Source organism: Biomphalaria glabrata, chromosome 12 (assembly GCF_947242115.1).
Source record: "Biomphalaria glabrata chromosome 12, xgBioGlab47.1, whole genome shotgun sequence".
NCBI classification, from domain to species: domain Eukaryota; kingdom Metazoa; phylum Mollusca; class Gastropoda; family Planorbidae; genus Biomphalaria; species Biomphalaria glabrata.
Window position 1 is genome coordinate 33,440,479 of NC_074722.1, and position 123,193 is coordinate 33,563,671.

General features: G+C 38.5%; 1 protein-coding gene across 2 annotated transcripts; it reads left to right on the top strand.

Annotated features, from left to right (window-relative positions):
- Positions 1-3,929: 3,929 nt before the first annotated feature.
- LOC106068474 (TWiK family of potassium channels protein 18-like) lies at positions 3,930-118,300 on the top strand. 2 transcript variants are annotated; one of them, XM_013227852.2, is made up of 4 exons: positions 3,930-4,142; positions 53,999-55,308; positions 55,973-56,177; positions 114,251-118,300. In XM_013227852.2, exons 2-4 carry the CDS (start codon positions 54,682-54,684, stop codon positions 115,054-115,056), a joined length of 1,638 nt encoding a protein of 545 aa, XP_013083306.2. In that variant the 5' UTR covers positions 3,930-4,142; positions 53,999-54,681; the 3' UTR covers positions 115,057-118,300. The 2 variants fall into 2 exon arrangements, with proteins under 2 accessions (XP_013083306.2, XP_013083299.2); XM_013227845.2 differs by lacking the exon at positions 3,930-4,142 and adding an exon at positions 13,918-14,062.
- The last annotated feature ends 4,893 nt before the right edge of the window (positions 118,301-123,193 follow it).

Sequence of the window (123,193 nt, forward strand, 5' to 3'; positions counted from 1 at the left end):
AAAGTTTACCTCATAATATTTTGCTGTCCCTTTCTCTGAAAAAACACGGAATCACAAAAGCAGATAAACACAAAAACACTTGCCCGGCGAGTTAGGTCGTAAGCTGGCCTTGGGGAGAACTGTCTCAGGCCGAGATCTTAATACATTTCAATTTCACTTTGTCCGTATCTCGGCCCTTCTCCCAAACAAGCAACACATACACATAAAATCGCATCATCTTTCTCTCTCTCTCATTTCCTCTCTCTCTCTCTCTTTCTCTGAGTCTCTCATTTCTTCTTCAATACATGTTCTCAGGGCGCTCTTAACAAATGAAATGTCCCCTGGCTCTGTTACTGAGGCTTTTTCTGTAACAAGAACTATCTCCCGCCAGTTGCAGTAAGTTATTGTTAACTAGAAGAATTCGAATGTTTCTAAGTATCTCATCTGGTCAAGCTACTTAAGCACCAACAGGAAATTAAAAAGAGAGATATGGTATACTATTTTTGAATCTTGTCAAGCTACCTCCCAGTAAGTTTCCTGCTACTTGCTTTTCTCTCTCTGTCTATCATTCTCTCTCTCTCTCCATCTCTCTCTGTATCTCTCTCTCTCTTCATCTCTCTCTGTATCTCTCACTCTCTCTCCCCATCTCTCTCTGTATCTCTCTCTCCATCTCTCTCGGTATCTCTAACTTTCTCCATCTCTCTCTGTATCTCTCTCTCTCCATCTCTCTCTGTATCTCTCACTCTCTCCATCTCTCTCTGTATCTCTCACTCTCTCTCCATCTCTCTCTGTATCTCTCTCTCACTCTCAATCTATCTCTATCTCTCTCTCCATATCTCTCTGTATCTCTTTCTCTCCATCTCTCTCTGTATCTCTCACTCTCTCCATCTCTCTCTGTATCTCTCTCTCTCAATCTCTCTCTCTCCACCTCTCTCTGTATCTCTCTCTCACTCTCAATCTCTCTCTCTCTCTCTCCATCTTTCTCAGTATCTCTCTCTCACTCTCCATCTCTCTCGCTCTCTCTCCATCTCTCTCAGTATCTCTCTCTCACTCTCCATCTCTCTCTCTCTCCATCTCTCTCTCCATCTCTCTCTCTCCATCTCTCTCTCTCACTCTCCATCTCTCTCTCTCTCCATCTCTCTCTCCATCTCTCACTCTCTCCAGCCATCTCTCCCTCCATCTCTCTATGTATCTCTCTCTCTCTCTCTCTTTCACACACTCTCTCTCTGTCTATATCTTTTGAACTCATTCTTACTTCTGAATTCTTTTTCCCCACTCGAGATGACACTCTCTTCTCTTTCTTCTTTCCTTCTTTCTTTTTGCTCTCTCTCTCTCTCTTCCTTTATCATGTTCCTCTTTTCTTCTCTCTATATTTTATGTTTTTCTATCTCTCTCTCCTTTTCTCTCTAATGTTTTTGCTTTTCTCTCTATTTCTCTATTTTTTGTGTGTACTATCATTTGTACTATCAGCAGTGTGTACTATCAAAAGTTAGTATTATCAGTTGTGTGTACTATCAAAAGTTTGTACAATCAGCAGTGTGAACTATCAAAAGTTTGTACAATCAGCAGTGTGAACTATCAAAAGTTTGTACAATCAGCAGTGTGAACATTCAGCAATATGTGCTAACAGCGGGTTTAACTTATTTAGATCTACTTGGATCACTTGTAGCCATTTTTTTAACGCTAAAATCAAACACACACACACACAAACAAACACACAAACACACACTACTTTGTTGTATGAGGCAAAACGGATATTAGAGAGTTCCAATTCGTTTAGTCATGCGTCAATGAATATGAAGTCACTCAATCGTAAACACGCTAAATATCAAATGAAAAGTTCAAATATTTGTCTCGACTGGCTGATATACAGAACGTTGCAAAGGACAATAGACTCCTCAAATATAAGACGCAAAAAGGAGGGACTGTTAAGTATTGACTTGGTTAAGAATGTAGTTACACACAGTTGCTCTTTTTTTGTATAATTTCGGATCTATCCAAATCTTGAACCAGTTTGCCGTATAGCAGTAGCGTAACGTAGGGATAGGGTGGCTACGGGGTGCGGACTAACTCTTTTCTTGTTTTTTGATAAAGAAGCAATACTTTCGAAGAATAAGGAAACAAAATAATCAGAAAAAAATTGAAAACAAATCTTCTGTTATATGGTTTGAATTTATTGTTAAAAGAAAAACAAAACAAAAACATATATGATAATGAAAGATGAGCTAAAAAATGAATCACTCTATATGATTGGTAATTTTATTTTTTTAAATAATCAACGATACTCCGAGAAATTGTGATATGACTAGATAATAATAACAGCATTGCCTCGACATTGTTTTATATGGAAAATGTTTTTGACAATAAACACAGATCTAGCATAATAAACACAGATCTAGCATTGATATGCAGGAGGCGGGAAACCAGAACTTAAATGATAACCACGTCCCCTTCCCCAAGCTGCAGTTTGGAATCACTAGATGTTGCCAGACAAGTTGAGCCCGGGCAGAGGAGGTGGGGGGGGGGGGCACTGACGTATGTCATTGATCACATGACAACATTTCAAACCTGCTGATCAAACAGCATAAGACAGTAGCGAATAGCACTTTAAAATGAGCGGGAAATTATTATCTCCCCCTTCCCCACTCTTTTGCAAAGCAGACGTGATTGTCTATGCTCGTGTAGGCCACGAGGAAATATATGCAAATGAGCTGTCATGGTAGACAATGCCAGGTCATAGAGCCGAGAAATTGGCATTTCATGTGCTTATTCGCAGACGGGGAGTGACTGCATATTATAGCACCCTGGTGTTGGTTCATAGTGGCAGCGCCTGTGGGGATCCCACAGGGCGGAGACGAAACAACATGAGAAGCAAATTTAAATCTAACGAGATGACAAATATGAATCATTTTAATGTGGGAAAAATATGTATTGGTGGCGCTTTTAAGGGAGGGATATTTATGATACATAGTAGTGTTGTGTGGCCTGCCATTTACATAGTTTACTCAAATTATTAATGTTATACTAATAATGTTGAAAGAGAGGTGGACTATTTTTGAATAAATTAAGAAATATTAGGGTGTAAAACGAATGCGTGTTTACTTGTTTACATTGTCAGATGTTTTATAGGCTTGTTGTTTATAAAGCTCTAAAAGTCACATTTGACGGTTGTAATTGTAAAGTAAATTAGTCAAATAATGAATGAATCAGCTGGATTTTTATTAACTATGTAGTGTTGAGACGTCATCATGGCAAAATGATAATATTTGTAGTCTTTCTATCTATCTATCTATCTATCTATCTATCTATCTATCTATCTATCTATCTATCTATCTACCTACCTACGTACCTACGTACCTATCTATCTATCTATCTATCTATCTATCTATCTATCTATCTATCTATCTATCTATCTACCTACCTACCTACGTACCTACGTACCTATCTATCTATCTATCTATCTATCTATCTATCTATCTATCTGTCTGCCTTGCCTTTTTTTGTCTTGCCTTGTCTTGTCTCTCTTGGCTGGGCTTAGTCTTTCTTTCTCTCTTTTCTCTCTCTCTCTACCTTTCTCTCCTCTCTCTCTCATCTTCGTATAGAGTTACGTTAAAGTCCTGGATTATAACCCGATAAGGAAGATAGAGTGTACACAGATCTTTATACAACAGAAAGTCTATAACTATTACGACTGCTAACTACCCAGCTTCCTCTGATATGTGTATTTGCAATATCTGAACGAAGTGCAACGAAATGATTTGAGACGTTTATATTGCTGATCTGATCTAGAGTCTATACATTATGCAAAATTAGCCCCCCCCCCCCTTTTTTTTTTTCATCTCTGTCCCCCCCCCCCATCCTTACCCCACCGCCCCCGTTTCTCTTTTCAACTAACCACTTTTCTTTTTAGATGTTCAAATATTTCTCACTCCACTCAGCGGACCGTATCAATGTCAACAGTTTAACGGAATATGGTCGAGTTGTCGCCCTCTCTTGTTTCTTTTCATCGAGTTGTCTCCCTCTCGGTGTCTCTCCAGCTCATGTGTTGAGTCACTAACTGTGTACACGGAATATACTGTCCATTGTTGTTTAATATCTCTTTAGATATATACCAGTAATTCAGTAGACTGTCGGGATGTTTCATTGTGAGCTAATGTCGCTTGGTAAGCTCTCATTTTAATTTCATATTCAATTTAAAGATATGCAAGATCGTTAAGTTTGTAGTATTGAAAGCGAAATATGTGCCTGTGCTTGTGACAAGGGCGGATCCAAAACTTTTTGTGTTTTTTTTTTTAGCATTTGGGGGGGGGGGGCGATTTTTTTTTCTACATTTAAGTGTAGTGAACCCAACCCTATATATTTGTTTGTTTGTAAAATGTTTTACATGTTTCGGATGTTCCTTCAGAGTTGAAGATAGTTTACTTCCTAGTCCAAACCTCCCGCAGGACGACGGGAGATGGGAGCGGGCAGGGTTGGAACCCTCGACCGTCGATAAATCCGAACGACAGTCCAGCGCGCAAACTGCACGACTTGAGATAGCTCAAGTAAGAAAAGTAAGTAACGATCCCCTTTCAGACCTATGCGATTTATAGGTCAGATAATGTAAAGGTTTTGTTTCTGTGAACATATGGAATAGCTAAAAACTTTCTTTAACTAATTACAATCAATTGATATCAAAATAGTGTGGGAGGGGGGGGGGCGAGTGGGTACGCTAAATCAGGTACAAGTAAACATTGACAAAGTGTACATATTTTTTAAAATTACTAATTAGTTCCAAAAATTGTGTACCTGCTGGACAAGGACACTTCCGCCCTGTCCTTGAGCCTACATCATGTTTGGTAACAGCGCTCTATAAATTAAATTATTATTATTATTATGTTAGAAATGAACGAGTAGTCATTCTCTGGCGCTGCCAGGGTCGAGTTTCGCTAAAGAGAAACAAAATTCATCGTAGTCCCTTTAACAGTTTCCACTGAGGAATTTTCTGGTGATGTGGCAGGTCTGCAGCAGTACCGCCCTCTGACAGGCAACGAAGATTTTCCTAGGAATGTTAAGGGCCTTGAAGGTGTCTGTGAGGTCAGTTGTTATTATCCCCTCGGTTGATATAACAATGGGGTATATTGTTATTTTGGACAATTTCCATAGACGCTTAATCTCCAAGCCTAGGTTCCCATATTTTCTTTGTTTTTCTATCTCAGTTTTTCTTAAATTATGAGACAGTGGTACGGCGATATCGATAATGGTAGCGGTTTTTTCTTTTTTATCGATGAACAGCAGATCCGGGCGATTGAAATCTACCGTTTTGTTTATTATTATTATTATTATCATTGTTATTATCATTGCTATTATCGGAAGAAAGGTCGATCACCACTACCATCCTTCACGGTCCCTTGATCGCTATTAGCAGTGTGTGTGTGTGGGTGTTGAGACAAATATTTTGAGACCAACATTTTGAGACCAACATTTTGAGACAAACATTTTGAGATCAACATTTTGAGACCAACATTTTGAGACCAACATTTTGAGACAAACATACAAACATTTTGAGACCAACATTTTGAGACAAACATTTTGAGACCAACATTTTGAGACAAACATTTTGAGACAAACATACAAACATTTTGAGACAAACATTTTGAGACAAACATTTTGAGACCAACATTTTGAGACAAACATTTTGAGACAAACATACAAACATTTTGAGACAAACATTTTGAGACATACATTTTGAGACCAACATTTTGAGACAAACATTTCTAAACATTGTCTTTCGTATAATAACTATTCCAAAATTTTCTCAGATGTTAGAAAGAGTGTTGTGGTTTTAGTTAGCTACTCCAAGCTAAATTCCTAATCTTTTAGCAACATGAAATCCAACGATGGAGTAACCTTTGGGCCGATTACCCCGTAACTTGCCGTGTGGTGCGGTATGCACGCTGGACTGTCTTTCGGTCCCGGGTTCAAACCCTGCCCGCTCCCATCCCCCGTCGTCTTGCAGGAGGTTTGAACTAGAATGAAAATTATCTTCAACTCTGTAGGGGCATTCGAAATGTCCCTTAACTTTTAAAAGACATCGTAACATTTCTTCACAACAAAATAATTCAAGAAAAATATGGTATCGTTCCCGTGACTTCTGGTGATAATGACCGTTTTAGTTTAAGCTATGGGTCTACACTACAAAAACTAAACCTTTGAACACGACATTGAAATAATTTACTGTACTATGGAACGGTGTGGTCAACACAACTTACCATTAAACCTTGAATCCTTCATAGCAGACTGACCGTGTTATACGATTGTTACGGATTGTCCGAAATTCAAACCAAGACCATCCTGAGGAGTGTTTGGGCAAAGACGTAAATATCTTTCTTAACCCTTAAAGGGCTGAGCTTTTTTAAAACGAGTTCATACGAAATGGAAATACAATTCTACTGTTTAGAGGCTAAACCACCACACGCGTCTAAAGGGTTAAGGAAAATTTCTTTCTTCTGAAAAAAAATAGAAAAAAAATTAAAATAAGGCTTTAATGTAATTTAACACCTTAGCTTTAAGCAATAAAGATTGAACAGATATGAAATCTAATCCTGATTTATGCATAAAGGTGAAGGCTCGATGAAAAAAAAAAAAGCAAAGCCATCCCCTTGTTTTGACGAACCAAAGATCAACTCACTCTGTCTGGTACACAGTTTGTACACGTTTTGTCTACCCACTCCCCATTCTCGGGTCAAACTAAAATGTTGCACAATTATTCATTGTCAAAGACAAGGCATGAATCAATAAAAAAAAATTTAGCCAATTAGTTTATCCGTTAATGTTAATTTATTAATTTTTGTTTTATTTCGAAAAAAGGGAGTTAAGCCTTCCAGTATTGAGAGTTGTGACAGTGATTTTGTGATTCATCCTCTTACTTAAGCTTTGTTTTCAAAAAAGTATTTTTTAAATTTTGATTCTCTATTGCGTACAAAGTTATCAACACCTACAAAAGTACCTACTATCCATTACTATTAATCCTATTGATCTTGGTGTATATTTGTTTCGTTTGACAAGTTAAAGTTTTGAACACTGCTGCGCATTTAAGGGGAACCCTAAGTTACGTTACGAGGGATTCCCAGAACTAGTTCGCGTTTTGTTCTATCTTGCTAGAGTACACTCATAAAATATCCGCTTATAGAAGGGATATATAATTGGTTATTACAGGCGAGCACTTGAAAGACTTGTCTCCCTTAAACATGTACAGAAAGTGCTCCTGACAGACAAACTGACGGTCATAATATTTATTATTTGTTGTTACGTAAGCTGACATTATCTTAATTTCTTGCTGAAATTAATTTCCTGAAAGAGAACGGTTCGGATCTCTCTTTAACTAAAGTGTAATTGCAAGTGCACATAATTGTCATCCACTCCAGTAGAAGGGTTCCGTTCTTGATAGGTTATTTATTTTCAGCTTACGTTGACTTACACAAAAATACTATTAGCTGATTACTTACTAACAGTCCATCACCCCGCCCCGTTGTAGAATTTGGGCCTCCAACAATAGAGCGCCATAGCCCCCTGTCCTGGGCCATCCTTTCCCATCTTCTCCCAGGTGTAACCAAACTTTTAGGGCCCTTTGAAGTTTAATTGTCTGCCCACAGCCTGCCTCTGGTGTGATCACAAGGAAAGAAGGGCAGACGTAGTTCTGATGAAACCACAAAATGGTGTGTCGTAATTCGAATTAATAAAAAAAAAAAAAACTTAACAAAAAAAAAGACAGCAGCATTGACCTTGTCAATCCAATACATTTATAAAATAGCTTAATTTAACATGTCTTTGACTCTGACAATGTATAAATCAAATGAACATTCAGCTATTCATATAGCCCTTTTTTATTTATACTTTAGTCTCAATATACACTTTAACATATACCTGATATAATACACAAATAATAATAATAATAATAATAATTATCTTTATTATCCGTATGAGAATATACTCTACAATTTGTTCATTACACCAAACAAAAAACATAACTATAAGAAACCAAAGTGTACATTCACACCAGACTCAATCATAATTTACATGTGACAAAGCTTATACCAGATTGTTCTTATTTAATGATTTGATTGCATGCATGTCTCTACTTTAAGATTTCAATACTGTTGTATTCAAACTACTAGGTAAACGAGGTGCTTTGACTTTGCTGAACTCTAGTGTTAAACTGAATCCTAAAAACAAACATTCTTAATGATCTCGACCGCTCAGTCTGACATTGCACTTGGTCCGCTTGGAAACAGCGTTTGTTATTTTGACAAGACATGGACACATATCGTTCTCTCTACTCACGGAGATAGAGCTGATCATAAATTTCGTGATGTCTTAAGTTGACTGTCATGGCTTGAACATAAAAATCAAAATTTACTATATTGTTGTTACAAGTTAAGCTACAGGAAAGACATGGGATTGGCGCTCTTTTAATGTGATAAGCTTGCACTGTAGCTTCTAGTCAAAATAACAACGATGTTTGTTTGGCAATCTGAAGAGAAAACATGAGACTAATCAATATGTGCTGTGATATTTCTATAACTGTTGGGCTGCCTGGTCGTGTGGTATGCGCTTTGGACTGCAAAAAAAAAATAAAAAATTTTTAAATTTTGCCACAAAGCATAAATTTTACAAAGGCAGTCAAAATTGCAAATAATAACAATGTTTACATAACGAAGGTGGTCTCGATGGTCCTGGGCTCGAACCTTGCCCCCATCTTCCGCCGACCTGCGAGTGGTTTGGGATAGAATGAAATAATCTTCAAATCTCAAGAAACATCTGAAGCTTTTAAAACAATACAAATACAAAATTCTATGTATTGTTATGATTATATCATCATTATCATCTTTCCTTTGAGTTCTTCGTGGAACATAGGGCCTCAATACAAACAGGCCACGCTTCATGGTCTCTTTCTAGTTTTTTAATGGCTTCCCAGCTGTTTCCTGTCCTCTTGGCTTCACTGCAATGTCACGTTCATTTTGGTCTTCCTCTCTCGTGCTCTGGGTAGTTCTACACTAAGGACTGTCTAGCTTTGTTATTGGTATCTTTTCTAAGGGTGTGACCACTCCATCTCCACTTCCTCTCTTGTGCCCTGGGGGGTTCTACACTAAGGCCTGTCTAGCTTTGTTATTGGTATCTTGTCTAAGGGTGTGACCACTCCATCTCCACTTCCTCTCTTGTGCCCTGGGTAGTTCTACACTAAGGCCTGTCTAGCTTTGTTATTGGTATCTTGTCTAAGGGTGTGACCACTCCATCTCCACTTCCTCTCTCGTGCTCTGGGTAGTTCTACACTAAGGCCTGTCTAGCTTTGTTATTGGTATCTTGTCTAAGGGTGTGACCACTCCATCTCCACTTCCTCTCTTGTGCCCTGGGGGGTTCTACACTAAGGCCTGTCTAGCTTTGTTATTGGTATCTTTTCTAAGGGTGTGACCAATCCATCTCCACTTCCTCTCTTGTGCCCTGGGGGGTTCTACACTAAGGCCTGTCTAGCTTTGTTATTGGTATCTTGTCTAAGGGTGTGACCACTCCATCTCCACTTCCTCTCTCGTGCCCTGGGGGTTCTACACTAAGGCCTGTCTAGCTTTGTTATTGGTATCTTTTCTAAGGGTGTGACCACTCCATCTCCACTTCCTCTCTCGTGCCCTGGGGGTTCTACACTAAGGACTGTCTAGCTTTGTTATTGGTATCTTGTCTAAGGGTGTGACCACTCCATCTCCACTTCCTCTCTCGTGCCCTGGGGGTTCTACACTAAGGCCTGTCTAGCTTTGTTATTGGTATCTTGTCTAAGGGTGTGACCACTCCATCTCCACTTCCTCTCTCGTGCCCTGGGGGTTCTACACTAAGGACTGTCTAGCTTTGTTATTGGTATCTTGTCTAAGGGTGTGACCACTCCATCTCCACTTCCTCTCTTGTGCCCTGGGGGGTTCTACACTAAGGCCTGTCTAGCTTTGTTATTGGTATCTTTTCTAAGGGTGTGACCACTCCATCTCCACTTCCTCTCTTGTGCCCTGGGGGGTTCTACACTAAGGCCTGTCTAGCTTTGTTATTGGTATCTTTTCTAAGGGTGTGACCACTCCATCTCCACTTCCTCTCTAAGATCTGCACCTCTATATTTCTCTGTCCACCTATCTCCCACTTACGACTGTATGCTTTATTGTGTTTTGTGAGGGTCAAAAGAAGTGATACCTTTTACGGGAGGCATAAGGTTGTGCTACCAGGCCCAAGACGTTGTGCTACCAGGCCCATGACGTTGTGCTATCAGGCCCAAGGCGTTGTGATATCAGGCCCAAGGCATTGTGATATCAGGCCCAAGAGGTTGTGCTATCAGGCCCTTTGACGTTGTGCTATCAGGCCCAAGGCGTTGTGATATCAGGCCCAAGGCATTGTGATATCAGGCCCAAGAGATTGTGCTATCGGGCCCATGACGTTGTGCTATCAGGCCCAAGGCGTTGCGATATCAGGCCCAAGGCATTGTGATATCAGGCCCAAGAGGTTGTGCTATCGGGCCCATGACGTTGTGCTATCAGGCACAAGGCGTTGCGATATCAGGCCCAAGGCATTGTGATATCAGGCCCAAGGCGTTGCGATATCAGGCCCAAGGCATTGTGATATCAGGCCCAAGAGGTTGTGCTATCAGGCCCAAGGCGTTGCGATATCAGGCCCAAGGCATTGTGATATCAGGCCCAAGGCGTTGCGATATCAGGCCCAAGGCATTGTGATATCAGGCCCAAGAGGTTGTGCTATCAGGCCCAAGGCGTTGCGATATCAGGCCCAAGGCATTGTGATATCAGGCCCAAGAGGTTGTGCTATCGGGCCCATGACGTTGTGCTATCAGGCCCAAGGCGTTGCGATATCAGGCCCAAGGCATTGTGATATCAGGCCCAAGAGGTTGTGCTATCGGGCCCATGACGTTGTGCTATCAGGCCCAAGGCGTTGCGATATCAGGCCCAAGGCATTGTGATATCAGGCCCAAGAGGTTGTGCTATCGTGCCCATGACATTGTGCTATCAGGCTCATGACGTAATGCGGCCAGTGGCCCTTGTTTTAAAAAAATTATATTGCTCCAAGTTAAAACATAATTGGCTACCATAATATATAGGCCGATGGTCACATATTGGATTTTCATATGAACGCTACCGACAAACAAACGCGCGAATCCAGCAAGAACAGAACTTAAAGCCTTCCTTCCTGGCTGACTATGAATGTATCTTTTTTTATTTGGCAAAATATGTAGGTCAAGGTTTGATCTGTGCAACCATTTAAACTACTGCACTCTTCCTAAATCTTCAAGATTGAAGACACGCTTTGTTATGTATTACAGTGCGTCTGAAATAGACCTCATGTTTATGTTCAGTTGATGGCACAATATAGGCGGGAGATTTACAAACAACCATTACCTTCATCAAACTCAAACCAACAGATATGTGAACTAGTAATCAGTCACAGAAAGGAGTATTACTGACGTATGCCGGTAGGCTGTGTTTTTTACATTGGCAACTATTTTACAATGAAATTGGGGCCTGTAACACAAGGGGACATAATTGACTCGACAAGGCCAAGGCGCTGTCATATCAGCATGGATTATCTTCATGTAATGGCGATTTTCATAAAGGGACGCAAATCCTCATATAGCAATCTATCTGGTGTATCCGGTGTAAGGATTACGTAGGCATTGAGAAACCTTACATGTCTAATTGGACCTGTCACTCTAAACAAAGGAGCGTAGGCTGTTGTTACGGAAGAGACGCTCAACTAGGCGTATTTTAATAAACTTTCTATTAAATAATAATAAGGCGAATGATTTCTGGTGTGAAGTTGAAGGGAGAAGCGAAGCACCAGTGTTTCGCATGCCTACGCAGGCCCAGCTGTGACCTACATATTTTCATATTGTCAAACTCTTCCTATTACATTTGTCTCATGTCCTTGTAAAAGACTTACATAGTAGAGTGCATGTGGAGCATTTATAGAGTTGATTAAAGTATTTGGCTTATCGGTAATTCTGTATGTCCCACATATGGTTATCTATAGATTGTCTTCTGTGTAAAGTAATCTGCAATTAAAATGTGCTTAAGCCCTTTTTTGATTAAAAGGTTGTATGGCACTTTTTTTTTCTTGAAATACAAATTCATTTATTTTTTAAATATACATCTTTGAGAACCATGTCAAGACTCGACATTGTTGCAAACGCCAATTCAAGTATCGATAGGTGGTCTCTGTTATTATATAGGGTATGCGCTAGACAAATTCTTAAACAATGTTTGCTAAATACCCCTATATCACGTTGAATGTTTTGGTTACGGTGTTATTGCATAACTTGTTAGACGAGACTAATACAAGAAGTACTAAGGGAGTTAAACTTGCTATTCACTTGCAAAATATTTCCTAATCAGTTTAACACTTTGATGACAAGATTGTGTTTATTTTAGAATCACGCCTAAGCCAACTTAAATCAGTTTGACAGTGTAAATTCTCATCAAATAAAATATTCAAATTACTAACTAGTGATACATTCGATTCAGTTCAATCAGACTACATCCAAACGCGTTCGCTTTGGCCCTAATAACCGGCTTGTCCGATTAACCGAATCTATGTAATAGGATTCATTTCGGTACTTTAAGATTCGTTCGAATAGGCATCAGGTCTGATTAACCGGATTCGACTGTAGTTGTTCCTCCAGTAAAAAAAAGAGTATCACGTCTTTGCACAATCCCCCCTTGCAGGACAACAGGCAGGGATCGAACTGGCGGCTGTCGTGTCGACAATCCGATGCGCATACTTCAGGACCAGACGTACACAAAGATGGTGGAGATTTCGATATCTGGCGGGAAAAACTATTTATAGCTAGATTTATGGTGTATCCGATGTACAGAGTAAGGAAGTGCTGATAATGTGTGTGCAATTCAAACATCACGGGTCTATACGACGAGGCGACGAGCGATTGGTCTAAACTGCCCACATGTTGTGACGTTACAGGTCAGTGTTAAGGCCTTCTATAACCAATGGTTTCGGTTTTGTTCTCTCTGCACACTATGGATATAAAGATATGTAAGTTGCGCCCTGTGCACTATTGATATAAAGATATGCTAGGTGCGCCCTGTGCACTATTTCATTCTAGACGTGTAAGGTGCACTCATTGCATTATTGAATTCCAAACGTGTAAGATGCTCTCTGTGCACTATTGATTTCCAGACAAGGTTACAGGGTGCTAAGAAATTGGTCTAAACTGCCCACATGTTGTTACGTTACAGGTCAGTGTTAAAGCCTTCTATAACAAATGATTTCGGTTATGTGCTCTCTCGACACTATTGATATAAAGATATGTAAGTTGCGCCCTGTGCACTATTGATATAAAGATATGCTAGGTGCGCTCTGTGCACTATCTAATTCTAGACGTGTAAGGTGCACTCATTGCATTATTGAATTCCAAACGTGTAAGATGCTCTCTGTGCACTATTGATTTCTTGACAAGGTTACAGGGTACTAAGAAATTGGTCTAAACTGCCCACATGTTGTGACGTTACAGGTCAGTGTTAAAGCCTTCTGTAACCAATGATTTCGGTTATGTTCTCTCTGCACACTATGGATATAAAGATATGTAAGTTGCGCCCTGTGCACTATTGATATAAAGATATGCTAGGTGCGCTCTGTGCACTATTTCATTCTAGACTTGTAAAGGTGCACTCATTGCATTATTGAATTCCAAACGTGTAAGATGCTCTCTGTGCACTATTGATTTCCTGACAAGGTTACAGGGTGCTAAGAAATTGGACGTAGGTAACAGCGGAAGTTGAACCGGTGTTAGAAGACGCCCCCAACCCACGCAAAGTGGCTGTAGACACGGCTAGGGAGAAGGTCCGCCGCGAGACAGCACGAGCGTTGCGCCGACAACTCTACCGAAGAAAACTGTTGACAGTAGTTTCCCCCTTTTCACTTAGCGAATTTATTTTAAACAATGGGTTTCGTCCCGCGCTGAAGTTGCCAACTTAGGGGATTTTTAGTTTTCGTTTATTTCTGTGCTTTTTTGATTAACTTTGTTTGATTCTTGTGGATTTTTAGTTTCTTTGTAAGTATCAAACTGTTGCAAAAAAAAAAAAAAGTCAAAGTATTTGTATAATAATATAAAGATTTTTTTTTATAGCATTAAAAAAAACTGTTGTTAATGAAGTGTAGTTTCATTTTAGAGCTGGTATGATCCAAGTCTAGTATAGAACGTATGATATAGTAAGCATTGTCCTCGAGCCTAGGGATTAAAGAGTGACTGTGTAGAGTTCAGTTATTAGCTATATATTTTATCACAAATAGCGCAAACAAAAGCCGATGACAGCGAAGTCGATATGTATTATACATAGACATCTAGACCTGATTTACGAAAGGTTTTAAAAACATAAACAACTTGAAATTGCAAATTAAATATCAGCGGGTGCTGCGTGGGTATGGGTGTGTTGTGTATGTGTGTATGAAAGAGAGAGAGACAGACTAGAAAATTAAACACTATGTGCAAACAATAATATCTGTTATTTATATAGTAGCACCTTGTATTATGTTGCTTCCGTTCTTATTTAAGATCTAAAATTTTTCACTTAGTGTAGGTGAACAATAGATTGTTTAAATTTAAGGAATCTTTAGTAAATATTAAATGAGAAGTCTGGACGTCGCGAACGATAACTGTTTTAGTGTTTCAAACTTCACTTTCCCGTCTTGGACTAAAAAATATTGTTAGGAAATTTCTCAGGCTAAGAAAATATTTTTTTAAAAATTTATATGCGAAATTTAGACTTTAGTAAGACTTTCATTTTTACTATTCCTCTTTTCTGCTTGTAAATTCTTCACAAGGTCGGGAAAAAAAAAGCAGAAAATTTTGCGCATCGTCTTCTATGTCTGTTTTTAAAGTCCTATCTCAAAACTAAAATTGTACATACTCTGACTAGATTTACACATGGATTTGGGGAAGGGGGTGGGGGTATGAATTTTCATATTTTTTAAAAATCTTCCATTCATTACTTATATAAAGTAAAACATTCGCTCTTACAACAGCTTATCAGCTTCTTAAAGGGAAAAAAAACAACGTTTTTTTTTTTGTTACTTGTTGAGTTTTACGTTCAAATTGAAATCCGAGTGAAGAAATAAGAACCTAAGATCTTTGTGTAGGGGCTTGGATCGCTGGCAACTGCAAGTCTTTTGGGCAACAGGAAGACAGGAATGTCTAGGAGCTACTATGTACACACACTCTCTCCTTCTCTCTCTCTCTCCTTCTCTCTCTCCTTCTCTCTCTCTCTCTCCTTCTCTCTCTCCTTTTCTCTCCTTTTCTCTCCTTCTCTCTCCTTCTTTCTCCTTCACTCTCTCCTCTCTCTCTCTCTCTCTCTTTCTCTCTTTTCTCTCTCTCTCTCCTTCTCTCTCTCTCTCATTCTCTCTCCTCTCCCTCTCTTTTCTCTCTCTCTCCTCTCTCTCTCCATCCCTCTCTCTCTTTTCTCTCTCTCTCCATCTCTCTCTCTCTCCTTCTCTCTCTCTTTTCTCTCTCTCCTTTTCTCTCTCTCTCTCTCTCCTTTTCTCTCTCTCCTTCTCGCTCTCTCTATCTCTCTCTCCTTCTCTCTCTTTCTCCTTCTCTCTCTCCTTCTCCCTCTCTCTCTTTTTTCTCTCTCCTTCTCCCTCTCTCTCTTTTTTCTCTCTCCTTCTCCGACCTTCTCTCTCTCTCTCTCCTTCTCTCTCTCCTTCTCTCTCTTTCTTTCACTCTCCTTCCCTTTTCTCCCCTCTCCTTCTCTCTCTCTCCCTCCCTCTCTCTCCTTCTCTCTCCTTCTCTCTCTCCTTCTCTCTCCTTCTCTCTCTCCTTCTCTCTCCTTCTCTCTCTCCTTCTCTCTCCTCTCTCCTTCTCTCTCTCTGGTTCTCTCTCTCTCTTTCTCTCTCCTCGTAAAGAACGAAATAAACTCGTATATAAAGGTAATACAATTGTATTCTGTTCTACTCCAACGTATGTACATCAGTAGTAAGAAAACAGACACACACACACACAAACGTGTCTCCCAGAGTAAATTACAATCTCCACCTCTCTCAGTATCTGCACTGCCACACCTGGGCCTCTTACGTACTCTAATACCTGTCACCAACTCCAACAAGCTAAATACAAAAGACTACTTTAAAAAATAAAAAACTTATACTAAGTGTAGTTGTATCAATTAGTTTGGATCAGTCATGTGATTAAATGTATTATAGATCTAGACAAGTGTTTCCCAAACTGTTTCCTTAACGGAACACTTCCGGCACATTCTGAGTATTTAGCGGAACACTTTGCTTATTTTTTTTAGATTGGATTTTTTTTTTATTTGATCGATACTAAACAAAATAATTAATTATCAATAGTTAATAAACTAATTGGTTAATTTGTTTTTGTATTCTTGTGTTGTGCAAAATTTCTGTTTGATCCGAGATTGGGTGTGTGAGAAATAGCGTGTACAAACCTTTAACCTGACACACAGAGTGAATTGATATGAGCTTTGTAAAAAAACAAAAACAACAACTAGTCACACTACAAACTCTTAACTCCCTTAAAGTCTGCACTCCAACTCCTGTCACCAACTGCAAAGGTTCTCAATTCTCTGGTCACATCATCATCTCATCTCTGGCTGTGGTGTGGTCCCGTCTGGACTCTCGGTTCTAGGCAAGTCTCTCCAATTGTCTCATCTTGCCCATTTGTTTGGCATCCAAATCTGGTGCCATTTATTCATGGGCCGTCATGGGCCGTCCCCTCTTTCCTTGGGGGTTCCAGGTTAGGGCATTCCTTGTTATGTTGGATGTTGGATCCAGGGTTGCGAAGAATATGACCAGGGCCGGCCTTAGGCCACTACAACCTAGCGGCCGCAGTAGGCCCGCACTTTCATTAGGCCCCGCGCTAATTCTAGGTGTAAATTATTAAATTAACCATCATAACTTATAACAGGGATCCCGCAGCCTCATGATTTGCCATGAAAATATCCAGAAAAATAGACAAAATTGTCATTTTAGGTGTCCGAAACGCCAATTCTACGCGCGATATAAAAAGGCATTATCAGCTTTCATTTAATAAAAATGTAAGAATAGGTCAAATTTTAAGCCATTAGTTTTTTTTACTATAAGAGTCACTGGCATATAAGTAATAGATCTAAACCTATCTCGATCTCTTTAAAAAAAATCAAAATCGATATTTTATTTGATCGTGATTTTGTACGTAGTAAAGAATGAATAAAATGCAAAGACGAATCTATTTTGAAATACAAAATCTTAATTTTCACTTATTATCCTTATCCCTACACAGATTGTGCCCAGCGCAATCCGATTCGCATAGAGTTTTTATTAATTGTTAGGGCCGGCCCCGGGTGTGACCTATCCATCTCCAGCGTTTCTGAAGGATATTTGCTGCATTGTTTTTTTTCTACAGTTCCTCATTCGATATATTGTCGAATTTTCTTCAGACAGGTACTTAACATCTAACATACAACGTTTGATTGTCAAAAGAGCTGAGCCGAAGGCTCTTCGAGCTCTAGGCATGTAAGCCTGCTTGAACAACCGTTCTGTCTGGAAGAGATCGAAGTCAATGACTATGTAAAGCATTGCTATTTCCGATATCTCTGGCACTCCGGGCGCACGGGCTAGAATGCATGGTCGAAGGACGAGCACACCGGGAACCTCCACCATTTTCCTCCTATGTTGTACCAAGCTAACCGTGCAGGACTCGCCATTAGTGCAACGGTCCCTTGAGGAACGGCGCATGGATTATCGACAGGGACGTGGAAGCTCTCTTGGGAAAGCTCTCGCATTCCCTTGGACACTCCCACAGGAGTTTTTTTTTTCTATTCATTTAACCTCATTACTTCCTCTAGTGATCGTTTCCACCCGGGTGCCACGTTGAGGCAGAATAGCGTACCCGGGAAATAGGGTTTAGCCAGCTTTCCTTCCGAGCTAAGCTCTGTTGCCAGAGGTACGAGGCTGGGGTACATGTGTGTGTGTGTGGGGGGGGGGGGGTAGGGGATGTGTGCCTTTGCCCATTAACGCCAGTTGACCGCCCGAAGGCAGTATTGTCGTGGACTTTGACTGTGCCAGTCGCGCTAACAACGACTTGAATGTTGGACCACCGTTGTCCTCGAGCTTCCGGCTTGGAGACTTTTTTCATCCCGACCTCGCATCCGTGGCAGTTTCCCGCATTCGGGGTGCCCCCCCCCCCGGGATATCGGTGACGTCCTTCTACAGTTGCTGGGCACCTCCCCACCGTGGACTGGGTGTTCTGGGGGGGGGGGGGCTACCCGCTCGCGGCACCAGACCGATCGGTCTGGCTGGACGGTACCGCCTCGCTGGGCTCGGCCCCGGCCGACGTGGTCAGTTTGCCGAGTGGACATTCCGCCCATGCCAGCCAGGGCTACAGCCCGCGCCCTGCTCATTGGTTCCTCTCAGTCCGTCCGCTAAAGCCAAGGGATTTCCCAGGACTCTCAGCCAGCTACACTCAGGCTGGAGTTCAGCAAGACCATTACGACAGGACCTTGGGGCATCGGTCTCGTCTAACATTCGCGTAACAGGCTGACCATGAGCTCACCTTTCGCGATGGCCATGTTTGAGATCTCAATAGCAGAGGTTAGAACATTCACACGGTTTAGATACCCCGTTGTACTATTAATGTGTGAATTAGAGGCAATGTAAGAGTAGACGAATTTGTATGTTAAACAAGTAAACACGTTTAAGATTAGAAAACTTATACTAAGTTATATTGTGTAAAATTGCAACAATTATTTTAAATCAATCATGTAATTAATTTTCAGTAGATCAAGAATAACGTAAATAAATTTGTGCTAATGGAAATATTTTTAGTAATAGTTTTTTTTTTTTTTTAGTAATAGTTTTGGACGCTACTTTAATGCTAATAGCATGCTCGGTGCGTTATGATTCAATCATTTTCGTGGATAAGTGGCCTTTAGTATGGTATGTACAATTTGAGATCTGCGTACGATGGATAGTTTTCGTGCTGCTTTTTCAATAATGAATTATAGAAACAAAATAGGTGCTCGAATCTGAATTTCAAACTCGAGGTTTTATACTTATGGTCTATTGTTTGCCTAAAACAATTAGCGAGCGACCCAATTCTTTATACATGGCTCGTCTCCCCTTCAACTAATAGACTAATCAATTGGCTAACAAAAATTATTGATTCATGTATTGTCATCGAGAAATAATTGTGCAAAGTTTCAACTTCATTCTAGAGTGAAACTTCGGAGAAATATCATATATATTACAAGATTCCAGCCAGTGAGACATAATTGATAAATTTGTAACAAGGGAAGCAATCTAAAAGAAACGACAAAGATTTTTTTTGCTAATTAGCAAGACAATGCAACCCTGAGACATGGAGATCTAGAAATAATTAAACTGGCTTGAGAAACTATTTTCTTTTGATAAATTGATTATCATTGCAACATACACAAGCAGACATCTAATATTCTATGAAGCTCTCCTTTTATTAAAACACATAAAGTTCACAATTCAGATCTTGATATCTATAGGGCAGAGGATGTAAAGGTCGCCGGGAGGCACGGTACACCCCTGACGAATGCATCATGCGGTCAGCACAACGACCAACCTCCTTTACTTCTCCCGCAACTATCCTCGGTTAGCCATTACAGTTGGGTTGACCTTAAAATCCCCAAATTGAATTCCCAGTCTTGACCGGGACTCAAAACCGTGACCATTCAGTTTGGAAATCAAGCGACTTACCACTTGGCCACCACACCCAAGCTTGGGCTAGGATGTAATAATCTCTATTTCTGAAGGAACGTAAGAAACGTATAAGTAACTTAGAGTTTGGCCCAGAGCGCACAGAGTAACGCGATTGCAGATTTTTCTTACATGTAGGCACCTATAAACAGCAACCCTTTTGGTGCATCCTGTGTGCACAAGAAAGGAAGTGCAGATAAACTTGGCTTCTTATAAAGTTTCATATCGGTCATTTTAGAAATGCAGAAATTAATTTTTTTTTAAAGAACTATTGTTTACGACTTTAAGTTAGTTGGCAATTTTAAAGGTCACCTTTAAAGTCCTTGACCTAGTTTAGTTTATCGTGAAGATTTCCAATAGTAGTGACATGCAGTGGCGTAGCTAGGGTTGTGGGCGCCCGGGAAGGGGCTTGACCTTTGTATGACCCCCTGCATTTTGACATTCGACAACATGACATGAGATTATGTACTTAATAAATGTATAAGTCTAAATTATAATTGTTACAGTATATAAGTAAAATTAGCGAAAAATAATTATTTAGACTGTTAATGAATACCGTTGTTTATTGGCGAGATAATGCATATAATCATATCGCCTCACGTCGTGCAGCCAAGGTCATCTATAACATCTATAACATCTATAACATCTATAACATCTATAACATCTATTACATCATCTAGAATCTAGATCAATGCTGTCAAGTATTTTTTGACTCCCCCCAAGCGAATAGCAAGATGACATGGCAGTTGCGTAATATTCAACTCTTTCTCTCCTAATCGACGATACCATCGTTGATTTGACCTCATTAAATTGAATTAATTCTTTATTTTATAAACTTGACTTTGTGTTACATAAAAAAAAACATGCAATTCCCTTTAAATACCAAATATATTTTCTGAAAATAAACGAAAAAGTTATTGAAGCCCAATCATAACAGGGGAGTGAAATAGTAATGAGCCAAATGAAGAATTCCTTCGAAACGTGGAAAAAATAATTACGGAGAGAAAGAGTTAATATTTAATGTAAAAAAAAATAGGACATTCGACCTGCCTTATCGTCGGTGCAAAGTGTAGAAAATTTCCCGATATCCGTTTAGAAAATAAAAGGTTTGAAAAATGGATCTTTACCTACGTTAGGGTCCTCACTTTTTCCTCTGATAGATTGGTCCCGTGACCTTCAACATTTAAGCGTGTAGGAAAAGAAAATTAAGAATCTACCAGAACAATTAAACGAATCTTTACTTTTTTTTTTGTGGAACATGATAATTAGCCAACATCATAGACTTATATATATATATATTTGTATTTAGACTGGACATGGAGATCTTTTAACACCACAACAAATGTCGTGAACTTTTTTTTGAAAAGTTGAAACCAGGCGTTGTAAAGTAGCTATGGAATGTAAAATGGCCCGCAGGTCGAATTAGGCTGGGCATCGCTGTGCTCAAACATAAGTTGTCTACGAATAATGTTTATGGTAATCTATTGTTTGTTTTATTCTGTGTCAATCACATGATCTATTTATCTATAATTCTCATAAGCTAGTTAGAATAACCTCGCATGTAATTTAAATTTGGCCTACAGACGTTGGTGAGTGAGGGGGCGGGGGCCGCCCTAGAGATCTAGATCGTGTTTTTTTTTTTGGTATTGAAAATCGATAAAAAAAAATATCAGATCAATATCCAGATGCAACATAAAGTTGTTCTTTCTGGCGAAGAAAATCGAATGATTGCATTCACTGTTATAATACAACGAATATTTGGACTTGGTTATGTAATTGATGTCTAGACTTCTTTATGTAATTGATGTCTAGACTTCTTTATGTAATTGATGTCTAGACTTCTTTATGTAATTGATGTCTAGACGTCTTTATGTAATTGATGTCTAGACTTCTTTATGTAATTGATGTCTAGACTTCTTTATGTAATTGATGTCTAGACTTCTTTATGTAATTGATGTCTAGACGTCTTTATGTAATGAATGTCTAGACTTCTTTATGTAATTGATGTCTAGACTTCTTTATGTAATGAATGTCTAGACTTCTTTATGTAATTGATGTCTAGACTTCTTTATGTAATTGATGTCTAGACTTCTTTATGTAATTGATGTCTAGACTTCTTTATGTAACTGATGTCTAGACTTCTTTATGTAATGAATGTCTAGACTTCTTTATGTAATTGATTTCTAGACTTCTTTATGTAACGAATGTCTAGACTACTTTATGTAACGAACGTCTAGACTTCTTTATGTAATTGATGTCTAGACTTCTTCACGTAATGAATGTCTAGACTACTTTATGACTAGACCTTGTATGTAATGAATGTCTAGACTACTTTATGACTAGACTTTGTATGTAATGAATGTGCACCCCAATATCTGGACTTGCTGTGTAATGAATATATGGCGTTGATGTAGGCTACTTATAGTTAGTACTATGCTTGTTGAGACAAAGATCTGAGCAATGTGACGTTGAGACAAAGTTCTGAGCAATGGGACGTTGAGACAAAGATCTGAGCAATGTGTCTTTGAGACAAAGATCTGAGCAATGTGTCTTTGAGACAAAGATCTGAGCAATGTGACTTTGAGACAAAGATCTGAGCAATGTGACTTTGAGACAAAGATCTGAGCAATGTGACTTTGAGACAAAGATTTGAGCAATGTGACTTTGAGACAAAGATCTGAGCAATGTGTCTTTGAGATAAAGATATAGAATATGTTGGTCAGATAAAGAACTTATCAATGTGTCAGTGAGATAAAGATCTTATCAATGTGAACTTATTAAATTAAATGTATTGTTCAGATAAAGAACTAATTAAAATAATTTTAAAAAAGTAAAGTTCCCCCTTTCAGACCTTGTGGTCTATAGGGCAGATGATGTAAAGGTCATCTGTTTCTGTGGCCTACGGTTAACGAGGTTGTCATGTGGCCAGCACAACGACCAACTGTCTTTACTTTTCCTCAACTAATGTCAGGTACCCATTAGAGCTGGTTGGACTCAGAGGCGCCTAAAGATTCCGAAATTAAAAGTGTCAGTTTTCACTAGGATTCGTACTCGGGACCCCCGGTTCGGAAGCCAAGCGCTTTACCGCTCAGCCACCGCGCCTCCAGTTAAAACAAATAAGTGAGATAAAGATCTTTAAAAATAGTTCGGTTAGAAAGATCATAGGAGTGTGTCGGTGAGATAAAGATACTATCAATTTATTCTTGAGATAATTATCTTATTAATGTCTAAGTGAGATAAAAATCTTAGCAATGATTCGGTGAGATAAAGATCCTATAGATTTATTCGTTAGATAAATATCTTATTAATATCTAAGTGAGATAAAAATCTTAGCAATGATTCGGTGAGATAAAGATCCTATAGATTTATTCGTGAGATAATTATCTTATTAATGTCTAAGTGAGATAAAAATCTTAGCAATGATTCGGTGAGATAAAGATTTCAGAAGTGTTTCAGTGAGATAACTATATTAGAAATATGTCTGTGAGATGAGGGTCTTAGCAATGTGCCAGTGAGATCATTATCTTATCAATGTATTGTTGAGATAACTATCTTGGTAATAATTAAGTGAGATAAAGATCTCAGTAGTGTGTCGTTGAGATAAATCTGTTAGCTATGTGTCTCTGAGATAAAGATCTTAACAGTGTGTCGCTAACATGAAGATCTCAGTAATGTGTTGGTGAGATTTAAATATTTTGGACATTAAATTTAACGACAATCCCATCCTGGCCCAAGCCTCCCACGAGACGTCCCATATGCTAGGACAAATTTGAACAAATGCTCCTTCTTCCCTGGTGCTATTAGAGCATGGAATGGGTTGCCTGAGCCAGCCAGGAAAACCAGTGACTTGGCAGAATTTAAGTCATCGGTTAACATGCATGACTAAATGCATGACGCGTAGGACGTAATCATCTTCTTATTTTTGAAGTAACGTCTGTATTATATAAGATAAGACGTGAAGAAAAAAGGGTGGGGGTATTGGCGCGGGCAGGGTTCGAACCGGAACCATCGAGAACACTACCTCAGCAATGTGTCAATGAGATAAAGACCTTATTAGAAACTGTCATGCATTCCCAAGCGGACCCCCAAGTAAAAATGTTTCTTTCAACATTTTGCAGTAATTCACTTTTTTTCTGGTTAAAAACTTTTTTTTTTTTTTTTAAATTTTCTTCTCAGACGACGAACTAAATACCGTGAACTTTTCCTTGCACTTAACAATGTGACGTCATAAAGATCTTCCCAGAAACAACTGGATCTATAAATCAAGCCGGGTTTTGTTTTTTTTTTCAATTCGGGTAGATGTCAGAGGTTACATAACTTGACAGTGAAATTTATTGTAACCTTAGTTGGCATTTACAGCTGCACATAATTACCGTGTTCCGTACATCCGTGACCTGCAGGTGAAAATTGGCCAATTCCTTCGATGTAGAGAGGATTCAATGCGATCAATTTACCCGACGCTTAAGAGGAGGGTTTGTTCAACTGTCTATTAGATAGTGATACGGCAAACTTTTGGAGTGTGCTATACATGGACCTGTGACTAGATCTAGTGGCAGGGGCGTAGCAAGGGTGGGAGGAGGGAGGGGAGAATTTGAAAATCCCTCCCGGCCCCCTTTCAACTAATAAGTGTTTTTTTACATTAAATATTAAATATTAAGCAAAATGCAGGGGCCCACAAAAGATAGAGAATTCCTGTCTAGTGATGCCATCTTACTTTCAGTTTTATGGTCTCTGGTAGTCTTTGGTTAAGTTTTGGATTTTACATTTAATTCTATTAATATTTAATAATCAAAAATTAGATTTAAAAAAAATTCTTGTAGATACAAACGAACAATTTGCTTATTTCCGCTGGAGAATAAAGTTATCACCCTTGATATAATTACAGAATTTTAGACTTTGCTAATTCCATCAGGCGTTCTGGCCTTGATTGCAGGTGAAGGTCACAGCATAAAGGTTGGAGAATCATAAAAAAGAGAAAAAGCATAAAAAATATTTATGTTGTCTTTCGTCAAGCCGCTAGAATGTGCTTTGAGCAGCATTTTACAAAGATTTATGAACTCAGTCTGTCCGTCTGTCTGTCTGTCTGGTACATATTTTGTACACGTCATCTCTCCTACTTACAACTCTCGGATTAAGTTAAAATTGTCCACAATTATTCAATATTCTAACAAAACATGAATCAATAAAAACAAATTAGCCAGTTAGCTAATTAAAAAGTGGTTCTTAATTAATTTTGTTTGATATCGCAAAAAGGGTGAAAATCTTACAATATTGAGATATATAGTTGTAAATGTGGAATTATGTTCCTTAGATGAGATTTGTTATTTTCATAGGCCTAGTATTTTTGTTTAAACTTTACATTATATGATGTCCTTTCCTTTCTTGTCTTACTGCGTTGTCTCTTTCTCTCTTTAACATTCATGAAAGTTTGTCTTGTAACAGGTTGACATGTATAGAATATTGATGAGTGCTAGTTGTTCAAAGTCTTATATTATGACTTAAGATAGGGTTACACATGGTTGATTTTTTTTCTGACTTTGACATTCATCTCTTCCTGTTACGCTCCGATGAACACGGAGTAGCTGAAGAGGCGTAGTTTGGGGGGGGGGGGGTCCAAGTGGGCACGATGCCCCGGACGCCACGCTCGGGGTGGGGTGGGGGGCACACGCAGCCTATATTTCTATGTTATGTTCAAGGAAAATGGGGGCGAAGGTGCCAATAATGCCCCCGCAAGCACGTTTTGCTCACCACGCCTCTGCGTAGCTGTTTCACTTTCCCTATTGTTCCTGAGTGAGATTCTCTCCCTTTTTATCCTGTTAAGTTGTATATTAACTTCGTCTGCATCGCCTCCCTTGTTTCGTTTCGTTGTAAAGCAGTTTTCATATTGATTCTTTGACACAGAGGCATTTAGTCGAGACATCGATGTAGACTTGTAAACAGTCTTAGTGAATTATTCAAGGTTAAAGTTCACCGCACTTCATTCACACACCCCACAGCGTGCGTACGTTTTATTAAACATTTTCATTTTTTTTAAGATCCATAGGTCATTCTTTAACAAGTGAACTACATAAAAGAAAGCAATATGGAGAAATGTGTGGGCGATATAAGGAAACCTAAAGAGTAAAAGAGTAAGACTATAAAGCTAGAAATGTCAGAAGAGATATTGAACTAAACAGGCAACGTAATTCATGGCTAGGACGCTATATTGTAAGATCACTGCTGCAAAAAAAAAAAAAAAAAAAAAGATTTTTAAAACTACACCATAAGTTGAAAAGCTTAGAAATTGCTTTTGGCAGTACACAAAAAGTTTTTTTTTTTAAATGTTGGTATACCTTTTAAAATACCTAGCTTGTCAGCAATTCTGAGACTCTGACTACCAGAAATAGCAAAGTAGCTTGTTTTAGGATATCTTATCTTATATAATACAGACGTTACTTCAAAAAAGAAGATGATTACGTCCTACGCGTCATGCATTTAGTCATGCATATTAACCAATGACTTAAATTCTACCAAGTCACTGGTTTTCCTGGCTGGCTCAGGCAGCCCATTCCATGCTCTATTAGCGCTAGGGAAGAAGGAGTATTTGTACAAATTTGTCCTAGCATATTAAACCAGGAATGTGCCTTTATCTTTGTGTCTTTCAGAGTATTTTATTAGGTTTTATTTTTGTATTTGAAGATTATGGTTCAGTGTTTTATGTATAATTGCCACTTTACTCTTGAGACTTCTCTCCTTAAGGCTTTCTAAATTTAGTGATTTTACTAAAGGTGTTACTCTGGTTAAGTGTGAATAGCACTAGGGAAGAAGGAGTATTTGTACAAATTTGTCCTAGCATATGGGACGAGAAATGTGCCTTTATCTTTGTGTCTTTCTGAGTATTTTATTATTTTTTTTTATGTATTTGAAGATTATGTTTCAGTGTTTTATGTATAATTGCTACTTTACTTTTGAGTCTTCTGTCCTGAAAGCTTTCTAAATTTAGTGATTTTACTAAAGGTGTTACTCTAGTCAAATGTGAATATTCGTTTGTTATGAATCTCACTGCTCTATTTTGTATCTGTTCCAGTTTCTTAATATTTTCTTGAGTTGAGGGGTCCCAAACAGAGGATGCATATTCTATTATTGGCTTACCAAGATTAAATAACATTTTAGTTTTATGTTCTTATTTGATTTATAGAAATTTCTTTTAATAAACCCGAATGCTTTGTTTGATTTTTTGATAGTTTCATCAATATGTGGATTCCATGACAGTTTTTCATTTATTATAACACCTAGGTATTTTGCGTTTTTAGTCTGTGTTACTGGTTTAGCATGAATAAGATATATGGAATTAATTTGTTTTAGTTTTTTTGTTACTCTTAACAACTGACATTTTTCTGGGTGGAAAGACATGCTCCAATTTGATTCCCATTTCTGTAATTCATCTAATTCTCTTTGTAAAATTTCTGTATCTTGTATTGTTTTTATTGTTCTATATATTATGCAATCCTCTGCAAATAATCTTTGTTAATTTTTACAAATAATACTAGGTAAACCCAAAAAATTTTGATTTTAGTTCCTGACAACTTATATGTAATTACATGATACGTTACATTATAATCAATATGGATGCAGCATAGCTTGCGTTGCCGCGTTCAAACTGTCGTTGCGAGGGTCCAGAGTTTGAACCCTAGCTGTCCTGAGGTTTTGGTTTGGACGTAATAGTCTTATTCTCTAGAACTAACAACTCAGGCTGCACGATATGTTACTTTCGGTGTAAGAGGACTACATTTTGTAAACGTGATACATAGAGCTGGTCCAGTTTTAATTCAAAAGGCATTATTTCGAAAAGAAAAATGCAAAAAAGATAGATAATAATTGAAAGTGATCTGGGGAAATGTTGAGTCAGAAGAAAAATAAAATCATAATGAGAAACAGATGGTAGAAAAGCACGAAGGGAGAGATGTAGACAATGAAGGAATACGAGCATGAGTCACGGGCGCCATATTGAGAGTTCCATGCTGCCAACCAAACAATTTACTTTAAAAGTTAAATTTATTGATGCAGCCGTGGTCATATCTTATAAATTACAGACGTTACCTCAGCAGAGAATGCAATAACGTCCAACGCGTATTCATTTTTTTAAATCAAGTCCAGCGTGTTAATTGGAGCCTTAAATTCTACTACCTAATAAGTTTTCCTGGTTGATTCATGCAATCCGTTCCACGTTCTAATAGCACTAGGGAAGAAGGAGCACTTATAAGAACTCGTCCCAGCATATGGAATAAGAATGGTTCATTTATACATATCGTTGATTGAATGTTTGTTATTGGAAAGACATGAATAAATGTTTTGAATTTGGAAGTAGAAGAAAAGTAGTCAGCATTTAAGTATTATTTTTTTTCCTTTATTGGTACATGTTTATGCATGTTCTTTAATCAATGTTCCATCAGAAATAAATAGTGTTAAGCCCTAATCTAAACCTTCCGCCAGACGACAGTTAATCCTAACAGGCAGGGTTTGAACTTGGGACCATCACGAAGCCGTCCGTAGTGCATACCACACAACTAGTGCACAGTCTATCTTATAAATTACAGACGTTACTTCAAAGGAGACGATAATTACGTCCTACGCATTTTATGTCGCAATCTAGCCATGCATGTTAATCAATGACTTTAACTCTGCTACGTCGTTGGTTTTCCAGGCTGATTCAGGCAACCCATTTCATTATCTAATGGCTTTAGGGAAGAAAGAGCACTTGCACGAATTTATCCTAGTATATGGAATAAAAAATGTGCCTTTATTAAGAAACGTGCTTTTAGACTATGGGGCCAGACCTGATTCAGTAAGGTTCAAACTAAGTGCAATAGTTATTGCTCCAGAGTCCACCCTCCCACAAACACACATATTAATTTTTGGATTTAAATGCGTTTTATGTGTGTGTGTATTTCTCTTAATGATTTAACTTTGTGCTTTTAGCCTACTTGCACGCTACAGTGAGTTTAAAAAAAATGTACAGAAGTGAAGGATTAACCATTAGCTCAATTCATAACTTGTCTAAAAGTCCTTTACTCCAACTAGCGGAACTGATATTTTCTTACATTATTTTCTTTATAATTTTATTAAGCAGTTACATACAATCCTTTTTTTTTAAATTTTAGTTTTAGTGTAAATGTCTTTCTAAAAACTGAGCGAAAGATAATTAATTCAGAAACATGGCGCAGAAATAATAAAATCATACACCATAGCTTTGTTACAATAAAGTTTAGCGCACTTGTTAAGTTACTGTATGTCAGGAGTGTTACAACTAAAAGTTAAGGTTGTGCATTCCGTACGATTGCCCTTTCAGTATCTTGTGAGCTAAGGGGAAGATGATGTGAGGGTCATCTGCATATATGGCTGACAATGAACAGGGGGTGACATGTTTCTAGCACAACCAACCACCCTTTATTTCAACCACATAAGTCGCGTACCCATTACAGTTGGGCGGACTCAGGGGCGTCTCGAAAATCATGAGGTTCAAAATCACATTCCTCCCGCGGATGCAAACTTGAGACTCCTGGGTTCGGACGCCACTCAGCCCCCCTCTACAACTTTAGCGAAGATTTTTTTTTGTTTTTGAGAAATTTTAAAATTCCGGACATCAACTGCATTCTATGTACATTCGTTTGCAAATTTTTTTTTTTTTTTTTTTTTTTTTTTTTTTTTTTTTTTTTAAAAAATGAAAATACGTCTTTCTTAAGAATATTTCTGTTAAATTTCTGCTTTTAAAAAATTGCATAATTTTTGCTATGATCTACACATTTTTACACTTTTTAATAGCACGCACACACGCATGTTAGAAATTTATATATGTACTACAGACATTTGAAAGAAATTATCGTAAATGGTTATTTACTTAAACCGGATACAGAGAATCCTATTGTACCGGTGCCAACAGTTTAATTTTAGAATTAGATCCAATATTCTCTTTTTTAAAAGTAGTTAATGAGAAAGAAGAAAAAGACAATGAATTTGACGAAATCATTAAAAAAAAAAAAACTTCTCTTCTTTTGTTTCGTTGTGTTCTTTGTTTATTTTTAATCTGCGTCTGGTTTCGTTTTCTCGAATCTCTTTTTCGTATCAATCTCCAGTTTTTTTTTGGAGGGGCTTGTTGTTTTGCATAAACCTCATCCTCTGCTTAGCTCCCCTTGTATCGACTATTTAAATTACCGCCCCCTGTCATGGATATCAATTGAGATTTTCCCGAACGGCAGACGCAAGCGAATGTTGCAAGGGGAAGAACTCTCGATAGTTTCTTGTTGTCTAACGTGCTGTCTGGTAAGCTGAGGATTTGCATATTGAAATAGTTTTCCCATTTTTCCCTCCATGATTGATTAGTCGTGTGGGGCAGTTATTTGTTACTATGGAGGAAAAATATATTACTGAAAAAGAAAAGAGGTTAAAACACTAGGAAATTTATAACACATACGATTGTCCCAACTAGAGGTGATATATTTTTTTCCTATTAATAAATGCATGGCTACGAGTCATGTGACTATCACTTTTAGATTCTTCATTGTTAAAAACAGAACAGTAAAAGATATAAATTATCACCATCTGTCTAATGTGTCCCACGTGGAACATTGGGCCTCGGTAGAAACACGCGGCTCTCCATAATCTCTTGGTAGTCTGGGACCAGCCTCGATTGGTAGCATGGCTGGAAGAGCTAATCCCATCATCTTCCTCTAGTACACTGCGTTGCCATGTTCTTTTTGGTTTTCCTCTGCTTCTTGTGTGCCGTTGGAAGTGAAAAAAAGTGATAAAAGGTCACTGGTGAACTCGGCCTTCGGCCTCGTCCCTAGCCCGAGCATTCTGAAACCCGAGACACTTGCATAAGGCAAGGAATTTAATTTAAATCTAGTACACTCTGTCGCCATGTTCTATTTTGGGTTCCTCTGCGACTTGCTGTACCTTTGGAAGTAAAGAAAAAGAGGTGTGTGTGTGGGGGTCCCTCGTGTACTCGGTCTTCGGCCTCGTTTCTATCCCGAGCGTTCTGAGCCCCGAGACACTGGAATAAGGCAAGGAATTTAATTTGTTTTTCATTAAAGGAGTGGAGAGTGATGTAATACAGTTAATGCATTTAGAGTCTAAAAATAAAAACGTAACCAGTTCTTCTCAATAAAGTACAGTTCCCCTTTCGGGCCTGGCAATCTATAGGGCAGATGATGTTGAGGTCATCTGTTTCTATGGCCAACGGTTAACGAGCAGGGTGTCATAAGGCCAGCACTACACCTTTAATTTCCCCCAACTAAAGGCAGGTACCCATTAGAGTTGGGTGGACTCAGGGAAACCTTACAAAATCACGAAATTCAAAATCCCAGTCTTCGCCGAGAATCGAACCCAGGACCCAAGGATCGGAAGCCAAGAGCTTAACCACGCAGCCTTCTCAATGTGTATATACTGTTACGATCTCTCCAAATCAGGCCTTCTGCAAACACTACTTAACAACACATCTAATACAAGAACTTGACAAGAGCTTCAATAAACAAAGTGGCGGTTTAATTACACATACATCGACACCCAACTCAACACAATTGGCTACATCAAATTCACATGCTTTGCTACACTACAGAACTGCCTAACTAAACATTACTAGTGTCTCTAGCTCCTATAGCTACATTTTCGAGGACTCACAAGGTACCACAAGTCCTTACCGCCTTGCTGTCCTGGACTCAACTGTGTATCGTTACACACTGTCTTTCGGCCGTGAAGGCTCTTGATCACATGACCACAACACAGATCATACTTGCGGTTATTAGCAGTACTGTCCCTTGTCTATCGACAGCCGTTGACCCGTTGACCTGTCTGATTGGCCTGAGTGGTGTGTATCAGTAGGCCGCACACACATTAACCCTTTCAGTCCGCCACTGGAGTTACAACAATACTATATCTGCTTTCTTTCAAAGGGAGTTGGGTTATACAAAAAATTGCAAAAGCCTTAAACCACAATTGTTTATCGTGCACGCATTTTCTGCCGTCCCACAAAAAAAAAATTAAGGTGGGTGCACTAAAGATCAGTATTACAAAATTCCAAGTCTTCTGTTGGATTCGATCTAATACCTACTGGATCAAGAGACCTCCACGAAGTATATTGCATGCTAAAACAAATCAAACAATTCAACAACTTTTAACTATCGAATTTTTAATAATTATGATTGGGCAGAAAAATATAGAGGTGCAGATCTTTCAGAGAAGAAGTGGAGATGGATTGGTCACACCCTTGGAAAAGATACCAACAACAGAGCTAGACAGGCCTTAGAGTGGAACCCCCAGGGCACAAGAAGTAGTGGAAGACCAAAAAGAACATGGCGACGCAGTGTACTAGAGGAAGCCGAGAGGACCGGAAAGAGCTGGGAAGCCATAAAAAAAAACTGTGACCGTGGAGAGTGGCGTGTTTTAACTGAGGCCCTATGTTCCATGAGGAAGAGGAACTCAAAGGAATCATGATGATGATTTATACTACAGTTTTTTTTTCCCCGTAATTCCCAGAAAACTCACTCATTCACTCTTTCTCACATACTAGAATTATGCACCCACACATACCATGACAACACAAATAGTTTGACCAGGTACGAAACGGTGATGTGGCCAAACCGAAAGAAATTGTGAACCAGAAAAAAAAATTATTTCTGCGATGGCCAACGCGAGCCAAGAAGGAAAAAAAAAAAACTTTTGACGGAGGAAGCAGCTAAGGGCGGACAATTCACAATGGTAAACACGAAGGTAATCAGCCAGTGGTGGCATACAGAAACCACCTGACTCGATTTTTTTTTCTGCAACATTTCTGACCAAAGCTCTTTTTTTTTTCTTCCATTTCGCTGTAGTCTTAGACCAGCAAAGGAACACAATGTAATAAAAACAATAAAATCTTCCTTTAAGAAAAAAACAAACTTATATTGAGACATTGAGTGGAATCGCATCTGAATCATTGTAAATAGACATATATTACCCACAGGGGGCGCGGTGGCTGAGCGGTAAAGCGCTTGGCTTCTGAACCGGGGATACCGGGTTCGAATCCTGGTGAAGCCTGGGGTTTTTAATTTCGGGATCCTTGGGCGCCTCTGAGTCCACCCAGCTCTAATTACCTGACATTAGTTGGGGAAAAGTAAAGGCGGTTGGTCGTTGTCAACCTCGTAAACCGTAGGCCACGGAATCAGGTGACCTTTACATCATCTGCCATATAGAACACATTTTCTAAAAGGGGAACTTTACTACCCACGACTCGCGGGTCTTAAGTTGCGTATCACTGTCGATATAGTCACTGAGAGTATTTTGGAAACAATTAAATGTAATAATTTCATTAAAAGAATCAACTAAATCCATTAATTTGCTTGCAGGCGTACATATATTTAGGTATGGATGTAGAGTCTAGATACTATGATAATAAATGTAGACCTACTATTATATGAGTGTTTTCAAGGGCTCAAGAAACTTCATAATAATTCTATGTTAGTATATTTAATATCCCCTATATGTAGCCTGTTCAATCATAGGAGGAGGGTTAGAGATTCGGCGTGCGTGCGTGGTGTCCCGCATGGTTGGGCGACGTAGAGAATTATAGATACAGATAAATCTTGACTAAAAATTATACATTTGTGCGAATGGAAACATTTTTTCAAAGCTTGTGTCTGTCTGTCTGGTAAAAAGATTGTACACGTTATTTCTCCCACACTGAATCTCAGATCAAGTTGACATTTTGCACAATTATTTCTTTTACATGCCGACACAAGAACCAATAAGACAATATCAACAGTTAATTAATTAACTAATAGTACTTAAAAATATTTTGAGCAGCGCCCTGGCAAGGTGGTTACCGTATAGGTTTGAGAAAGGCTGAGGAGGCCTTAGCCCTCGAGTTAGCTCACTTTTTATTTTATAAATACATTTATAAAGCGATCACCCAGACACCCCTTCTTTTTCCCCTCTACCCTTTTCCAACTGGTCCAGACAAGAGATAGGATTATAGCGTATTGAGAACGCTAAAAGCATGAAATTGCGCTAAACAAAAACAATGGATTTAAAAAAAAAACATTTCTAATATCACAGATTTATTGTTGTTAGTCTAGATCTATTACAATTTTAATGACATGACTGATCCAAACTAATTGATACAACTACACTTAATACAATGCCTTGTTGTTTTTTTAAGTATTTTTATTTTTATTTTGCGTGTTATAAAGTGTTTTTGTTTAGAACAGTGTGTTAGGGTGCAATCACTATTGTGGTCTAGTTTTTTTTGTTTTTGAAAAAGTGGTTGAAAGAGGAGGATATCTAAGTGTAGGTTGTTTTTTTCTGTGATACAGTTTCCAATTGGTTTTGTTGTTTTTACAGTACCTCTGTTAAAGTCAGAACTTCATGAAACCATGAAACAGGGTGGAGGGTGGGTGGGCGGATGAACCTGGACGCTGATCTCAAAAACGACTCTAGCAATTTTCCTAGAGATTTAACAGTTGATCTATATTGCTAAGAAGAAAATTACTAGCTCATTGGAATATTATAGAGTCTAGTAGATCAATGCATTCGATTAACCAGGATTCTTTGTGTGTGTGTGTGTGTGTGTCTGTGTCTGTGTGTGTCTCTGTGTGTGTGTGTGTGTGTCTGTTTGTGTGTGTGTGTGTGTGTGTGTGTGTGTGTGTGTGTGAGAGAGAGAGAGAGAGAGAGAAGATATTCCATTATTTTTTTAAATCTAAAATTCATATACGTATCGGTCTATAAGTTGTATAAAAAAAGGTATTGTCTGTTTAAAACAAATTAATGTTTTTCTTGTCAAAATCTAAATTCATACTCGAGGTCTCCAGTCTTCATGGTGCAAGACCGACGTGCTAGCCACTGAGGTATTCAATGACTTATAAAAATAGTTTTTATTGTCTATTGTTAGTGTACATTTTTTTTGCGAAAGATCTAATTCTCTACACAGGGCTTAGCTTAGTAAATTTTCTATATAAAACAAAAATGATCTATTACAACTATTAATTTTGGTCACTGACTCATGTGTTGTCATCGATAATGAATAATTGTGCAAAGTTTCTAAAGGGAAGTGAGAGAGAAACAAAACTTAAAATACTCCTCCCAGACAGAGAGAGTTAAAATAAGCTTTGTAAAAAACAACTAAATAAAGAAAAAATCCAAGTGTTTCGTCCGTATATCCTCATACCTACATGCAACCTTCTCTAATAAGAACACAGGATGGCTGCCTGGTCGTGCGGTTTGCGCGCTGGACTGTGGTTTGGATTTATCGATGGTCCCGGGTTCATACTCTGCCCGCTCTCATCCCACGTCGTCCTGCGGGAGGTTTGGACTAGGAAGTAAACTATCTTCAACTCTGAAGGAACATCCGAAACATGTAAGACAAAACACACACTTATACACACACAGGGTCACACTAATAAATGTTAAGGTATGACACTATTTACAATTCACTGGGTTTGAGGTTGGGGCTACAATTATTAAAAGATATATCGTAACTACATGAATAGGCCGGTTTGTTTTTGGGAGGTTAGGCTGGGCTACTGCCCCGGGTACTCCACAATAAGCAAAATAGTCGACGAGTTTTCTACGACAAAATCTCGCAAAATTCTATTCATTAACGCGGTAATATAGTTTATAATACATTTTTTGTAGCAATAATTTGAACTGCTATAAATTTGTGAGAAATTAGACGGAAAAAAATATTTTATTAGGAAAATATTTAGAGGCCTTCGCTTCTTCGTTGCCCCGGAATCTCCAGAACTCTGAATCCAGCCCTGTGTATATATTTATTTGCTTTGAAACTACCAGTTCTAAGCCAGTGTCTTTTTAAACGAAATAGGTCCTCTCAGTGGAGACTAGTTTGACTAAGTAGGGTACCACTGTTTATGAATAGTAAAAGTTTCAACCTCAAAAGTTACGTTTTGCGGGTTTTTTTCAGATCATGAACCAAAGATTTGGAACTCGCTCCCCACTGATCGCGATCAAACAATATAATTCACTAGAGTCGAGACAGGGCCGGACTTAACATTGCGGGGCCAAATTTAATGGATGCTTTGCGACGCCCCTCTTTTAATTTTTTTTTTTACAATAACAACTATAACTATTAACTAGATCATTATATCAACATTTGTAATACAACATGCATAGGAAACAATAAAAGCAATAGACGCAAGTGGTTTAAGTAAAGTAACGCCAATCGTACGATACACTAAATAGGTTAACCCTTTAAGTCCTACATCTTTAAAAAGCCTATGACAAGAGCCATGCCTAGATAGTGATATGCTAAATGTAATTTGCGGGGCCCCTGCCAGGCGCGGGGCCCAATTAAGAGCAGTCGGTAAAATCAGACCGAGACCGGCTCTGATTCGAGATGAACATTAAGACCTATCTGTTCAAAACTTTTTAAAATTAGTCATTTTAACTTCCGTGTTTATGTCGGTCATGAAATCCCAACGCCTTGAGTCCCACATTAACATTATTATTATTATTATCTTATTATTGCGTGGAGGAACTAATGTCCCTAATAAATTATGGCTTTTTTTATAGCGCTACTTTCATGCTTATAGCATGCTCAGAGCGCCTTGGTCCGATCTCAGTTGTGGACCAGTGGGGGGAGGGGGTATCTAGGAGAAGGTTTTTCCGTGCTGCCTTCAGGCGCTCAGTAAACACAACTCTGTCCGAATCGGGTGTCGAGCCCCCTTCATAGGTAGCCAAGCCAAGCCAAGTTCAAGCGCACTTAGCATCTCGACCAGGATGTACTAATAACTAATGTGTGTGTGTGTGTGTTATTAAAAGTAAAATTCCCCTTTCAGACCTAGGTCATCTGTTTCTGTGGCCCACGGTTAACGAGGGTGCCAAGTGGCAAGCACAACGACCACCCGCATTTACTTTTTCCCATCTAATGTGAGGTATCCATTAGAGCCGTGTGGTTCTTCGGTTCGAAAGCCAAGAGTGTGACCACTCAGCCACCGCGGCTCCTGCCATGTTATTAGTTTTAATCTCGGTATGTATCTGACAGGAGCTGAAGGGATTCATTGGTCAAACATTATAAACATCTCTCCTCTTGAGTTGACTTACGACAATCCTCAGACAGAAAGACGTGTGATTGGTTCTTAGAGGTTGTGTTTTGTTTACATTATCCTGTTGTATTTCGTGTTTCAAAATACATATTCATAGAAGTTGAAAGCTGTTTTTAAATTGTTACTAAAAGTTATATTTATTTTTTTTTTTTAAATGTTGTTTTGTATGCACATACATAGTCTGGCATTTACAGATTAATATACCGACATTGAGTTGTACTAACTGTCTGGTGAGACAATCAAAGCCCTTCTATTGACAACATGATGTCTAATTATTTAATACTATTTTTAAACATTCGTAATAATCTCATTTTTCATCACATTAATACTAAATTATAGATTTATAACTACAATACAAATGCAACAATTTCTGTTTGTTTTTCTTTAAAAAGTGAAAAGTTCGCTTTCGCGCCTAATTGTCACCAGGGCCCTAGACGGCGCGACGTCTACAGTTTGAGAAACACTGGACTGCCAACATACTGACTGCTCCTCCCACCTCCATGATATGAATCGTTCCAACTTACCGAACCTTACTTCCGGTTCACTCAGCTGTTTGATTTCCTCTCGTCCCATGATTCAATTTTCACCTTACGCCATTTGCACACTCTCCAGTAGTTGTCAAACTAGGACCAGCGGGTCAAATGTGACCAGGGAGAATGTTTCAGGCGGTCTAGCTTACACCTTCACTGGAGCATAATTTAATAGTGTTTTGTTTTTTTCCGGACCACATTGGAACGTGTGGGAAAAAAATGGCTAAAAACAAAAACTGAAAATTGTGTTATGTTGATATTGATAACCTGTTTGTTAATTCCTTAGCGAAGTGATACCTACACTGGGTGGCAGCCTGGTGGTTAGGTATGCACTCTGGACTGTCGTATGATAGTCCCGGGTTTGAACCCTGCCTGCAGCCACCCCCTCTCCGTCTTACAGGAGGCTTGAGGTAGGATATAATAATCCTCAATTCTGATGGAACATTCGAAGCATATAAAACAAACTATGGCCTGTGGAATATACACACGTTGGGGACGATCGTTGGCTTGTAGCACCAAACTGCTGGTAGACAACTAAAGCGCTGTTTATATTTTAACTTGTAAAACTTCAAAGAACTTGAATAATAACTTCCTTGTGAACAATCTCATGTATGCATTTTTTTTTACAATATAGACAAATTTAACTTGAGATAAAAGGAAATAATTGCAGTAGACTTTTAGTAACAATATAAAATGGTATTTCAAATGAACTCTAACTCAGTACAAAACACGTCTTGTCACTCTGGCAATCTGGAGACGTCTTTCGTACCTTAAACCGCTGACGACAATGCCGCTTATCTTGTATCGCTGACCTCTTGCAGCCGTAACCATAGAAACACACACACACTCCATTACAATACACGGCCGTAACAGTGTGCCCCCCCCCCCTCTTTTTTGGAGACGTCTGCAGGACATAGTGAAGTCGCAGATGTGAGGATCTAAAATCAGAGGCGACGATTTTTGACGATGATGTGGCCTATGAAATCTGTATGACACTCTAAGGTTTACTATAAAATAAAATTGGCCATGTTTATCAATTAGTTCAGTACGTAAGATTGATCGTCTGCCAGGTTGTAGCACTTTATTCTGCAAGATGCCTTATAATCATCGGCTCCTTGTTATTTCTCAAGGTTGACCCCCGAAGCCTTTTCTATGTTTAGATATAGCTGCAACGTAGCAGAGGTTTTGGATTCGGAGTTTTCTTTCTCCTAGGTGGGTAGAAAGTTTGGGGTTAAGGAGCCCCTCCTGCCGAAGGTAACTGGTTATGGGGTCCAGTTTTTGCTTTTGCCACTTCTCCTAGATAGCTCCGCCGGACTCAATATCTGAGCCACACATGAAGGCCAGCAGTTGTACTGGTTGTCAGAGTCTATTTGAGACGCATGAAGCTCATTATAAGTAGTAGACTGCTTGAATCCATAATTTCTTCCAGCAATGACAACCTTACCGAACCACAATGCCTTATTATTTGAATGGCAATAACTTTGGTACTGAACATTACGAATGTGTGCAGTGTTTCACAAGGCCACGCAAACCCATCCTAGGATAGCTGTCTTTTAAATAGTTTTGAAATGATTTTTTAAAGCAAGAGTACAAAGAGACTATGTTTTCGCACAAACTCAGAAGCGGCCCCGAATGGCCGACATTTGAACCGCAACTTAAGCTCCTTTAATTAAGTTTATTACGTCTGCTGTCTGGAAGTCAACAATGTCCTAATTGCTTCAGTAACGAATGTGTTAATGATCTATTTAAAAATTCAGGCTGCTCTATATAGGTCAGGTAAAATAAGAAAAAAAAATGCATAACATGGTCGGCCAAGAACAAAGACTCGTGGTTGACATCTTATAGCGTTCTAAAATATTAATCCCTTACTAATGGGAGGGCGTTGAGCCATGAAACATTCAGTAATCATAGCCAGTTATCAGATCCCTAGGCCTGGAAACAAAAGTACGGCCTCCAGATATCGACCACTGATAATTGGCCATACCCCAGAACCCGATCCAGATACATCACACCCTCTCCTATCATTGACCAGTAAGCACTTTTTCTTGTTGACTTGTTCAAACACAATGGCACGCCTATTTAACTATTCCCCCCTCCAAAACAATGTTAGATTGAGTAAATAATGTTGACCGGATGTGGAATACATATTTAATCAAGTGAATTTCGTCGATGAATGGTGCATACTTATTACATACAGGCAAGGCCAGGTTTTTATTTTCGAAGAGGGCTGTAGGAACCTTTTTTTTTCCTTTAAAAACACCTCAAAGCAAATACCACTACACCCAAGTGGGGAAAATGCACTTTTCCAAAATGCAACTTTTAAAAATAAAAATTACCATCTCAAATGTTTCTCACAGTTTAGCATTCAACATGTCCCAAAAATTCTTAATTTAATTCTATTTGACTTGTAATCTTCCTATTATGAGAAAAATGATGCTTTCTCGACGCCAGGAGAGTTTCTGAGGCTCAGAAATGTAGAAAAACGCTTGGCGATCGGGGGGCTTTATCCCGGACAACTCTTAGTGAGCTTAAGGCGCTCCTACAAACATCTTACCTGAGCAGTTGAAGAGCGAACGTAACATTTTTTAAAATGTTGAGAAACATATAGACATATTCCCCTCGCGCGCCATTCGACTGCAAGCTCTCTCCACAGAAATCAGTCTGAGGCGACTTTCAAAGCCACTTCTCAGCTGGTGCTCATGATATTCAGGTCTTCTAAAAAAAAGTGTGACTCCATGTTAGACTTGGACGGCCATGTTTTTTTTATTTCCTCTTTTCGGCTTTCATGCTTTAGGCTGACTTTGGTAAACGTGTTGCGTCTTGACTTATTCTATGTCTCACGCATGTCAATCGACGTTCAGTCGCCACTTCACTTAGAGACGGCAAATGCCTGTGCGGCAGAATATTTCTCTATTGGTAACATTGTCTCGGTATGTTATTCGTTGGATCCTTCTCAGCCATCACTGCTCAGTCTCTTTTCAACCTTTCACGTCTCGAAGGGTAGGTGGCCGTTGGGTCAATGATTGTATTGAGTAGTGTAACGGATGCACTGTGCTAACGACGGACCTCAACGAAGACGCCTGGACCCGTTGTCGTAGCAAGATCGTTAGAGCGTTCGGGGTCGCCACTGTAACGGATGCATGTGTATATCAAATGTAGCTGAAGTATTTCTAGAAGATGTTTAATTAGACTAAGTGCGTGCGTACCTTGTTTGATGTATTTCAATCGCGAGTTCTTGAAGCATGCACACCGTCACAAATATAGATAAGGTACTAACAGGAACACTGACTCAATGACCAAGTTGACTCAAGGTGAACTTCAAACAAACGTTAAATACAGAATGGGCCACAGCCTAGTCTGTCACTAATAACGATGTGTATCCCCTCAAGAGTCTAGCAGTAACTGATTAAAATAAAAGTCTATTCTAATCGCTAACCCAAAGTCTATATCGTCACTATAAAATGTATGTTCAACGTCAGTCTAATTAAGTGCGCAACCCAATTTTAATCTCCAGGCTAATTGATTTATTTGTTCAGATAGGCGTACTTTTTTGGAAGACGGCTCCTGCTATCGGCGTACTTTTTTGGAAGACGCCTCCTGCTATAGGCGTACTTTTTTTGGAAGACTGCTCCTGCTATAGGTGTACTTTTTTTGGAAGACGGCTCCTGCTATAGGTGTACTTTTTTTGGAAGACGGCTCCTGCTATAGGTGTACTTTTTTTGGAAGACTGCTCCTGCTATAGGTGTACTTTTTTTGGAAGACGGCTCCTGCTATAGGTGTACTTTTTTTGGAAGACTGCTCCTGCTATAGGTGTACTTTTTTTGGAAGACGGCTCCAGCTATAGGCGTACTTTTTTTGGAAGACGGCTCCAGCTATAGGCGTACTTTTTCTGGAAGACGGCTCTTGCTATAGGCGTACTTTTTCTGGAAGACGGCTCTTGCTATAGGCGTACTTTTTCTGAAAGACGGCTCTTGCTATAGGCGTACTTTTTTTGGAAGACGGCTCCAGCTATAGGCGTACTTTTTCTGGAAGACGGCTCTTGCTATAGGCGTACTTTTTCTGGAAGACGGCTCTTGCTATAGGCGTACTTTTTCTGGAAGACGGCTCTTGCTATAGGAGTACTTTTTTTGGAAGACGGCTCTTGCTATAGGCGTACTTTTTTTGGAAGACGGCTCTTGCTATAGGCGTACTTTTTTTGGAAGACGGCTCTTGCTATAGGCGTACTTTTTCTGGAAGACGGCTCTTGCTATAGGCGTACTTTTTCTGGAAGACGGCTCTTGCTATAGGCGTACTTTTTCTGGAAGACGGCTCTTGCTATAGGCGTACTTTTTTTGGAAGACGGCTCTTGCTATAGGCGTACTTTTTTTGGAAGACGGCTCTTGCTATAGGCGTACTTTTTTTGGAAGACGGCTCTTGCTATAGGCGTACTTTTTTTGGAAGACGGCTCTTGCTATAGGCGTACTTTTTTTGGAAGACGGCTCTTGCTATAGGCGTACTTTTTCTGGAAGACGGCTCTTGCTATAGGCGTACTTTTTCTGGAAGACGGCTCTTGCTATAGGCGTACTTTTTTTGGAAGACGGCTCTTGCTATAGGCGTACTTTTTTTGGAAGACGGCTCTTGCTATAGGCGTACTTTTTTTGGAAGACGGCTCTTGCTATAGGCGTACTTTTTCTGGAAGACGGCTCTTGCTATAGGCGTACTTTTTCTGGAAGACGGCTCTTGCTATAGGCGTACTTTTTTTGGAAGACGGCTCTTGCTATAGGCGTACTTTTTCTGGAAGACGGCTCTTGCTATAGGCGTACTTTTTCTGGAAGACGGCTCTTGCTATAGGCGTACTTTTTCTGGAAGACGGCTCTTGCTATAGGCGTACTTTTTTTGGAAGACGGCTCTTGCTATAGGCGTACTTTTTTTGGAAGACGGCTCTTGCTATAGGCGTACTTTTTCTGGAAGACGGCTCTTGCTATAGGCGTACTTTTTCTGGAAGACGGCTCTTGCTATAGGCGTACTTTTTCTGGAAGACGGCTCCTGCTTTCCAATCTGACATACAACACCATGCTATGCATCTCTATTGCTTGAAAAAAATATTTCCTAAATAGGTGAACTTTTCTATTTGTTCAAGATCTGTAAGTCCAATGTTGATTGGAGTACTGGCAACCTGCAACCAAAGTGCACAACTTTGAAGGCGTCTTTATCCGTCACATCGAGTTAATTGTATTTCAAAGTAATACGTCATGGGAACGCGAATGGAGCATGTTTAATGTGTTTTTATGACAGCGTCAATGGCTACAAGAAAGAGAATTAGGATAAGATACACATTAATCTCATATCCGTCTCGATGTTGAAGAATTCCACCATCTGTTGTGACACAACAGCTTCATTAGCTTTAGACATGTCGCTGAATCTAGACAAATTGTTGTGAGATGCCTTATTCACTTGCTATTTTCCAGAGTGATTTCGATGGACGCTATGAAACTTTTTTTTTTAATTTACAAAAATTATCAAAACTGATCAACATCCTTGATATTCCAGGCAACGCTCAACGATGTTTCGCAGGACGTAAACTTGTTCAGTGCTTGATTTGACTTTTCGGAAGCAGCTGAGAAACACTAGTATAATTTTAGACCTTTTTTGTAAGGAGCTCTTTAAAAAATGTTCAACTCGATATTTCTCAATTCAGTAATTGTACATTTTTAATTTATGCAATCAATTTTGATAAGCTGTCAAAAACAACGACATCATGAAATAGAATCGAATAACAATTTCGACTGTAACCAATTAATTAATTAACTTACAGTTTTATAGTTCGACATGAAGAAAAAAACAACAACAATACTTGTTTGTTTTTTTAGGGGATGTAATTTTTTTCCGGGGGGGGGGGGCTGAAAACCGAGCGTATCGTACCGGGTGACACCAACCTTAGTGACGCCACTGCGACGGGTGAAGTCAGTAGGCAAGGTATGAACCCGGGACCATCGAGACCATCCGCACGACAAAAACGTGCGCATACCACACGAACATGCTGCCATCGCTAAGAATAGCTAACATACATATTTCTTAAAACGGTAAACCCAAACAGATAAAACAATAACAATTAGTCGTGAAAATTTTTTATTTTTGCATCATTACAAGGTTGCAAGTGGATTCGCAGTCCTTGCTCTGACCTACATATTTTGACCTATCCAAGACTGACAAAGCCGTTGTCTGTCGGTGGTATAGTTAAGTTCTCTCTTCACCTTTCACGCCTGTCTTCGGCAGTAGATTTCCTTTAGGTCTGTCTCTATGTAAGAAATTTCCAGTTTGAGTCTTACGGAAGTAATGTTTCGTCAGGTGTTCTCTATGCCAGTTAAGGCAAGATGACGCTGTAGATTGTCTTTGAAGCCTTTCCTGGGAGTGTTGGTGGTGGTGGTGGGGGGGGGGGGAGAACTTTTCTGTAGCGCCGTCCTCCTCCTCTTTAAGTTTTCCAAAATTAGGATTGCCTGTAGCATATTGATAACACTTACGTGATACGTGCCCTGCCTACTGAATCAGTCGAACAGTAAGCACAGATATATACATCTCTCTTAAATTAGACCAACTACGTGTAGTCACATTACTTCGTTCCCACACGCGTCTACACACAAATACACACACGTCCCCACACACTGTCCCCACACACATATCTCCAAGACTTGTCCCCACACACATGTCCCCACACGCCTGTTCACACTCATATCCCACACACGTCTTACACATATGTCCCCCACACAATGTCTCCATACACATGTCTCCAAGACATGTCTCCACACACGCCTCCAAGACTTGTCTCCACACACATGTCTAACGCATATGTCCCCAACATAATGTCCCCGCACACGTCTAACGCATATGTCCCACACACATGTCTAACGCATATGTCCCCCCACAATGTCCCCACACACATGTCTAACGCATATGTCCCACACACATGTCTAACGCATATGTCCCACACACATGTCTCACCCATATGTCCCCCCACAATGTCCCCACACACATGTCTAACGCTAATATCCCCCACACAATTTCCTCACACACATGTCTAACGCATATGCCCCCCCACAATGTCCCCACACACATGTCTAACGCATATGTCCCCCCCCCACAATGTCCCCACACACATGTCTAACGCTAATATCCCCCCACTATTTCCACACACACATGTCTAACGCATATGCCCCCCACAATGTCCCCACACACATGTCTAACGCATATGTCCCCCCACAATGTCCCCACACACATGTCTAACGCACATGTCCCCCATACAATGTCCCCAAACATGCGTCCCACACAATGTCCCCACACACAATGTCCCCACGCACATGTCAAAGCGCTAAAGCTGGAAAGAAGCTGTTACACAAAGCTTCTCGCTGACACAAACCAATCTCGATTGATCTTGACGCTAATTATTGATTTAGTCGTGATGTTTGTTTGAATGTAATCGAACTGATCGATGAGCAGTGCTCAGGTATTTAAATAGAAAAAAAATTGTAATGTATGCAAACAGATTAAACCAAATCCGTGACATTAGTTGTGCGAATGAGATTTTTTTATTCAATATGGCAGCAAAAGACAAACACCATATTTATATGTCCTAAACTACAAAGTTTATAACAATTCACTCTGTCTGTCTGTGTGTCTGTCTAGCTGGCCAAAAGTTTGAACACGTTATTTCTCCGACACCCAGTCTCGGATCAAGCTGAAATTTTGCAAAATTATCACTTTTAACTGACAGCTCATGCCTCAGTTTAAAAATAATAATTAGTTAATTAACTATTGGTAATAAATTACTTTGTTTTGGTATCTCAAACAAGGGAAAGAAATAGTACTTGACTGAAGTGGGGGTGGGGTATACGCTGAATTACATGACTTTTTTTTTAAAGTATTTTTTTTTGTTTTATTTTTATTTTAAATGATGCACGGCTTGCTTGGGTGTCGAGTCATCTAAAGAGGAATCTAGGAGTGTCAACTTCCGCACAAGTAGAACATATACTACCGTGGCCAGTGAGGTTTGAGTTTTATCCCTCTCCCAAAGAAAACATTTCAAACGTTGACCTGTTTTAATACAAGTTTATTTGATATATCAATAAAGTAAAATTAAATTTTTCTTATATCTTTTGACCTGGATTGCTTTTGTGCTCACTATAAAAGTAGCATAATGAAAAATATTGTTATAAGTAGCTCAAAAATGCCACTGATGTAGTAGACAATACCCAAGGCTGGAAACAGCGAAAACATCTACTTAGAGTAAATAAAGTACCTTTTTCAGACCTTGCGATTCATGTGACAGATTATGTTAAGGTCACCTGCTTCTGTGGCCCACGGTAACGAGGGTGACATGTGGCCAGCACAACACAGACTGCTCCTTGCCTGTAAAACCATTCAAAATTAGTACACTATACAACCATACATTATTAAATGTATATATTGTACGTCGACAAACAAGTTACACAGATTAGCTTGTAGTATCTGTTAATCAATCCTGCTCCACTTTAAGTCATCAATGAGTAATAGAGTTTTAAAACAATAAGGTGAAAAAAAAAGCAAACTAAAAATAGATCGCAGATCTGCTATAAAGAAGTTACGCAAAATGTTCAGTATATATAGGTACTAACTAGTCTGTCTTATCTCATCATATCAAATATAGACGTTACCTGAAAAAAAGAAGATGATTACATCGTACGCGTCTTCCTATATTAATATAATCATGCATTCTAATCAATGACTTAAATTCTGCCAAGTCAATGATTTTCCTGGCTGGCTCAAACAAAATGTAGGAACGGTATCCAGCTTTGACTCCTGCCAAATATCTTATTTACTATCCGACCGTATCCGGCTCCGGCTGAATAATATTCTAATTTGAGACTTGCATTAGAGTGTTATTTACACATAGATATATAGGATAGAGAATCCGATCAAAGCTGGGGTGGTGATGCCATTTAAATAGGCTACGGCATCAATTTTGTTTTCGGCCTGGGCCATAAACTTTTCCAAGACATTTGTTTTGGGTCGCATGACAACAAATCACGGCCCAGGTATGGTGGAAAGCATTGCATCACGGCCCAGGTATGGTGGAAAGCATTGCATCACGGCCCAGGTATGGTGGAAAGCATCACATCACGGCTCAGGTATGGTGGAAAGCATTGCATCGCGGACCAGGTATGGTAGAAAGCATTGCATCACGGCCCAGTTATGGTGGAAAGCATCACATCACGGCCCAGGTATGGTGGAAAGCATTGCATCACGGCCCAGGTATGGTGGAAAGCATCACATCACGGCCCAGGTATGGTGGATAGCATCGCATCAAGGCCCAGGTATGGACATCGTCGTGTGACCATCGCTGGACTGTAGAATTTGTTCAAATGTCGGACTCGGGTGGTGTGCAGAAAATCGATTTTTATCAAAGTTAAATTATCTTTCTTTAAGAGTAACCTTGTTGGTTATCTCTGGATTTGTTCTCTGAAATAGTACGTGTGGCGAATGTCCAATGCAACCATTAAACTGTTCTTAACTTAATAGAAGAAATGTCAAGCACATTCTTACTAAATCCAGAGATTTTCGTTTGCTAGCCTCAGAGGTCAGCTCTCCTTTTCAATAAAGAGTAAAAGCCTCAGAGGACAGCTCTTTTCAATAAAGAGTTGAAGCCTCAGAGGACAGTGCTTGCTTTTCAATCAAGAGTGGCATTTCAGTTGTATTGGGTATAAAGCTAATCCTTATGGAGCAAATACGTTGGTATCTTTACAAAAGTGGTAAAAGATTTCAGTCAGAAATTTTTATTCATCATTTGTCTAACTGACATTATGTTGCCAGTTGGCTTTACAATGACCTATGTAGAATTAAGTTTTCATGGCAAATAGTTGACATGTCTTCGTGCACAGTTTCAGCGGTTTAAAATCTCCTTTAAAAAGTTTGCTTCTTCCTCAGTGAGGTTACACGGACTGTGAAAGGTAGTGTAACCCTCACAGCTAGTTTCACTAAATTGTTGTAGGTCTATTTTTTTTTCAAATACTAAGCTTTGATTTAGCTTTTGTTGAGGAGGTCGGTACGGTAAAGCGCTTCCGGACCGTGGGTACCGGGTTCGAATTCTGGCGAAGACTGTGATTTTTAATTTCGGTATTTTGGGCGCCTCTAGGTCCACCCAGCTGTAATGGGTGCCAGACATTATTTGGGTAAAAGTAAAGGCGGCTGGTCGTTGTGCTGGCCAGATGACACCCTCATTAACCGTAAGCCACAGAAACAGATGACCTTTATATCATCTGCCCCATAGATCGCAAGGTTTGAAAGGGGAAACTTTTTTTTTTACTTTTACTTTTATTGACAGTATCTCTACAACTTTAACGTCAATGTAGATGCATCTAGAAACACAAAATGTTGAGCAATTAAAGCAAAATTAAACTCAATTTAAAACTGCAACAAACAACAACAACAAAAAAACACACCTCTTCAACTCCAGCTCCCTCTTTCATTTCAAATAAGTTTCATCATTCATCCAGTCCGATTTATTAAATCGTCTAATTACATCAGAATTTAGTCAGCCAATAGAAACACGCTCATACATATACATACGGCTCCTTCTGTCTAGGAAGACAATGGATGCGCCCTGATGAGTTACTGGCTTTGGTTACGATTGACATGGGGCAAAATCTGGAGAGACTGATCAAGCCAATTCTGGAGCGGCACAGTTTGCCACAGTTCGTGCATGTATATGCATCTGACATAGGGCTAGTTGACAGGGCAGCTTTCTTTTTCTTTCCCTTGGCTGACGCAGCTTCGTTTCTTTTGGACTCGGTGAAGTTCGTACCAGCTGTCCGGTCTTGGGCTATCTCCTCCCACATACTTTGGTCGATGCCCGTGGCTCTCATGTCTCGCTTGCAGACATCTCTGTGGGTTAGTCTTGGGCGGCCCTTGGGTCTGGCTCCCTCTGCAAGCTCAGCGTATAGGATGTCACACACTTCATAATAACCAGCATTAGCATTACCTTACTAAACAAACAGAAGTTCAATAAATTATTTTAAAAACTTTATCTTATTGCGCAATAGCTTCCTAAGATATATTATTTTCTTTCGCTTGGACTCCCCCCCCCCCAGTTTTCATGTGTAGATATACTGTGGTCAAGCGTCTCCAGTTCAAACCTCGGTGACGGGTAGGATTTCGAACTTTGGGATTTTCGGAGATCCATCTGTAATGGCTACTTGCCATAAGTTTGAGAAGTTTAAAGGCGGTTGGTCGTTGTGCTGGCCACATGACGCCCTGGATAACGGCTTTACTTCGAGGGACAGCAGACAGGACCCGAATAAGAATTGTATAAATAGCTGTAGATTTTAAACGGTACCACCCATACAAAAATATTTAGAGGTCCATTAAAAAAATTACACAATTAGCAGCCATTGCACTAGAGAGAGGAGGGAGGTGAGGTGAGGGAGGAGGTAAGGAGGTGAGGGGAGGGAGAGAAAAAAAAAAGAGAGAGAGGGAGAGAGAGAGGGGGAGAGAGAGGGAGAGGGGGAGAGAGAGGGGGAGAGAGAGAGGGAAAGAGAGAGAGGGAGAGAGAGAGAGAGGAGAGAGAGAGGAGAGAGAGAGAGGGTGAGAGAGAGTGAGAAAGAGGTGGAAAGAGAGAGAGGGAGAGAGAGAGGGAAAGAAAAGGGGGAAAGAGAGAGAGAGAGGGAGAGAGAGGGAGAGAGAGGGAAGAGAGAGAAAAAGGAGAGAGAGAGGGATATCATCAACCAGGGCAGCAGCGAGAGTTGGGCCGCCTGCGTGCGAAATTTTAAAAATGCCTTTCCTTTCCCTAAATAATGTTTTAGGACTGAGCTGGATACTGTACCAAAAGCGCTAGTGGATTTAAATTCATTTTTGTGGATCATTCCTTTTTTTTTTCTTTCATATTCTCACTGTTGTTGTATTCCTAGTGTCGTCCTAGATGTTGTATTTCCAATTTTAACTTTTCTTTTGTCCTTTGCGACTTCACAGAGTCCTTCAATCAGTAAACCAGAAAATGTTCATGTGTTGCAACATGAGGTGTATAAGAAACAGAAGCAATACTAATTTAATTTGTTCTGTTGAGATATAGCTGTTGTAGAATCTAATGTTATGTGAAAGTATTTAAGTGCTTCTACAATATCAAGGATTTAATGTTCTATTTCACTCAGATTATGAAATTGTCTGTATTACTTGATACAAATACGCTTTTTGTCTATGTGTCAACTAAACTATTTGTGGATCCTTTAAAAGCGATACATTGCCGATAATAATTCGTTCTATCAAGGATTGCTAAGGCTGCTTTTCAAAAAACATGCATTCTTTAATGCGTTGCATCTATTATTGTTTTCTTTTCAAGAGCAATTTTTTGAATTTTTCTTTCTGCATTATATTCGTGTCTTTTCAGAATTCTATGACCCTAATCGTCTACTCCTTCTGTACCTGTAATGTCGTATTTTTTAAATTTATTCCTAAAACAACCGACATGGACCATTAAATGCAGAATAAAGTGACTCGAAACACAACAGCCATATTGACAATGAACCTTTTTCAACGTTTCGTAAACTTTAATAATGGATATTACAATTGTATCTTGGAAAGATGTGCATTGTATTCACAATCATCTGACATATGTGGATTCGGATTTGCCAACACATTTAGCCAACAGACCACTAGAACAAAATGAAGCAACTCAGCGCTGAATTTTTTTCTTGAATCGATATAAAATAAATAATCCTAAGTACAAGTCTTTTATACAATGATTTAAAATAAATCACATTATGGCAGTGTTTCTCAAACATTTCCTGCTGGTGACCCCCTACATGTCTTTCTCCATTCCTCTCTGTCTTTTGCCGTGGCAGGCACATCCATTCTTTTATGTTGTCTTCCCATCGCTTTCTCTATCCGCCTTTTTTTTTCCCTGGTACTTTTCCCTGTAGGAAGGTCTTTACAAGCCCTGAAGACCTTGTAATATGGCCATAGAGTTTTGTTTGCGTTTTTTTTTTTTACAATAGATACCAGGTCATCGTGGGGTCCAAACGCTCTAGTAACCCTGTCTCAAATCTCTTCGTTTGTGATACCTTGCTGATTCTGTGACATCCCAGTTCCATTGCTAGGATCCTTCTCTATAGCTCTGCAGTCAGCGTCCAAGACTCGCAAGCCTATAAGAATGTTTACATCTGCTAATCAATCAGCAGGCCTATATTCACCGATGAACAAACTCTGACCCACGTACCCCCAGAGCACCGCGTGCCACGGTTTGAGAAGCCACTAAGACAGAGAGTAATGTGAAGATTAAGATTGAGTATTGACTCGTGATGCTACAGTGCGTGAGTAGGTCCTGACATTCTGGAAGGTAATTCTAACAGATGGATCTTTATATTGAATTGGGTAATGGTATCTAGCTCGAGTCCTTATTGTACCATCGTTTCTATCGGATTGAACTCATTCAAACAAGGAAACAAAATAGAAAGTTTTTTACAATATTCAATTCTTCCTTTATAAGATGACGGTGTTCTATAATTTCTCATTCTATTTCGTGCAAATCTTGTATCAACTCACTATGTCCGTCTGTTTGTCTGTCTGTCTGGTAAAAAGTTTGAACATGTTTTTTCTCCCATTTCTCATTCTCGGAACAAGTTAAAACTTTGCACGATTAATTATTGAATCTGACAAGACATGAATAAAAAAAAGTTAAATTATTAGTTACTTAATTGTTGGTGATTAATTATTTTGTTTGATTTTGAAAAAAAGCGAAATAGATACTACGTAATGAGAGATGTGTGTATATATATATATGGATTTAGTCTCCTTATTACGTTTTAACACGTTTTTTTCTCACACTTCCCATTCTAAGATCAAGTTGAAATTTTACATAATTATTCATAGTTCCCTTTCATACCATGCGATCAATAGGACAGATGATGTTAAGGTCATCTGTTTCTTTGGCTGTTTACGTATAGGGTTTCATGTGGTTAGCACAATGACCAACCCTAGCCCTTTCCCCAACTATCGTTAGAGATGGGTGGACTCAGGGGCGCCCTAAAAAAAAATCCTGAAATTCAAAATCCCGGTCTTCATTGCGATTCGAACCCTTGACCCCCCAGCGCCTAACCACTCAGCCACCGCAGTGTACGTAGGCTGCCACATAATTATCCATCATCATCAGAGACGGACTGGGTATAAGGGCCTTCTGGCTATTTCCGTGGGCCGGTTCACAAATGGGCTGGTTGGGCCACGAAAGGGCCGCATTAGATGCCACTATGGCACGCATCAAATTGTTAAAGGCTTTATAAAAAAGGGCCCTCTGAGCGTTGTGTTTAAAAAAAATCTTTCACAGACTCTGCAGTGTACTACTATTTGAATCTAATACGTTTTCCGTAGATAGTGCTACTAATAGGCTTCATCCTTTTAGGACCTACACATTTAGCAATTAAAAAGGCAACATAAAGCCTATAATTATATAGAGATTTAGAGTTTGCATGCATATCGATACATTATCAAACTTGACATAATGACTTTGAGGACAGGTAGGCTTAGAACTGGATGCCCAACATATGATATACAAGTTATGGGCCGGATTGTATAGAAACGCCCGGGCCGATTTCGACACCCAGTCCGCCCCCTGATCATCATCCATCCACACCAGTGTCACCACAGCCGATGAAGCCCAGTGCATATTAATGAGTTATTAGTGACCTACGCATTTGGAGTTAAGCAAGCTGTGTGGTTTGATTGACGTGTGCTTAAGTCTAGTTTGATGGTGGACTAATCACGATTGTTACATTTCATGATTTTGGTTTCCATGGTTACACAGTAACAAATAAGACACAGACTTTTTTTTTTATGTAAAAAAATCTAGTAATCGAATGTTGATGTTAATTGGAGAACGAACGAACATGATCTTTCCAGCTTTGAACAGAATTTTGATCGAATCAAGTTTCAATTTTGGTTCAAATTATCATCATTAGTCATTAGTAGTTATAACATTTTTCGTCAGGCATCCAGGGAAATAACTCTGTTAGTAAACACTTGGGACGTCTATCCGATAGACATTTGGGTGTTTATGTCGCGCACAAAGTAATTAATGTTATCATTTATTTTCATTTATTAATGAAACGAGAGACGGATCATAAATTCTATTAAAATTAATTGCGTGGGGCCGATGTAAATTTCAAATAGTCTAAGTAGGGAGTTACCTCTTTCTCTTCTTCTTTCTCTCTCCCTCCCACTCTTTTAACTCTCCTTCCTCTCTCTGTCTCTCCCTCTTTCTGCCTCCCTTTATGTAGCTCTTCCTTACTTCTCTCTCTCTTTCTTTCTCTTTCCCTCTCTTTCTTTCTCTTTCTCTCTCTTTCCCTCTCTTTCTCTTTCCCTCTCTTTCTTTCTCTTTCTTTCTCTCTCTTTCCCTCTCTTTCTCTTTCCCTCTCTTTCTTTCTCTTTCCTTCTCTTTCCCTCTCTTTCTCTTTCCATCTCTTTCCCTCTCTTTCTCTTTCCCTCTCTTTCTTTCTCTTTCCCTCTCTTTCTTTCTCTTTCCCTCTCTTTCTCTTTCTCTCTCTCTTTCCCTCTCTTTCTCTTTCCCTCTCTTTCTCTTTCCCTCTCTTTCTCTTTCCCTCTCTTTCTTTCTCTTTCCCTCTCTTTCTCTTTCTCTCTCTCTTTCCCTCTCTTTCTCTTTCACTCTCTTTCTCTTTCCCCCTCTCTCTCTTTACCTCCCTTTCTCTTTACCTCTCTTTCCTTCTCTTTCTCATTCCCCCTCTTTCTATTTCACTCTCTTTCTCTTTCCCTCTCTTTCCCTCTCTTTCTCTTCCTCTCTCTCTATTACCCCCTCTCTCTCACTCTCTGTTTCACTTTCCTTCTCTCTCTCCCTCTGGTGAAAGACTTCCTTTTTGTTCAGCACTTCATTTGCAGTAAAAAAAAACAACCAAAAAAAAAACGGTTTAGAGGCACACACGGGGTCCGAGTCAAGTAAGCCGAGAGCGGTATCAGATACGTATCTGTCTTCAACGATACTTGTATCCACACACTTCGACTCCAGGAGACTCAGAAAGACACAAAGACAAAGGCACATTTCTTATTCCATATGCTAGGACAAATGTGTGCAAGCGCTCCTTCTTCCCTAGTGCCGTTAGAGCATGAAATGGGTGGCCTGAATTAGCCAGGAAAATCAACGACTTAGAGTTTTAAAGTCTCTGATTAATATGTATGACTAGACTAAGCTAAGAATTTGACATCATTTGGGGACCCGGGGAGCTTGACCTCTTTGGGGGGCCCCTTCATTTTCATCAATATATTAATATTTAATATTTAAGAAAACACTTATATGCCCCCCCCCCCTTAAGTGGGGTCGGGGGGGGGATTTTCAAATTCTCCCTCCTCCCTCTCTACCACCCTAGCTACGCCACTGTTTGAAGTAACACAGTAAACATGGATATAGATAACCCTGCACTGTTTGAAGTAACACAGTAAACATGGATATAGATAACCCTGCTTTTGTGCCACGAAGCCTTCATCAGCTACAAAACATAAAAAAAAAAGCAAAAAAAAAAAACGTACAAACAATGAACACAAACTCATAATGTTATTTTATGTTAATAGTGAACGAAAGTACGACTTTTAAAAATTTCATTTGCATTATTTTATTAATGACAGTATTATAAGACTTTAAATAACAAAATTTCTTCTTTTTTTCAGAATATAAATTATATGCAGTTCGTAAATATGATTGACTTATGTGTACTCTGCAGTGCTTTCTATACAGAGAGCTTATAGCTCAGAGCTCAGAGCTCCGTAACAGCTTACCTAGAGACATGCGCTGATGTCATGTCTTCCAAGACATCTGTCTCCAGGGAGATGTACAGACATCTTTGTGCTACAGTGTCTCATTTTTACACACGCAGACGCTAGCATCATTAGAGAGAAATTGCGTTGATCTCGCCCAATGGAGCCTATATGAATTTTATATAACGAAGTCTATATGAACGACAGTTTTGGACTCTCTGGTATCCTGTGGGATCTAGTGTTTGAACAAAGAATACGAATTCTTGTAATTTTATGTTGGTTAGTGATCTTACTTTCCGTTTGACCCTCATCAACTCAGTGCTATGTTTTTACGAGTCCGTCGGCTTACAGCGAAACAAATATGCCCTGTCTGCCCTAGGGCATCTATCAACGAGCATCCCTATTCAGCAGAATATATTCTATTCATAGGATAGCAACGAATCACTAACGTGTTCTTTCAAGTGCATTCCAAGTGCACGGTCAGTTCTTAGCACAGAAATCGATGACCTTATCAAGATGGAAATTTGTTCATAAAGTTGGGTGATCACAATTTCAGTATTATTAAATTTTGAGCGCTGTTGGATTTAAGCTCCGTCATGTCGAATCCAAACGGGGGTGTTCAGACTCCGCCAGTCGCGGCTCCGAGGTTACAAAAACCCGTGAAGCGAAAAGAAAGAACAACTGCCAAGCACAAACCTCTGCAGCAGCAGGAGCAGGAGAAGCTTCGTCACAAGGAGCTCGAGCAGCAGAACAAACTGCACCAGGAGGACGAGACTGCCAGGATACCGTCGGCCAAGAAGCCCAAGAAAGGCTGCAGCAGTTGCTGCTTCTCTTCCTGCTGCTGCCCCGACGGCGGTGGCGCCTCCAAAGACTGCGACAGCATCATCGACGCCGACGACGACGCCACGCACATCGCCTCGCTCAGCAACCACTCGTCACGTGACAAGTCTTCCGGCTGCTGCGGCTGCTGTTGTTGGAAAAACAAAAAACGAGCAACGAAAGGAGAGTTTCAGAAGACGAGCAGCTCCTCGGGGCCGAGGAAGTCCCGTTGCAAGCACTGCTGCAGGAAGCTAGCCGCCTTCATATTTTCCCACATTGGACTGTGTTCTCTCGTGGTGGGATACTCTATCATGGGAGGCTTTTTGTTTCAGTACCTGGAGGCTACAGATGAGATGAAAGAGAGGATTAATGTATTGAACACAAGATCGTACAGTGTTATGAAGGTAAGATAGGAGGGTGACACATTGAAAGATAGATACCAGACTTTTAGAGAAAGATAACAAGTTAAAACACATTTGCGGCGGGCCCCCAAACGAGTGTTTTTTTTTACACTAAATATTAAATATTACGCAAAAGGCAGGGCCCCCCCAAAGAGGTCAACCCCCCGGGCCCCCAAATTATGGAAAATTCCTAACAACGCCCCTGTGTACTTTATATATATATATATATATACAGAGAGAGAGAGAGAGAGAGAAGAGAGATGGATAGATAGATAGATAGATAGATAGATAATTATGTAAGTAGCTAGGTACTTAGGTAGATATGTACCTACGTAGGTAGCTAGGTATGTTACTAGTTAAGTAAGTAGATATATAGATGGGTAGGTAGCTAGATAGCTATGTAGACAGACGAATAGATGCATTTGATTGATTGATAGAATGTTATGCTGTAAACTGTTTCATGTTAGCTTGATCAATATTAATTATAATAAAACCAAATTAATCCGTACAAAAATGTATGATTTTGCCTTACAATTATCATGATTTACAATTAACTGGTATCTTTATTGTAAGTATCTATATATTCTAAATATATTCTTAGTATTCAATACCTTAGTTATAAAACAATAGGGTAAGTACAGTCAAAGCTGGTCTATTGTACTTTCAGCTTTGGAATATGACCAATGATCTGAATATATTATACAAGGAAAACTGGACTGCCATGGCTGAAGTGATTCTCCTGGAGTTCCAGAACAACGTATATAGGTCAGTCAAAGAGAGAGGCTGGGACGGAAGGGACGAAACTGACGAGGATATGCAGTGGTCATTTTCAGGGTCACTGCTCTACAGTGTGACCGTCATCACCACAATAGGTAAGTCGGGGGCTTTATGTCTCATTTCATCACTGCTTGTCGTGAGCCACGGTTTGTGCTTGAGTGTCCTCTGCAAAAGCTGGTCAGGGAGTGACGCTAGCGAGTGTCATCTTCCAAAGATGGTCAGTGTGTGTCACTAGCAACAGCTGGTCAGGGAGTGTCATCTGCCACAGCTGGTCAGGGAGTGTCACCAGCGATAGCTGGTCAAGGAGTGTCATCTTCCAAAGCTGGTCCGTGAGTTTCGCCAGCATCAGCTGGTCAAGGAGTGTCATCTGCCACAGTTGGTCAGGGAGTGTCACCAGCAACAGCTGGTCAGGGAGTGTCATCTTCCAAAACTGGTCAATGAGTTTCGCAAATGGCATATGTTTATAATTTTGTCGCAGCTGGGGCTGCGCTGCCACGTGAAATACTGCGTTCCTCGAAGACATGCCTTCTTGTCACGAGTGGAGTCTGTGACCTATTTCGACCAGTTTCTAGAAGCGAGTTCAAACCAGTGCAAGTGTCCAGCGTAAACAAGTTAATTTTAGGTATCCGATCAAAGAAAGGGGATAAGGGAAAAAAATAGCACACGTCAGCTTCTAGAAGGTCAAAGTTACTAAAATAATTATCTGAGAAGGTTCCATGATTCTGGAACGTACGAACAAAGAAAGTATAAATTAGGGGAAAGTCAGTTAGACGGGGTCCTCGCATAGTAGTAGTTCTTGTATAGCGATGGTCCTCGCTTAGTTATCGCATAAGTCCTCTATTAGTAAATGTTTAGTTAAGTTTTGTGATAGCGGGTCCATTTAATTAAAGTTTTGTTAGTTGAAGTAATATTATCTGAAGTAATATTATTAGTTGAAGTTGAAGTTATACTAAGTGAAGTTTCATGTATCTTCAAGTTTTATTTATGAAGTATCAAGTCAAGTTGTTATTGAATTGAGAAGTTAATTTGATGTGAAAGTTGAAGAAGTATTATTAAAGAAGTTTGGAAGTAAATACAGAGAGTTCTTTCTTCATTTCATTGAATTATCAAGTTTGATAATATAATCCCCGGCAAGTGTGATCGTCACACTTATAATATAATTTTGGGATCTGTGTGAGACCAACCATCATAGAAGGCCTGAACACTGACCTGCAACGTCACAACCTGTGGGAAATGACGATCAATAGTTTGTTGCCACGTCAAAGGCTTGTACGAGCTGTTGGTCTCAACTGCCCACAGGTTGCTACGTTGCATGTCAGTCTTGAGTCCACTCAGCTCTAATGGGTACCTGACATTAGTTGGGTTAAGGAGGTTGATCGTTGTGCTGGCCACATTGCACCCTTGTTAACCCGTGGCTACAGAATGAGACGGTTTTTACATGATTGGACCTATAGATCGCAAGGTCTAAAAGAGGACCTTTACATATGTATATATACTAGTAAGATGTCAGTTACACTTTGTCGTGCCAATGTTATAAGACAGAAATTGGGGAAAATCCTATTAGAAGAAAACAAAACACAGTGCCCCGTTTCGAAAATCAACTTTTCAAAAGACATATTGCAATTGCACAAAGAAAAATGAGTAATGTCCCCTGACAAACTTATTCTTTGACCAACTTATAAGAGGAGGCAATCGACCACTGACGCGTTCAGTTTCACCTTATTGTCAATTTCGTTGTTTCTCATTAAAGGAGCTGGATTCCGTCCCTTTGGTCTGTTTCCTTTCATTTTCTTCCCTCCAGGGTCAAGATGAGTTCTGAAATTGAGAGAGAAAAAAAAAAGGTAGCATATGACTTGCAACGTAGCTCTTGTCTATATATAGATCTTGGTTCTAAGGGCAGTAACTCTTCTTCATCGTATGAAAAAAGAGTTATAGACCCTAACATAAGAAGTTATTTTCCACGAAGGAGAGTTATTTAGATGTCAACTATCTGCGTATTTAGACAAAGTGTTCGCAGCCCTGTAGGCATGTTAGTTGAAACCAGTGTATCCCAAGCTTTTTCCTTGACGGAACACTTCGCACATCATTCTGAGTATTTAGCGGAACACTTTGCTTATTTTTTTAAAGAGAGATTAATTCACCTGGTGGCCTACTAGTTAACTATTCCAGTAGTTCGTGGAGAACCTATTAGGCCCCAGTAGTTCGTGGAGAACCTATTAGGCCCCAGTAGTTCGTGGAGAACCTATTAGGCCCCAGTAGTTCGTGGAGAACCTATTAGGCCCCAGTAGTTCGTGGAGAACCTATTAGGCCCCAGTAGTTCGTGGAGAACCTATTAGGCCCCAGTAGTTCGTGGAGAACCTATTAGGCCCCAGTAATTCGTGGAGAACTTATTAGGCCCCAGTAGTTCGTGGAGAACCTATTAGGCCCCAGTAGTTCGTGGAGAACTTATTAGGCCCCAGTAGTTCGTGGAGAGCCTATTAGGCCCCTGTAGTTCGTGGAGAACTTATTAGGCCCCAGTAATTCGTGGAGAACTTATTAGGCCCCAGTAATTCGTGGAGAACTTATTAGGCCCCAGTAGTTCGTGGAGAGCCTATTAGACCCCAGTAATTCGTGGAGAACCTATTAGGCCCCAGTAGTTCGTGGAGAGCCTATTATACCCCAGTAGTTCGTGGAGAGCCTATTAGGCCCCTGTAGTTCGTGGAGAACTTATTAGGCCCCAGTAATTCGTGGAGAACTTATTAGGCCCCAGTAATTCGTGGAGAACTTATTAGGCCCCAGTAGTTCGTGGAGGGCCTATTAGACCCCAGTAATTCGTGGAGAACCTATTAGGCCCCAGTAATTCGTGGAGAACTTATTAGGCCCCAGTAATTCGTGGAGAACCTATTAGGCCCCAGTAGTTCGTGGAGAGCCTATTAGACCCCAGTAATTCGTGGAGAACCTATTAGGCCCCAGTAATTCGTGGAGAACTTATTAGGCCCCAGTAGTTCGTGGAGAACCTATTAGGCCCCAGTAGTTCGTGGAGAACCTATTAGGCCCCAGTAGTTCGTGGAGAACCTATTAGGCCCCAGTAGTACGTGGAGAACCTATTAGGCCCCAGTAGTTGGTGGAGAACCTATTAGGCCCTCGAGGAACACTAGAGTTTCGCGGAACACCGTTTGGGAAGCACTGGTTTAAACTGTCCCTGTGAAGTAATCGCGCTTTGTTTATTTGTTTCATACGGTTATAGCATTTGTTTCAGGAATGAGGAATACTACAATCCTAGCCCAGGCCTCCAGAAAAACGGCGGAATAGGCACCGGGCTGGGTTCGAACCTGGGTACATCGTGATCAATGTCCATTGCTCATGCCGCACGGCTAAGCAGCCATACTACAGTGATAGTCAATATCACACTGTCATTGCTTGTGGTTACAACATAACAGTCATTCTAGTTGTCAATCAAATGACACATTATACAAGCTAAGTCGTGGCTCATTTGTTAGAATTGTGATGTGCACGGATTGGTGAATTGAGGGCTTTAATATCGCACTTTTGAATCATAGAATTTATAGTCACGCAGAGGGCATTTGATATGAAAGAAAAAAAAATGAATTGAACAAATAACTACCCATTGTATTTAAATAATTGACTATAACAACTGACCCCAAATGTTCTTGTTGTCTCCTATCTATACTCTTTGATCTCAAACTAGATCTAATTCAAACGAAAGCTCTAAGGTCTAAGTCTAGGCAATTAAAATTCATATAGTTAACATTTTGTCCGTTGACAAAAATATTACACAAGAATATAGGTTGGTGTTGTCTTCTCTCGTGCTATCTTTTTTGTTTTTTAAAATAGGAAACCTCAGAATTTGCGCTATTCAATTTTAGCTTTATCATCATAGGAATCCAGGCCTATTTTCTTTGCCTCTTTTGTGGGGGCTTTATATGCCTCTTTTATGGGCCCTCTTGCCTCTTTTGTGGGCTTCCTTTTTTTTTTTTATTTGTAAGTTCTCATAATTCACAAGTATTAAATCATAAACAATTGAAAAGTGATTAACCTAAAAATATAATAATAGTAATAGAGATATTATTTAATATCAAAGACATGCTACCTAACTATTGAAACCACCAGAGACAGAAAAATGATACAAGGATCCTCCACCCCAGAACAATCAACACAATATCAAGTATCCCTGACCCCCAACACCCTATTTCTGGAATACTGCCTGAGTATTGTAGAACCATATGAAAATCAAATTAGATAATTCTCTACTCTGAAATCTTATTATCTACATTTATCTTCTGTCTGTTCTTCAAAATCACGTTTCTCCATTCATTTAATATGTTTGTACCTTTTGTTTTTTTCTAGGTTTAGTTTCATTTGCATTTTCTCTTGACACTTAGAAAAAAAACAACAACTTGTACATATTTGTCTCAGCAAGGGAATCAAAGCAAAAAGAAACAGGATAGTCTGTGTGTGTGGGTGTTTTATGTTCATGGATGTAGTTGGCGAAATTAACTGAATCAGTGCCTTGAAGACGGTTCGTCGATTCCAACATTGTCAGGGTTCACTTAGTTGGGTGTTTTCTAATAAATCTAGATGTTTTAGGGTCTGAGATTTTTTTTTTTCTATTTTCTTTTCAGTAGCGTGTATCAGGATTGTCAACTTCCACTTAGAGAAATGCTTTTTTTTTTGTTTTTGATCTGTTTGTCTGTCCGTTTGTACTCTTTTTTTAAAAGGATGTACATGCAACAATGCACTTCTTGAGTTGTGAATCGACTATAGATTACCTCAAGGAAATGAGATGAATGCCTGGGCATTAGTTATGGTTGGAACATCGCCCCTTACACGGCAGTTCCCCCATCTCCAAGCAACTGATGTGCTTTAAAGGAACAGTAAATGCAGATACAATTAGGGATAGCGGTGTCCCAGGCTCTGCCGTGGTGTGGTACTGTGTGCTCCAGTCTGCGTAAGGGTCAACGGGTCCTAATTTATTTCTCAGGGTTAAATCTCGAAGCCTTTTCCATGTCTGGGTTTATTTGCTGGGTTTTTTATATTCCCAGATCGGTATAGGCTTTTGTCGACCGTCTTTCTCCATTCTTCTCTGTCTTTTGCCTGACTTAGAACCTCTTTCAATGGCAGGCCCATCCATTCTTTTATGTTTTCTTATCGCTTTCTCTGTCTGCCTCTTCTTCTTTTTCCTGGTACTGTTCCCTGAAGGAAGGTCAGTGCGAACCCCGAAGACCTTGTAATATGGCCATAGATTTTAAGCTTGCGTTTTTTTTTTTTTTTACGCTGGTAGTTAGCGGTCATCATGGGGTCCGATCGCTGCAGTCTCTAATCTCTTGGTTTGTGATGCGGTCTTTGAATGTGATACCTTGGATCCTTCTGTAGCATCTCAATTCCATTGCTAGGATCCTCCTCTCTAGCTCTGCAGTCAGCGTCCAAGACTCACAAGCATATGAAAATGTGGCAATGACCAGGGAGCGCATCAGTCTGACATTTAAACTATTCTGAAAACAATGTTTAAAAACGACAGTTCATGTTTGGTCTTACCTCGTTCAAAGACTCAAAAAACAAAGATTTACTGCTGCAGGGATAAATGACTGTATAGAAAATACGAAAAACATGCATATATGTGACATTGCCGGACCAAGTAAAACAAAGAACGTTTGGGCCACGAGGCCTTCATCAGCTACAAAACAAACAAAAAATAACAAACAAATTAACACAAAATAGTCTTAAGTTAACTTATCTGTCCGATGTTGTTCTCTATCGAGGCAGAAAAGAAATGAGCTACGCTGGTGTAAAGGCGTGGGAAAACGGAAGGGGGCGAAGATGTCAGGCAAAGATGAATGGGAAAAGGGGGTACCGTAGTGTTAGTGTCCATCGCGTATTAAATAAAAGTGTGCTGGTTGTTGATCCCGATAGGTTGGAGGGTGCCTGACATGTAATTAAGTTTGTTTTACTTGGTCCGGCAGGGTTACATATATGCATGTTTTTCGTATTTCCTATAGGTCTTACCTCGTGCAAATGTTTTGTTCCATTGGTTTATATGTTACTGATTGATATCGTATTTAAAATACGATTAAAATTGCTGAAACACAGAGATGGTGTACATGTTTGTAATTGGCCGAATCAATTCTGATCTAATGACGATTACGACTTTCGTAAGCAGCCGATGAAAGTCAGTTGACTTGAAGACGAAGAATGAAAGACAGAAAGACGTGTGCTGGTTAGGGTTGAGAAGTGACTAGTACTTGGTCTATATTTTCCAACAACTTATGTGATTGTTATTCTGCATAATATCTTCATCGGAATTGGAAGCTCGATCTATTGTAAATTCATTTTTGATCGGAAAGAAGTTTGTCAAGTTTTTTTTACAAAGCTTATATCAGCTCACTCCGTCTGTCTGTTTGTTTATCTGTCTGTCTGTTTGGTAAAAAGTGTGTACACGTTTTTTCTCCAAAACCCATTCTCGGATCAAGTTGAAACTTTGCACAATTATTCATTGCCATAGATATGATATCAATCAATAACAAAAAAAGTAACCAATTTGACAATTAATTACTGGGAAACTAAGACTTCTGTGTTCACAGATATGGCTAAATTTGTTGGGTTTAGTCCCTTTAAATAATTGCTAACGCTATTTCTCCCTCACGTATTCACCGATCAACTTGGTTCTTTAAACAAAATTATTTATAATACTTTTTGTACATTTTAAAACACTAACCGATAAACAAATATACTCAATTAGTCAATTAATTATTGGTAATTAATTATTTTCTTTGATATTAAATAAGGGCAATAACTTTTACATTATTGATAGATATAATTTTAAGGGCACAGTTCTTCCCCTTTAGAAAAGCTTTCTGTTGTTTGTTTTTTTTAAAGTAAAGTTCCCCTTTCAGACCTTGCGATCTATGGGACAGATGATGTTAAGGTCATCTGTTTCTTTGGCCTATGGTTAACAAGCAGGGTGTTATATGGCCAGCACAACGACCAATGGCCTTTACTTTCCCCAACTAAAGTCAGGTATCCATTAGAGTTGGGTGGAATCAGGGGCGCCCTAAAAATCCCGAAATTTAAAATCCCAGTCTTCAGCTACATTTGAACCCAGGACCCCAGGTTCGGAAGCCAAGCGCTTAACCACTTAATATATATATATAACGGTAAAACCAGTGTTTTAATGAAAATCTTCAGAGCTTCTAGGTCTCTAGGTCGTAGATCTCAGGCCAGAATGCAGGATCCCATGTGTTCCTGAAAATGAAGAACCTGTTAACAACTGATTTTGATCCCCCGTAAAGTTTGGACTTCGAATTCAGAGAATTCTAGAATTCGAATTACCAGACCTATTTCCACGTTCCACCAAGTTTGAACCCTTGAAGTCTGCTAGCAAATAGGAGGAAATCTATGACATGCAATATGACATGTAGACTCGATCGTCTGCCCATAACGATCTTAATGTCTGTCATGTTGATGTGACAGGGCCACTCTAATCATCCTCTTTCTGGACGAGCGTGGTAAGACCTGGAACCCCAGTCAATGCGACCCTAAAGAAAGCAATCGACCATACCAATTGATAGCACCAGGTCATTAAGTAAAATCCTCTCTCTGTCTCTCTCTGTCTCTCTGTCTCTCTGTCTCTCTGTCTCTCTCTCTCTAATGCTGTGTGGGCAAATCGGCTGCAACTTTTTGGATAGCCAATGACCTCAATCTAACGTGTCATCGTCCGCCTTTCTTCACGGTTCATTAGTTATTGAACATATCAACAATTTTTATCATTCTTTCGATTTTCCGGTAATTAGTAGTTAGCCGTGTTTCTGTGTGAGTGTGTGTGTGTGTGTGTGTGTGTGTGTCTCCCAATCAGTCTCTCTCTCTCTCTGTTATTGTATCTCTTTCTCTTTCTCCATTCCCCGCTTTTCTCTCTCTCTCTCTCTCTCTCTCTGCCTCTGTTTCTGTCTCTCTGTCTCAGCATTGTCTCTATCCATCTATTTATCTATCTATCTATCTATCTATCTATCTATCTATCTATCTATCTATCTATCTATCTATCTATCTATCTATCTATCTATCTATCTATGTATCTATCTATCTATCTATCTATCTATCTATCTATCTATCTATCTATCTATCTACCTATCTTTTTATCTTTTTATCTATCTTTTTATCTATCTTTTTATCTATCTATCTATCTATCCATCCACCTATCTCTTATTCTGCCTCTTGCTCAAGGGCATTTCAAATTTTAAGAAATGGTTTTAATTTTTATTTACTTTATAAAATCAGAAAGTAAAATGTAATTAAATAAAGAAAGACTTTATGTTTTAAATGTTAATGACACTCCAATATTTCATGTACACATGTATAGTTAATGTACACTTTCCAATCCACGTGTGTACTTTAGGACAACCAGCTTCCATCTTTTATTTCGTTTCTTTTCACTTGGATTCACATTTTAATTTGCTGTTCCTAGTTTTTATTCAACAAGTTTTATTCCTTAAGATAACCTCCATGATAACCTCATTATTTGTAGAATGCTTTACTTTTTAAAAAATTGTTTTAAAAAAAAATTATTTAAAAAAAATTTAGTTCTTAGTTTTCTGGTTTTTTTTTTTTTTAAAGTTATTTGAGTTCAATTACATTTTCTGGCCAGAAAGAATTTTTCTTTAAGCCAATTTCCTGTTTCGCTTGCAGCAATTTTAGGATTTCAGATGTTCAACATTGATTGCTTGTTTGTATAAGAGTTAAGATTCTGTTTAAAAATAGCAACCCTAGAGAAAGATGTATGTGTGTTTGTGTGTGTGTGTGTGTGTTTGGTGAGGTAACTCGATAGGTATTAAAGGGCAACAACTTTTTATCAGGCATTTTCCATGCCTTTCTTTTTTTTTTTTTTCAGTTCTTATCTTTTGTTTCGTAAAAATATTTCTTTTTTACTTTTTTTGTTTCGTTTCTTTGTCTAATGATGTTGTCTTTGAAGTGCTTCGAGAATCCGAGACTTTGAATAAAGTTTAATTGTTGCTATGGTGATGTTATTATAGCGCACCTTTTGTTTTCACAGAGATAAAGACATTCCCAGAAAATTCGGATCTTAATTGCATTATGTAAATTTGATTTCAAACAAAATAAACAAATAAATGTTTAGTTGTTTTGTTTTTTTTTTCGCCTTCACTGCCTTTTTGTTTTGTTTTTTTAATCTGAAAGTTACATCCTGGGGAAAACAATGAGAGAGACAGAATATTTGTAACATGTCTTGTCAATCTATCTTTCTGTAACAGTACTTTCATTAGGTTATCGGTCGGGGTCTAACAGGGAACGCGTGAGATTCTGAAATAGATAACCGAATGGCGTGTCCTAAATGGAGGTGAAAAAAAGAATAACGTTATGTATGAAGCAACTAAAGTGTAGACATAGCTAGCTTTTCTGGTGTATCCGGCGTACAGATAATCATAAAGGACATGTCAATATGCTACGTTTTTTGTTTAAGTTATGTGATAATTTGTGTGCTCTCTTTAGCACTGAAGAATCAACATTTCTTTGCTCGTCCGTTTGAGATAAAACAAAATTTTAGTTGGCAACATTAATGGTCAATAAATCGCCATTGACATTGTTTAGTAGGCTGTATAGCGAAAAACCTCTGTACTACATTTTGAGACTCCTTTTAAGTGTTGTAATATTATTGTATAAGACTACCTGTGAACATTGCGAAAATATATTATAAGACTGCTTGTGGGTTTTGTGATGTCTTTTGTGAGACTCCCTGCGAGAGTAGTTGCCAGATAAATCATGTCTACATTGTCCACTGCTGACACCACACACACACACACACACACACAAACACACACATACACACATATATAAGTAAGTTCCCCTTTCAGATATTACGATCTATAGAGCAGATAGTGTTAAGGTCATCTGTTTCTTTGGACAACGGTTAACGAGCAGGATGTCATGGAAACAAAGAGTTTCAATAGCCCTGACACATTTGTTCACATCAGCGGGTGCTATGCAAGTGTTTCAATAGCCCTGACTCATTTATTTACATCTGCGGGTGCTATGCAAGAGTTTCAATAGACCTGACTCATTTGTTCACATCTGCGGGTGCTATGCATGTGTTTCAATAGCCCTGACTCATTTGTTCACATCTGCGGGTGCTATGCAAGTGTTTCAATAGACCTGACTCATTTGTTCACATCTGCGGGTGCTATGCAAGTGTTTCAATAGACCTGACTCCTTTGTTTACATCTGCGGGTGCTATGCAAGTGTTTCAATAGCCCTGACTCATCTGTTTACATCTGCGGGTGCTATGCAAGTGTTTCAATAGCCCTGACTCATTTGTTTACATCTGCGGGTGCTATGCAAGTGTTTCAATAGCCCTGACTCATTTATTCACATCTGCGGGTGCTATGCAAGAGTTTCAATAGACCTGACTCATTTGTTCACATCTGCGGGTGCTATGCAAGTGTTTCAATAGCCATAATTCATTTGTTCACATCTGCGGATACTGAGCACCAGGTCACCACAAAGCGTAATCTGACACTCTTTTATCGGGGGTAGCGGCGTATCCGTTGTATATCATAGCTCCCCAGGGAAACCAAGGAATGATGGGACATCTAATATTCCATGTTGTAATCATAGGAAAATTTATGTGTAACTGGGGAAATGGATAATGAACGACATTCGTTCTCTGGAGTTTTTCTTTTAAACCCGACACCAGCGACACCTAGGGCCATCTTCTACTTAAGCATTGTCAACATCAGTAATGTCCTAGAGACACGGTATAAACACTTTTCAAGAACTTACCCAGACTCAGATAAGCCTGTTCAGAACTCTGCATGCCTTGCCCATGTAGTCCTGGTGGTTACTTCCCTTAGATAAGCTCTGTTGTTAAAAAGATGTTTATTCTATTGCTTTTTTTTTTTTTTCATTTCGCTCTCTCTTCCTTTTGTTGCTGTTATATCAATTAAATAAAGCAAACATTTGGATGTCTGTCTGTTATTTAAGGAGCTCTACACGTTTGGCCAATGTTGATGAGACTTGACAGGAATCTTCCGTCAAGCACTGCCCAACTCCCACAAGTTTTGAGCTTTAGCTCTATTGTCATTATTGTATGTTTATCCTCGGACTGTGTTCTTATCCAGCACTACCTGAGCCGATAGGGCCGGAAAAGGAAATCAACTTTGTAAATATTCACATCAAAACTAGATCCAAATATTTATTGCACTTTTAAACCGATTTGTATCTATTATTTACCCCCAAGAAAATATGAAATTTGATTTCCAGGGCCAGATTTCAGTTCTCAGCAAAGATTCGTACGTGTGAACCCTGAAAGCTGGGTCTTAATCTATATTATAAAGTAGAATGTGAGGGGTATGTATGTATGTATGTTACTTATAGACATCAAAACCGCTTGACCAATCTTGATAAAACTAGGCAGGAATGTTCCTTGGGTACCAACTTAGACCGTAGTGTATGTATTGTAGCCCTAAAACAAACTTAAGACCCTCAAAAAAAATAAAGTTGTCCGACTCTATTACAGCTATAGTATTTTATGGATCTAGGCCATGTCTACAATGTTGACATGAGAAAAGATAGAAAGGATTTAGACCTAAATCTAATTTTAAGAAATACACTTTGCGCAGATAGTTTTTTACTTTGACACATGAAAATACAAAAGAAGATCCATTGATTTCATTATATAATAAAATTAACCTTCAATTTTGTGTTTCAAAAGCATTTTTTACATTAATTAGTTCCTTATATCTGTGATTACAGATTTCCTGACGAACATTCTTTCATTAGACAATTCCGTAATGAATCGCGTACTAAATATTAATTCGTTTAATTGTTTACTTTATAATCCCATCCCTAGATCTAAAACTCTAATTCAACTCTAAGATGATAAAACTTCTCTTCGAACAGATAGTTTTATACTTTAACACATAAACATATTAATTAAAGTCCATTCATTTCATATTTTGATCAAATAAACATTCAAATTTGGTTTTCTAAAGCTACATTCGTTTACGAAAGCTGCGAAGCCGAGTTGAGATAGGCCTAGATCTATATTCATTCATGAATCGCGTACTAAACATTATTTCGTTTAATTATTCACTTTATAATCCCATTTATTGAACAAAGCTATCGCTCTTTTCGTTTTTAATAGATAAGAATGTATCGACTTCCTTCGGGTAAACCCATTTTCTCAAAACTAATTTTATTTTCGTAGCGAAACAGAAATAACGTGAAAGGATCATTAGCTACGTTTAACATACATCTAAATCCAATCCACTAGATTATCCAAAAGCATTTTTTACATAAATTAGTTCCTGATATCTACAGATTTCCTGGCGAACATTCTTTCATTAGACATTACCAAATGGTTACACATTAACACATCTCTCTTCTGAGGTCTGAGGTCTGAGTCTATTCCTAGGCCTAGGTCTAAAACTCTTACTGAACTCTAAGATGATAAAACTTCTTTTCGCAAAGATAGTTTTATGCTTTAACACATAAACATACTAATTATTGTCCATTCATTTGATATTTTAATCAAATTAACATTCAAATTTGTTTTTCTAAAGCATTTCTAATACATTCGTTCGCTGTTCGCTAAAGCTGCGTAGCCGTGTTGAGATAGGCCTATATTCATTCATGAAAAAAAGTTCACGCATGCGCAGCACAGAACTCTAAATTAGTGTAGATTTAGATCTACGTCTACCTCTAGATCTACTTTATACTTTATACACATGAACATACAAAATTTAGTCTATTCATCTCAAATTTTAATCAAATATATGTAGGCCTACAAGCAAATGTTTTAATTTGAAAAAAAATGGATTTAATTAAGCCTATTAGCTATTTTGATTTAATAGCTTCATTCACACTTTTTTTACATTGACACATTCGCTTTACTTATTACATTATTATTTTGTTTAATTGTTTACAAAACACTCTCAGTGACTATATCGACAGTAATGCGCAAATAAAGACCCGCGGGTCGCGGGTAAACATATGTCTAGTTTAGACATAAATATGAAAACCAGTTCTTGATTTGATAGAAGATAAACATCGATGCATTTGAAGCGTCTAATGTTTATCTTAATTTCCAACACCAAAGTGTCTGTCCTCCCGTGACATCAGGGCCGGCCTAAGGTAATTGGAGGCCGTAGGCAAATCGAATATTGAGGCCGTAGGCGAATGAAAATAGGGAGGCCCTAAGGCGAAGCTAATAGAGAGGCCCAAGGCAAAGCTAATAGGGAGGCCCTAAGGCGAGGGGAATATTGAGGCCGTAGGCGAAGCAAATGGGGTGGGGGGCCCTAAGATGAAGCGAATATTGAGGCCGTAGGCGAAGCAAATAGGGAGGCCCTAAGGCGAAGCGAATAGAGAGGCCCAAGGCAAAGCTAATAGGGAGGCCCTAAGGCGAAGGGAATATTGAGGCCGTAGGCGAAGCAAATGGGGGGGCCCTAAGGTGAAGCGAATAGAGAGGCCCAAGGCAAAGCTAATAGGGAGGCCCTAAGGCGAAGCGAATATTAAGGCCGTAGGCGAAGCGAATAGAGAGGCCCAAGGCTTAGAGCGAGGCTAGTAGACATAGAGCCATAGAGCTCTTCTGTGTTTAAGATTATATCCATTTTTCTCAAATTTTCTCTAGCGTTTTGTGTGAGGTCTTCACCAATCGGAGGCCTGGGCCATGGGTGGCTGCCTAGTTTGACTATGCCAAAGGCCGGCCCTGGTGACCTAGTGCACCTACGTGTTTGGGCTTTATTGATTGGCATTAGACACCGATGCACGTCTGAAGGATGGGTCTTAACTAAACGTAAATATGAAGGTCGGGTCTTTAAACAGGGCCGGATTTAACTAAGTTGAGGCCACCCACCCTATTTCGAAGAGCACTTTGTAGGTATTAATAAGGTAGTATTGTGGTTCCAGACAACTAGTTCAGCTGTGGGAACAAGCTATTAGTCTCCTATGACCACAAGTTGCCACGTCACAGGTCAGTTTTCAGGCCTACTATAGCAGCTGGTCTTGAACTAGCCCTAGTACTAGGCCGTCGAACTTTATTTCTACATTAAATCAGAATAAATCTTTAACAATTTATTTTATAACTAAATAAACTTGACTTTCATTCACAAATATTTACAGCTTTCAATTTCCGCGTAGAAACACAAATGAATGAACAGATTTTCTCTTATCCATTCATCTGTATCAAGCCAACTGAAAGTTTCATCTTTTTGAATCACGAATTAGAAAAATGCATACACATAAGTATAACATATTTGTGTTAAAAAAAAGGTACATTTAAATATTTTTTGTTTGAAAAAAAAAAGAATGTTTTACATTTCAAAAACAAGTTATTTCGTAATATAGTTATAGAAAAATCTAATCAAAACGGAGACATGTGCATCATATCGCAGTGTCCGTGATAATGCATTTCTTAAATTTGTTTAACACCGCCCACCCCCTTACAAAGCAGGTGGCCATGGGCAATTTAAAGTCCGCGCTGAAAATTACACCCTTATATGAACGAGAAGACTGACACACTTCCCGGGTGTGTGACAACAATTGCACAAAGGAAATTCGCGCTCTATCCTGCAGAAATGAAGAAACTAGTAGGGAGTTGAATAAATGAGAATCAGAATAGCCCCCCCCCCCCAAAAAAAAAATAAAAAATTAGACGCCTATTATAGACTATCCTGACACGACCAACGCATAATATTTCGACTCATAGCCTGACACAACAAAATGAGACAAAATATGTTCCGGAAGCTAAAAGTCGGGACTAGTGAAATTCGCCCTTGTGGAGCATCATCAGAGAATTTCGACCATGTCCTTCAAAACTCCATTTTTATCAAAAAGCCTTTTGCAAGCTCCTGGCACCATAACAGACCTGTTGAAGAAAAACTAGATGGAAAGCTGACTGATCCGGAATTCACTCAAGCAGTTCATCTCAGATATTGGTCTTGTCACCTGAACTATCCAATAGACTAATGAGAACGAAGAAGAAGTATCGACGAAAGCAGGAATCAGAGGTCCTAGAATCTAGAACATATTCAAACAAGCCGAGACCATGCAATCTGCATTCAACCATTATAAACAAATAATTTTAAACTTCATATTTATAGTAGAATATTATTTTATCTAGACTTTGAAATAAAACGTATATGGCACGTTTTCCAACTTGTAAAATCGAAGAGGTTAACGTATGCTTTAACTCTTTCTCTCCGTAATTATTTTTCTCATTCCGATAGTATTATTCGTTTTGCTTATTTGTATTTCACTATGCTGTTGTGATTAAACTTCAATAACTTTTTTTGTTTGTTATCAGAAAATGTTATATTTGGTATCGAATTATAGGAAAATACATGTTCTTTTTGCACGACACAAATTAAAGTTTATTAATCCAAAAGCAATTTAGTTTAATGGGGGTCAAATCAACGTTGGCATCGTCGATTCGGAGAGAAAGAGTTAATAGTTGAATTATCGACATTGCACTGGAAGTAAATTAAAATACTTTGGATAATCTCTACAATGACTAATGAAGATTAATTAGCCGAATGCTACTAAGAAATATGTAAACAATTATACATTCAAATATAGGCCTACGAGAATTTTGTAAACTAAGAGCTTAACATGCAGGCGCACCCTGAACACAACGAGCAGTGCTACAACACGGGCGTCAGGCACTCAGTGCCGATGACCAATTACAACCCAACTGACCAACACAATACATACAGTATATCTCTACATTCGGAACTACAAACCAGAATAAGCTTGACTCTAACATCAGAGACCTAAACCTAACGCGAGACAAATATTAACCCTTTACAACAGCCGCTCCATATAACATATAAATGCGAGCCCCGGATGAACAACTGCATAGACATAAAATAGATATATAACTAAACCAACCCGACAACCGGGAACAAACAAAAAGGCCACATGCCCAATAAAGAAACACCCAGCGCTGTAAAACAACCCACTGCTCCAAGCGAGAATGCCACTGTAAATAAATACGCGTTCTCAGATTACGCATTAAAAAAAAAAGGGGGGGGAATGGTGCACGAAACTACAGAGTACCCACATCTGACACCTAACTTGTTAGTCACTCTCGGGTCTAATGGAAAATGTAGAATACTATTTTGACTGTTTATCTTTCTCATACCTGTCATAAAACTAGACATTAGAGTTCCGGAATAATATATTGTTGTATAGAAAAGCTTTCCTTCCTTAAGATTTCGTTGAAAATTTGACTCTTTTTAAATGACGAAAAAAGACAAAATAATTCTAACGAATTATTCGTTCTCTGTGCATTTTTAGTTCCGTTTTTTAAATATTAGTCAAGAAGTGAAAAGATACTGTTAAATGAAAGAAGAGAGAGAGAGAGAGAGAGAGAGAGAATCATAGAGAGAGATAGAAAGACAGAATAATGGAAGTGTTATGTACAGATGTAAATGTCTAATCTGCATCTGTATAACTTGTACAGTTCAGCAAATAGGTTGCGTGTTTCTGTACGCGTCAAATTACAAGCGAGTTCCTGGTTACAGACATGCAGACGATTAATACAACTCCACAAATAGAGTGAACAACCAACAGACGTATGAAGTATAGCTGTTTAATTCACAACGGGAGCAGTCTAGTCTCAGTCACTGCCATGAACGATATTACCTCAATGAAAGCCTAGCCTCAAATGTCCGTTTAATCTATCTAAGATACAGTCTCGCTTTGGATGTCGTGACAATTATGCGTTCACTATCAGTCACCTAAAGTGCGTCTCTACATTTAATAATCTAATTTATTGTTTAAAGTTATGAGATAATTTGTATGCACTCTTTGGCACTGCGCAATCAACATTTCTACGCACTTCCGTTTCAGCTACTTTTTAAAAAAATTTAGTTGGCAACATTAAAGATCAATTAATCGTCCTTGACATTGTTTAGTATATTTTAAGACCCTCAGTACTATATTTTGAGACTCCCTTTGAGTGTTGTGATATTATTTTGTGAGACTACCTGTGAACATTGCGAAGTTATATTGTGAGACTCATCGTTGGTGTTTTGCAGGGGCGTAGCTAGGAATTTCCATCGTTTGGGGGCCCGGGAGGGGGTTTGACCTCTTTGGGAGCCTTGCATTTGCGTAATATTTAATTTTTATTGTAAAAAAACACTCATTTGGGGGCCCCCCTCTAGTGTGGGCCCGGATGGATTTTCAAATTCTCCCCCCTCCTCCCCCCACCCTAGCTACGCCACTGGTGTTTTGATATTATTTTGTGAGACTCCCTGTGAGAGTAGTTGCAGATAAATCATGTCTACACTGTTGCCTTCCACTGCTGACACCACACAAGCAGTCAAAGAACAGAAGACCTGATGCGAGGAAGCTGCGTTTATAAATATTGCACTCTCTGTCTCGCCCCTCCCTTCAATGTCTCTCTTTGAAGGCAGACGCGGAAATCTCCCCCCAGGCAGTAAATTATTGACGCCCATCGAACACATTGACTGAGATTCAATATTCACTTGTATTGATTTCTGTCTGTAGACTCAAGACATTCGTAGACGTTGATAGTGTAGACCTTTAGGTAGACATGTGGAATGAAATCCTGTCATGCAGGCAATGTCCAAACATAAAACCAGGACAGACAAATTTGACAGACTTTAGAAAACGTGACGAAAAAACAAACAGACACAAGTATTTTCGCAAGAATAAATTTCACAGATTTGAACGAAACCAGCAGCTTGATGCTTTAACCTAAGAACCGATCTAAAAAAATCTGATGAGCAGTCCAAATAGCATCACGAGAACCTGTTGATTTCCCAACAGATGAATCAGACATATGATATTACACTTGAGCACACATACTCACTCAATGAAACACATACCATGCAAGAATCGAAAACTAAAACCCCAACCCACAAAAACAATGAACGCTTGTATCAATATACCATTATCAAAAAGTAAAATTGATTACTAATCATTTTAATATGTTATCGTATGTGCATGTCTCTCTCTCTCTCTCTCTCTATCTATCTATCTATCTTTCTTTCTTTCTTTTTTTTTCTTTATTCTTTCTTTCTAATTTGTCTTTCTATGTGTCTGTCTTTCCGTCCGTTCGTCTGTCTGTCTGTTTTTCTATCTGTCGGTTTGTCCGTCCGTCCGTCCGTCTTTCTGTATGTCTGCCTGTTTCATATCACATTAGCTCACTCTGCAGTGAAGTCACACACTTGGGCGTTGTTGTTGGTTTTCTATGCCCTTAACTTTAACCCCTTCTCTCTCTCTCTCCCTCTTTCTCTCTCTCCTTCTCTTTCTCTGTCTCTTTCATCGCTTCGATAACTAGCATAATCAGTAAGATCTGCTTACATTTTACATTATACACTAAATACACTGACTCTATCAATGGACTTAACTCTTCCAGCCAGGAATACAAGTTCATGTCGCCGTAATGTCCCTTCTAAATGAGTACGAAATAACAAGGTTCAAACATTCTGTCTCCCTACGCCCCCCCCCACTCCCGACCGCCCCATGTTTTATAGAATATTGATTCCTCTTGTTACTTATTGGACTAAGCAAATAATGAATCCGTCTGATCAAACACAGTAACAACCAAATTATGTCTTTTCTGTTCCCTTGCCCTTGCCTTAACTCTGTTCCCTCTCCAATGATCTGAATTATCTCCCGTATGGTCCATTCTCTTGTATCTACCCAGAATCTAATAGCATCATAGACTGCACAGAAAGAAAGAACAATGGGTGGGTTTAATTATAGATTTAGAGAATGACACGCTCGTTAGAGTTGTCTGGCCTTTTTAAAAATAAGAAAACCTATTTCAATGGGTTTTTTTTCTAAATGTTTTCTGGGGTTTAAAAGAGTTTTTAAAGTAGAAGTAATATTTTTACTCACACAATTTGCAACTTTCAACATGTTTTAAATCCATTCTAGCTTACACTTTCTTATAGTGGAAAAATAAAATATTGAAGGTGGTAAAAAAAAAAACACAAAAAAAACGCGTTTTAAACCTAAAGTTAAATATTGAATTTTATTTCAAGCCAAAATTCAGCAAATAGTACTTTGGGTGCCGTGTGGTCAGATGAGTTGATAGATCGTAGCGCTAATAACGAGAAGGTCGTGGGCTAGATTCAGGCTAGCCATGCGCGAGTAGTGCGGGTCTCAAGGGGCATCAACTGAAGACTAGTCTGAATTGAATTTACTAACTAATAGTAAATAAACTAAATGAGAAATGGACAAGATCTCATCCGAATCACAAGAAAGATGATGACTATTATAAGTTATCCCGACAAGATCAAAGTCTAATCTTTCGACTCTGGACCGGACACAACAGAATGAGACAACATATGTTCCGGAAGCTCAAAATTGGAACCAGTGAAATCTACCCATGTTGAGTGTCACCAGAGAATGCTGACCATGTCCTCTAAAACTGCTCTCTTTATCAAGAGGTCCGTACAAGACACTGGCCCCAAAACACCCCAATAGAAAAAAAAACTCTATGGAGAGCTCCCTGATTTGGAAACCACTGCGCAGTTCATCTCATGTATTGGTCTAGTCACCTGAACGCTCCAACATAACAATGAGAACGATGAAGAAAAAGAAATTTACTAAGCTTGTTGAAATCTAAGGCAAAAGTCAAACGGTGAGAAGGTATTGAGAAAGTGTATATTATTTTCTAAAAGCAAAGAAAATCCTTATTTTTCTTCTCCTGCATACGATTAAAACAATATCAAGTCTAAGGCTACATCTACATTTACTATCATCGTAAATTTCCTATAAAGCGTAAGATTTTTTAACGGTTTATCGCAGTTTCTTCGAAAGCCTCCAGAATTTACGAAACAAAAACCTGGTGAGCTCTTGAGTTTTGTAAAAAATAAAAATATTAAATTGATAGCTCAGTCCCTTTATCGCCATCTTAACTCTTTCTCTCCTAATCGACGATACCATCTTGATTTGACCTCATTAAATTAAATTAATGTTTAATTTTATAAACTTGACTTTGTATGATATAAAAAGGTAATGCTTTTTCCTTTAATTCTATACGAAATAGTGAAACAGTAATGAGCAAAATGTAGCATTCCTTCGAAATTTGGACAAATAATAACGGAGAGAAAGAGTTAATTCGCATATTTCTGACGATTGTGGCTACATTCCAGTGAAGTTTTTCAAACGAAAGTTATCAGCTCTCAGTGAATACATATTTACAACTCACTAATTCGGAAATGCTGTTCATTGAACAAGAATTTGGGAAAAAAAAATATTGATAAAATTATTGATAAAATTATTGATAGTTTTGCCAGCAAATAAAGCACGGAAGATTGTAAAATTGATTTTTTTTGCGATTAGCAATTCTTTATCAATGAATACACATTGTTTTGAACAAAAATAATGTCATTTTGCTGTTTTTTTACATTTTTATTTGGATAACATTACGAGGAGGAGCCGCACCGGGCAACAAATCCCCTAACTATGCCGCTGGCTTAATTTCCCATGCTTCCCAAATTTTTTTTATCTTTCTTTTTTTCTACAGCAAATAAGATGAATGTTTAGTTTTCTTTTTTATTTGCAAATAAAGTAGAAATGTAATTTTCTTATTTTACTTGAATATATAAGGAATAGTTACTTCGTCGCAGAAAGCTTGGAAATGTTTTTCATGTGTTGATTTGTAAAAGTCACGTGTTGCTAATTTAACGGCTTTGACACCACAAGACAAGCTCCAACGCGTCCAGCTAGGCCTATATTAGAATATGCGTCCTCTGTTTGGGACCACCCCAACTTCAGAAAACATAAAGAAATAGACGCAAAATAGACGTCGTGAGTTTTATTAATAACAAACGAATAGTCACACTAGACTAGAGCAACAACATGAGCAAGATCACTAAATTTAGAGACACTTCAGGACACAGGACGACTGTAAGTAGCAATAATATATTAAACACTGAACCATAGACTTATATCTACTATATCTAGACTGGACATGAAGACTTTTTAACGCTACAAAAAATGTCGTGAAAATTGTTTAGAAAGTTGGATCAAGACGTTGTTCTGTAAAGTAGTTAAAAGAAGTAGAGGCAATTTTTTTTCAACCCTAACCTATGTAACATATAATTTAATTTTTAGGTCTAGATCTAGTAAATGAGCATCCTAAATAAGAGTACTCTCGTCTCATAATTATTATTTTGCAATTTTTAGATACATAATATTCTTTATCAAAAGACTGAATGCAACACTATATTGTGATTTTTTTCTGTGTATTTTTGATAATCAATTACTAGATCTATCGATCGATCAGTCGCGGATAAGAATTTATTTCCGGTTTCCAGTCTAGTAGTATATAAACGTCTATGCACTGAACCATATAACTTACAAATACAAAAACTAAACCTAATAAAATAATGAAACAAAAAACACGTAGGACGTTATTATCTTCTTTCTTACTGGAAATCTAAACCTTATAAGATAAGACAATATTAGGATAAAGGGAATAGAAATAAAGAGTAGGCTTCTGTCTCTTTACTGTTATAAATACTATTCCAATAAGAACTAAAAAAAAGAAAGAACTAACGTATCAAATACAAAAGAAATGTCTAAATAACAAAGAGAGTCAAAGAAAAAAAAAAAGGAGTCAGCTGTTCCTAGTTTTATATTCTACCTTTTGTTCTTTGTCATTTTTCTTGTTCGTCCGCGGTGCGAATCGGAAATTTCCATTACGCGATTGTCTGAGCAGGAGAAGTGAAAACGAAAGTCGACTAATCAGTCTCATTTAGAGTGAGATAAAGATTTAGTTTCGAACACGTCCATTAGTATAGCTGGAGACTTGTATTTGTAAGTCTGGGGAATGAAATGCCTGTACAGTACAGTGCTATTTATCACCCTGGTTTTGTTTGGGAGACAAGACCGCAAGAGAGAGAGAGAGAGATAAAGAGAGAGAGAGAGAGAGAGAGAGAAAAAGATGTAAGCGTGTTAGAGAACTTAGAGACAGAGTATGAAAAATAGAGAGAAATAGAGAGAGAGAGAAAGATGTAAGCGTGTTAGAGAACTTAGAGACAGAGTATGAAAAATAGAGAGAAATAGAGAGAGAGAGAAAGATGTAAGCGTGTTAGAGAACTTAGAGACAGAGTATGAAAAATAGAGAGAGAGAGAGAGAGAGAAAGATGTAAGCGTGTTAGAGAACTTAGAGACAGAGTATGAAAAATAGAGAGAGAGAGAGAGAGAGAAAGATGTAAGCGTGTTAGAGAACTTAGAGACAGAGTATGAAAAATAGAGAGAGAGAGAGAGAGAGAAAGATGTAAGCGTGTTAGAGAACTTAGAGACAGAGTATGAAAAAATAGAGAAAAATGGAAAGAGATAAAAAGAAAGGGAAAGAGAGAAAGGGAAAGAGAAAGTGAAAAGAGATAAGAACAAGAAAGAGAAAAAAAGAAATGGAAAGAGAGAAGGGAAAAGAGAGAAGGGAAAAGAGAGAAGGGAAAAGAGAGAAGGGAAAAGAGAGAGAAAGAAAAAGTCTTGAGAGACAGGTAAGAACAAGAGCTTGAAAGGGGGCTACATTAAATGAATGGATAAAAAAGAAAGGAAAAGATAAGCAGAAAAAAGAAATGAGAGGGAGAGAGGGTGGAAATAGAGAAAAGGAGAGGGAAACAAGAGAATTAAAGAAGCTAGAATTAGAATTTGATGAGAATAAGATAAATGGGAGAAAGAGAGAGAGCGAGAAAGTGGGAGAGGACACTGTAAGAGAAGGATGATACCCAAAGAATCAAAGCGTGTATTATTTGAACCGTCCTGGCATTGCAATTAATCAATTTGGTTCTCATTTTAAATTACAAAATGTAGTTGTTCTTACATCACTACATTGAAGAAGAACACAAATACCTACCTGCTCCATATTTAGATTTGTTTTGATTTTTCAACTCTCGTGTCTATCTCTTCAGTTATATTCAGCTTACAATTAGTAATTTTTTTACAAATGAACTCATAGTCATTCTCTGGCACTGCCAGGGTCGAACTTCGTTAAAGAGAAACAAAATCCATTATAATCCCTTTAACACTGTCCGCTTAATTTCTAATGATGTTGCAGGTCTACAGCAGTACTGCCCTTTGACAGGAAATAAGGATCCTTTTAGGGCCTCTAATGTGTCTGTGAGGTGAGTTGTCACTATCTCCTCGGTTGATATATCAGCAGGGTGTATTGCTACTATACACAGCTTCCATTGTCGCTTAATCTCTAAGCTTAAACTTTCATATTTTCTTCCCTTTTCAACTTAACTTTTCCTTATATTATGGGATAGTGATACGGTGATACCAAAGATGGTTGTTTTTTATAATAAACTGTAAACATATGCGACGGAAATCCGCCGTCTTGTCAGTCAAAATAGGACTATTATTGTATAAGAGGTAATCGGATGACTTGAGAACCTCTTGTATTTATTTTGCAACTTGGTTATGGCGACCTAGGTAAGCAGATGTTTGATTAAGCTGAACATCTTGCCATTATGTGTTCAATCGACACACCATTATTTCCGCTATTTCGGCAATATTATTATTATCATAATCAATTAAATCAGCCTGATCTTAAATACGATATAATCGATTGGCCGTAGGATTTGAAAGTCACATGGAAAGAAAAAGTGTGCAATACTGAGATCCTTGCGCGAACAGGTATTCCCAGCATATTTACAGCCCTCAGACAACGCCGTTTGCGCTGGCTTGGACATGTCGTCTATGGACAACTCGCGGCTGGCACAAGAAAAACTGGTCGCCCCCACCTCCGTTACATAGATGTATTAAAACGGGACCTCAAATCAGTGAACATCAATACTGACCATTGGGAAGACATAGCTCTAGACCGCACCAGATGGAGAGAGACAGTGACCAAGAAAGCTATGGACAGTGAAAAAACTTGGGTCTCAGCTCAGGAAGAAAAACGTACCATACGAAAAATGGCCAGCTCCTCTACCACCGAAGCAAAAGCCACCTTAACCTGCGATATTTGTGGACGGGAGTGTCTCTCCAAAATAGGGCTCCACAGCCACATGAGGAAGTGTGCTCTGAGATGAACCATAGTCGTTCTACGACTGAAGGAGGCCAATATAATCGATTAGGCAGGTTGGTACAGAGTAAAGACTATCTTCAACAAACTGATCCACAAACGGACCCGGCTATGTAAGCAATGATAAATGACTGGATGGACTGATAGATAAATCTACAGACAAATATAATCTCTCCTTATCTTAGGATATCCCCCCCCCCCCACCTCCTCCTCAGAAGATGTGACGACAACTCCCCGAGGGCTATTTATCTATCGCACACTCCACAAGAGAAAGGCTGTCTTCATTAGCCCGTATTAAAACTTCCGATGGGCTTACCCTACAAGATTGTGTTTTTAAAGTGTAAATATCCCCGGCCCTCTTCAAACATCCAGCACCCTAATTATTTTTTTTTAATTTCAGTTTTGGGCTCTCACCTAAAAAAAAAACACATTTTGCCCGAAATTAAAACAACCCAGTTCTTGTTACTGTCAAATACACATGTCTCAGAATTGTATAGAAATCATTACATTCATAGGAGAATAACTTCAAGAAAAACTGTTTTTTTTTTTATCTTTGGATATTGATGGAATCCATCGACACTGATTTCATTTGGGTTTTATTACATTCTTTTTTTATCTTCCCCCCCCCCCCACCCCCGTTTTTTACTTTGCAAAATAGAACTATGTTCGAGAAATTTTAAATCAAACCGCCTTCAGTGCTGGGTACGCGACGTCTTTAAGCAACTGGTTTGGCGCGGGACGTTTTGCCACGAAAAGCTCTGACGATAATTTATACATATAACACTAAACCTTTGCTAAGAGGCTTTTCTTTTAACTATGCTTTACAATAGTATATATAATCTACAGTCCCTCTCTTCCCCTGAAATTAAACAAAAAATTAAACTCATATGGATGACTATGGATGGCGGCCTGATTGTCTGGTAGGTGCTCTGAACTGGTTTCGATGGTCCTGGATTCGAAACTTGCCCGTTCCAATCGCCTGCCGCCTTGTGGAAGATTTGGACTAGGATGTAATCATCTTCACTTCTGAAGGAACATTAAAAACATGTCAAACAAAAACATTGTGAAAGTTCAGATTCTTACCGTTTGATCGTCTAAAGAACTGAGCCGAAGGCTCTTCGAGCTCTAATTTTGTTGAAAAAAAAAACTGTTTGGACGCCAAACAGTAAAAAAAACAACAACCTGTGGTAACACAGTTCTGTTTGAGAGAGACCCGAGTCAATGCCTATGGAAAGCTTTGCTGTTTCCAATGCCTTTGGCCCCCGACGCATGCTTGGCTGCACATGGCCGAAGGCCGAGGACACCGGGAGCCTCCGCCATTTTCCTTCGTTGTACCAAGCTAACCGTGGGGGACTCGCCATTTATGTAACGGTCCCTTTGAGGAACAGCGCATGGATGTGTGACAGGTTTGTGTGGACTTTTTTACAACCCCGCCCGTGCAAGAGGTGGACTCTCGTCTACCCATGGGCATCCCCACGGGAGTTATGTTTCGCAATTCATTTAGCCTACTTGCCCCCTCAAGCAACCGTTTCCACCCGGGCAGATTCTTACCTGAGACCTTGATAGTGACATGCCCCTCTACCCCCGCTCCTCAGTTATCTCTTAAAACTACGCTTCCATTAACTCACTTTGTATCTTTCTTGGATTTTGTTGTTTAGATTTTCGCAAATCGATTTTTCGATCCCTTTTACTAGTCTAATCGTCATCAGATTTTTACATATAATCTCATGATCGATGATAACACATGAATCAATAACAAAAAATATAAACAAATGTAGTTGGTAATCAATTCATTTTGTTTTCATATAGAATATGCAGAAAAATAAAAGCTATTTTGAGATACCAGAAAGTAAATAGACCATTGCCGTGGGAAAAATAAATCGCTGGCAAAAGGCATACTTTTTTTTGTAACATATTAACCCCCCCCCCCAACAGACACACACACACATTACAATGTTTGAGACATAACAATAATTAAGAATCAAATTTAAATTCTATATCTAATGGACAAAATTTACTATGTTATTGAACGTAATAACACGAGAGCGAAAGAGAGAGAGGGAGAAAGAGAGAGAGAAAAGGGTTTAGCAATGTTTTCTAAAAATATATTTTTTTTTCTTACATTCATTCTTAACAATATTCTTTCTATGGTCTCCCCCTAACAAAATGACGCCCATGTGCGTACCCAATCACCAGCAAGTGCACGCCTCTGGAGACACTTGCCAAACTCTATTCGGCACTGATTCAAAGGTAATGAGATAGAGGGAAAAAACGATCCAACAGGGCGGCCTCAGATCGAGTGATTTGTTTATCTCCTTCTGACGACCTCTTCAGCTCCTGTTTGGTCAGCGAAGTGGCGACACGTAGTGGTCAACTTAGTCCTGGTCATCAGAATATCCCTTACCGTTAGTTCCGGCTACTGGATTCAACTAAAGCCACCCTTGTTTTTTTTTTCTTTTCTACTATCATGGTGGTCAATTGACCAGTCGAACACTTCCCGCAGACCGGAAGAAGTAACGAGAGAGGTAGCAACGGAATATAACATAAATAGGTTAGAACAAATAAAATTAATGTTACAGTGTTATAGTTTTATCAGGACTATAAAAATAGCAAAATTACCTTTCTAGGTATCTTATATCTGTTTTTATTAGGACCATTAACATAATAACATTAACTCTTTAGTTTGCTCTATTTTTATGGTCTTTTTACAAAGCCTATAGTTAACTCTGTCTTATCTGTCTGCCTGTCTGTCTGGTAAAAGGTTTGAACATGTTTTTTCTCCAAATTTTCCATTCTGGCATCACGTTGAACTCTGAGCAATTATTCATTGCACCTGGCAAGACATGAATCAATTTAAAAAGCAAACAAACAATTTTGTTTATTAATTAATGGTGATTAATTATTTTGTTTGTTATCAAAACAAGGAGAATAAATGCTACTTAATGAAAGATGTGGATGTTTATATGGATTTAGTCCCCTTATTACGTTTTGTCACTTTTTTTTTTCTCTCATTTCTCATTCTCGGATCAAGTTGAAATTTTGCAATATTGTCAATGACAATACACGAATCAATTCAAAAATAAATTATGTAATCAATTAACACTAATTAATTAATTTTGTTTTATATAGAAGAAAGGGAGCTAAACCCTGCCATTTTCAGATAAACGGCAATAATTAACGGTTCTTTCCGTTAAATAAGCTTTGTTTTTAAAAAAGTAATCTTTTTTTCTATTGCTTGTTTAGACTATATACATAACGAAACTATATCTATATGTTTAATGATCAAAGATAAACATAGCTGGTGTCGAAAGCCAGACAAACATAATGGAGGCCGATCTTTATTGGGCTGGGCCTATACAACTGTCCCACACACCTAAATCATAGGCCGCGTCACGTAGAGTCGAGTCCAGTCAAGACCATTATGGAATGCCTGAACGCTGACCTGAAACGTCAAAACTTTTGGGCAGTTTTATGGTCTAAACTGCCCACAGGTTGTGACGTTGCAGATTAGTTTTCTGGCCTTATATAAAGATTGGTCTCGGTCCAACGGAACCGTACATGACGCCTGTATCTTGCCCTGTGGCAACAAAATTTCGAGGAATTAGAGGGAAAAAAATATATATTTTGAGCGTAAATTTAAAAAATTCGTTTCAATCTTGTAAAGATTGTTCCTACGCTTTTACAGTTCAATGGCGAAAGTTTGTTTACATGCTAAGATCATAGTTTCCTGTCGGTGGTAACAGGAGAAGGGGCAAAGGCGAGCAACTGGCGCCTAAACCAGTAAGCTTCGGGCAGGAGTGGCTCGTTACCCTTGGTTGGCTGAGACTGAAAGAAAACTATGAATCCAAACCTCCGCTGCCTAGCGGCTATACCCAAACACGGGAAAGACTTCGGGAGACAACCCTGAGGAAAAATCAGGAGCTTTTGACCCTTAGGCAGGTTTGTGACACACCGTGCTACAGCCTGTCAGAGCCTGCGGCGCTACTGTTCCCAAACTGTATCGGATGTTCTGTTCCTTTGGTCAATTCAGCTGCGTGGAGAGGGGGGAACTGCTGTGTGGGCGACATCGTTCCGACCATAGACAATGTCCAGGCTTTCATCTCTCTTAACAGCGTGCCGTACGAAAAACGACCGGCTACTCTACCACCAAATCGAGGGCCACCTTAACCTGCGATATATTTGTACAGGGAGTGACTCTCCGCTATAGGGCTCCACAGTCATACGAAAAATGGCAGACTACTCTACCACCAAATCGAGGGCCACCTTAACCTGCGATATATTTGGACAGGGCGTGACTCTCCGAAATAGGGCTCCACAGTCACACGAAAAAGTGTTCGAGATGAACCATAGTCGTTCTACGACTGAAGGAGGCCATAAGAGGAACATCGTATTATCATAATCGTTAAGGTATTTGAGGCGTTGAAGCATTTTGGATAATTATTTATTGTTGCGAACTAATCAACTAGAAAGATCTTTTGTTTAAAAAAAAAGTAGGTTTTTTTTATTTATATGTTTTGTAAAATGTTTTACATGTTTCGGATGTTCCTTCAGAGTTGAAGATAATTACTTCCTAGTCCAAACCTCCCGAAGGACGACGGGGGATAGGAGCGGGCAGGGTTTGAACCCTCGACCATCGATAAATGTGAACGACAGTCCAGCGCGCAAACCGCACGACCAGGCAGCCATCTCTATATCGTTTTAGGCTTTCAAAAGTTTTGAGGTTACAGCAGAAAAGACTCTGAATTCACAATCTATCCAACTCCTTTGAATTATGAAATTCTAAAACCCAATTTTGAAATCGAGTTTTAAAGTAATTAACAAATAATTACAAATATGCTAAGCACAAAAAATATGCAAACTAATCCTGAACATTTTCAGACAAAAAAAAAGTATTTGATGAGTGAGTTAATCTATTTGAGCGAAAGAATTCACTGGTGCGAGAAAAGAAAGAAATATGGGTGAACCAGAGAGAGAGAGAGACAGAGAGACACAGAGGGAGGGAGAGAGACACAGACAGAGAGAAAGAGAGAGGGAGAGGGAGGGAGACAGAGAAAAGAGAGAGAAAGTCAGAGAGAGAGAGAGAGAGATCAACAGTGACAATTTCTGTTTTAAAAATCGTCACAAGTTCGTTTAGAAGGCCCTTCCCGAAGATTAGTAATTAATATGTCTTAGATTCCGAAGATTAAGGATGAATGCAGTGTTTCACATGAGTACACAAACCCGGTTGAGACCTACTTATTTAGTCACGTCTAATGCAGAAACAACCGTTGTCATTCGAGGGGGGTGGGGTCTTTTTAAATATTCTTTTCGCCTTCTGGCCCAGTGTGACCTAGAAATAGGATAGGTCATAAGACCAGTGACCTGTACTGTACTGGCAAGTTAGTCCAGTGGTACTTTGTGGTCCCAATTATATTATCTAGGCTGATAACTATAGCCTCTAGATGTATAAAACTACCGAGACAAACAATTAATAATTCTGAGATTTCAGTTGCAACAAAAAAAAGGAGTTTATTTACAAACAAAAGAAAAAGATCATGAAAAATATAAATGGCAATAAAGGCTCACCAAAAGAAATGACATAATGAAACAAAGCAAAGTAGCAAGACAGTTTCCGGTCAATATAATTAAGACTAAGACTAAGACTAAGACTGCTTTATTGATCCTTACGGAAATTTGTTGTGATTACAAGGACTCGTTTCTCATATAAAGACAACACAACAGAAAAATACACATAAATACAACAGACAACATAAAGAGTTCATTCAGCGACTACACACAGGTATCTTGGTGCATTTCATGTTCCCTGATCAATGAGTGGCGGTGATAGAGTCTGACCGAGTGAGGTACGAACGAGTTTTTGTACCGCTCGTTCTTGTTTTGATTGACAGCAGTCGCCCACTTCGCGACGACCTGGCGTAGTTCTGATGGAGCGGGTGGCCGTTGTCTTCCAAGATTTTTTCGATTTTTCTTAGGCACGTTTGTTCAAAAAGTTCCTTTAAATGTGGTAATGTTGTGAGTGTAATTTTTGATGCTTTTTTAATGATGTTTTCTAGACGTTGCAACAGTTTAGATGAGACGTTGCCTTGCCAACAACTTATTCCGTATATTAGCAGATTTTGTACAGTCGCGCCGTAAAATGTCTCAAGGATCTTCTTGTTTAATTTAAAACTGTTGAGTTTGTATAGAAAAAAGAGTCGCTGGGCTGTTTTCTTTGTCAGAGTTCCAAGGTGGTCTTCCCATGAAAGCTTGTTGTTGATGATAACGCCTAGATATTTATATGCCTTCACTTGTTCTATAGATGTAGTGTTTATTTGCAGTTCACGTATAGTTTGTTTTTTCTTTCTAAAATCTATTATAAGTTCTTTAGTTTTTGTTACATTCAGTTCTAGAAAGTTGTCGGTGCACCAGTTTGTAAACTCTTCTATCGAGCTTCGATACTGAGTTTCGTCTCCTGAAATAAGACCGACTATGGCAGTATCATCAGAGAATTTAATGAGTTTAACTGAGTCATAGATGCTTCTTATGTCATTAGTGTAAAGAGTGTATAGTACAGGAGAAAGTACACAACCTTGTGGAGCACCCGTACATAGTACTCGAGTTGACGATTTGGTGTTGTTGACTTTAACATACTGGGGCGGTTGGGTTAAAAAGTTTAGAACCACCATCATAGAGGCACAATAATGTCTTATGCCGAAAAACAAAAAGATGGTTTACAATAATATCATACATGCATTATCAATGAAATGACGTCATTCATGAGATATTTTATGTCAAAAACCAAGGCGAGGGTTTACATTAGTTTACAATAATATCATACATGCATCAACAATGAAATGACGTCATTCATGAGACACATTACTGTCTCGTATCTAAACAAAAGATGTCTTTCAAAAAAAGACATACAGAAGAGGATAAGAGACTAAGTAGACCTATACCATTTACATAAACCAACTTAGTACTAACAAATCGATAAAGTCTACTTAGCTCTTCCCACAACAGTGGCACACTCCTCCTGAGTAACACAACAATAGTACAACACAAGTATTAGTCAAACATTATATAGATTTAGTTCAAGCTACACTGGTCAGTTGAAAGACTCAAGAGAGAGTGGCAATTGTAAACAGTTGACAGGGACTTAAATCAAGTAATAAAGGGGGCTAACTCTAATAAAAAAAAATAAAGGTAGCCACCCTTATTGTCCCTCTTGTCACACCTCCCCCCTTAAAAATGCTCTTGTGGGGAAATTATATGATGCACATGGCATTCAACTTGTTTACAAAGAATACAGTTTTTTCAAAATCCAAAAATGACATCAGCTCAATAGTATCATCCTTTGTCTATACAACACTTCTAATCCAAAGGAGAGGAAAAAGTCTGAGTAACATTATTTACAATACAAAAGTATCAGTAGACTGATTGTCTTCTACTGTATTATGTTATCTACACTCTTGACAGAGCGTCAGCAACTGCATTCTCTTTCCCTTTTACATGGACAATATTTAGATCAAAAGGTTGGAGAGTCAAACTCCATCTCAGGATCCGTTGATTCTTCCCCCTCAACTGGTTAATGAAAGTTAGGGGGTTATGATCTGTGTATACTGTTACAGGATACAGATTACTATTTATATAGTAGCTGAAATGAAGAACTGTCAAAACAAGACCCAGTGCTTCTTTTTCTACCACGCTATAATGCATCTGATGTGACTTAAATTTTTGGGAAAAGAATGATATTGGGTGTTCATTTCTTCAGAAATCTCTTTTCTGTGGGTAGAAGTGGAGGGTGACTTAATCCTAGCCAAAACTTCCTGTAATGCGGCTGAGGATGAAAATGAGCAGGATTCAAACTAGGGACCAAAGCGCTTTCCACGCGATCATGCAGCCATCACGAAATTGAGTGTACGAGAGAGAGAGAGATAGAGAGAGGGACAAACAGGGAGAGACAGACAGAGAGACAGACAGGGATAGACAGAGATAGACAGAGAGAGACAGACAGAGAGACAGACAGAGATAGACAGAGATAGACAGAGAGAGACAGAGAGAGAGATAGACAGAGAGAGACAGACAGAGAGAGACAGAGAGAGAGATAGACAGAGAGAGACAGACAGACAGAGATAGACAGACAGAGAGACAGAGAGAGACAGACAGTGAGATAGACAGAGATAGACAGACAGACAGAGAGAGAGAGAGACAGAGAGAGATAGACAGAGAGAGACAGACAGACAGAGATAGACAGACAGACAGAGAGAGAGAGAGACAGAGAGAGATAGACAGAGAGAGACAGAGAGAGAGAGAGATAGACAGAGAGAGACAGACAGAGAGAGACAGACAGAGAGAGAGACAGACAGAGAGAGACAGAGAGAGACAGACAGAGACAGAGACAGACAGAGATAGACAGAGATAGACAGAGAGAGAGACAGACAGTGAGACAGACAGAGATAGACAGAGAGAGAGACAGACAGAGATAGACAGACAGAGAGACAGAGAGAGACAGACAGAGAGACAGACAGAGAGATAGACAGAGCGAAAGAGAGACAGAGATAGATTAGAAAACAAGAGTGAAGAATAAAATGAAGGAAGATAAAGAGTACTTGAGAAGGGGAGGCAACTTTGATGTGATGTTGAAATGGCTCAATTGGAAAGACCCCACGGCTTTCAGTTCAAAGGTCATGTTTCTCATGATCTAATAGAATTTAACTCCACATATTTTTATAATGTAAATAATATACCAAAGAAATCAATAACAAATCTGCTAGATGTCTTTAATTTAATGCCCCTGTTTTATTTATTTCTAGATCTACATCCAGATGTCATGCAAAAAAAAATAAGGCTTTGATGTTTAAAGTTTGTTAATTAAGCTTTGAAATTGTTTCATGAAAGCCCCGAGGCTAGAAATGATTTATTTTTAATTTAACTTTATATACAGATTAAAAGATGCTCGAAAGGTCAGCTGGGCGAGGATGCTATTCAAAGGGCTCAGGTTTCCGCTGTACAAGTGTGGATTAGATGTACTTAAAGACATAAGCTCAGCGGACATATCTTTCACTGGTAGAGAATGGAACCTCTTCGAAAATGCGCGGAGAGATGCAGACGACAATAACGTATCAAATATGCAAACGTGACCTCATTACGTACCCAAGCTCAGAGTTCACGGAAGTACGTCACTTCCTGTCCTTGTAAAATAACACTAACATCCGATGCTTTCATTTATGTTTTTTTTTTCCCCACTAAACAATACATTTTGGCCTAAAATGTCTTCTTTGATCACATTCCCTTCTGTTCGAAGTCTTAATGGATGATTTTGGCGCATCCGGAAATGACATTACCGTGTTTTTCTTTTTCTTTCCTTCTTTGTTTTAGTTGGTTTTAAATTCTAATTGGTTTAGGCGATTCCGTTGCTTGTCTACTGATGGAGAAAACGCTAGACAGCTATAATGGCTGGACATCAAATACTCTGCTATATGTAGCGAGAGAGAAAAAAAAAATTCCTGCTATGAAACTTTAAATAAATTTATAGAGAATTGAACTTTGAAGAATGCATTTTTTTAGTTAAGAAATAATTATTAAAGGCTTTTAAGGAAATGTTTTAAAGGTGTTTTTTTTCGTATGTGTTTTTTCTTGTTTGTTTATCAAAGAAAAGACAAATGTTTGAACATACTCCTGTCATGTCAGAGTTATTCGACTTATGCTCACAATTTCAGTTGAGGAATGCTACATACAAAAAAAAACCCATATAAGTTTTGAAGTAGAAACTGACCAGTGTGGTATGCGCTTTGTAGTGTCGTCAGGATTGTCCAGAGTTCGAATCCTGCAGCCAACAAATGTGGACAATTTAGTAGTGTTACAAAGCTGGACTGTATACACAGCTTTGAAGTGATTGGGAGAATTGAATTTGGTCCCACCGAGTGACGTAGCGAACCGGTGCGCAAATGAGCCAATTTGCGCCCGGGCCTTGACCTACGTTGACCCCTGATAGATAATTGTTAATTACTTACAATAATTATGCAGTGACACTATTAGTTGTAAAAAAGTATATTGATTACAATAACACTTGTTAAAGGTGGTCCATGTTCTGGGATGCCATTTTGATATTGTACTGATACATACAAGATGACTCGATTCGTATTTTTCTGGCCTTGTGGTATGCCTTTCGATGGCCACGATTATCCCGGGTTCGAACCATGCCCCCGCTATCCCCCGTCGTCTTGTGGGATGTAATTATCTGCAAAAACTGAAGAAACATTTTAGAAACATTTCAACATCTTAGAAACACTCGACCTTCTAGTTTCTATGCATCACTATTTTCTTGCACCCGAGCCCACGGTTATATTGCTACGCCACTGGGCCCACTGATACTGTGCTACGCCGCTGGGCCCACTGGTACTGTGCTACGCCGCTAAGCCCACATATACCTTGCTACTCGTCTGGGCCCGACAGGTATCTTTCTACGCAACTTGGCCCACAAGATTGTTTTTCACCTCTCCCCTGCCCTCAACACCCCACGAACGGGAGTCTGATTTTGTATATGTCTGATTGTGTGTGTGTATGTAACAGAACTGTATCCTATAAAGTTTCTGTGTTTGATTAATGGTGAGATCTCGTGTGTGTGTGTGTGTATGTATGTATGTATGTGTGTGTTAGTCTGTGTTTTAATTTGTCTGTACAAATATCTCTGTTTGGCTCTGTAAGAGTATTCGAGTGCTTGTTTATTTGAGGCGGCCATTTTTGTTATTTCCCGCCGTCAATACTGCTCGTGACGAGTCCCAGTCCTGCAAAGTTCTCAAATCCATTTCCTAGAGTTGTCAGCCCTTGACTAATGTCAGATGTTTTGAAGATGGACTGCAGACGATAAAACTCTTCACTTTAAAAGATGCGAAATGAATTTTCAAACGTAAACTTCCTGTCTTGTTTGTTCTACATCTATTGCTTGGTGGATCTGCAGACTTTGTCAATGTCAGTACGATGATTTCCTGTTTTGTCTTTCCTGAGCAATTGTATTGATAGATTAATGCTGCATTTCATTTAAGATTTTTTTTTTTTTTTACAAAGTTTTTATCAACTCTGTCTGTCTGTCTGGTAAAAAGTCTGTGCACGTTATTTCTCCCACATCCATTATTGGATCAAGCTGAAACTGTTCAGAATTATTCACTGGCATAGACAAGACTTGAATCAATAAAATTTAACCAATTAGTCAAATAATTACTGGTACGGTAGTTTATTATTTTTTTTTATACCAACAGGGGAAATTAATTCTTCAGCATTCACACTTCACAGATGCGGTTTAATATGTAGGGTTTCTTCCCCTTAGATTCTTAGATAATTGAATACGATATTTCTGCTCCAATGAATTCAGGGATTTTTTGTTTACGTTGATGCGGCCCGTGACACGCGGGCCGGAACCTTATTTGGCCGCAGGCCGAAAAATGTTCGCCATTATTGTACAAACAGGAGGCGCGGTGGCTGAGCGGTAAAGCGCTTAGCTACCGAACCGGGGTCCGGGGGTTCGAATCCTGGTGATGACTGGTATTTTAAATTCAGGATCTTCGGGCGCCTCTGAGTCCACCCAGCTCAAATACCTAACGTTAGTTGGGGAAAAGTAAAGGCGGTTGGTCGTTGTGCTGGCCCCATGACACCCTCGTTAACCGTGGGCCACAGAAACAGATGACCTTTACATCATCTGCCCTATAGACCACAAGATCCGAAAGGGGAACTTTACTATTGTACAAACATCAAAACATTTCCCTATCTTTGTCTATTACACGTTAATGTCTTGCTAATATCTTCAAGTTCCAAGATTATGGTTGAATGTAGCAGCATACGTAAATAAGCAGACCCATCTGTGACCTACATATCTTAACACGTCTTACACAAGCAAACCTTTTGCCTGCCTGAAACGACTTGTAGTTCACTTTTCGCCGTGTTTGGCTCTCCTTGACTGTAACATTCCTTACCGCTAAAACTTACTTAATTTTTTTGTGTTTACGAAATAAAATAAAAAAGATAAAAGTAAAATAAAATAAAGACAAACAGGCAGAGCAGATGTAACACCTAAATACTTACATATGTAAGCATAGAAACATGAAGAAGGTCTAGATAATATTGACGAGTAGAAATTGTTATCGTGTAATTATAGACCGTTCCACATACCATGTATAAACACAAAGGCGCTGTGGCTGAGTGGTTTTAGCGGTTGGCTTCCGAACCTGTGGTCCTGGGTTCGAATCTCGGTGGTGATTGGAATTTTGAATCTTTGGATTTTAAGGGCGCCCCTGAGTCCACCCTACTCTAATGGGTACTGACTTTAGCTGGGGAAAGTAAAGGCGGTTGGTCCTTGGGCTGGCCACATGACACCCTGTTCGTTAACCGTTGGCCAAAGAAACTGATGACCTTAACATTACCTGCCCTATAGACCGTATTGTCTGAAAGGGGAACTTAACTTTTATGTATTGATTCAGGCAGCTCGTTTCATGCTCTAAATGCACCAGGAAAGAAAGGGCTTTGGTGTTAGTTTGTCTTAGCATAAGGAACAAGAAACGGGATATTCTTGCGTCTTTCTATAAACATAGACTATAAAATATATTTAAACTTTTAATTAAAAGTTTAATATCAATAATTGTATCGATATGGAGTTCCTGCTTAACTACATGAAATAAAATAAATACGTTTTTTTTTAATTGTTGTTTATTTATGATCAGTTAATATTTAATCCTTCGCAATCGGAGGCATTATTATAAGTAGTAGTATTTGAAGCAAAGCATAAACACCTGTTTTAGTACGAACAAACTCGAAATATATTTTTTCGACATTGTGAGTCAAGTTGGTATACGTTATATATAATCCAGAGAACAAAATGTTCATGCTTGTGCAGTTTACAGAGTAATAATATATTAATGAGGGGAAGAGGAAAAATAGAAAAAAAAAAAAGGGGGGGGGGGAGTATTCAAGAAAAAAAAAGTATATATATACACATATATACTTATGAAATAACGTTCTGTAGGACTCTAATTGGCTCCTGTGACCAAGCCACAGAGAAATTATCTCTGAACAGAAACTCCTTGATGATGAGGAAGTAGTTGTCCAAATCTCAAGGGAGGAAATCAAAAATTGTCATAGGAAGGGAGACAACAAAAGAAACAATATAAATGTTTAAATGCCTATGTTCGCACAAGTGTGTACACACATAGATGTGTATACACGTTTGATAGAAGTTAATATAAAGAACTGGGGTAATGTAGCAAAGCACAAAGGAAACAACCATAAGCAATGTAGACAAAGTGGAAAAAAAATGTGTCTACGATGTTTAAAATGTTTTAATATCATTTAAGTTTCTACTTTCACTCTTTGATTGTTTCAATTTATTTACCTATTGTTGACATTCTCACCACATATATTTTAAGAACCTTAAATTTCAAAAATATTAATTATATGCTATTGCAAAAAAAAAAAAAAATAACGCCATATACAAAGCAATTTAAAACGTTAAAATATTATGACAACCTAAATGTAACTATTTGCGGTGCCATGTTGTGCAATCATTGTATTTTAAAATGTAACTATTTAATTTGTACGCTTACTAATAAAATATGCACCTTTTTGTTAATAAAAAAAAGCCCAATAAAGAGGCCAATAGCCCAAAAAAGAGGCAAAGAAAAAAGTGAATAAAAAAAAAAAAAAAAAAAAAGAGGCAAAGAAAAGAGGCAAAGGCCCAAGGATTCTCAGGATGTAAACAGCTTGACAACTGAAGTCAAAAGCTAAAAAGCTGAGGTATCCTAAAATCCTAAAAAAAAAAAAAAAATGTTAGTGAACGCACATGTGTCTACAACAGAGGAAAATTAACAACCTAATGTTATTAACTCTTTATCTCCTAACTGACGAGACCTACGTTGATTCCACCAGAATGTGGTAAATAATTACGTAGAGAAAGAGTTAAAATTAGAACAATTTCTGTACGATGTTAACCTTAACTGTTGTGCAAACATAGAACCTCTGGTTTTGTTTTATGTGTTTTTGGCAATGTAATCTTCTACTGAATTTTTAAAAATATATATTTAGTGTAGCAATTGACCGTGTTGAACAATCTGGACACCTGACATTATCTGGCTCCGCTAACTTGTTTGTCATGTGTGTTACTGTAGTTGAAATAGAAACTAAATGAAAAATGTTCTTTTTTTTTTTAAAGACATTTAATTATAACTAACGATGGTCACTTGCTGCACGATATTTCCGCTAGGGAGGGGGAGAAAAGTCGAGACCAAAGGAAATATTAGGAGAGCGCCCCTCCACCTTTCTTTTCACGAACTCCCATCTCTGACTTTGGGCCTCCGATACACATCCTTCTATTGCCATCCACTATTGGTCGACGTTTACAGAGGCGCCCCACGGAAGCGCTTCAAAGACCAGCTTAGGCGTCAACTTTCCTTGGCTGACATAGAAGAGGGCACCTGGCTGCATGCGGCTTCGGAACGAGACAGCTGGAGGTCACTCACTAAGGCCGCGGGATACACCTTTGAGACCAAAAGAAAATCTGCTGCCGAGGACAAACGCAGACGACGAAAAGAAAATCTATATCGACCACCTGCGGACAATGGTTATGCTTGCCCTGGATGTGGCAAAATATGCAGGTCACAGCTGGGGCTGAGCAGCCACGGGAAATACTGCATTCCTCATTAATCTTCGGACTCGAAGAAAAGCCTTATTATTATTATTATTGGTCGGCTAACCCTTTCTATGGAGGGCCGCATAAACATATTTCTTAAATGGAGTGGGGGGGGGGTGCAAACATATATTGCACGTATGTGGAGATATGCGTTCGCTTTTTTTTTGCCGGGGGGGGGTGGACGAGCTACTGTTAGGCGCCTCTGCTGTGTCTTGTGTGGATAAGTCCAAATGGAGGTAGCACCCAAATAAGCAAATCAATTAACACAGGCAAAAGGTCAACAATGCAAAGTTACGATGTCGATTAATAAGTTTTAATAATTATGAAGGGAACAGTCGAATGTCGTCAAGCTCAAACTCTCCGTTCATAAAAAAAACTGCCTCTCTTTAAAGCCGCCAAAAGCACGCATCATTTTGTCCGTTGCATTGTGCGGCAAGCTGTGTTCATGAAGACCTGTCACTGGCAATGTCTGAAGCCTCCTCCCATCTGGTGTCCACTTTTCTGAGGTCATCCATGAAACAGTGGCCCCCAAGTTATACGAGGACGTCCCTGTTTGCGCTTTCTTCCTATTGGCCTCCATGTCATCGCAACGGTTGGTGTGCGTCAATTCATTCTGTCGGAGGGCATGTCCCGCAACATCATGCGACGCTCGCTCTTAACATCATAAATTCTAGCAAATATCATTGATTCTAGCAAACATCAACAATTCCTCTATTATCAACATTTCTAGGAAACATCATTAGTTATAACAGTCATCATAAATTATGGCAAGCATCAAACATTTTAAGAAATATTTATTTAGGAATCATTTTAACGAACATCACAATTGTAACAAACATCAAATTTCATTAATTCTAGCAAACATCATCAATTTTAGAAAAAAAAAAGATTAATTCTAGACAATATAAAAAATTCCAGAAGATATCAGCATTTGTAGCAAACGTCGATAATTCTAGAAGATTTCAACATTAGTAGCAAACGTCGATAATTCTAGAAGATTTCAACATTAGTAGCAAACGTCGATAAATCTAGAAGATTTCAATATTTGTAGCAAGCATCGATAATTCTAGAAGATTTCAACATTAGTAGCAAACGTCGATAATTCTAGAAGATTTCAACATTAGTAGCAAACGTCGATAATTCTAGAAGATTTCAACATTAGTAGCAAACGTCGATAATTCTAGAAGATTTCAACATTAGTAGCAAACGTCGATAAATCTAGAAGATTTCAATATTTGTAGCAAGCATCGATAATTCTAGAAGATTTCAACATTAGTAGCAAACGTCGATAATTCTAGAAGATTTCAACATTAGTAGCAAACGTCGATAATTCTAGAAGATTTCAACATTAGTAGCAAACGTCGATAATTCTAGAAGATTTCAACATTAGTAGCAAACGTCGATAATTCTAGAAGATTTCAACATTAGTAGCAAGCATCGATAATTCTAGAAGATTTCAACATTAGTAGCAAACGTCGATAATTCTAGAAGATTTCAACATTAGTAGCAAACGTCGATAATTCTAGAAGATTTCAATATTTGTAGCAAGCATCGATAATTCTAGAAGATTTCAACATTAGTAGCAAACGTCGATAATTCTAGAAGATTTCAACATTAGTAGCAAACGTCGATAATTCTAGAAGATTTCAACATTAGTAGCAAACGTCGATAATTCTAGAAGATTTCAACATTAGTAGCAAGCATCGATAATTCTAGAAGATTTCAACATTAGTAGCAAACGTCGATAATTCTAGAAGATTTCAACATTAGTAGCAAGCATCGATAATTCTAGAAGATTTCAACATTAGTAGCAAACGTCGATAATTCTAGAAGATTTCAACATTAGTAGCAAACGTCGATAATTCTAGAAGATTTCAACATTAGTAGCAAGCATCGATAATTCTAGAAGATTTCAACATTAGTAGCAAGCATCGATAATTCTAGAAGATTTCAACATTAGTAGCAAGCATCGATAATTCTAGAAGATTTCAACATTAGTAGCAAACGTCGATAATTCTAGAAGATTTCAACATTAGTAGCAAACGTCGATAATTCTAGAAGATTTCAACATTAGTAGCAAGCATCGATAATTCTAGAAGATTTCAACATTAGTAGCAAACGTCGATAATTCTAGAAGATTTCAACATTAGTAGCAAGCATCGATAATTCTAGAAGATTTCAACATTAGTAGCAAACGTCGATAATTCTAGAAGATTGTATTTGTAGCAAGCATCGATAATTCTAGAAGATTTCAATATTTGTAGCAAGCATCGATAATTCTAGAAGATTTCAACATTAGTAGCAAACATCAACAATAAAAATACCAAATATCAACACTCGGTTCTTCATTCATTCATATTTCGTTTAGACAGTTATTTCTTAAAGCGATACTTAAAGCGACCATTTCTTCTGACCCACGTGACGAGATTCAAGGGAACGTCGTGACTCAGCCCCTGAGAGAGTCAAGACTTGGAACAAATGTTGTTTTAATTGGTTTTAATTAAAGACTAGAGATCGATTCTATGGGGAAATGGGATGGTTCGTGGCGTCAAATATATATTTAGGTCCTCCCGTGGTTTGGGCCGGCCAGTGTTAATGGATGTAGTCGGCAAAGTTGTCTGGATCAATGCTCGTGGAGGCTCGTGGGGGGAGACGGACAGTCCTACACGATCAGGGTTTACGTTGACGAGTATTTTCTAGTAAATCTAGATGTTTTTATATCACACTGAGATTTCTTCTTTCCTATCTCCTGACTAGCTTCTGTTTCTAAGTGTATCAGTATTTATGATATTGTTCGTAAAAATAAAATTTTGGCGATACTATTCTCTCCAGAAAATGATTATAATTTAAATATGTTTCTGTTCTTGTTATGGAGTGTGTGTGTTTCTATGGTGACGGTGGAAAGAGGTTAGCGATTGGTTGTGAATGCTGCAAGTTAAGCGGCATTGTCGTCAGCGGTCTTAGGAAGAGAGACGTTCCAGATTACCTGAGCGAAATGATGTGTCTTTTTATTGTGAGTTAGACTTTGTTCTAAATACCATTTTTTTATCATTATTAAAGTCTACTGCATTTATTTCATTTTATCTCGCGTTAAAAATTTTCTATATTTTTGTATTAAAAGTTATTTGAGCATTGCTTACAAGGAAGTCATTTCAAGTTTTATAAGTTACGATATAATACGCCCACAGCGGTTAAGTTGTCTACCAGCAGTTTGGTGCTACAAGTCAACGACCATCCACAACAGTTCTAAAGCTCTTTGTTTTAAGAGTTTAAAAATATGGCTGAGATTTTTTTTTATATATCAAACTCTTCGCTAAGCTTAAAACTAGAATACAACTGATTTCTGTAAAATGTTTCTTTATGTAATTATTTCAGCTGACCAAACGTATGTTTACGGCACTGTCATCGAATTTGAAGATGAGACCAAACAATGTCGTTGGAGAATAGAATTTTTAATTAAAATTTAATATAGCCATACATTTAAAAAAAAAAAAAGATAATAATAATATTTTTTAAAAAGGTTAGGTGCAATTGTAATGCTGATTGTTTCAAGTAGGTAGGTAACCAGGATGATTTTGTTGTGTTCACATCATTTGCCTAAAAGGCGTATATTTGTTTTAGTATAAGAAATAAATGATCTTTTATATCCAGCGCGCGTAGCTATTGATTCGGGGGCACCAGGGCTTTACCATTTTTAGGGGCCCCTGTATTTTGACATTCGACATTCATGATAAGAGATAATTTAGTTAATAAATATATGTCTAATTTCCAATTGGTACAGTATATAAGTAAAATTTTTAAAAATAATCATTAAGTCTCTTTTAATGAATAATGAAACAAAATACAAATTTATGTTAAAAACATTGCGCTAACTGTCTATATTTCGAAGTTTTCGTTTAGACCTATAAAAAATTAAAACTGATACATTTAATGTTGATGAAAGTATTTTAAGAAAAACACTGAGTTTTTATTGGGTGATACGATTCCTAGATTCTGGGTATTTTTTAACAACAAAGCCACAACGTCCGATCACGATAGAGACCCGAGAGAAATCTATTTTCCATGGCGCGTGGAGGTAATCACTGAGGGCGTAGACAGACAATCAGGACACGATTCTCGGTGGGGGGGGGGGCGCCACTAGTGATTAGTTTCCTTACGTCAAACATTGTGAGTGTACAGCTTTAGTCAGAAACAGGCGAGATCTCCAGTCAATCACCCGATCACGTCATTCAAACATGTGTTCTATTAGGAAAGATGACATCATTTATATATGCGCTCTTCTAAAAAAAAAAAAAAGACATCGCAAGCCCATCATCCGATTACGTCATCTAAACGTGTGTTCTTCTAGAATGCCTCCATCGCGAGGCCACCGTGCATTACTTCCTTTATAAGTGCGCTGTTATCGAACATACAGGTTATCATTAGATGTGTATATAGACAATAAACCATTTTTATTAGAAACCCATGAATCTAGTACTATTAAGTCATTGCCGTAGCTAACGATTTAGGACCCCCGGGGGGGGGGGATCTTCTTAGGGGCCCCTACATTTTGACACTCGACATCATGCCATGAGATGATAGCGTAATATTAAATGTAAAAACTAATTTCGGACACTCATTTGGGGGGACCCTCAGATGGGGGCCCGGGGGGGATTTTCAAGTTTGGACTCCTCCCACCCTGGCTACGCCACTGCATTAAGTCATTCAAATACAAAAACAAAATTTAATAAAAATACTCTGAAAGACACAAAGATAAAGGCACATTCCTCGTCCCATATGCTAGGACAAATTTGTACAAATACTCCTTCTTCCCTAGTGCTATTAGAGCATAAGCCTAGGGGTTATAATAAATGAAAAACTGTCATGGAATCCACATATTGATGAAACTATAAAAAAAAATCAAACAAAGCATTAGGATTTATTAAAAGAAATTTCTATAAATCAAATAACAACATAAAACTAAAATGTTATTTAACCTTGGTTAGGCCAATAATAGAATATGCACCCTCCGTTTGGGACCCCTCAACTCAAGAAAACATTAAGAAACTAGAACAGACACGAAATAGAGCAGTGAGATTTATAAGAAATGAATATTCACATTTGACTAGAGTAAAACCTTTAGTAAAATCACTAAATTTAGAAAGCCTTCAGGACAGAAGACTCAAAAGTAAAGTAGCAATTATACATAAAACACTGAACCTTAATCTTCAAATACAAAAACAAAATTTAATAAAATACTCTGAAAGACACAAAGATAAAGGCACATTCCTCATCCCATATGCTAGGACAAATTTGTACAAATACTCCTTCTTCCCTAGTGCTATTAGAGCATGGAATGGGTTGCCTGAGCTAGCCAGGAAAACCAGTGACTTGGCAGAATTTAAGTCATTGGTTAATATGAAAGGCTAAATGCATGACGCGTAGGACGTAATCATCTTCTTTTTTGAAGTAACGTCTGTATTATATAAGATAAGATTAGAAGTTTATTTAATAACAACTATTAAATATCTTGCTGCATAAATGAGACACAAAGTCGGAGTACTGAATCTAGAATTCTAAATGTTCGACCGTGAGACGATTACGTAACATGGTTTTCGCACGATTCATCTCTGAGAAGGTTTGTCCTCACAAATAAGTGTTTGTAATTACATTGATCATCGCTAGCGTTTGTTACCGGAGATTTAGAAAAGTTTCTGCAAGCAACAAGGAGTTAAAATCGATGTCTGCATCACTTGAAATTTGTCAAGCCAGGATGTCCAGCTTTGTAAGTCACAAAGTTACAGTTGCAGCTCTGCCTGGGCACTTGACACATTGGCGGCAGATGGTCTTGAAACGACAAATATTGTTTGATTTGAACACGATCCCCATCACAGGGTCCAGACTGAACACCTTGCCACATAGATTTTGTTGGTGAATGAAGCCATGTGAAGCGACGCTCTGTCACAACCTTACTTATGGGTCGACTCCCAGTTCGGCATAGGATTTCCTTGATTGAGACCCGATCTCTATAACTGACTCCTAAAATCCGTCTTAGCCATCTTTGTTGAGCTACATTTAGTCTTTTTCGATTTCGGCAGATGGCTATTCACTGCACTTTATTAATGGAGCCCAGCCACTTTTTGAAATTTGTAACCTCTTTTGGCTACGCTCTTGGAATTAGGTGACTGTAGTTTGCTTAAGATTTTATATTGAAAAGGAAAGTTTTATCATCAAAATCATCTGTTTTAAACTAAAAAATCTGAGGGTTTTTTTTAAACAAATTCAAAACCTTCTTAGCTACGCTCATAGAATTTGATGACTGAAGTTTGCTTTAGAATATTATTGAAGAGAGAGGTTTTCAACCTCAAAACTCTCTGTAGGGGGATTTTAAACTCAACTTCATCTGGAGGGGTTTTAAATTTTTAAAAAAGCCCTCTGGGGCAGGTGGGTTTAAACTTCCCTCCCCCTTTGGCTTGGCTAAGCTCATAGCATTTTGAGTGTGCAATTTGCTTTTTTTATATTGAAGAGGTATTTTTTAGATTCTAACCCCGCTGAAAGGGGGTTTAAACTCAAAACCCCTTTGGCTACGCTCATAGAATTTTGAGTGAGTAATATGCTTTTTTTTAAATATAAAAGATGTGGTTTTTAGCTGCCAACCCGCTGGAGTGGGGTTTTAAACAAAACTCCTCTTGGCTACGCTCATAGGATCTGCTAACTGATGTATGGATAGTCTTATATTGAAGAGGGGGTTTTATCGTAAATTTCAGAGGGGGTTTTAAAATCAAAATCTTCCTTAGATATGCTCTTGGAGATTGTCGTTTGCATTTTTTTTTTTGTTTTGCTTTATAGAAGAGGGGGATTTAACTGCAAAAACCCCTGGTATGGGGTTTTAACCTCAAATCCCCCTTGGCTGCACTCGGGCAAGTGATGGTTTAGCATTAAAATATCTCCTAAAATAAACAAAATCCCCTTATCTGAGAAAGTCTTACTCATGGTTACATCAGAATCTGTAATCTATAATTCCGAACAGTTGCTTTTTAAATTGTTTAGCAGACGAAAAAACTAAAAAAACAAAGCCAGGAATTCTCTTGATTAATGTTGAAGATAACAAAACAAACAGAACAAATCTAAGACAGAATACAGAACACGTGAAGATTTAATTAACAAACTTATTTTCTTTTATCCACAAAAAAAAAGTAATGCATACATTAATATTAATTTGTCAACATCCTAATTAGATGAAGTTAATTAATCTTCATATTTTGTGATACATGTAATGAAAAAGAATAAACTTTATGAGCAGCGAAGAAGTGCTTGATGTTATTATGATAAGCATTGTGGGAAGAAAAAAAAAAAGACATTCATACGAGCTACATACAGCCAGTGACATACAGTCGTATCCAATTAATCGGGCTTCTGGTTAAACGAACCAGACTCCAAAATTCTAAAGTACCGACAATGTTCGTGTGATCGGACCATTTACTTATTATTAAGTCCAAAAAGATCGAGTCCGATTAACCGGAGTCCACTTATATGGAAAGGGGTATGACGTAATATGGATGATAGAGAAAGGGATTTGAGAGTAAGATACCAGCAGACGAACAGGAAGATCGTATGTGTGTATCAGAGATTAAGAACAAAGTGTGTGTGGGTGAGAGAGAGAGAGTGTCAGAACGAGAGAGGGGAAAGACGAGAGAGGTGATCGTACGATCCAGAGTAATGCAACTCACTCTCAAATAGGTCACGAAATTTAAAGTACGAAATTTCGTATCACATGGGAAATGATGTAGACATCTATTAGCCATCATGTAACTGTGTACAGTCGATGACGAGCTGTCAATAACCACTTTAAACAGTTAAAACTACTTTCGGAGATTCTGTAACAAGGTTTTAAAATATTCGTTTTAATTTAAAAAAAAAATATGATGTGGCCAATAAATGTTAGATATAGCTGGTTTTACTTCTGACACTAACTGGGGACTACCCATAACATAAAAAAATATTTTTTGATTGTGTTGACGTGGCCTAATTGTCAGGCAGATATCATTACGAGGCTCACATTGTTGTCGCTATGGTTTACGACTTCCGAAAATCCAACTATTGTCGTAAAGTTTGCCCAGTGTTTATATTGAACGAATGAAGAGAACGAGAAGCTGACGTCTGCTCTATTGGTCTAACTCTAACGTCAATGTTTTACGAGGGTATTTGGCGTTTGGCGTGATGGCCGTCTTGTTACCTGGTTGTTCTGGAGTCTCGTGTTTCCAAGGTAACATTGAGGAAAGGAAGCGGCTGTTTTCGGCTGAGGGGTTACTGATGAAACCACGACATGGTCTGTCCTAGTTGAAGTGTTAACAGAAGTCACGTGTGTGAGAGTTGAAGGGGAGACGACTCAGAGACGTAAGAGAGTACAGACGTGTTTTTGCAGTGAGTTAGATTCTCTTTAAATAACATCTAATTTTGGTAATACTAGATCTAAATCTCATCTCCAGATCATCATCATCATCATCATCAAACTCCATTTGAGTGAGGGCTTAAGAGGCTCAAATCCTCTCTTGCAAAAGCCCTGGACAGAAACCCTGCTGTCTTGCGTAGTGCATAAATGTCGCCATACAGGTCGAGAATTTTTGGTTTCCCAGACCTGTCGAGATGAATCTGTACATATTATTAATAAAAGTGATATTTAAATTGGTTTAAAAAGAAGTCTGGTCAAGTTTATTTCACTTAGGATTTTTTACGCCTGCGTCGGTTGAGCTGTGCAAGCTGTTTGGCTGAACAAAGGAACGAAGGAACATTAATACTGGTTGCCCTCAAAACTTCTGACCAGATCTAGATGTATAATGAAGCCTTAAAAGATCAGTGCCATTAGACTTGATGTTTTTTGACTCTGATACGGCCAGTGACCCGTGGAGTAAGTTGACATCAGCTTGGTGATGAGTCCAGATTTACACGCATTTACAAAAGTAGCCTGTCACTTCTCAATCTTCATTCATACTATAGGACGCCAAGTGGAGCAATCATCTGCCCTGTCTTACTAGATAATGATATTAAAGTGATGTCTTCATATCTCTTTGACCAGATTTACACACATTACAAGAGTAGCCTGTCACTTCTCAATCTTCATTCATACTATAAGGACGCCTAGTGGAGTAATCATCTGGCCTGTCTACCTAGATAATGATATTAAAGTAATGTCTTCATATCTCTTTGACAATCGTCACTAGAGTTGTTGTTTGTGATTGGACCCTAACCCTAACTTACCTTTTCATTGCCCAGAAATTAGATCTGTTGTCTCGGCTGCTTAATTAGTGCATTCACTAAGCACGTAAAATGTAAAAGGAAAGTTACCCTTTCAGACCTTGTGGTCTATAGGGCAGATGATGTAAAGGTCAGCTGTTTCTGTGGCATGCGGTTAACGAGAGTGTTATGTGGCCAGCACATAGACAAACCGCCTTTACTTATTAATGTAAGGTAGTCTTTAAGATGGGTGGACTCAGAGGCGCCCAAAGATCCCGAAATTAAAAATCCCAGTCTTCATCAGGATTCAAACACGGAACCTCGGTTCGGAAGCCAAGCGCTTTACATGTTTCGGATGTTCCTTCAGATTCTGAAGATAATTACATCCTAGCCCAAACCTCCCGCAGGAAAACGTGGGACAGAATTCGAACCTTGGACCTTCGAGACCACAGGACAAGGTAACCAGCTCAGCACCAAAAAAAAAAAAAGTTGGCTAGATGATGAAGAAGGAGAAGTCGATAGCTCTTTGAATGGGACTCTTTGTCCTGCAGGACATTCAGCAACAAATTATCAAGTCTCTTTTTCACAGTCCTCTCTTGAAGCAAGATGGCGTACTATGTTCACATAAAACAGGGGTTCTTTTGGGGGTCGATTGACGATTTGCCCGGGGTCGCCTAAGACCATCGAAAATGTTATTGTTTATTCTTCTATTGCTGTATGTGTGTGTGTGTGTGCGCGGGGGTCGCGGAAGAGTGGGGGATTGTAAAAAGGGGGTCGCCGAGCATAAAAGGTTGAGAACCGCTGACATAAACCATAGCTATACGTTTATTAAATCTTTATATCCACGTATGTTTTAGAGTCCATAGCGTGGCCTGTGTAATTGGGTGTAAGTGCTGATATCTAAATAAAAGTGATTAACTTCACGCCACGAGTCAATAACTTTTTTTATCTTTTCATTTCACTCACCTTCCAACCTATTTTTTTTTTTAAACAAAACTGGGTCAAGGACGACTACTTTGTGTTCTGTTTTTTTTTTTATTTGTTTTTTTTTTTTTTGGTGCTGGTTGATTGACTAATGATTCTAGGAAAGCAATTTAGTTGTCTGAAAGAAGCAGATGTATTTCATTCCGTCGTCTAACTCAAAGGTTGCGTCTGTCGTGTGAAATTAATAGATTAATTATCACAATATATGCGTACAAGTAATTATCTTTAGCCGTGTTTTCAATCACTTCAAGAATAAGATCTTTTTTTCCCCCTTATTTAAGCTAAGATTTCTAGGCACTCGAAGTGTGTTAAGATATCTCAGGCTAACGGTCAGTGGCCAAGTGTGAGACCTGGAGGAGTGTTGACCTTTTGTAACATCGCTTTCGTTGACTCTTCCGCGTTTTTTTTTCTTATTGCTTCTGCCAGTGAAGGGTTTCCTACGACCCCAGGCCTGTTCCGGTCCAGTGAAAGAGTTACTGCGGCCCAACACATAATAATAATTAAAAAATGACCTTGAAATTCACAATGTAAGAATATAAGTAATTTTGAGAGTATACTGAATTATATATGATCCGTTAAAACTTGCGCAAGCGCAGTAAACACATACTGCTATATGGGCTGAAGTTCATTCAAACGAATGATTGCATTTGTTCTGTGGCAATTTCATAGTGCATATTCGTAAAACTTTTAACCCAAAAATATTGACCTAAAACAGGTTAAGTCAATTCAGAATATCTTGTTTTTAAGATATGGGAATGCGGAATAATTTTATTAAACAATTTCAAAGACACAATGTCTGGTCATTTAAAGGGACTATAATATTGCTCCTTACGTTATTTTTCAACATAATAACACTCTTTATTAAGCGATGATAATAATGAGGCTTGTCTTCGAGTCCGAAGATTAATGAGGAATGCGGTATTTTACGTGGCTATGCAGTCCTACCTTCGACCTACATATTTGTGAGTGTGTTTCTATGGTGACCGTGCGAAGAGGTTAAAGATTGGTTGTGGATGATGAAACATAGGCGGCATTGTCGTCACTTGGTCTTAGTTAGGAGAGACAACTCCAGAACGTGAGACTGAAACGTTGTGTTATTGTAATGAGCTACATTTTGTTCATGATATATTACTAAAGTCTACTACATTTATTCCATTGGATTTGATTTTGTCTATATTATAAATACATTTCTATTTAGTTTGTTGACAAAAGGAAGTTATTCAAGTTATTTGAAGTTTTATTAGTTAAGACACATTACGCCTACAACGGTTTAGTTGTCTACAAGCAGTTTGGTGGTACAAGTCAAAGACCGGTAACAACATGGGTGGTCAAAATCCCAGTTTTCACTGAGATTCGAACCCAGGACCCCAGATTCGGAAGCCAAGCGCTTAACTACTCAACCACAGCGACCTAAACTGATTGTAGTAGGCCTACGTGACGTGAAGTCAAAAAGGGATCACAAACATATATGGATGATATTATCTTCTTCTTATTCTTCGTTCTCATTTTTCTTTTCAGATGATAGACCAATATATGAAATAAACTGTGCAGTGGTTTCCAAATCAGGGAGCTCTCCATATAATTTTCTTTCTATTTGTTTTTTTTTTTTTTTTTTGGGGGGGGGGGGGGAGAGGCCAGTGTCTTGTACGGGCTTATTGGTAAAGATAACAGTATTGGAGGACATGGTCAGTATTCTCTGGTGACACTCCACACGGGCAGATTTCACTGGTTCCAATTTTGAGTTTCCTGTACATATGTTGTCTCATTCTGTTGTGTCCTGTCCTGAGTCGAAAGATTAGACGTTCATCTTGTCGGGATAACTTATTATAGGCAACTTCTTTCCTGTGATTTGGAAGAGAGCTTGTCCATTTCTCATTTAATTTACTATTAGTTTCTTTATTTCTTGTGGATAGTGTGCAAATGTTTAATTGTAATAATAATAATAATAATAATCTTTATTATCCGTAAGGAAATTTGTCTTACAATTTGTGCATTACACCAAACAAAAAACATTATAACTATAAGAAACCAAAGTGTACATTCACACCAGACTCACTCATAATTTACATGTGACAAAGTTTATACCAGATTGTTCTTATTTAATGATAGGTATATGTGATAGATGTAAGGCTAAAAAAAGATCAAGCTAATGAAGGTGAATATTTTTGTTGCCAAAAAAGATTTATTTGATTAGAATTCTTCAAAGATGTATAAATCTCAAAGGGATACTTTGTCTTCGGCTTAAGAATACCGGGTAAATGTCTCAGTGATGTATTCACGTCTGCTAGCTGCCACGCATTGCATGGAATGGATAATCTCCCCTAGAGACTTTTGTATCGTGTCTTATTGGAGATTGATGAACGCATTTCAATTTGTTTTGTCATTTTGAGTTGAACATTTATTTTAAATCTCGAATCTATATGAGTATCGGTGTGGGAGAAATAACATGTTCAATTATTTAAGGGGACAAAACCCTACATATTTAGGCGTATCTATGATTAAGTTCCTCCTTCAGACCTTAAGGTCTCTAGCGCAGATGATGTAAAGGTCATCTGTTTCTGTGGCCTACGGTTAACGAGGGTGACATGTGGCCAGCACAACGACCAACCGTCTTTACTTTCCCTAACTAATGTCAGGTACCCATTCGAGCTGGGTGGACTCAGAGACGCCCAAGGATCACGAAATGATTGATTACTGATGGATTAATATTTCCTTTGTTGGTATCAAATAAAATAATTAATTACCAATAATTAATTGACTAATTGTTTTTTAAAATTGATTCAGGTCTTGTCTAATGAATAATTGTGCAGAGTTTCAACTTGATTTCAGAACAGTTGTGGGAGAAATAACGCGAACAAGCATTTTACCAGAGTGGGTTGATATAACCTTTGTAAAAAAAGAAAAGAGGCTCCGTTATGAACTGTGAGCAGAAGTCAATGGTTTGATCATGCCCGCAAGGTCGTTGTTTGGACACCCACGCTGTTTTCTTGATTAGTATAAACTTACTGTGTTGATCAGTGGAATATCGCAATCACCAAGTTGGATTTAGCACCGTGTATTTTTATTCTTTAAGATGTCAGAATCGTCTATTCGGTACATTTAGAAAAAGGGGGGGGGGGGTAAGGTTGGGGTGGAAGTGGAGGGATTGGATTTTTAGCCTAAGCACATCAACTTTTTTTTTATTATTTAATTTTAGTTTACATCACTTCTTGTGAAATTTGTGGTGGAATATGACGAAAAATGTGTGTAACTAAAATGAAGGGGAGGGACTTTGAATCTCTGTAATAGACTAGAACATTTTTATCGAGCTGAACCCCTAAAGGGAACGCGGTAATATTCCCCCCCCCCCCTTTCCAATATGTTCACACACAAAAAAGATGAAAACAGAGCGTACTGTTGCATGATGGGAGCTATAATAATAATAGTAATAACATACCGTATAGGGGGATGACTAACACAGGACGGCGTAAAAGATGTTCCCCAGAGAAGCGCTATAAAGATCAAATCAGTCGCCATTTTGCCCTCACTGGCATATAGAAAAGCAGTTGGCTAAGAATGGCCTCTGAAAGTGACAGCTGGAGAGTCTCGCGGGGGTCGCTATTCACACGAGACCCAAAGATGACCACGTCGCCGAAGACTAGCACAGAAGACGAAAAGAAAACAACGGCTTTGTCTGCACGATTTATGGCAAATTATTCAGGCTGCAACTGGGTATGTGCGGTTTTGAGAAATACTCCAGTCATCCTCAGTCGTCAAAATCGAAGAAAGTCTTATTATCATTATTGAGCAATTAATTGCTTTTAAAATGGATACTTTTATTTTTCAAAGTTATCCATACACTTGAATGTTTTCATCGCGTCTGCTTAACTCTTTCTCTCCTAACTGACGATAACAGCGTTGATTCCACTAGAATGTGGTAAATAATTACGGAGAGAAAGAGTTAAGAAAAAGGGTCTTTAAGACTTCTTATGTCTGTATTAAAATATAATAAATGCCTTGAAAAGTGTACAGTTTTGACAGAAATTGGCTAATAAAACAAAAACAAAATATATCTGGAGATCAATAAATTATTAGTAGCAAGATTTCTCTATATTGAATATAAAAGATGAATTGTTCCACACTATATACTGGCTACTTATAATTCTTTTCAGGGCAATTTTATCCTTTTTTTTTGTTCAACTCCATGACATCCTGTTATGCCAGATGATATCCCACAGATCCATCACTTCCTGTTTTTTTATTGCAGTAGCAGATGATCAATTCTTTATATACACTAGATCTCATTTGCATGTCTGATATAAAAACTATTTTAAACATTATAAATGACTATTTAAATGGAATTATCTTGCGATACTATAATATTTGTGCATCAGTAGAGTTCTGCATTCACTGAGTTTGGGTGTAATATTATCATAATAATTCACCTAACTTTAAATGAGGGTATATTTAAAAAAAAAATATAATTTAAATAAAAGAAAAAAAAAAGCTTAAAATTAAGAGTATTCACATTTATAGTTTCATCAATTGAGTAGGTTAAAAAATAATAGTTATCTATTGCATCAAAATGTATGTATACTCAAAGTAAACAGGGGCCGTGATCACATAAAGTAATATGTTAATAGTTGCCTCCCTTTTTTTCCTAGCACTACAAGTGCTATCAGGTCTAAAGTAAGCAATCTTAATATGCCATTATGCCCCCACCTGACCTTTGGGTTATCGCACTTGAAAGGGAACTCTCGTGCTAGATATTAATAGTTAAAGATTGCTATCCAATCGTTTTTCAAGTAAAGAAAGAAAAGGCTGTATGTTTTAGGAATGTATTGAACAGTCTTGTTAAGTGGAATCTGGCTGTGTTGAGTAGTTAGATCCGATCATCATACAGATACAGTTAGATACAGTGATGAATGGTGAATCATCTAGGTATGGACTTATGGTGGTATGATTAAAATACAGTGATCAATGATAAATCATTAAGGTATAGACTTATGGTAGTATGATTAGATACAATGATGAATATTGAATCATCAAGGTTTGGACGTATTGTGATATGATTAGATACAATGATGAATATTGAATCATCATGGTATGAAGATAAGGTGGCAAGATAAGATACAGTGATGAATGATAAGTCATCAAGGTATGAAGGTATGGTGGCAAGATAAGATACAGTGATGAATGATAAATCATCATGGTATGGAAGTATGGTGGTATGATTACAGTGATGAATCATCAAGGTATGGACTTAGGGTGGTATGATTAGAGAGAGTGATCAATGATGAATCATCAAGGTATGAAGGCATAATGAAGGTATGGTGGCAAGATAAGATACAGTAATGAATGATAAATCATCAAGGTATGGAAGTATGGTGGTATGATTATAGTGATAAATCATCAAGGTATGAACGCATGACTGAATGATGATACAAGCCATGAGATACAGTTCGGGTGGACTGAAACAGACAATTTACTGCTTTTATTATCGAAATTTTAAGCAGTTCTCTATGTTCTTGCAGTGATCATTTCCGTTCCTTTATTGCCTGATATTTTTTCTTATATTAACAATGATACAAACAGAATTCTCTTGCCGGAGAGGAATATAAATAACTTGACAACACACTGAATGAACATCTGTGTCCTTTATTCTTTCCTTTATTAAACTTCTTCAATCTAAACATATAAGTAGACTTTCAATTCAGTACCAATCTATTGATAATATTAAACTTTTTACTAATACTTCAACTGCTATAATTTATTATTTAAACAACTTAACGATACAACTTCAACAAATGGACCTGCAGTCGCTTAATAACTTAATAACTCACAAGACATTTACTATGCAAGGCCCCGACTAACTAGCTTTCCCCTAATTTATACTTTTCTAAACCGTACTTTTTAGAATCAAAGAAACTGCTTTCCTAAATATTTTATTAACTATGTCCTTCTAGAAACTGACGTATGCTATTTTTTTCCATGACCTCTTTCCCTGATTTGATAATTATAATTAACGCGTGTTTGTTCTGCGTCTTCTATAACCTGACCCCGGCTTCTAGAAACTGGTCAAATTAGGTCACAGTATCGATTCGTGACACTTACCAATGTCAACAAAATTCAAACTTCCTGTCCATTTCCTCTATTTCCTAAGAGCTATTTCAAATTAATATGGGAGTTTTTCAAAATTGCTTATTGATATTAATCATAAACTACATATTATGGGACATGAATTGATTCAAGAAAGACAATATATTCCATAACATTGCACCCCATCCCACATAGTCTCCTAATTGCGTTCCAATCTTTTCCATAAAGTGTTTTATTGCCTAAAGTTTCCAAACTGAATGTTGAAAGTCAAAATATAAAGAAAGGCGGATCACCTACCTACTACATACTCTAGTACGTAAGGTCAAGACAAACTCTCAAACAGACATTAGGGCTGACATTCAGACAGACAGACAGACAGACAGCTAGAAATGAAAAATCCAAATTTAGGTTTGTAACTCCCTCTTTCCTTCTTTTTTATATGTTTCTGAAAAGAGTTATCTTCCCATCGATTCTTTACCAGAATAATTTTCTTGTCTCCCTTTGCGTCCTTGTTAGGGCCTATCAACGCCCCCTCCCCCCTTTTTTTTTTCCCCGACATTTCCGATTACACAAAAGGTTGATACTCGATGTCATTCCACTCTGACCCTGTGACAACTCAGCGTGACAGTCTTATGTCTCCCGCTGAAAACATTCTCCCAGGTCTCACCCCCCCCCCAAAAAAAAAATGTCATCTCGAGACTCTACGTCTGTTTCCACTCGTTCGTCCATCGGTTCTTCTGATCGAGGTCTCAGAAACTTATTATCATTTGTAACTACCTAACAGACCAGCAGAAAGTGTGTTAGCGGAGCTAGTGATTACAGACCAGCGTTATGTCCAGCAGAAAGTATATTAGCGGAGCTAGTGATTGCAGACCAGCCTTATGTCCAGCAGAAAGTGTATTAGCGGAGCTAGGGATTGCAGACCAGCGTTATGTCCAGCAGAAAGTGTGTTAGCGGAGCTAGGGATTGCAGACCAGCATTATGTCCAGCAGAAAGTATGTTAGCGGAGCTAGGGATTGAAGACCAGCCTTATGTCCAGCAGAAAGTGTGTTAGCAGAGCTAGTGATTGCAGACCAGCCTTATGTCCAACAGAAAGTGTGTTAGCGGAGCTAGTGATTGCAGACCAGCCTTATGTCCAGCAGAAAGTGTGTTAGCGGAGCTAGTGATTGCAGACCAGCCTTATGTCCAGCAGAAAGTGTGTTAGCGGAGCTAGGGATTGCAGACCAGCCTTATGTAGCAGAAAGTGTGTTAGCGGAGCTAGTGATTGCAGACCAGCCTTATGTCCAGCAGAAAGTGTGTTAGCGGAGCTAGGGATTGCAGACCAGCCTTATGTCCAGCAGAAAGTGTGTTAGCGAAGCTAGTGATTGCAAACCAGTAATGTCTATTGGAAAAAAAGTTTCTCAATGTTCTATTTACTTCTTCTACAAGTCAGATCTTTGATGCACAACAAATCTAACGTGATTTGGCTCTCACTGGCAAAGAGAGTGGCAGCTGGCAGTATGGGGGACTAGTTAGCCTCTGAACTAGACAGCTGGAGATTAAGTGTAAAAGTTTCATCTTCCTAGCATCAACTTAATGTATTTTCATTACAATTTTCAAGAGCCTCCCCAAAAATCCTACCCTGAGCCACCTCGTGCTTAAATCCGGCCCGGATTCTATCTATCCTATTGAAATCCAGTTATCCATTCATATTGCGCTATTCCCATTGCAGACGAAATACCGTTACAGCGAGACCAGCCGTCATAGAAGGCCTGAACACTGACCTGCGACGTCACAAACTATGGGCAATGGAGACCAATAGCTTGTTGCCACGTCAAAGTTCTGTACGACGTGGCAACGAGCTTTAGGTCTTCCCTGCACAAAAGTTGCGACGTCGGAAGTCAGTGTCTCAGGGTCGTCTTATGTAAACATCAAACATAAAATACTGACATCAAATTTTACACGAAAAGAATAAATAATGAAAAAAAGTATAACTGTTAACTTACTGTGGAAAAAAAAAGTTTGAAAATTCATAACTGTAACACAATGGTTTGGTTGAGAATCACGAGATGCATCCAATAAACAGATATAACGTTATTCAAGCAACTAAAGTAAATATTAAAAGCACTCAATTTCCCCACAGTTGGCTGTAGGCCTTTTAGAGTATAATAGTTAATCGAGTTTATGTTTCCTTTCTGTTTTCTGGTTCCCATGTTGTAGACATTATACATGTATTTGTCAAAAGCTAGATCTATAACCGCCAACTGGTGATGATCAACAGCTCTCTGGAGAATGTTTTAAGATGTTGACTTATCCCAAGAGCATGTCAATTCTATCACAGTGTTCCTTAGAGTCCTGTGTTTACAAGATCATTATTCAACAATGATTACTCCCTTTTCTTTAACCAAATAACATTTGTAAAAATAAATAAATGTCTTTGCGATGTGTCCTCCCTCTGTCTTGGATAGATCATTCTTTTTAAAGTGTGGGCGCATCCATTTATGGCGTCCAATGTGTGTTTACATGTATAACTTGTTTAGCCTTCGACCTAAATGATTGTGTTCTTACAATAAAATAAAAAAAAATGCGATTGATATTGAAAACTTGTTATAGCGACATGTCAATTTAATCATTCAAGTAAATTTAATTGTTAGTGTCAAAACTAAACTATTGCTGTAAATAGTATGGGCATGGTAAGTGATTATAAAACTCACGGTCTGAAAGATATTTGACAGACCACTCAGATGCCTCCGCGTTTGTATAATTTCTCCTACTGGATTGCAAAACTCTTGATAGGAATTTCGAAAACGAATTTAACGATTTGGCTATATATGTAAAAGTAGGCGCGGTGGCTGAGTGGTAAAGCACTTGGCTTCCGAAACGGGTTCAAATCCTGGTGAGGACTGTGATTTTTACTTTCGGGATCTTTAGCTCTAATGGGTACCTGACATTATTTGGGAAATAGTAAAGGCTGTTGGTCGTTGTGCTGGCCACATAACACCCTCGGTGAAAATAGTGTTTTTGTTTTGGCATTTTTATGGCACTCCTGGCGCCAAACCTAACTCTAAATGGGTACTGGCCACATGACACCCTCTTTTATTGTCGGCCAAAAGAAACAGATGACCTTTACATCATTTTCCCTATAGATAACAAAGTCTAAAAGGGTACTTTACTTTCCTTAATGATAATGTATAATTAGATGCGCATTTTCAGCTAATCATTTTATTTTTATTTTTTTTCAGGTTATGGTCACATCGCACCAAAAACAAACAATGGGCGCCTTGTCACTATGTTCTACGCCTTGATAGGAATCCCTCTGACCCTGCTGTGTATATCAAATATAGGAAGCTTCTTCGCCAACTGCTTCCGTCTTCTGTACAAATATATATGCTCCTGTCTGGACTGTTTGTTCTGCCCAAAGCGACAGAAAGTGACCAAGAAAAGCGGCTCCACCAGCACGATGACCACGACGTCCAGCCTCAAGTCTGTGGCCTCGAAGAAGTCCAAGTCTGTAAAAGAGCTCAATCTCGAGCACGACGAGTCGAGGCAGGCTTTGAGGCGAGACATCAGCGTCGTGGAGGGAGGTCTTCGAGACACACCTCAGTCCAGCAAAGACTCTTTAAGACCGCACGGCCACGAGGAAGCGGTGACAATCACGAAACCAGCAGACGATCAAAGTTCCCGGAAGTTGTCGTTGACCGAGGAAGTCCGGGTACCCATGTGCGTGAGCCTCATCATCGTGGGACTTTACATCTTCGGAGGCGCCGTTTTATTCTCGTTGTGGGAGAAAGATTGGAGCTACCTGATTGGCTCTTACTTCTGTTTCATAACCCTCAGCACCATCGGGTTTGGAGATTACGTGTTTGGCGTGGGCAGCGACCTGGATAACAGCGAAAAGATGATCACCTGCGCCATTTACCTTGTCCTGGGCTTGTCGATCATCGCCATGTGCTTCGACCTCATGCAGGAAGAAGTCCGTGCCAAATGCCGATGGCTAGGGGTCAAACTGGGCATAGTGGACCCCTCCAAAAAACGTAGAAGAAGATAAGTACACCTCTGCCTAGTCCTACTCTCTATACCATCCAACGTACTGTAATGTAACACTCCTCATGGTGTCCATTGGATACAGAGGCGGAGAATGGGTAAAAATTACTTCACCAAGTGAATCAAATAGAGACTAAGTAAAAGACTTAAGTTAAATACTTCAAAGATCTCTGACATTTTTCAAATGCTGAAAAACTGTACCAATGGCTCGGGTATAAGACAATGATTACAAAAAAAAAACTACAAGATAAAAAAACTTGTGGTAAAGTACAAATGATTCTCTGTGATGGCCCTCCTGAAGAATACACCTTGTGGTACTGTACTAGTGGTTCTCTGAGATGGCCCTCCTGAAGGATACACCTTGTGGTACTGTACTAGTGATTCTCTGTGATGGCCCTCCTGAAGGATACACCTTGTGGTACTGTGCTAGTGATTCTCTGTGATAATCCCTCCCGAAGGATACACCTTGTAGTACTGTACTAGTGATTCTCTGTGATGGCCCTCCTGAAGGATACACTATGTGGTACAGTGCTAGTGATTCTCTGTGATGGCCCTCCTGAAGGATACACCTTGTAATACTGTACTAGTGATTCTCTGTGATGGCCCTCCTGAAGGATACACTATGTGGTACAGTGCTAGTGATTCTCTGTGATGGCCCTCCTGAAGGATACACTATGTAGTACAGTGCAAGTGATTCTCTGTGATGGCCCTCCTGAAGGATACACCTTTGTTGAAAAACGATATTCAATGTGTTCAATGTTGTTGTTGTAGAAATAGAACTGTTAGGCTCTGATATATTTTCAGGCATGTGATATCTGGGTTTAACTACACCATTCTAGATTTTTTTTTCTTTTCGCATATTTTTAAAACGAATGCATTTTCAGTTATGCGATATATTGATTTAGCGAAAACATTTTTAAAGACCATTTTAGATTTTGTAAATTTTAAATGAATACATTTTTTAGGCAAGTGAAATCTGTTTAAAAAAGAAAATTGTAAAGCCATATCTAGATCTTTATATTTGATTGTAAATCGTAATGAGTCCGTGCTATTAGTTGCATTATAGAACTATTAAATCCAGCGAATAACGTCAGAAATCAAGTGTCTCGCTCACTGTATTAACTCTTTCTCTCGTAATTATTGACCACATTCTGGTGGAATCAACGCTGGTATCGTCAGCTAGGAGAGAAAGAGTTAAAATGCTTTACATGGTAGGGAGAAATAACAAAAATGGTATTGTTTTAGTTGACATTGTTTAGAAGAGATTTTATGAGAATTTTAAATGGCGAACCAAAGTGTAGAATGCGAATAGATAATTACACTTTAGGACCACGCTACAATATTTGCTTTGATTCTATATAGGCTAGCTCTCTGTCACTACGCGTGAATGAAATAAGTTTGATCAAAGTCCACTGTCTGTTGTTTTTTTTAATAATGACCTAATGGGTAACAAGCGGTCGTCCGTTTCAAAGCGTTCCGTTGTTAATCAATACGGGGTAATTTTAAAACTTGTTGATCCATTCTGTCAATAGTGCTGGCGAATCGATAGGGACAACTTATATGACAATGCAATGATGAAATTCTAATGTGTCACATCTGTTGTTATGAAGTGATGAAGTGCACTCGTCACGTGATGTTTATATTTAGCGTCACGTGACAATCGTACATTAAAAAATCGAATACGTGTTGAAACGTAACGGCAACATGATTAAAAAAAAAGAAAATATATTACTATAATATAAAGCTAGTACCGGTATTGTAAACATTATTAATTATTTAAACTGAGCCATATACTTGCAGTGGCGTAGCAAGGATGGGGGAGGGGAGTTAAAATTCGAAAGTACACCCTGGCCACCACTTGAGGGGGATTCCTAAACAAGTGTCCAATGTTTTTATTTTTTAGATTAAAGATTAAATATTAAGCCCCTGCCATGCAATCTTGCTATTTATGTTGTATAAGTTGGTGACACTCTTGCATGAATTCCATACAGATTATTAATTCTTTCCGTGCGGGGTTACTCTCAGGGAGTAACCTGAGTTATATATTATTAAGCTATATATTTATTAAGTACATTATCTCGTGTCATGATGTCGAATGTCAAAATGCAGGGGCCCTAAAGAAATCAAGCCCACCGGGCCCCCAAATCCCTAACTACGCCACTGTGTACTCGGTTAGTGATTCTGTGTCATACAGTGCAGTTGCCATGGCTACTTGATTGTATATGGAAAAAAAATAATAGGCCTAACTGTATGGAGAAATCCTACTAAATATCTAGGCTGAATTCGTTTATTATTTATAGAAAAAAAATTACACAAGGAAATCTTTATAGATACAATTCAGCGGCGTCGCTAATGAGTGCGAGAAGTGCGGACCTCACCGGGTATTATCATTCAGGGGTGTCTTTTTAATCCTGAATAAAACAAAAATATACACGGGTTCGAACTTGTGCCTCTCAGTTTGTCAATGAGAGTTTTCATATTTCCATAAGTAACATCTGCAATTTTAAGTCTGTATTATTAGACCTACAATACCCATGTGAACTATTCACTACAGCACCATGGTAAACCTTCCACTACAGAATCGAATTCAATCCACTTGGTAAGGGTTATGGAGTATCAGCATATTTGGTTGAGGAAGAGGGTTGCGAAAGACAGTAACTAGTTTAAATGTAGATCTAGATATGTTTGTGAATCTGCTTCTGTGCGATAACTGTATAATTCTAAAACAAATTGTTGATAATTGGTAAATCCTCAAAGAAGTTCTTGCACTCTGGTCACCTGTACGTGGCCCGTGACTCAGATTTCAATCCCCAAAATGAGTTTAACTCTATTGTTAATGTGAAGTCTCTAAAGTCTGGTAGAGGTTTAGCTCTGCATGCTTTGTTCTCCACTTGCTTCAGTTTTATTTATGTAAAAAAAAAACATGGGTATTTTATGTTTCATTTATCTAAGCCCAAGGTTTGCGCCCCTAAGAATCTGAGGCTGTTGTATAGCTTCTCTAGTAATTATGAATGTTGAAATCACGGGTTTTAAGTCCAACTTTATGACATCAAGTACGTACACTGCGTGTGGCCGCTTTCAGTGATGGTAACTTTTACGCCTCATTGTATCACTGACCTGCGACCTGTTAACATTTGGTTCCAGCCCTGATCTCAGACTGCTTAGCACTTACCTGAGGCATGCTGACATTTGGTCGCAGCACTGACATGCAATCTGTTAGCATTTGGTTCCAGCCCTGATCTCAGACTGCTTAGCACTTACCTGAGACATACTGTCATTTGGTTGCAGCACTGACATGCGACCTGTTAGCATTTGGTTCCAGCACTGATCTCAGACTACTTAGCACTTACCTGAGACATACTGTCATTTGGTTGCAGCACTGACATGCAACCTGTTAGCATTTGGTTCCAGCCCTGATCTCAGACTACTAAGACTTGGTCTTAGCACTTACCTGAGACATACTGTCATTTGGTCGCAGCACTGACCTGATGACCCGAGACCGAAGTGGAGCGTAGATTGTCTGTGCAAACCAAAGAAACCATATATTTATAGTTTGTTTTCAATGTTTGTGCTTCTTCCCTTTATAATATGCTTGAATAGGTTCCCGTTTTAATACTTGTATTTTTATATTTCATTTTTTTAAAACGTTTATCTTTAGTTTATGTTTTTTTTTACTTTTGTAATTCATTAATTTATTAATTCTATAAAGTTCCATTTTGTTGTATTTTTCATTGGTGCCCATGTTTATATAAACGTCATTTATTGTGATCTAAATATTTGACTGACTCGAAAACGTCCCCAATAAATGATAAATAGAGACCTTTGTTGTTTTATTTTGTCAGTTGGTCAGTAGGTCTATTCTGTTTCCAGACGTTATCTTAGACCTGCGTAGCGCTTGCCTGAGACACGCTGACATTTGGTCGCAGCTAGCTAGCATCGAAAGCATGACATTAGGTTATTGAAGTCAAATTTGAAAAGTGAATCTAAAGAGGTTTTTTTTTTTTCTAATAATGCGTTTCTTTATCTCATTAACATCAACATTAAGAAGACAACATCAATGAAAAGGTGGAGCATACAAACCATTTATTCTGTAAAATTATTTTTACATAGAAGGGTATCATTAAACGAGACGAATGTCTAAGTTTAAACCCAGATCTCAAAACTAACTTCTTGGTTGTTTTAACTTTTGAAATTAAATCGTTTTCTTTTGATCTTTTTTTTTTTTTTTTTTGCTTCAATAATTTTTTCCGAAACAAACATACTCTTAAATATTGTAATATTCAAGAGAGATAATGACATTGTAAGGCAAGGAGAATACTTATTTGTGTTTGCGTTATTGAAATACTTGTAGTGATTTACCTACATGAGAGTAGTAGCGCTAGCATGGCGGCTGAAGAAGAGGTTCCATTGGTGAATGGATCGTCGGCAATATGTCCTAGTGGGTTTGAAATGTACCACTGCTGCCTTCTGCTAAAAAACAATATCCTTAAGAAGCAAATTAGGTCGCACATTGAAACAAGCAGGTCGACCTTCCCTTGTTTAGCAATGGTCATCACAAGTAGGTCGGTCTACCTTTGTTTAGCATTGTCTGTTGATTACGGTTTAATTTTTGTAATAGATAATACCCCTTTCAGACTTTGCGATCTATAGGGCAGATGATGTAAAGGTCATCTGTTTTCATGGCCGACGTTTAATGGGGCTGTCATGTGGCATGCACAACGACCAATCGCCTTCACTTTCTCCAACTAATTTGTTATGTACCCATTAGACGTTGGTAGATTCAGGGGCGTCCTAAAAATTCCAAATAATAAAAAAAAAAAAATCACTAAGATTCGAACCCAAAACCCCTCGGTTTGGAAGCAAAGCTCTTTACAACTCAGCCACCACACCGTTTTTGTAACGGATAACACTACAATTACATGTAATAGACGTAGGACTACTTGTGACTGTTTTCAACTTGAATATTTGTTTCCTGTAAGGTAGACAGTGCGTTTGTTGATCCATTGTACGCAAAGTTATTTATTGTAAGTAGCATTGCATCTAGTAAGGATGAAAACAAATTACAAAGAATGGGGAATGTTGCAGACTTTTGTATTAGGTAAAGGTATTAGGTAAAGGTATTAGGTAAAGGGCTTTCTATTATGTCGCCCCTTAATGAAACATTAGATTATAATCGCAGACTTTTTTTTTTCGTAGCGTAGGCTAAAATGTTTTTAAGAGGAATTGTATTTAAATGAATAAACACATTTTTGTAAAACTCTTGTGTTAGTTGTGAGTTAGTTGTTGTTTTTTTTTTTGTAATGGATAGATGTTGTTGTTGTTTTTTTGTCACATGGAAAATGGCCAGCTCCTCTACCACCAAAGCTAAAGCCACCTTGACATGCAATATATATGTGGAGGGAGCGTCTCTCCAAAATAGGGCTCCACAGCCACATGGAAAAGTGTTCGAGATGTACCATAGTCATTTCACGACTGATGGAGGCCAATAAATGATGAATTAGTTTTTGTTTAGTCTGTGTTTCTTCCTGTTACCTGTACAAATACAAATGTGTGTAGAGAGTATTTTGTCAAGTTGGCAATGCGTCTAATTATGCCCCCTGGAGATACACTGAAACATTGAAATAAAACCAAAACAAAGAAAGTCAAATAAAACTAACTATTGGAGAGTTACACATTGGAATTTAATCGCAGTAATCTATGAAATCCCCTTTATGTTCTTAAGCAATACAATTTAGTAATAGATAAGGTGACCAGTCGTCCCGACATGGGCGGGACAGTCCCGCTTTGAACTGTGTGCCTCACGCCTTTCATAAAAGGTTCTGGCGGGACGGCCCTGTGTCCCGATTTCATCAAAAAGTTGATCAATGCCAAGATTTTTATTTTAAGCTTTGCGGCGCTTACTTCTTGATCAGCATTTCGTGTTCTTTACTTCGCAGGCTCCTGTGTTAGAGGTGCATGAGTAGTGAGTAGTGAATAGTGAGTAGTGAGTAGTGCTTTCACTTTGCAGCATCGTGACTTCTCAGAAACTGGAGCCAGCATGTTTCCTGTCGTCTCCTGGAGTGCTGTCGTTCCGCATGTTTCTCGCTGATTCTGCATACAGTATTCCTTGGCTTGGCTTTCCCTTTTGTTCTAGTCATGCATGTTACCAATGACTTAAATTCTGCCAAGTCATTGGTTTTCCTGGCAGCCTCGGGCAGCCCGTTTCCATGCTCTAATAGCACTAGGGAAGAAAGAGCATTTGTACAAATGTGCCCTAGTATATAGAATGAGAAGTGTACCGTTATCTTTGTGTCTTTCTGAGTATTTTATTAAATTTTGTTTTTGTATTTGAAGATTATGGTTCACTGTTCTATGCATAAATACTACTTTACTTTTGTCTTCTATCCTGAAGGCTTTCTCGGACATAGGACTTCTCGTCTGAACCCTCTACTAAAAGATTGCTTAAAAGACGATGACTGTAACTCTGAGTCAAACTTTAGTATTACAGTCTCGACAGTTTAAAATTTCCAGAGGCAGCTTACACTGGGAAACAGAGGAAAGAAACAGAAGCTTCATTTCCATTCTAAGAATATATATATTATTTATGGGAAGAAACATCAAATTCAAGGCATAATTCTTTACACATGGGCTTACAGTTTGAAATAAGCAAAATATAAAATTCCTTTTAAAAAAAACAAAGCTTATGTAAAGAGAACTCCTCAGTTACAACTCAATATCTCTCAATAATGTAGATGTTATTTTCCTTCTTCGATATCATACAAAATAACTAATTACCAATAAGTAATAATTGACTAATTGTTTTCTTTGTATTAATTCATGTTTTGTTATGTATAATAGATAATTATTCAAAGTTTTAAATTAATCCGAGAACGGATGTGGCAGAAATAACGTGTACAATTATCTAAGGGGGGAAAAAACTACATATTTAGCCATATCTGTGAATACTGAAGGATAAATTTCCCTTATCTGTATAAAACATAATATTGATTGGTAACGAGTGATTAATTGACTAATTGTGGGTATTATTGATTGATTCACGTATTGTATACAAAGTCTACGCCAATGAATCATTGTGCAAAGTTTCAACTTGATCCGAGAATGGGTGTGGGAGAAATAACGTGTACAATATTTTTTTTTACCAGACATAAAGATAGAGTGAGTCTATATAAGATTTGTAATAATAACTAGGTTTGGGTTTGCCGTTAAAAATGTCTTTTTTTTCCCCCTTCTCTCTCTCTTTCTTTCTTCTCTTGGGAAGCGTGGTCGAGAGGCTAAGTGCGCTTCAACTTGGCTTGTCTTGGCTACCTATGAAGGGGGCTCGAGGTTCGACACCCGACTCGAGCAGAGTTGTATTTACTGAGCGCCTAAAGGCAGCACGGAAAAACCTTCTCCCAGATACCCCCCCCCCCCCCACTGGTCCACAAATGAGATTGGACATTAGCGCTCTGAGCATGCTATAAGCGTGAAAGTAGCGCTATATAAAAAGCTATGATTCATTTAATTTTTATATTTTTCCTTTACCGACTTTTGTTTTGATGAAAGCCATAGGAAGGCCTTACATGTCCAGATGTTGAGAGTGTTCATGGATGACTGAATGCTGTTCGTTGAGTTCTAAAACATGGAAGCTTTAAAAACAGGTGCCTTTCAATTGAGAGTGAATTCTGCATTTTGTAAAGATTTAATATTAAGTATATAGTCTTAGGCTAGGTGGCTGAGTGGTACAGCTCTAATGGGTACCTGACATTAGTTGGGGAAAAGTAAAGGCGGTTGGTCGTTGTGCTGGCTACATGACACCCTTGTTAACCATGGGCCACAGAAACAGGTGACCTTTACATCATCTGCCCTAAAGATCGCATGGTCTGAAAGTGGAGCTTTACTTTACTTATACAGCCTTAAGTGTAGCCAGTAATGTATTTAGACTTCAAAAGGACCTATAATATGGAACTTTTTGAGGCTCGTTATAAGTCCACATATTATGTTATGTATGCTAAATATTTATTGAGGGCCCCTAAGCTAAATCATGTGTTGCCTATAGGTAAATCTGGCCCTGGGTGTAGTCTTAGTTGGGCGTAGCCAGGATTTTTTTTCGGGGGGGGGTTTTGGGGGAAGGGATTTTTTTTCTTCCCCCCCCCCCGAACCCC

What these genes read in the sequence shown, in the direction of transcription:
- LOC106068474 (XM_013227852.2), top strand. Translation starts at nt 54,682, where the DNA reads ATGTCGAATCCAAACGGGGGTGTTCAGACTCCGCCAGTCGCGGCTCCG. An exon ending in GATCGTACAGTGTTATGAAG is followed by an intron (nt 55,309 to 55,972) that starts GTAAGATAGGAG and finishes TTGTACTTTCAG; the next exon opens with CTTTGGAATATGACCAATGA. An exon ending in GACCGTCATCACCACAATAG is followed by an intron (nt 56,178 to 114,250) that starts GTAAGTCGGGGG and finishes ATTTTTTTTCAG; the next exon opens with GTTATGGTCACATCGCACCA.